The sequence below is a fragment of the Spea bombifrons genome, chromosome 5, assembly GCF_027358695.1.
Source record: "Spea bombifrons isolate aSpeBom1 chromosome 5, aSpeBom1.2.pri, whole genome shotgun sequence".
NCBI classification, from domain to species: domain Eukaryota; kingdom Metazoa; phylum Chordata; class Amphibia; order Anura; family Pelobatidae; genus Spea; species Spea bombifrons.
The window spans coordinates 26870886-26992781 of NC_071091.1; the positions used below are offsets into that span (position 1 = coordinate 26870886).

The window sequence follows — 121896 nt, forward strand, 5'->3', positions numbered from 1 at the left end:
ATTAGCTTGTCTGTTGGATTTGTCCACATGGGCCAGCCTTAACCTCCTTGCATGAAATCAATAAGCGATGGCTGCCCATTAACCTGTTGCTGGTTCACCACATTTCCTTCCTTGGACCACTTTTCATAGATACTGACCACTGCAGACCAGGAACACCCTCTGATCCACTCGTCTAGCCATCACAATTTGGTGCTCTGATCCACTCGTCTAGCCATCACAATTAGGCCCTTGTCAAAGTCACTCAGATCGCTTGTCCATTTTTCCTGCTTCTAACGCATCAACTTTGAGTACATAATGTTCACTGCCTGATATTTCCCAATCGCTGACATGTGCCAGGATAACAAGAATATCAGTGTTATTCACTTCACCTGTCAGTGGTCATAATGTTATGGCTGATCGCTGTATGTATATGTATCTATAATAAAATATAGAAATATTTTGTTACATAATAATATTTTCTATGTTTATTTGGATTATTATTATTATTTTTTAGTCACATATTCAGATTGTTTGAGATTTTGTCATGTTAGAATTCAAGATATAAAATATAATTCTCTGATGACCTTAAATATTTTCCCAATAGGCAATGTCTTGTATTTCAGCATGATTGCTCTCATCTTATTTTTCGTAATTGCATGTTGCTCTAGAAGGTCTGCTAATGAGTGGTGGCTTGAGGAATGAAATGCCTCCGACAGCCACAGCTACTATGTACCTCATTTGGGGAAATAGCTGTCAATGCCGTAATCAGCTGAATGCTTCTCGAAGGGCTAACTAGTTGACAATAAAATATGTAATATTTTTAATGTCTTAAACATGTTTTAACCCTTTACGTGCCAGGAGTCTGAGCACATTTTCCCTGACCAGAGGTTTTTTCTATAGTTACATTTAGGTGAAAATCCTATACACAACTTCCACTGATAAAACCTATATATTTTGTTTTGTCTAGCTTCTGCATTAAAAAAAAAACCACAGAAGAATATGAGAATGCTTTCAATCATCTTAAGGGGTGTTTTGCAGTTCCTAAAAACAAGGTTCGTTGGAGAGTCAGTATGTATTGGATATGTGGTTGACTTCCAGCGTCCACTCTATACTGTAGCCTCTACTATATCTGGTCGGCAGGCAGAAGGGTGTTTTTTATGTGATTCATTGTTTTATGTGATTTTATGTTTATTCTTTCCTTCAGCGCAAAGAATAAACTGACAGCTCTTCAGCCATCATATGCACTTCAATGCATATGGTAGCTGAGTGGTCCCTTTAATTTTTTGTGTGGTCCATCTGAAGAATCCCCCAAATCCATTTGCCCCTTACCCCACCCCTCAGCTAAATGCCCTGCAGCAGATGTGTTTGATTGAACTCATCTACCTGCATATGATGTACTCCCCTCCAGTCACCTCCAGCACTGGATCTGGTGAATGCTGCATGTAGGGGGTCTGTTCAATGGGAGCACTTTATTGACACTGATTGGCAGCCAATGAGTGACAAGAAATGAAGGGAAAGTGACTGCTTTGCAACATGGCAAAAGCATATTAAAATACTCACAACGTACTTTAATAAGCATTCTTCTATAGAAGGGGTGTCTGGGACAGTGGTGTAACAACAGGAGTAGCAGCAGGGGACCCATGCGTCTAGGTGGCAAGCATGGATGTGTAATTGTGTGTGTGAGCATGGATGTGCAGTTGTGTGCGAGCATGGATGTGTAATTGTGTGTATGCGCATGGATGTGTAATTGGGTGTGTGAGCATAGATGTGCAATTGTGTGTACGAGATCTTGAGAAAGCTACACGTTCATGTGTGTATATGGCTGACATATTTCAAATTAGGATTAGGGATTAGTGAATCCCAAGCATCTGGTGTTTTTGAAAACACATTAACACGACTTCAGTTGTGCTTGAGTTGGGTTGAGTTGCAGTTAGTAGCACAGTCAAGCTGGCTGTAGTAAATATGCAAGTTTGCTATTGTAAGCTCTGCTTCAACTTTTCAAAGGAACCTAACCATATGCACATACCATATATTAAAACAGATTCTTTAAAAAAAAAAAAAAACAATTTCTCCTATATATTGTAAATATGAGATGTCAAGCAGACAAAATCTGAAAATCCAGACCCATTCCCTCATGGTACAAAAGACATTTTTCAGCAGACTGCACCCTTTAGAAACCATATTAATTTAAACAAGAAACTCCAAAAATATATTATCTTTACTCACAAACGTATTGTTAATAAATGATTATGCTTTCTTTATTTTAGAATCATTTTATTTACTGTTGTATTTGTTAACCTCAATCATTCTTCCTTTCTTAAAACTGCTGCTAATTGTAACAGTAAATCACACTTAGCTGTTTTCGCATGTTAATTCTTTCCACTGGCAACATTAATTAACATGAAAATGCTAAAAGATTTACTCTGTTTCACATACAGAATAAGACTGTACATCTTGCTTGGGTCTCTGTTACTGGTACTATAATATTACATTGTACAGCAAACTTGATCTGTGAAAATCATGGCATAGTATGAGTTACATAGTCCTTCCATAAAATATGGCAGGGACCTCGGTTATAAATAAGGCTGGGGCTCATTGCAAGGCTCTCTTCATTCGTTATTTGAATAGCGCTGGCTGTATGTACATTATAAATAAAATAATCCGCTCTGGCACTGTGCTATTGACTTCATATACAATATTAAAATGTTATGCTCTGTTTAATCATGTCAAGTGCCTATGGGATTACAATACGGCACAAATGTGTTAACAATTCCTCAATTGCAACAGGGAAAGCATATTTTTGAATATACCATCAGCTGTGTATGAGTGTTTCCAGGTATGCCTGCAGGCAGAGACAATTCTGACGGATGAGTGGGAGAAAACGTGCAAAAACTCAGTCAGTGTGACAAACTATGACAAGCAGAATTAGAATTACACCCCTACACAGAAATATACAGATATTGGATACATTATCGCGCTACATGCCAATCACCAGTACACATTGGGTTAAATCAATATTTAAGAGACTCTTGGCATTGGCTATTGAATGATGTCATAATAGACAGAGAATGTCTGATTCAAGGATTCATGGGGCCTGATGAAATAATACCTTAAATTGTGAATTTGTTAATATTAATTGTTGAGCAACATGACATTAAAAATGCCTCCTGGTCTTCTCCTTGTATATCTGCTTCTCCCCCTTTTCCCCTAAAGCTCTTTTCTCCCTCCCACCTTGCCAAATTAAATGCCCATTCTGCAAACTGTGTTCTTTAATAGTTCCCCACTCCAACCACTACTTTTTTGCTTGCCTTCATCTAATTAATATATGTATATATTTTAATTTTTTTCTGGTCTCTGAAAATACCTTCTAAAGACCGTGATCTAAAATAAAAATAATAAGATGAAATCTTTGTGAAGCTAAATTGGAAATAATGAACAGTCAATGTAACCTTTACTTCAACCTTTAGGGCATACCATCTTTTACGTATCACATTGAAAGAGAATGCAATACTAAACATGATACACAAGGTTGTAGGTCAATATTTCTCCATGGTTATAACATAAAATTATCATTTCCTTCAGCAATTAAACAAAAGAACAGTGTGATTTTAAGGGTTCTCAAAATTCCTGTAGCAGGCCATGAATGAGGTCTTCTCTTAAGCAAGTAAAGTCCAAGTAATCTTTTCAGAGAGGCTCAGTCTTATAATGCAGAAGAGTAGCAGCAGGTTCACATGGCTAGAGATTTAGATAACACGAAACATAGTAAACATAGTAAACGGCATAAAGCATATACAGAGCAGGCAGCCTGAAGGGAGAGACTTTCTTATGAACAGGGGCTCCGAAGCTTATAACTCTCCCTAACCTCCCTTCCATCTGTCTTGCAGGCTGAGCTTTATGGGGCATTGATGGTCACATCTGTAATCTAATACTTGTGTACTCAGGATAAAGGGTTAACATGGTTTGCGCAGCAAGTAAAACACAGGGAAAAAACCATAGAAGCTGCCACACACTTACTGTACAACTCACTTTTATAATATCCAATAACAGCATTAGTAGGATATAGCCTCAAAAAAATACACAAAAGGCATACCACATTCTAGTCTTTTTTATATTTTTTATATTATTTACAAATTGATGTTATAGTATATAATGTATGTAAGTTAAATTCTCCACTTTCTTATTTTTTTACTTTTTAATATAACTTTTTGTGAAAATAGATTTATTATATTTATATAGTACACAAAACTCATTAGTGAATTAAGAAAAAAAATTATTTTGTTTTCAACAAATAAAACACTGAAAAAAACAAATCACTTAGAGTTACTGTGAACCTTATTTTTTTCAGTTTTGTAATTAAGTTACTGTAGGCTTCATTGTTTCTTAAAGTCAACAGCTTTCCTTACAGACACTGAAATGGCTAGTTGCCATTTGCACATAAATTATGCTTCTCCAGAGCATTTTACTTTCAGTTAATGTAATAAAGTTTTAGTTTTTGTAAGGAAGACTTACTTTAATGAGAGAGGGGTGGATGTGTGGAACAGCCTCCCAGCAGAAAAAGCGTGAGGTCCACAGAACCCCTGAGTTTTGTTCTTTTGTTAACATTACATTAAGTCTTACTTAACCCCTTAAGGACAATAGGGGTTTTTACTCGTAGTATATTGTGGGACAATGGCTCTTTTTACATTTTTCAGTGTTGCTGTTTAGCTGTGATTTTCTTCTTTCTCATTTCATGCTCCCACACATATTATATATTGTTTTTTTCAGGACAAACAGGGCTTTCTTTAGATACCATTATTTTTATCATACCATCTAATTTACTATACAAAAAATGATAAAATATGGTGATTTTTTGTTAAAAAATTACTTTCTCTCACTTTTTAAACAAAAAAACTTTTACTCATCTGCAAAAACTAATGATAAAACCTGCTAAATAGATTCTACTATTTGTCCTGAGTTTAGAAATACCCAATGTTTTTATGTTTTTTTGCTTTTTTCTGCATGTTATGGGGCAATAAGTACAGGTAGCGTTTTGCTATTTCAAAACAATTTTTTCCCCAAAGTTAGTCATTCTGCCCCATGTGCCATTTCAGGTATCTTTGAAGCCGGCCAATGCAATTTACCCCATCAAACCATATATATTTAAAAACTAGACACCCCAAGGTATTTGAAATGCTGGTATTTTAACCCTTTCCATGCACTAATTCTACCAATAGCTTTTGTCAAACTTTATGGTAGTAATTTTTTTTTGTATTTTTTTCACACACGTTGTACTTCAGGTATAAATTTATCGCTCCTCGTATATGTCACTGCCAAACAACACCCCAATAGGTGTTCAGTAACATATCCTGAGTGCAGTGATACCCCCCATGAATGGGTTTGTAGGGTTATTTGGGAGGTAAAAGGCCACCTTTGTGAGGTGTGTATTTTTTTGCCATTTATACATCTGGTCACTCTGTGCCCACGTCCCATACTTGGGACATCTTTGAAGCCAATTCAATTTACCCCATCAAATCATTTTTTTAAAACTAGGCACCCTATGGGCATTTATAATCCTAATATTTTAACTCTTTGCGTGTGGGATTTTTTTGGGAAGATACAGCGCTAATTGTATGTAGCGCTAATTGTGTATAAAAAAAACTTATACATATATACCTATTTGCACTTTTTTTGTGACAGTAGGTAATTATTTTTACATGTAACTATATATATATATATATATATATATATATATATATATTTTTTTTTTTTTTTTATTTTTTTTTTTTTTAATTTTATTTTTTTTTTATATTTTTTTTTTTTACAATACACTGAGGCTGTGTAGCCCCCTCTGAGGCTACACAACCTCAGTGTATAGTTAAAAAACGTCATTGCCTCAATGAACAGGCAGGCTGGAGTGGGGGGGGGGTGAGTGATTGACAGACCAGGTCACTGGTCTGTAGTTTAACCCACCGATCGCCGTGATTCACTGTGAATCACGGGGATCGTGAAGTTGTGAAGCCCCCCCAGCCCAGAGCATTGCAGGCTTGCCTCAATGAAGAGACAGCCTGGAATGCCCCTCTCCCGATTTGCATCGGGTCCGGGTGGGGGGGGGGGGGTTGACAGACCAGTGATTTCAGTCACTGGTCTGTAGTTTAACCCACCGATCGCCGTGATTCCCTGTGAATCACGGCGATCGGGAGGTTGTGAAGCCCCCCCCCTGAGCATTGCAGGATTGCCTCAATGAAGAGGCAGCCTGGAATGCCCCTCTCCCGATTTGCATCGGGGTCAGGGGCGGGAGCGTGAATGACAGACCAGTGATTTCAATCACTGGCCTGTCGTTTAACCCACCGATCGCTGCGATTCACGGTGAATCACGGCGATCGGGGGGGTTGTGAAGCCCCCTCTGGGGCATTGCAGGCTTCCCTCAACAAAGAGGGAGTCTGGAATGCCCTTCACCAGATTTGCATCTGGTTCGGGGGGGCGTGATTGACAGACCAGTGATATGAATCGCTGGTCTGTCGTTTAACCCACCGATCACCGTGATTCACGGTGAATCACAGCGATCGGGAGGTTGTGAAGCCCCCTCTGGGGCATTGCAGGCATGCCTCAATGTAGAAGCAGCCTGGAATGCCTCTTACCCGATTTGAATCGGGCTCGGGGGGCGTGTTTAACAGACCGGTGATTTGCATCGCCGGTCTGTTGTTTCAACCGCCGATCTCCGTGAATTGCGGAGATCGGAAGGTTGCAAAACCTTTTTTTTTTGTTTGCCTGGATAGCCTCACTTGTGAGGCTTCCAGGAAAACCGCGATGCCGCCGATCGCGGCGAAAACGCCGCGGTAAACGGCAAATAACGTTACCACGTACATGTACGGGCATTGTCGTTATCGCGTTGCATGGCAACCCCGTACATGTACGTGGATTGTCGTTAAGGGGTTAATGTAAGGAAGATTTACTTTACTGAGGGGGTGGTGGATATGAGGGACAGGCTCCCAGTAGAAGAAGCTTGAGGTCCACAGAACCCCTGAGATCTTTATTTTTCTCAACTAATATAAGTTGATGTTTTGGGTGAGAATTGTAAAGATATTATTAAACGTTTACTTTTAGAGTGATCTGAGGTTAGGAATTTTTAGGCAAGTCAATGTTTATTGTTTTCAAGAGACTGTTATTACTGGAAGAGGGGTATCAAACCCCAAAGGTGGGAAGAGGGGATAACAGAAAGAAAAATGGGTGGTAAAATGCTTTATAGGATAGGATTTTTTCAATATAGATATTCTTTTTCTTTTGCTGCAAGTAACATTTTGCAACACTGTCCTTGAGCAGCATCTGCAAGGTTTATTGGGTTCTTAACGCTTAACACATGTACCCACTTTGAACCTTAACCACATTTTCTGGGAATGTTGCCAAAAATGCTAATAATAGCTTGTTTAAACCTGTATGATGCCAGATTGACTTTACTCAAATCCATTATTTACTATTTGCATTGCATTTGAAGGTACTATGTCTCCATATTGGTCAATTGCAACTGTATATGCTTGTGGTTTTTGAAACATTTTCCAAAGTATTTTAAATTTGAGAACCTGAAGCGCAACTCCATGAAAGCTTTTTTTTGCTTTTCAATTTACTATTTTGGAAAGCACTAAATTTATTTCCCATTTATTTTAGTTATGGGATGTTTTCTGATTGATCTTTATATTTTTTTTATCAAATGGAGCATCAGAGCCAGAAGACCTTCCAAATGACCTAAACAGAAAATACTCAATACTTTATTGGCTGAATGAATTGGCTACTTACAATAAAGATTACCACAGTCCTATATTTAAATATTTTGAGTGCTGTAGAAGGAATTAAGGTAATAGGACAAACCAGTTCAACAGAAGACTAAAAACACAGAACCTCTATAGTAGACCAACCAACCTCATACTGGCAAAAATACAATGTGAATCCAGCAGTATTAATTATACGCATCACATGTAAACTGATGTAGCTCTTAGTCACAAAGCAGTTTGTGCAAACACTTAATAGAGCGACTGGACATAGTTCACAAATAAGATAATGGCAGTGCTACATCAATGTAAAGTTTATTTTTTCAAAGGTGTTGATGCGAGATGCAAACAAATTGGTAAATCAAGTGATTATTTTGTACAATTTATAACAAAGGTTATTCTTGATTATTCTGAAAATTCACTTTTACTTGGGTATGACTCTCTTAAAAATTTGACCCTACACTGTCTAATGAGTAAAAAAAGATCTAGAATGGGATGAATCATTTGCAAAGCCGTAGCAAGTTTATTATTTCAAAACATCTAATATTTTTTTCATAAAACTATAAAGGAAATAAGCCTTGAACACAAACTGAAGCATTTTTATTATTTTTTTTTTAAATCAAACTAAATAAACCACATACAAAGCTCTTCCAAAGAAATGAAAAATGCAAATTGCCTGAGAACATTCGATTTGAAAGGGTTATCATAATTTTGAACAACATAGAAAAAAATGTTCTATTGCTGATCAAAAATGCAATAGAAAAACACTTGTTTTTACATACAATCCTTTTTGGCAACAAAAGATTCTTACAATTGTCCTACAAGTAATACATTCCTGGCTAAGTGTGTGTGTATATATATATATATATATATATATATATATGGATAGATTATAGATAGATACATACATACATATATGGAAATGTGCCATTGCAACAATTCAGAAAGATGAATATGTTATGACCCAGACAAGACACACTACAGTCCACAAGTCCACAATACCGCATCTAATTGCTAAGAGATCAAGGTGGTAAAAAAGAAAATATTATAATCAGCACTCAGATAATATGCTAATTATGTTTTCATGTTTTTACGTGTCAAGACAACAGTCTTTCAAAAAGGGATAGTCCTTAAAAAGGTGATGACAAGGGATTTCAGTACTATTTGATTCACAACAAACACAAATCAATGCACATTTGCCTTTGATATTGAACATGTTATTGTTTGGAAAATGGAAAATGAACGAGGGTTGCCTCTTTCACAGAACTATGTGCACGTAATACAGGAATATCCCAATATACAATAATAAACGGCAAAGAATTGCTTGCTGGTAGATCTCCTAATCCCATGGCAGTAACAGTACAATACAATAAATCATTTAATGCAAACACATATCCTATATTTTACACATAAAATGTTTTTTATAGTGATAATTCAATCAAATATGTGCATTTATATTAATATAAAAGCTATTCTTAATGTATACCTTTTAACAGTTACAATATCAACCTGCAAATAGTTTCATTAAATATCTTTATCAGCTAAATTCTAATTGTTATGTATAATAGTTTATGGTTATTCTTTATTCATTTTTTAAATTCCACCTTAGGTGTATATTATGGGAGAAGTCACCTTAACTTCCTGTCCTCAGGATCTTTATGAATATTAATCCCTATTAAATATGTTGTTCCATCTACTCTGCTTTTCAGTCCTGTCCATAATCTAATTTTACATAATTATTTAATCACATCATTTCTTTTCTCATAATTGGTCCTTTAATTTTTTTCTCATAAGTGGTCTTTTACTGTACCAAGGCTAAGCCTTGCTCTTGGTTCCAATGAAAATGACGCAATAATTTGAGTATGTAGGGATGCATGTCATACAAAGGAAAATGGTTATAAGAGGCTGGGATGTACAAGAGTAGGAGAGGCCCCAAACAACATTACTTTTATTGCAGGAAGAATATGTATTTGTTAAATAGAAATGTACGTAAACATTATTTATTATTAAAAAAATTCACGAATGGATGACATTCTAAGTAATGACTTTTTCACAATATGGCCGGCTTAAGAATCTCGCTAACTCTACACACAATGATGAGACTGGATACCAAGCACCAACATTTATTATACATATTATCATTGGCTTTTTAAAAGTGTACTAAATTACTAGAAATCAATAAAATGAAACATTAAATTTAAAACTCTTACATTTTAAATTCTTAAGCAATTTTGTTTTGTAGATGTGTTTAACGATCTATAATTAAACTGATCTTATAAAATATTTATTAGAGTTCTAGGTTGCATACATAACTACTATTTAAAATAGCCCAGAGGAACAAAATAAACTTAATTTAGATTACAGTTTACTGTGTAATGAACAATCATTGTCAAATACGTTGTATTTACACAATGAAAGAGAAACACATTTAGCACATAGTAGTTATCTGTTTAAAACCTTATTTCAAAATGAATCTGACAATAAGAGTATTTCAATTGTCCGCTCTAAAAATATTTGGAAAGCATACTAATCAGTTTAATTTCTGATATATTGAAAAAAAAATTATGAATGCATCATAATGAACCAAAACAATATGTATCACATACTTGGTAATTAAATCAAATGATACCTATTCTAGGGCTTAATTTAGGCCAATTAAATTCAAGGGCCCCTAAAGGGCTTCTCTGGTGCATTAATGGATGCTATCAACTTCAACACAAATATTGCAGATACATTTTTTATGATTTAATATTTTGTTTAATAATTTAATTACTGTCAGTTGTGGAATTATTAATAATGTTAAATAAATGTCTAACATTTGAAAATAATGAACTCATTATGACGTCGTCATGATGATGTCATCATGGACCCATTATGATGTTGTCACCATGAACCCATTATGAAAAAATCATGATGATGTCATCATGAACCCATTGTGATGATGTCATCATGAACTCATTGTGATGATGTCATCATGAACTCATTGTGATGATGTCATCATGAACCCATTATGATGATGTCATCAGGAACCCATTATGATGTCGTCATTATGATGTCATCATGAACCCATTATGATGATGTCATCATGAACCCATTATGATGATGTCATCATGAACCCATTATCATGATGTCATCATGAACCCATTATGATGATGTCATCATGAACCCATTATTATGTAGTCATGATGATGACATCATGAACCTATTATGATGTCGTCATCATGAACATATTATGATGTTGTCATGATGTCATCATGAACCCATTATGATGATGTCATCATGAACCTATTATGATGTTGTCATGATGATGTCATCATGAACCTATTCTGATGATGTCATGATGATGTCATCATGAGCCCATTATGATGTCGTCATGATGATGTCATCATGAACCCATTATGATGATGTCATCATGAACCCATTATGCTGTCGTCATGATGATGTCATCATGAACCCATTATGCTGTCGTGTTGATGATGTTAGCATGAACCCATTATGATGATGTCATCGTGAACCCATTATGATGTCGTCATGATGATGTCATGATGAACCCATTATGATGTTGTCATGATGTCATGATGAACCCATTATGATGTCATCATGATTATGTCATCATGAACCCATCGTGATAATGTCATCATGGACTCATTGTGATGATGTCATCATTAACCCATTACGATGTCGTCATTATGATGTCATCATGAACCCATTATGATGTAGTCATGATGATGTCATCATGAACCCATTATGATGTCTTCATCATGTACATATTATGATGTCATGATGATGTCATCATGAACCCATTATGATTGTGTCATCATGAACCCATTATGATGATGTAATCATGAACCCATTATGATGTCATCATGATGATGTCATCATGAACCCATTATGATGATGTCATGATGATGTCATCACAAACTCATTATGATGTCATCATGATGATGTCATCATGGACCCATTATGATGTCATCAGGATGATGTCATCATGAACCAATTGTGATGTCGTCATGAACCCATTATGATGTCGTCATGATGATGTCATCATGAACCCATTATGATGTTATCATGATGTCATCATGAACCCATTATGATGATTTCATCATGAACCCATTATGATGTCATCATGATGATATTATGATGAATCCATTATGATGTCATCATGATGATGTCATCATGAACCAATTTTGATGATGTCATCATGAACCCATTATGATGTCATCATGATGATGTCATTATGAGCCCATGATGATGTCATCTTGAACCCATTATGATGTCATCATGATTATGTCATCATGAACCCATCGTGATAATGTCATCATAAACTCATTGTGATGATGTCATCATTAACCCATTATGATGTCATCATTATGATGTCCTCATGAACCCATTATGATGTAGTCATGATGATGTCATCATGAACCCATTATGATGGTGTCATCATGAACCCATTATGATGATGTAATCATTAACCCATTATGATGTCATCATGATGATGTCATCATGAACCCATTATGATGTCGTCATGATGATGTCATCATGAGCCCATTATGATGATGTCATCATGAACTCATTATGATGTCATCATGATGATGTCATCATGAACCCATTATGATGTCATCAGGATGATGTCATCATGAACCAATTGTGATGATGTCATCATGAACCCATTATGATGTCGTCATGAACCCATTATGATGTCGTCATAATGAGCCCATTATGTCGTCATGATGATGTCATCATGAACCCATTATGATGTTGTCATGATGTCATCATGAACCCATTATGTCGTCATCATGAACCCATTATGATGTTGTCATGATGATGTCATCATGAACCCATTATGATGATTTCATCATGAACCCATTATGGTGTCATCATGATGATAGCATGATGAATCCATTATGATGTCACCATGATGATGTCATCATGAACCCATTATGATGATGTCATCATGAACCCATTATGATGTCATAATGATGATGTCATTATGAACCCATTATGATGTCATGATGATGTCATCATGAACCCATTATGATGATGTCAGCATGAACCCATTATGATGTCATCATGATGATGTCATCATGAACCCATTATGATGTCATCATGATGATGTCATCATGAACCCATTATGATGTCATCGTGATGATGTAATCATGAACCCATTATGATGTCATCATGATGTCATCATGAACCCTTTGTGATGATGTCATCATGAACCCATTATGATGTTGTCATGATGATGTCGTCATGATGATGTCAACAGGAACCCATTATGTCATCATGGTGATGTCATCATGAGCCCATTATGATGTCATGATTATGTCATCACAAAACCATTATGATGTTGTCATGATGATTTCATCATTAACCCATTATGATGTCATCATGATGATGTCATCATGGATCCATGATGATGTCATCATGATGATGTAATCATGAACCCATTGTGATGATGTCATCATGAACCCATTGTGATGATGTCATCATGAACCAATTAAGATGTCATCATGATGAGGTTATCATGAACCCATTATGAGGCTGTTGCCATGAACCCATTATGATGTCATCGTGATGATGTCATCATGAACCCATTATGAAAATCATAATTAATTAAATCATTAATTATTTCCACAATTAATTAATCAATTCAAATAATGTTTTTGTTCAGGTACCTAAATAAAATACATAAAATGTACAATCTTATATAACAAGAACATGGACATATAATAAATAATATAAATAAATATAAGTCAATTCTTCACAGTTTTAAAGTTGTGTGTTTTAATATAAATTGTAAAATTGTATTACAACATTAAGTACAACATAAGATATATACAAATATTACCCGCTCTGCAAAAATGTTAAATATACTGTATATCCTTTATAGTTAAAAATAACGGAACATTCATGCAGCCTGCTTATAATGAAATTGTGATTATTTTTATAAAAAAAGATTGTAGTGTTACTTGCATGATTTCAGTTATGGTTTATGTTCTGTCCCCTATTCTGTCCATCATTCATGCTTCATTCTAACTGTTCATTTCAGGTCACCATCATGAAAGCGTGAACCTTTACTCCTACACTCTAGGGAACGATACCACACAGGAGTATTTACCATCTGCACTGAGACCTCCTCCATATGTGTTGTTCCATTCACAGTACATGCAAAAAAAAAAGATACACAAAATTGAGTAAACATTTTTAGATAAAAGGAAGAAGAACTTTATTAATCAGTATTTAAGTAATATTCTGCAAAAGGCATTGAGTTGCTTGATCAAATTAACATTCCAGAACATTCAAGACCAGATCGGAGTGCCTTCTGCATGGACTCCAATGCGTTCTACTCCATGCAAATTGGTGCAGTGTTATCTAGGGCTTCTCCTGAGCTAAATTATTAATCCCTGATAATTATACAATTTGAATGCCATATGAGATGTCATAAAAATATTAAAATATTTCTTTATATAGTTATTTTATTAATTTTACATAATTCCATAAATAATTTATAAGATTATACAAATCAATTTAAAATATATTATAAAAGAAAAAAAGAAAACAACAAAAAAAATAGAATTTAATATTCAAATCAAAAGCTTACTGTCTTGATTATATCATCTTCTCTTAAGGATATTGTCAGTTAATTCTATATTCTATTTTATTCTTTATAAAAAAGAAACAGAAATATAAATAAGTCTGAAAATAGAAATATACCTCAGTTTGCTGCCTTAAATATTAGTTAGTTTAATGCATGTTTTTTTAACAACAACTAACAAGGGAAAATGGATTAATGCATGTCCTCTATAGTTTTTAAATTGTAAAAAAAAGTTTTAAGCATATTTGAAGGTACATTCATTTAATATGCTTCCTGCACATATTTTTTGTTAAGTGAACGGTAGTCTCATATTTTGGCAGAATAGTGCTTATGTAAATATAAAAATGCATCAAAATGTTTGTCAAAATGCTTATTACTCAGCATCCGTTTTATTAAAATTGCAACATCTGGTATTAATTATTTTACACATCACAGCATAGCAGTTTCTCCTGGGTTTTCTTGGCAGAACATCTTTTTAAGAAAGCATTTAATTTCAGTATAAAAATGAACATTTTCATAAATATGGTTATGGAATAAAAGAAATGCTACATGTATTCCTAGTTAGTTGCAATATTATAAGCCATTATTTTAACCAAGGGGGTTTTAATGGTCTTACCTCTTTCCCCACCCTGTGCACTAGGGGTGAAGGGAGATAACAAATATCAGTCTGGGACCCATGCTGTGCGCCCCCTGTTCTTCCCAACAAAAGAATACTGAGCCGAGGATGAAGAAGTGGCTATATGTGGGTAAAATAACCCAGGTTTATTTTACTACCCCACTCCACCATGCACTGGGTGGGAGATGGTAGGGAAATTGTTAGTACTTCCTTGGTTTATATGCGGATCCCTGTTTATTATTAATGTGTATTGCAGAGTGGGGCATATAATCTACAAGCTTCAAGTAAGGACATGCAAGTTCCCATAGGTTAGTCATGCCCTTGTCTGATACTTATATCCCCTCATCTGAAACATGAAGATTACTAAATATGTCAGTTGTTTTGTTAGCATGCAAGGGCATGTATCCTCTATCAAGTCTGGTGAGACAAGTTATCCTATAATTAATTTGACTGACCAATGAGTGAATATCGGTCATACTGATAAAATATTCATATCACACTAAGAAGTAGAACACTATGGTTTTCAAGTGTTAGCCTTGAGGAATGGTTGTTATACTTGTAATATTGATTCTTAAAGTGGAATTCTCACCAAAAATCTTTATTACTAGTATCAGATTAAAAATGAGTTTTTAAAAGCATTGTGTTTTTTCGATACCTTCATATCAGACTAAGAAGTAGAACACTATGGTTTTCAAGTGTTAGCCTTGAGGATTGTTTGTTATACTTGTAGTATTGATTCTTAAAGTGGCATTGCCACCAAAAAACTTTATTACTAGTATCAGATTAAAAATCAGTTTTTAAAAGCATTGTGTTTTTTGATACCTTAACGAACGGAGATTTTTTGCCATTTTTACCATATGTTGATTCAACCACTACTCCCCTTTTCCACAAATAGTGTACTCATACACTTTAATTTGATACTTTTTTTTAAATGTGTAGTCTAACATTTTGTATGAATAATTAAATAAAAACTGAAGATTTTTTTTAAAAATACACTTTTACATATATTTTCCCAAATAAATCATGACTAAACTAGTCAATATGACAAGTATACCTCAAAAATGTATTAATTCAAGTGTGCTGGTGGAAATGTCTAATTTTGTATAGCATTTCCATATACTATTGGGCAAATATTAGAAGGAGTTTATTGTTGTTTCAATTTAGCATAATGGGTTTGTAACTGGAATCTAACCCATAAAACACACATATTTCTAGAAGATAGACAACCCAGGCTACGCTTCTAGGAGCATTTGGACACTAGTCATGAAGGCGTTTGTCCCCCACTCCTCCAAATTAGCCATAACTAAACGTTTTTGCACTTTTTTCAACCAATGCTTATGTGTTGATTAGGATTTGTTGCACAGGTTATGCACAGTGGCAGAGAAATCCATCAAAACTTGTTCATCTATATCTCCAGATTACAGAAATAACCCACTTTTTTTTATTTGGCACAAATTGGAAGGTACTCTGAAAGGTCTTTTGTTGACACTATGGCTCATTTGAGATTATTTAATAATCCCTCAATTCAAAAATAACCCCACAAAAGTATATATTTCTGGACAGCAGACAACCCAGGCTATGTTGCTATGAACAATTGGACATGTCATGCAGCCATTTGGCCACTAATCACTGGCAAAATTAGGCGTATGTAAAATTTCCTACACTTTTTTCAACAACCCTTTTTTGCACAGGTTATGTACTGTGACAAATAAATCCACCAAAACGTGTTTAGCAATATTTCTAGATTATAGAAATACCTCACAAGTATAGTTTTTTAGGGGGATTTGTGAAAGGTACAGGGCACAATTCATAAATTGCCCAATACTGTTTAAAAATTTGCATATTTTCCTTTGCTGGCCATATAGCTAATTTCAGATTGTTTAGCAGTTCCTCAGTTCAAAGTACCCACACAAAAGTATATATGTTTTAGAAAGCACTGTTAAGCTGTTTGGGTACAAAAATGGCACTGTTAAGCTGTTTGGTGATAACAATGGCATTTTAAGCTGTTTACGGACAAATATGTCAGACACAGGCTGTTTGGGCACAAAGATGACACTGTTAAGCTGTTTGGGGACAAGGATGTCAGAGACAAGCTTTTTACACACAAAGGTGGCACTGTTAATCTGTTTAAGCACAACTATGGGACTGTTAAACTTGTTTGGGCACAAAATATGCCAAAGACAAGCTGTTTGGGCACAAAGTTGGCACTGTTACGCTGTCCAGGACAAAGTTAGCACTGTTAAGCTGTTTGGACACAAATATTGCACTGTTAAGGTGTTTAAGTGCAAAGATGGGACTGTTTAGATGTTTGGGATTAAAGATGGCACTATATGTACAGCGCAAATGGCATGTGGAAGTACAGTTACAGCGGTTGCTGTTACACACATCATGCTCACATGATGGACTGGCTACGTACTAGTTAAACCAATTTGAGCATCTGTGATCTTTCTAGTATAGTTGACATGGATGACTGATCTTGAAAACGATGTTAAAAAAGTTGAATTTTAAAACACTTTGATAATAGAAAAACATTTGAAATGGTGCACAAAACAACAAAATATACAAGTATGTACATGGTATCTAAGCTTAATATACTGATAAGAGTTGGAGCCTAAAGAGGAGAGGGTGGGACACAAAGAGAAAGGGGTGGCGTTTACAGGAAAGCATGGGGAAAATTAATATGAGGGGGGCGTGAGTTTAGCCAGGCCTAGGGTATCACTAGTAGTAGTCTAAATAAACCACCAATTTCAGCTCAATCTACTAGACCAGTGGTTCTCAACCTTCCTAATGCCACGACCCTTTAATACAGCTCCTCATGTTGTGGTGAGCCCCTACCATATAATTATGTAATTATATATTGGGAAATATGTTTGACCCCCAAAGGGGCCGTGACCCACAGGTTGAGAACCGCTGTACTAGACAAACAACCTAAATCCTTGCCCAACAAAATGGGTCGATCTCAATCATCCACCCTGACACTGTGGCTAATGAAAGTCTTTGAAGGAAACAATTTCATCGCACAAGCAGGACTTCATCACAATTGCCATAAAGAATCAGAACAGATGTGGTGTTTCAGCAGGAAAACTATCTTACAAATATCTCATGACTGACAAGAATGGCAGCCTCCAGGTCTGCAGATAAAGGAAGTTTCTTATAGTAAAATGAAACCAAGTTTTTATCAATATCATCTTGCTGTATACAGCACTGCATTTTATGCTCAAGGAGAAAAATATTTTTTTGTCATGGGAATTTCCCTTTAACAAATGTTCTCTTTGTACCTGTATTTGAGAGAATAACACTAATTCACAGCACTTTAACACATTTGACATATAGGAAATAAACCACATGGCACCAAATGACCGTGCCATGTGCTATTATACTCTGACACTACAGCTATGCATAACCAAAGCTGAAAATTAAATTGCACTCTCTAGTCACACGAAGACAAATGACACCTCATGTGTTACTTTCTGAAACATCTAAATTAACTATCATGTCTGCATGCTTTCTATATCTTTCCTTGTCGTGCTTGCTCATTAACCTACCATATATGTTGATTTTAAATAAATGAAGCAGTCTAAAGATTAAAATCTCATATATGTAGGTATGTATCAAGATTACTACTATAAACTCAGTAGAATTACAGACTGAAATAAGCTATATTACTAATTTATACATGCACATTTCCACTTTAAAGTGTTATCTGCACTTAATTAAGAAATTAATGGTGGCCAGGGCCACCCATAGTTGGGTGTGGGGCTAAGGGAAACTCAACTTTTGAGGGGTCTCCCTTTGGCAACCACATCATGTAACCGCTGCACCTTCTCTCCCTCCATATAGGCATGTAATAGTACATACTGTATTATTTAATGATAGTAATAGTTAGCTGTAAGTACCTTTACCCAACTGCTTTTCAACTTGCATGCTTATGTTTCGTTGTTTATGTCAAAGCAGGGTCACTTGTATCACAGACAGCCTACAAGAGCACACATGTATCCACTTCTCTACAGTGTCCCTTGTAGCTAGAAAGGGAGCAGAGGAATATGCCTACCCCCACACAGATTGGTAACTTTAGTTGTGTGGACTCCTGTATTCATACAGCTTTCACTGTTTGTGTGAGGTGCCCAGCTTCTACTGCTGGTTCTTGTAACGTGTGTTATTTGACCATTCTGGCACCTTGGTTAGCAGGACAGGTGGGAGTGTGAGGGCACCATGCAAAAATTTAGGTGTTAGCAATTTGCCTTGCATCACGTACAGATAAAACAAATATATACTTCACCTACAGGGGTCTACAAGTGTGTGAAGAACAGATCCACTTTACAAATGTGAGTGGTCATATTATTACCGCGCCGTCATGTAACATAATGCCAAAGGCAGACTATCCCTGTCTAAAATATGTTGGACCTGTCCGAAGGGCACTTGGTCTCTTACCCCCTGTTCTAAATGCCAAGACAATCAGAATTGTTCCCTGCACCAACATTACCTATATGAAAATATAAACTATAGTAACCCTGACTGCTTATTTTTTCTAAAAAGTCATCCAACTTTTTTTGAACGTTTAACCTGAACCCTGGCTGCAAAAAAAATAATTTCCTTTGCTCAGACCAAATGTCTTTTCATCTAACCTCAAAGGATGCCTCCATGTTGCTACGAATGAAAAGATCTTCAGACAGGTCTTTGTATTATCCTTGGTTTGTATTCCGCAGTCATATCCACCTGTAGACATCTAATCTCTAAATCATTCCATTTTTGGGCTGCTGATTTCTGAACCAGTTGTGCAATTTTTCTTATGAACTGACACCCAAACCTGTACTAGGTTTTCAAGATATGAGTTAACCAATGATACGGAAAGAGGAAATACTATGTTCTCATCCCATATAATCATTCCACACTTGACACAAGACAAAAAATTGCTTGTTTTTGCAGCAGTTGCCTAAGATTGGGTGCTTCCGGAAAGTCTGACATCAATAAGTACCCTTAGGTCCTTTTCCATAGTGGATTCCATTATAGGCATCCATTTTTTTACTCGATGCCTGCTAAAGCTGGGGCATAGATGCTAATCTTCCAGTTAATATTAAGCACCCCAATGAAAAGAGTAAAATATATAATATTATATAGCCTTTTCCCTTTTACGATAACATAACAGCCTATGGTTAAAATGGCCAAAAGAAGGACACATAGAGGCATGACTAGGGAGGCAGACCTTTACAAGTATTTTTTAATCTGGATAGCTATTTAGGTAACTAATAATGTATTTTTGGTACACAGTTTGACATATAGCCCATTGCCTACCATTTCTATTTACATTAGTGTGACATTTAAGGCTGTGGAATACAATTCTACCCAGTAAACATTGAGCTCCTGGAAGAGACGGACATTGGAGGGGGCTTGGAGCCAAGATGGACACTTGTGTAACACACGTGCTTAACTTGTTGCCTTTGTATCAGAGAATGTCAGGCAGTACGTACCTGAGGGAAAGGAGCTTCTTTCCGAATTCCTCAGCTGTAAGGTTTAAAATTTAATACGAATGTAATCAGTTCTGCAGCTGGTGTTCTGACAGTAACAGTGTGAAGTTGGCAGTGAGTGTTTTCAAATGCAGTCTGTGAAACAAGATGCACCAAACTGTTCTTCATTAGTTATCACAGGGTCACGCAGTTCAGAGTTGACACATACAGTTTACTGAACTAGTCGCTTAAAAGGTAGCAACGATACCAAACTGAGCTAAACATGTGAGCTTGTCACAGCTGATAATATCATAAGCTAAAGCAGCAACACATACTGTACAACAGATGTTATTTCTGAATTTACCTATGCATGGATGAATCACGCTAGTAGTATTTCGAAGGCATATTTAGTAACAAAAATATTAAAATAACGTATTTTAAAAAAAAAAGCTTGACATATAATGTGAAATGTGATATACTTCTTGCAAGTGAATGCACTGCTTGTGTTTTTAAGCCAAGAAAATCTTAAAAATATTTCATTATCTATTTGTTGTTAAGACCAAAGACATTAACATATGGAGAGTATGTAAAATCAAATTCTTTAATTAACATGATTTAAGATAATTTATATTGTTCCAATGGAGAAAAAAAATATTTTTAAAAACATACACCAGTTAATATATATATTCGTAATCTAGGTAAAAACACTGACTTACATTTTGAATAAGACTGTAGTTTTTCAGCTCCCCGTTTTTATCAAACCTGAGACATTGTTTCTCATGCCCTGACTTTGATATGAAATCTAATTATATATTTGTTTTTTTTGTAACTTTTTTTTTTTTTTACAGCATGTATTAGGCTTTGTACACTAAGGGTGCCTGGAATGTTAATAAAGCCAAGGCTGCAGTCAGAGCCAAGCTCAACATAGAAACTATGGCCTTCAGGATTTATTTCAGTTTAGTCAGCTGCTGGACCTGCTAACTGCAAATTTGTATATGATTTGCAAAGATTTAGCCTGCGTCCTTCAACTGTGAAGCAGTGTGTGGGTAATTAAGACATTTTTAAATGATGAGCCAGCTCCTTGGCATCTACGTTGGGCTCAGGGTCACTATCAGGTAGTATAGCCAGTACAGCCGTATCAGACCCAGCCACAGGAGGGACTGTAAAATCCACAATCCCAAACTGGTTTAATCCCTTCATATCCCTACATACAAGCAAATCTCCCAGAAATGTAGCTTCTCTCTCGCTTCTACATGATGAGGCAACAGTGCAGCAGCCAGATGATCCTACAGGTACCTAGGCATGAGCTTAACGGATGATCTTGCACTGCTGGAAACTTTCACCTCAATCACTCCGACCTAAGGCTTACAGTTTTTAATTTTCAGAGATTTAGTAATATTTGAACCTATAAACCGGAGATTTATTATCCTATGTTATACTAAATTGTCTACTTAAATATAAGAACATTTTTAATCCATGACCAATCAGTTTCTACCAGGACTAGCATAAAACTATTTGTTTATCACAGTACCTGGGAAACTACCTGGAATTGGCTAAAGAGATGCAATATATTCTTCCCCTTCTTATGGTCAGTTTTGTTATGCATGTATGTATACTGTATGTTAACTTTCACATTCAGCAAAACTATATTGTATGTATAGGTTCTATTGTAGTTATGGAGTGGAAATCTAAAACCAAAACAGTATATCTGCTTTGTGCAGACATTCAAAATACATTTAGGCCAAAAATGTGGTCAGTACATTGTTTCTGGCAAATTATGAATCAATTGGTATTTGATGTAGAGTTCTTCTCTGCTAAGAAGAAGCGGCTGGAGCAACAATAAATAGTACTTTGGGATTATGTTACTGACAAAAGCATTGAATGGGTGCCAACGAAACTTGCCAACAGTTTTGTAATGGAAAAGAGATCATAACCTTCAGGTAATTTATACGTAGTTATTTCCACATAGACCAATGCTGCTGTTTAAACGGAGAAGGAGTTTTACAGTATGAAGCATTTTCCTACAGATAAATGTTGGAAAGAATTGTTTCAAATACTGTACTTGAATATATAAAGATTTTGAAATTAACAATTCATTAACAGCAACATCTTTTAATATGTCAGCTGCCATCAGCCATGTCCGATAACACCTTAAATCACAGTCTGCTATTAGTTCATATAGATTGCAGATGAATGGCATAATGGAAGTGAAATTACCTAAAAAAAAAAAAATCTCAACTATGAGCATATAAATTCAAGTTTTTATGGAAGTTTCAAATACATTAGCAGTTTGGAAGAAATTTGACTGTTCTTTTCATTGAACAAAATCCAGTTTAACCTGCAACAGAACTGTCATGGTCATGATTTCCATAGAGACAGTGGGGCAAAGAAGATTTTAATTAAACAGTTAAGAACGCTGCGTTAGGATTATGGTACATTGTAGTTTATTTAGTTCCTGGCTAATGTTATATTGAATAAACGTGTATGTTATTAAAAATGCTAGCAAAGTCCCATGAAATATCTAGCTTGAAGAACAAATTATAGTTTTACCTTAGGAACCCTCAGCTAACCCTGAGATCAGCTAATCCTTAGTCAGTACTGTAAATGACAATTATCATTAAAGGATATTTTCTTTTCACATTTATTTTGCAGAAATAGCAACCTTGTAACAGCTGTTATAAGCAACTGTCATGTCCTTGATGTTGGATCGGGTCTTATTAGTTTCCATTAAGCAGATGTTTAAGTTTTCTTTTAAGTGTTTTTCCTCAAATAGTTCATACATCTGATGTAGCATTTTAGCTGTGCTTTATTGTTATAGGATCATATTAACATGTTTTTAGAAACCATCTGTCTGTTTTATCACAATTTATTTTTATGCTAACATATACCATCATATTTCAAGCTTGTCTTTGTTCATAATTAATTGGTGTTATTTCATGGCAATGGTGAAATCCTTTCTGGTCTTTGGTCTAAGACCATGGCATGTTCTAAACTCAGTTTCAACCTGCTTCACTGATCACTATCTCGGTACCTGGCCAACCACACCATATAGCACCAGGACCCTGACAGGAAGTAGGGATAGTTGGGGGCATCTATGTTCTTCCTTTTTAACTACATCATTTGGAGAATAAAAAGACACAAGGAAGAGATGTGATGTGTGCGTGCTGTCACAGACCTTCATACCGGTGCTCCCTGTGTAGAATATTAATGGTGAGGGCCAGGATGTGAAGATCACTGGAATATTAATAAAAGTTCCTGTCTGTATATGGACTACCACTTCCATATACTTGTTTAAATGCAATAATAGCTTACAGACAAACTAGGCAGCTTTCCAACATTAACAAGCAAAGTTATGGTGGTAGAAGGAGCAAAAACTCCTGAGGCTGGTCCTGATGACATTCGCATACTACTTAAAATTGCAGTAAACATCACAAAAAGATGCTAGACCATGTGAAATATTTACTATACAGAAAAAGTTATCGATGGACTCTTCAGTGGGAAAATTGCATGATGATTTTTAATAAGACATAGTTATATTGTGAAAGATTTAAGGAGTTGATTCGTATCTTTGTCTACTTTCTAAAGGCATCTCTTATGTTCCTAACCAGTTTTACAACCATTTTCCAGTATTCCATTTTAATAAAATGAATACATTTTTCCTTTATCTTTCAGGGAACTTGAATTACAGGTATTTCATTTTGCTACTTGTTATTCGTACCAAGACCAGTTATAAAATGTCTTAAATAATTCACTTCTGGCTTGTGCTTTTGGTTTTATATAAGGTACTGCAATCATGCTGACATATCTGTGTTTTGTTATTCATTCATAATTCGGTCTATATTTTCTTTCTGCTCTGACTTTTGTTATTCAGCCTTCAGCAGCTTTGTAAGGAAGAACGCATACTTGGAAATTCCATACAAGCTCAGTGTGATACCCCATGTCCCTTTTCTACTATGTAGTTCCCAACAGCAATAAAATAAACTGATGTCTAATACAACATGCAACATCTGTACATAGTGTATAGCAGGTTCATTCACCTTGAGCCTCTGTTATTCGTTAAAAGGCTCAGTGACTTATATTTGATTGCCTAGATCCCTTAGGCCATTGTTGAGGATGAAATGTTCCTCCATACTTAACTCACGGTCCTTGACAAACTGCTGATATTTCCCTCTCCACTCACTCTGTTGTTTAGAAACAAGGCTCCCCCCCAGGCAAGCATCTTGTTCTTTTTACACATCCGGGGAGATGTGGTACTGCTCCTTGGAATTATATGAATGATATGCTCCAAAATGGTCCGCTAAAACCATTCCCTCAATCTTTTCTGGCATTACACTTTACCACGGAACATGTTTTGATATGTTCAACTAAACAGCTTTGCTCAATCCTTGGAGGTATAAATAAATTCTACACACCATGTTTTCAAAATTATACCCATGGGATTCACATTGCAAATCTACATGTATTTACTCTCATAAATCTCAAATTTAATTTATATTCCAAGTAGTAAAAGGATCCAGCTCACACACACGGGGAGACTTCTGGGAAGATATTTATAACATAGCAAAAGCTTCTAAAAATCCTGCCAAAATTATTTCAAAAATGTAACTTTCCTCTCTTGTGTTTGTGCTCTAAAGCTACAGAATCATAATCACATAACTATACATGTACCACACATACCTGATTAAAACACACACACATGGCCATCCTTGTCTCAGAGAATAGAAGAACTTTGCGGCAATCAGCTGTTTCGAACTCATAAAAAGTTTGCAGCAGCAGGACTAATCTGAAGGTTGTGAAAAGGAACAGAACAAAAAACACATATCCTTATATATGTATTAGACTGAAAAAAATGAACTGCAAAAGTGCTGAAAATTCGTCACGGATTCATCCGTTCATCACCATGTGTAGCTGCCACCATTACAAGCCATTTTGGCGCTCGTGATATATATATATATATATATGTACACAGTATTATTATTTTCAATTTAAACAGCAATATATTATGTGGTGTTATATAATGACCATACCTGGGAACTCTCCAAGTTTTGCCTGGAGACTCTGGGAGAAGCACTCCTTCTACGGTTTCCCAGGTCGGCACCTGAATCCTCCATGGGAGGATGGGTCCTGACAGGCTCCACTTTCCGCCCATTTACCCTTTAAATGGGATTGTGTCCTGCGTGTCCTGCGTGTCCGACGTCAGTGGGACTGCCCGCGATGTCAGCAGGACCAACCACTGACATCAGTGGGTAGTCCTGGCCGCATCCTGCAAGGGGCAACCTTTGGTCATATCTACTCCCTGTCCATACTACTACTTCTTGTACCCTACTCATACCTACGGTCTGCCCATTTCCCCTTTATATATTACTGGAGCTAGCCCCAGCATTACTCTTGGCTAGCTCTGACCCAGTCTCATCCACAATTCCAGGAGTGGCTCTGGGCAGCCAACACTAAGAGATCCCTGGTATGTTAAACACAGACATGAAAAAAGGATTGTTACAATATGTATGATGTATCCTGGTCTAGGCTGAAATGTAAGATTTTATGAACAGATTATTTCTACTTTAACCTATTTCTATAATTGATATTGTTCATGTTATATTTTTATGAAAAAATAAAACACCTATTGTGCCATTATCATTTTTTTATTTTAGAATTACTAACAAGTGCAACCGTAAAATCTGTGTTACAATAACATGAAATTAGTTTTATAAAAAATTACCTTTAAACACGTACAGTATTCAGAAAATACAATACTATACAATCATTTAATTATAATTGAAAACTCACACAGCTTTCTCTATTCAAGGAACGGCTTCACAGAGAATATTTTGTTAAATGGCCAATGTTTAAAAAAAAGAATGAAACATAGAAGTCTTAGCATTACATAAAAGTACGTATTATATAGATCTAAATCTTCGCTAGCAGTAAATTGGGATTCCATATTTCATTTACATCAATCGCAGTTATTGCAAACTTCTTTCTCTTTGATTTTGTTAAAATGAAAGATAACAGATAATTCTGAAATACTGCCAAAGCTTGTGGATAGACACTAATCTTCCAATTAATGTAGAGCATACCAATGAAATAAGAATATCTCAGTAAAATATATTTTGCAGCATCCTCCAGCCCCAACAACATTTCAAGGGGCCTAAAAGAGACAACTTGGTGTCAGGGTTTCATGAAGACTTTTTAAGTGCTGCGATCTATTGATGAGGTGTTTTCAAGATGAATAAGAAGTATTCTACCGACGCAATTTAATATGTTAACACATTTCTGTTGTTTATGAACATTTTACTGTTGTAACAAAAAATCAACACCATCAGCACAAACACATACACAGTGATGACATTGATGATGACATTTATATGTGATAGCTTATGTTACACAGCCAATGATGGTTTTGACAAGATAATAATATTTTTATCTCATATGATATCATGTCATGTAATCTCAGGGTATCATACATGCAAAATGTATTGAATTATAACATAATAGCCCCCCATGCTCCAGCATAATGCCCTGCATACTCCAAGTAAACACTATTAAATATTAGTTATATATTTTATATATTTAAAATTTATATTATCTTAGCGATATTTTTTTTCCATTTTTTATGTTTATTTCTGTTTATTTTAAAAGTTATGTTTTAGATTACTACTCATCACTACTTACATTAAGACAGAGTAAGGATTATATGATGGATTACAAATTATACAAAAATTACCTTATTTTTCTATATTTTAGTAACAATAAAGAGTAGGCGCTCACATTGTAATGAGTTGTTTTTACAATTCTCCTAGAAAACTAGGAGAGGCATTCTTCCCTATATAAGCCACCGCCACTGGTTAATCCATAAAAAGCATGTCTGCTAATTACACTAGACTAGAAACAAAATAGTGGCATATTGCAGAGTTAACATATAGCGTAAAAGGAAAGCAATAGGGGACCAGTAATCATGCGGTAATAGCTTAAATTTGGACTGTGTACCAGATGGCTAAATGGCAGAACTAACATTATCGAAGTAACTTACTTTAAATATAGTGTTACATTGAACATTCCACAATAGCTCTTAAAATCTGGAAAATCATTAGTCCATAAAATTCATGATATTAATTGTACTTTCAGATATCCAAATATGTTTAACAAATGTATTATTAATAAAATAGGTGTTTTAACACACGGCTGCACACACCTGCATGGGCAGGCAGAGGCTTTGATGATACAGAGATGACATTTTCATCTCAATGAATGAAATAATTGATATAGTTTATTAACCAAATTAAAATACATGCACAATAACCAGCTAAAAGAACAATGAAACATAACATACTTATGTCCCTTGCATTTCGCTGCTTCACAGTGCGAGATGGGCTCCAGGGCTGAGCGCCAGACAGCATACACTGATCCGTGGCAGATTCTCACCATTTCCTCACTTTTTATATCTTAAACTTTCATAGTAATACATGAAGGTCTATGAGAACTTGTCAGCTAAAGCGTGCTCATTAGCGCATGTCTGAAAACTTGTGGTTACCCTCATCAAAGAATACTTACTAACCTTTATATGTGAATTTGCCCTTGCACTGGGTACAGAATATGTAGGGGTATGCTATTCCAATATATTATCTTGAGACAGAGTGTGACAACTTACCTCTCCGGAGAATCCTTGTCAGGGCGCCGTTCCTCACATTTGTGGCATAGCAGCAAAACTAGTGTAGCTGCTTCTAGCCACATGTCTCCTAGCAACCTGCGTGTGAGTCATAGGAGGGGGCGTGCCCAGGCTGGGAGATGACTGAGGGTGTTGCTGCCTGAGCAATCTCCTGTGCAGTTCCGGGGGAGTGGCTTGGTGTGGCTCCTAATTTAAAAAGCCTGCTGGTCTGCTGCACTGTACCCTTGTGTGGTCTTTGAGTCTGACGTGCTGCTAGCTGCTCCTACTTTGTTTACTACTCCGTGTACCGAATCCTGGCTTGTCTGACTTACTCCTCTGTGTACCGAATCCTGGCTTGTCTGAGTAACTCCTCCGTGTTTCGAATCCTGGCTTATCTGACTAACTCCTCCGTGTACCGAATCCTGGCTTGTCTGAGTAACTCCTCCGTGTATCGAATCCTGGCTTATCTGACTAACTCCTCCGTGTACCGAATCCTGGCTTGTCTGAGTAACTCCTCCGTGTACCGAATCCTGGCTTGATTTCTTCATTCCGTTTTGCAGTTCCGGTGCTACCTTCACTGTCCACGCTACTGCCATCTACTCCTCAGAGAATGCCTTAATTATTTTGCCTATACCCTGTCCTCTGGCTGTTCAATATCTCTTCGGCCCTGGGTGTTCCCTTTGGGCCTTCCCATCCGGTATCTCCCAGGGTGAAGTTGCGGTTCTTCATGTTTCGGGGTATAGGTACGTGACACAGAGTATCTGTTTTTGCCCCAAACTAGCTGAAAAACAGCAAGCCTCTCAATTAACCCTTAAATAAAAATGTCTTCATCAAGCACTACAAAAAAAAAATATTTGATCCCCTGCTGATTTTGTACATTTGCCCACTTACAAAGACATGATCAGTCTATAATTGTTATGCTATGTGTATTTAAACAGTGAGAGAAGGAATAACAACAACAAAAAAATCCAGAATAACGCATTTCAAATAAGTTATAAATTGATTTGCATTTTACTCCCTTTGTAAATCATGACTTAGTACTTGGTAGCAAAACTCTTGTTGGCAATCACAGAAGTCAGACATTTCTTGTAGTTGGCCACCTGGTTTGCACACATCTCAGGAGGGGTTTTGTCCCACTCCTCTTTGCAGATCCTCTCCAAGTCATTAAGGTTTTGAGGCTGACGTTTGGCAACTCGAACCTTCAGCTCCCTCCACAGATTTTCTATGGGATTAAGGTCTGGAGACTGGCTAGGCCACTCTAGGACCTTAATGTTCTTCTTTTTGAGCCACTCCTTTGTTGCCGTCTGTTTTGAGTCATTGTCATGACCCATTTTCAATACCCTGGCTAAGGTTCTCACCCAAGATTTCATGGTACATGACCCCATTCATCGTCCCTTTGATGCGGTAAAGTTGTGGTGGGGATGGTGTTCTTGGGGTCAAAGGCAGCATTCCTCCTCCTCCTCCAAACACGCGAGTTGAGTTGATGCCAAATAGCTCAATTTTGGTCTCATCTGACCACAACACTTTCACAACACTTTCGCCATCTGAATCATACAGATGTTCGTTGGCAAACTTCAGACGGCCTGTACATGTGCTTTCTTGAGCAGGACGACCTTGCTGGCGCTGCAGGATTTCAGTCCTTTACGGCGTAGTGTGTTACCAATTGTTTTCTTGGTGACTATGGTCCCAGCTGCCTTGAGATCATTGACAAGATCCTCACCGTTCCCATGATCATTGAAACTCCAGAAGGTGAGATCTTGCATGGAGCCCCAGACTGAGGGAGATTTTCAGTTATTTTGTGTTTCTTCCATTTGCGAATAATCGCACCAACTGTTGTCACCTTGTCACCAAGCTGATTGGCGATGGTCTTGTAGCCTACAATCTTGTCCCTGACATCCTTGGACAGCTCTTTTGTCTTGGCCATGGTGGAGAGTTTGGAATCTGATTGATTGCTTCTGTGGACAGGTGTCTTTTATACAGGTAACAAGATGAGATTAGCAGAACTCCCTTTAAGAGAGTGCTCCTAATCTCAGCTCGTTACCTGTCTAAAAGACACCTGGTTGCCAGACATTTTGCTGATTGATAGGGGATCAAATAATTATTTCACTGAGTAAAATGCAAATCAATCTATAGCTTTTGTGAAATGCGTTATTCTGGAAGTTTTTGTTGTTATTCTGTCTCTCGCTGTTCAAATAAACCTACCATAAAAATTGTAGACTGATCATGTCTTTGTCAGCGGGCAAACGTACAAAATCAGCAGGGGATCAAATAATTGTTTCCTTCACTGTATGCAGAAAAGTAAGAAGAATTCAGCGAGCATATTTGGTAGACAAAATTACTGCCATTCATCTATTCCTGCAGCTATCTGTTGATGTATTTTCCTCACCCACCATCAACACAAACATTGATGATGACATTTGTACATGATAGTTTATGTAACAAAGCCAATGATGACATTGACAAGATAATAATGTTATCTTAATCTCATATGATGACATCATGTCATGTGATCTCAAGAATTTCTTGAAGTATAACATAATAGTACCTTCTGGACTATGTATCCCTAGGATTGAAACCTTTCTAGGTTTCATCTGGAGAGTCTTGGAGTAAATATATAAATCTCAGTTCCGTATTTGATTCTTTTTAAGGTTTTACTTAAGGGTTAAGATATATATATATGTTTTTTGTATATAATTTTTTGGGCCAATGCAGCTGCTGAGGTGTCCCAGTGTCATCATGTTCGAATAATAATGACCAATAAGTACACAAAGCAAAGCAAGAATTCAACATATAGCCAGTGAATACCATTTAAATAAACGCCTTCCTAAAGCATAAATATTGGGAATTCCGTCACACCATATGGCCATTTATTGCTTGGCCCGCCATTACGTCAAAGTACTCAATTTTGAAAGAAATAAAAATATCTATGCTACTTAATAGCAATACGATTTCTCCTACGTATGATGTTTCTGTTTTGAGAGCTCAGTGAATTCTTTATCTTTACTGCTCCTGCAGTAAATTACCTTTTCCATTGCTGGGCTTATGACCTTTTTTTTAGCCTCCTGTTTTGCTTTGTGTATCCTTTTTTGATGAGCCCCTGGAGGGCGGTTTGCAGTGACCTTGATTATATCTCTAGATAACTGTCATATTCCCCTGCACGCTATCATTTAGGATGTTTTATATCCAAATACTTTCCTATGGTGCAATCCTTTTTAAGTTGTACATTAACCTTCTTTGTGGCACTATATGATATTAAAATTCCAGGCAGACCCACCCCACTGCAACAACCTGTTCGCTATATCTACTGCTTCGCGGAAAACAATTTAATGCAGAGCTAAGTTATTTTGAATTTTCTTCTGCTCTTATATATTCCTAAGTATAGTTTAGCATCTCTTTTGTACCTTGTGTACAGAGGCCGCTTAACGATTACCTACTGTGTGCTGGTTTGTCTCCATCTGTCAATCTGTACCCACTACCTACTCTACCCAGTGATGAAGAATATATGGTAACAGCAATATATTCTTCATCACTGTGTAGAGTAGGTAGTGGGTACAAGACAGATTGACAGAAAAAAGTCAAAGACCTTTTCCTCAAACCTTTTATAATATGACACTAATACAGCCTGTCCAACCTTACTTAACTGCTTTTGGACTGCAAAACTAAAAACATGTTGACATTGAAATTTTGTATTATTATGTGAACAGCATCAGCACCTACATTGCATATCTAGAGTACTTATGTTGTTAAGAAGCTCTAAATTTGTGTACTCTTTAATAATTAAAAGGTCTAATTAAATCAGTTTTTTTTTCAGACATCATTTCTCAACCAAGTTGACTTTAATACCTAGCTTTTCATAATTTTCAACAATACTCTTTTTCAAAGAAAATCCAATGATCTGCAATAATATCTCATGCTACCCCATTCATGCATCAGATTTCAGGTAAAAGATTGGTCCCCTAAATGTTGCCAGTTCCTGGCACTCATGCTTCTTGTCCTTTCCCTTTTAAGTTGTATGCTTGTTTTCATTGTTCCCATACATTGAAACCAAAGCCCATGTGATGGTGAAGCCATGCACCAGACTGTTATGATTGCTTGTGTCTTTAAAAGTTATTTTTTATTGCGATTTTCTCACAATTGTAGGAAGCTTGTATAAAAGATATTTTTTCTCATAAAGAAAAACAACTGAAACAGTAAGCTTATCAAGACAGGTCAACATTTTTTCATCAAATCTAGGCCTCCTGTTTACTGCAAGCTTATACAAAGGTGAAGGAACACTTCAATATTCTGGCTGCATTATATGGAGCAATGACATTTCAAGTAAACACATTTCCGTTATACTGTTAAATTAATTCTATTTGTACATACCTTGTATTCTTTGTTACCACAACATGACCTTGGCACCAGCTTATAGTTATTTATCAAGCTTGTCCTGGTAGTGCTTTAGTGATTGCTATTCACTGAATTCCACTGTATGTTTCAAATGTTGTCCGTGACAAACATGACATGTAAGCCTCCAATATATAAAATTAAAATCATGTGGGGACTTCCGGTCGGCGGCCATACCTGCAAGCAGCAATCTGAAAGGGCTCTCCAACGACGGATTACATCTATAGTGTATTCCCTACACCAGAAGACATTGCAGATATCTATCACCACGGAAAAGTGGCGGATAATAACTACATACATACCTGGAAGTATTGTGGAGAAGAGGTAACCGGGAGCAGCAGGGGGTCGCCGACCAGGAGCCTGGGGATCGCGACATGGGATCCTTGACGCCCAGCCAACTCCGTCATGACGTCGGGATGTCCATCTCATATAATAATATATACCTACCTATGAGTTTTACTGACACTCTCCCTGCCTAAATCGTTGTCCTCTTCTGCTCAATGGATTCCAGCCCTGGAGAGTCAAAAAGTTAACATGATAATAGACACATTTCTCAATTCTTCAAGAAGGACTACCAGCAAATCTGCTCAGAAAAAATGCAGTCATCTCAGCCAACAAGTGAGGACTCTCAGTCTCTTTCTCCTAAAGCAAATTTCTTTGGTGAAGACACAGAGGACAGCACTGCTCAGCCCCAAGCTTTAGCACTGCTCAAAGCAGTATATGAAGTCATGATGCCAATGCTGGACCAATGTTTCAAGACCTAAAAGAGACCCTACTTAATATAAGACAAGAAGTAACAGATCATACTAACAGACTCAGTGCCTTAGAACAACGACAAAGTTGCTAAAATGGAGACTGATCTCTCCGGCAGTGGCGACTCTAGAAACAATATATAGGGGGGGCACACAAGATACCACAGTCAAACTGGGGGGGCATTCATAATTTCCAAAAGTAATGTGCTATGGAATTATACTTTTGTTATTGGGCTAAAATAATACTTGATCATTCAACATGGGAAGCCTGAAGCCACAATTGAGTGCGACTAATCCTTGAAATAAATATTATAACACAATAAATAACTTTTCCACTAAATTATTTCGGGGCCTTGAACGTTTTGTCCCCTGAAGTCACTACAACTTGAGGAGGGCATTTTATCTCTGGATAAATATAAATTAAATAATTCCTACTGTAAGTTAAGTGCCAGGAAACAGATGACCAAACACACACACCAACACAGGCTCTGTCACACCAACACCCAGACACACACATCAGGACAGGCTCTGCCACACCGACAACCAAACACACACACACACCAGGACAGGCTCTGCCACACAGACACCCACACACATCAGGACAGGCTCTGCCACACCCACATCCAAACACACACACACCAGGACAGGCTCTGACACACTGACACCCAAACACACACCCTAGGACAGGCTCTGCCACACTGACAACTGAACACACACACCAGGACAGGCTCTGCCACACCAACACCCAAACACACACCAGGACAGGCTCTGCCACACCAACACCTATACACACACCCGAGGACAGGCTCTGCTACACTGATAACCAAAAACACACAAACAGCAGGACACAATCTACGTCACAGACGTCTACATCAGGATGGATTTTTCACACTGCATTGTCGTTTATACCCCTCTTAGTGTTTTTGCCCCTTGTGTATTGATGCCCCTGCTGCCCATATATATATATTAATATTAGCCCCAGTTGCCGATAGCAGGTATAGATCAACACATTAACACACAAACCAAGCTTTACATGTATAGATCAACTGATATTCACTTGTGATCTCAGCACTGAAGGTATATATCAAATAAACAGAATCAGACATACAAATCCTGTATTTGCAGGTATACAATAGTATATGAAACGTAGCATTGCAGGTATAGATCAAATAAATACATGAAAACAGCATTGCAGGTATTAATCAACTGAATAAGACATACAAACACTGTATTTGCAGGTATACATAAATAATGTATGGAAATATATAGATATGGCTCTACAGAATAACGCAAAAACCCAGCTTTGCAGGTATAGATCGACTGGAATTCACATAAAAACACGTCATAAAGGTATATTTAAATTAAAATTTAATTACAGGCATAGATTACAGGTTGCGTCCACACTGCCCACACAGCAATCACACTCCTATCATACCAAGGCAACCAGTAAATGCTGGAACCTAGGCATGATGGGACTGTGATTGCTGTTAGCAATCACACTCCTATCATGCCAAGTCAGCCACTACAGGCTGGTACAGGGTGGCTGTATGTGATGTGCAGACCCCATACTGCTGGCAGCATCAATGCACAAGGGGGGCAGCTAGCTAGGTTTCAGCATGTACTGGCTGACTTGGCATGATAGGAGTGTGATTGCTAACAGCAATCAAAGTCCCATCATGCCTAGGTCCCAGCACTTACACATCCAACCAGTAAATGCTGGAACCTAGGCATGATGGGACTGTGATTCCTGTTAGCAATCACACTCCTATCATGCCAAGTCAGCCAGTACATGCTGGTACAGGGTGGCTGTAAGTGATGTGCAGACCCCATACTGCTGGCAGCATCAATACACAAGGGGGGCAGCTCGCTAGGTTTCAGCATGTACTGGCTGACTTGGCATGATAGGAGTGTGATTGCTAACAGCAATCACAGTTCCATCATGCCAAGGTTCCAGCACTTACACATCCATGCTATCACACACACACACACACACACATTCATTCATATACTCATTCATTCACAGATTCATTCTCTCAATCACCCATACTCATTCAAACACCCTCCCCACCCCCTTACCTGCACTGCAGCTCCTCGATGCCGCTCACAGACTTCAGCAGGGGGCGCGGCCTCCCTCTGCGTTCTCTGCTAGCTTCCGCTTCCTCTATGCAGTACAGAAGACCCTCCCACAGGTAAGTAGCAGGGCTCGAGGTGCGGCCCAAGTAAGATCGGTTGCCCTGGCTGCCGATCTTACGCGGGCCGCACCCTCTCTCTTCCACAAAAAAAAAAAAAAAAGACGGGATTTAAAGTCGCATTGCGACTTTATTCCAATTTCGGCAGGGGGGCGACAGGGGGGGCAAGGATTAACCTAGGGGGGGCAATTGCCCCCCCTTGCCCCCCTGTAGCGACGCCACTGCTCTCCGGTCCAGCTGAACAGATCAAAACACACTGAAAAACTGGATGATCTAGAAAATAGAAGCCGAAGAAATAACTTGTAGTTAAGCTGCAATCTCTGCTTGTGACATTACAGAATTGGCTCCCGGGGGCGTTGCAGATAAAAATTGACAATGATTTACCCTTTCAAATCGAGTCCATCGTCTGGGCCCCAAGACCAGTCATTGTCAAATTAGTAAACTTTGTAGAAGAAGCATTATAAAACACTCATCTACAGACACCAGACAAGCCAGAAGGTTTGTTTTTCCCTCAGAAATTTCATGGTGCTGCCACAATCAAAAGGGATTCTGGGTAGGCGAATGCAAATAAGGTTAACAATTATCACCTTTGCCTCTATATCCACTTTATACATGGATCCCTTGAAAGTAATTGCCCGCTGTACAAGACAGCCTTTAGACAAAACTCGGGAAGAGGTGCAATAGCCAGATCACCACTCATGGACAGCTGTTTTGTCCTTCATGGGACTCGTCAGCATGAGGTTGTGATACTGACTTAATAGTTGAGGCTTGGGGTAGCTAAGAAATACCATTACATAAGTTATAGTATGGTTGTGGCAGCACCATGAGATTTCTGAGGGAAAAACAAGCCTTCTGGCTTGTCTGGTGTCTGTAGATGAGTGTTTCATAATGCTTCTACTACCCCTTAATTTTAAGTGGAAGGGTTTTCCATCACCTTTACCCACCATAACTTATGTAATAAATGTTGTAGACAAAGTCAAGATATTAGCAGCTTACTGTAATGTACCAGACCTGCGATTTTAAGTTAATATTTCATCTTTCAAGACTACTCAGCATTAGTGGCGGCCAAGAGGCGTGAATTTGCTTCAATCTTCAAACGACTGATTGAACGACAGATAAAATTCACTATGCTCTATCCTGCAAGACTTCGCTTCACGATACGCAGTATGACCTGGCTCTGCAATTCACCTCAGGAAGCAGTGATACACCTAGACACGACAAATTCACCACCCAAAGCATCCACCTCACCTGAAACTCCGCGTCCTTTGGACTGATAGTTCTACGCACATGCACGTGCAAAAATGAACTGGGACACTCCGGTGATCTCTATGATGGCCACTCTCTTCAAGGTTTTATGGTTATGTTTGTTTCTTTTATGTACTGCTCCTGCATGGTGTGTATAGGTATGAGTTTTTCTTTTTTTATATTCATTATTTATAGTTACCAATATTGCCACCAATACCTAATCTCTTGTGTGAGCTGGGACACACAGGGATTTATATTGTTACAGCACTTTTTCGTTGTGCCTGTGACAACTCGCTACTCACCATACGGAGATAACTACAGCCTCAACTTCCAGTCAAGGCCCCACAAGTAACCCTTTAAAGTTGTTGTCGTGGAATGTGGTGGGACTTACTACTGTTAAAAGGAAAAAAGTTCTAACGGTACTGAGGTGTGTCCAGTAGATACACTGGAAAGTGTTTTCCCAATCAACGTTGAATGATTATTGGATTGATGCTTGTTACTCAGCCTAAATCATGAGGCATAGCGATCTTAATTACTAAATCTCTACCGAATGAATTACAAAATAAGATAATTGATCCCAGTGGTAGATATATAATTTTAGATCTTACCATATATCGCCAACTGTTTAATATCGTAAATGTATATGCTCCTAATTATCCAAACCACTCTTTTTATGTACAATTATATTAGGTGCTTATTAATCTTTCTTTCCCCTCCAGCTTTCTCATAGGCGGTGACTTTAACACAGTTCTCGTCGACAAACTGGAAAGCGATTTGCGCTCATCGACTTTTACAGAAGGTATCCACTTATTCACCCACACGCTACACTTGATAGACCCATGGCGTGTCACACACCCTACTCATAAAGAATACACACATGCATCTAAGGTATTGATATCTGCTACATGAAAAGATCCGATAGTAGTCACCTAACACATCGAGCTCCCATAGACCATGGGGATTAACTACCCATTATGTTAATAAGGAACATTTTACCACCATGTTACAAACATCCTGGGCAAATTATCAATGATAATTTATCAATGATAATTTGGATCATATTGATAATCACGTACAACGTAAATGTTGGTACAAGAAGTATAATTCTTTGATCGAGTCGGTACAGCGTGCTTTTACTGATTATTCCACATGTAGAGATGACTCACATAAAACCAAATATATGGAATGTAAACAACTCTTAGATGCTCTGATACATGAAAAAGCACAAGCCCAGACGTATTATACAAAAAAAAAAATTCTGGTGGGGAAATAGGGCTGGGAAACTACTGGCCAACATGACAAAATCCCGTAAACCAAGACACATAATCCATAAAATAGTTACAGATACGGGAAATATCACTCTCGACACTAAAGCCATCAATCATGCATTCTCGTCTTTTTTTACACATTTATAGAGGCAGACCAGGATGACACAGAGTTAGGTATACAACTACTGCAAAAAGCAAAATTAAATAAGCTTAAATGCTATCATAACGGAAGAAGAGGTTAAACACACTATTCTTTCCTTGTCCAGCAGTAAGTATAAAATACTTTCCCACCATCTCATACCTTCCCTCACTACACTATATAATGACATTTTTCAAAATAACTACCCCATATAGTTCTTGACACGCTTCAACACTATACTAATGCCTAAACCACACAAAGACCCCAGAAAGGTTCAATCACATCAGCTCATCTGACTTCTTAACCAGGACATAACAATTTTAACTATTAATTTATTGCCTCTAGATTACAACTGTTGTTGGTTAGGGGTATCCGTACGGCCCTGGCGGCTGTGATAGGATCAAGTCCGGATCCACAGCACCGTTCTCAGACTTTATTAAGCCTTGACGCTGTAAAAACCTTTGATACTGATGGGATGGTGTCAGAGACAATATATCTGGGGCAGGGGGTTCAGCAGGGTTGTCCTCTTTCCCCACTTCTTTTCAATTTGGCCTTGGACCCCTTACTCTGTATTCTGTTCTCTTCAGAGGATTTTCAGGGTATACCTTTTGGTGTATTAGACAGCTTTTGCTGATGACATGCTCCTTTATATTTGTGACCCTAAAATGACAATTACACATATCCAATCTGCTACATACCTGGAGGGGGAGGGTAGGTTTCAAGATTAACATTAAGAAAACTGAAGCACTTCACCTGGGTGCCTCTGTCCTGCCTCCAAATACCCCCAGTTTTGGTTTTCGTTGGGCAAAAACCTTGATTAGCTACCTAGGCATTACCTTATCGAAAATTCCACACCAACTTTATCGACTAAACATTTTCAGAATCACCAAGGAGGTTACGAGTGAACTAAAATTATGGCAAACACTACACTTGACACTGACGGGTAGGATCAATCTACACTATACAATCCCTACCCTTATTAATTAAACCAACTGATCTCAAATTTTTAGATAAACAATTTACTTTATTTCTTTGGAAGGAAAAAAAAAAGGTCTTAATTTCCCGGACATCAATCACTACAATCTGGCTGCTCTGCTGCGACATGCAATTGATTTGTTATCGTTCTCCTACAAATTCACAGGTACATTTTTAGAGAGTCAACTATGTGCTCCACACACACTAACGACCATATATTTTGCTACCAGAGAATGTTGAAGAAAATCCTTTACTATTTTCCACAATTAAAGCCTGGAAATCTATTAGAACTGTACTTAAGCTACATTGGCAATACACCTCCCACCTACCACTTATTAACAATCCCAACCGACGGAGAATCCATACCTCCATTTACTAGATGGCACGCCATGGGTCATACATTGATTTCGCAATTCCTCAATGAGCCTAACCAAAGCATTCTCAAATTATGTCAATGCAGAGACAAATATCCTGACTAACAGATTCCTTGGTTTGCGTTTTTGCAATTCCAAAGTTACATTGGCTCGGTTACCACTCACTTTACTCAACATGACTGGCACAATACCTTCAACAGACACATACACAAAAACAAAGGACGTACCCCTTCCGTTAGCACTTTATATAAATGTATTAGATCCGCATGTGATTCGACTGATAGGATTGGGGGACTGGACCGTTGGATGACACATATACATAATATAAGCAAAGAGGATATATGTAAAGCTACAACCACTGCTTCCACTATTCTACCGATGGTGACATACAAAGAATTGGCTTATAAAAAAGCTCATGATGTATATCTTTCCCCAGAGCGTTTATGTAGGCTGGGCTTGCGACCAAATTCCTCTTGCCCTAAATGTGATGCTGAGAATGCCCATTCCTTTCATTGCTTCTGGCATTGCCCCCAGATCCGAGATGGTTGGTCCCAAATACACACTTATGTTTTGAGACACAAAATTGTGTCGTTCCCGTTGTCTCCTGAGGTGGTGATGTTTGGCATGGTTGGACCAACACCCTCCAAAAAACTCACACATATTGTAACTGCAGTGGCTCATAAATGTATACTCCACTACTGGATCCGCCCACAACCACCCACTCTCACTCTCTTCAAAGATACATTATTCCAACTATTTAGGATGGATTGGATGGACTCTACGCTTACTAAGGAGAAATCTACCGGTAAATTTTTCGAAACATGGGGTACGTACATTTCCACATTGAGGCCAGATATGCAATTGCTGATCCAATCTGCCTTTCAGCATACTTGTGGCATAGCCTCCAACTTTTGCAGGGTAAGGCCCCAATCATTACTACATAGACTTGACACAGGGAGGGGGACTATGGGGACTGAGGTCTCTAACTGAAGATGCCGTCATCTACACTGAGCTGTAACGAATTGGCAGACTTTCTTACCTTTATACGTGTTTTTAAGACTCCACGCAGGGAAGGCAGATGGTTTGTTGGCTGCTTTACAATTCATGTTTCTTTCTTTCTTTTGTTTGGATTGTTATGTTCGCTAGATTGCATCTACAATTTCACACTCAAGAATGAGGATACATAGGCAAATATTTTCACCACAACGAGGGCCTTTATATATACATTTGCTATTAACCAAAATTGATATCATTCTTTTAAACACATCATACTTTCATCACTACACGTGATAAATAGAATTTGTCATATCCCAGGAATTACTTATGACACAGAAGACACATTATACCATTGTTGTAATGTAATGATTCTATACACTTTCTTGTAAAATGGGAATTGTATACAAAGTGCTCCATGTGCTTTGCTGCTCTTGGTTTACGAGGATCAAATGTGTTTCCAACAAATCAGTTAGAAAGTACTGACTTTTCTAAACTGACACATACTTGGCTTTTTTGTTACAGATCATCATACGGTTTCTCTAATTGAGAACATAGTTTGAGTTTGTTATAAGATTTAAAAGGTCACTGTGACATATTAACCTTTCCTTTCTCATGTCACCATCAAATATCATAGAATTATTCATAACTCTTGACAGTAATTAAAAATGATTGCATAAAACAGGTGGTTTAGTTTGAAATAAGAAAAGGTATAAACACACAACTAGGAAGTTGAAAAGTCAGCCCCTTCAAGGAGTTATTGGTAGATTTATATAAGTGTGTTGGTGTATATGCTAGTTTCATTACAAAATTCAAATACCAGTGTGGGTTTAATGTATGTTTATGAATGACTTGGTTACAGAATTTTCTGGGATATAATGCATATTTTTAGGATGAAAAAGCCCTTTAAAAATTCTGGTATTTCAAATATAAGAAAATAGGGGTAACTTTTCATGTTTTAATAGACTGGGGTTTTTTTTACTTGTTCGTGGTCTAAAAACATTATATATACTGTTTATTGGACCATATGTTTTGCTAATATGAAAGCTCCCTATGTCCTCTTTCCACAATAAAAAGATTTATACAAGTGTGATACAGATTTATCTGTATACTGCATTATATCAGTCATATCATTATGACCACCTGCCTAATATTGTGTAGGTCCCCCTTTTCCCATCAAAACAGCCCTGACCCACAAGAGGAGATGGGAACATATAATAATAATAGCTCACATGGGCGTCCACAGAAATGATTCTGTGTGGGGGTGCTACTCGCAGGAATCTCATGGAGGGTGACGTGTGCATTGATGCAGTGCATCTCCACAGTGACATCACATTACATTCTAATGGATTAGGGATTCACATTCTAATCCATTATTTGTTATATTACATATCCATAATACGAGCTGATCTTAACTAATGGCAATGTAAATTACAATCTTGGGTACATTTACATTTAAATCCTTTGATTTAATGATTCCCGTAATCAGTATCCAGTATCAGAGGCAGCAAAGCAGCTCCACATTATGGATCAATCATATTTAACTGTAGGTAGGCTGTTCTTTTCCTTATAAGCTTCATTTTGTCACCTATATACACATGGCTGGTCAGTACTGATAAAGAGTTCTCCTTCATCTGATAATAGAACATTTTCCCAGAATGATGCAGTTTCACTAAGTAGTTTTTGTGAAAGATCAGTTGTACCTTTATATGTTTTAGTTTTTATAAGTAGGGTCCTCCTTGGCCTTGCCCATAAAGCCATTCTTGAGTTAGTGTTTGCCATATGGTATAGGTTGAAACCATAACTCCATATTGTTCCATGTCAGTTTTAAGTTGCGTGGATGTCTTACGTGGTGTTTTTTCAATTTGCACCAAGCTTAAAATACTTCTCTGATCAGTTTTCCTCTTGCCACCATGTCGCAGGAGGTTCTTGACAGTTCCATGAGCAGCAGACTTCTTAATAACATTGCAAACTGGTGAAACAGTGGTCTTTAGAGATGGCCTTGTATCCATTAGAATTCTTATGTATGGTGATAGTAGTGTTTCTGCTGCTCTCGGACAGCTCTCCTGTCTTCACAATCATGAAAAAGGAACAGGGAATAAAAACAACCATATCAAGCATTAAAGCCATCAATGATTTGTTAATTCAAGCCATGTTTATCACAGGTGAGTCTAATTTCACAGCAATGGCATTCTAGATATTCTTTTAAATATTATTTATAAGCCAAAGTATTTTCCCTACGCACTTCATTCAGGAGATATTGTACTTGACGAAAATATTCAATAATGTTGACCATAAACATATCTAATTTTATTTTAAAAAGCAGATATTGTTCTGTATCATTCTGGAATAAATTATCACTGATAGAAGTACTGATTTGGTCATAGTTATAGATTATCTAAATGTATTCTATATTGACTTATCTTCCTCTTGATATTTGTGAACATTATCTGATTTTTCACATAATATGAATGAAAAAATCAATTTATAGAGTATGTCCGTTAGTACCTTGATAAAGGTCCCACATGAGTCAAACATCAGTTTAACCTAATAGATCTTTAGCAATGCATTGATTTAACTATCAATGTATATATTACCAAAGCCTTTTCACCTTGACAAAAGGTTTAAATGAGTCAAGTGTTATTACCAAAGACATTTTAAAGATTTACTTAAGGTATGTATATATTTCCCTTTTTCAGAAGACATAAATAATTTTGCTACAATATTTAAGAAAATATCCCACCTGGGGAAATATTTTGCCTGTATTTTAGATATTCCAATAGCTCAAAATTCAACTTTAACTAAACCAGTACCTCAAATATCCCTATTTTATTATTTTTATGTAGGCAATACTTGCCATATGATTTATACCCTAGATATTGGAGAAAGGGTTAACAATTTTATCTTATTGTTATTTTTTGTTGAATATATTTAGTATTATTATCATATGTTATATTTCTTTTGTTGTATATATATATTGCTAGCCCTTTATGTTTGTATGTATTTTTTTGTTTATAATTAATATATATATATATATATTCTTTATTTATTGTTTATTTTTGGTTATTATTGAGAGTGCTGTCTTGTTTCTCTTTAAATGAATACCTCAGAAGTACTTTTCAATAATAGTAAAGATTCAATCAGTGTCTTGGAGTCTGCCTGTTTGGTATTTCCAAACAGCAAACTAACCATTGCCAACGCTTTGAACTCCCAATAACTACTTTATAGCTTGATTATGATGCAGAAAATTCGTATTTCTCTTTAAATTATGACTTAACATTTTCTAGTTCTTCGCAAGCTAGAACGTATCTAGAGAGACTATTCCATTTTAAACAATGCTCCAATAAGTCTAACCTCATTTGAGCACTGTATGACCTGTTTAATGCTATCTGATGTACAGTATATCCTTAACCTACGGTCTTTTTCCCCATTACTGGGGGCACATCACTCTATTGGGCAAATCCCTGATGTACTGCTGCTCAACAGGCTAGTTGGGGAGATTGGATATCTCCACTGAAACTAGATCTGTCTCTAACCAGCAAATTCACATTGTATATCTTTACCTGCCCTGTGCACTCTGCTGAGACAGATATAACATCATGTTTGTTGCGAAGGAGCATGAGGAAGAAACTCTGATTCAGATATGTCCCAGTGACACTGCCATAGGTGAGACCTAGGACAATGCACCTATGACAACATCACTGGCAGTAAAGTGTTAACATGCTCATTATGCAAGCAATTTTTTAAATAATCAAATGTTTGCGGTACAAATGTCAGATATTGTCATAAGTATCAGATGCTCACTACAATAAACACTTATTATATAATCACGGCCCCAATTCATCAACTTCTTGACATGTAACCTACTGTATGTTTACATAGGCACAGCTGTACCACGTTTGCATGCCTTATTACACACATATGGGCATGCAAAAGGTTAATGTGCGGGAAACATTCATTTCAATCAACAAGACCTAGAAACAGGAAAGTAGACTTTACCTTACTGAATATGCTAACCTTATTGAATATGCCTACCAAAAGGCTACACTTTCATCATCAGCGTCCTGTGAGAGCTTCTAATTAAAATTACAGGATGCTCTTTCTATTTAGAAATCCTCTGTAGTCAATAGTACAATAGATTTATCTGAGATGCCAGCTTAGGTGTGCCAGGGCTGACATCTGCAGAGATCAAAGAACAAGAGATTCAAACAGAAAATATACCTAATAAAAGGAAAAAAACAACTGGAGGTCAGTATGACTCTAAATGTATTCTTGCTGCTGGACACTGGAGGCCGAAGTGTTATGACCGGATTTATAAAGAATAATTGTTGGGTACTTATATGGACACAATGAGTGTAGGAGGGACACAGAGACATAGTAGCTGCTGACCAGATAAGACCAGGGCAATTCAGAGGCAGAGCTGGCCTAATGTGTTCTGGCGCCCTGTGTGGACTACTCCTCTGGCGCCCCCCCACCCTGAAAAACGAAAGGAAAAAAATCTCCCCCCCTGCCCCTTTCTCACTGCCTTACCCCCTGCCCCTTATCACTGCCTTACCCCCCTTGCCCCTTATCACTATCTACCCCCTCTCCCTATCCTTACTTAACTTGTTGCCGGAGTCCTGCGGTGGGAGCAGGAGGCGTCCATCATGAAACACCGGTGCCGCGATGGAGTCACGGAGAGTGAGAGGCGCCGATCGGTTGCTGAAAACTTCACGAGCAACCGCTCGGCGCCCCTACCCGGGACTTAAACAAAAAAAAACGGTGTTTTCATTTAACTTTATTTAACATCCTCAATGTTAAATAAAGTTAAAAAAACTTTATTTAACATGGAGGATGTTAAATAAACCCTTACAAAAAATTACTGCAGTTTTTCTGAAGTAAGGCTAGGTTTCCACTTGGGTTTTTGTCCTGCGTTTTTTTCTTGATGAAAAACGCCAGGAAAAACGCCAAGAAAACTGCCACTGCATTTACCTGCGTTTTTGCGTTTTTTCTGGAGTTTTTTCTGGCGTTTTAGCCTTTCTGTGGAAATTGCTTTTTTTGACCATAGGCAGTTTTTCCAGCCTTTACAAGTTAGAAGTTTCACCCAGCTAAAAGGGATTAGGATAAATGGCAAGTATCTGCCCTCTCCTGATGTCATTTACTTGGTAGACCCTTTTGTCTCTTTTCTGTGGTTTGTAAGGCATGCTTTATTTTGAATGTCTGCTCCTCTGGGAAGATTGGCCCCAAATGATGGTGCAAGTTGTTTGCTGTTAAAACTGCAGTAAATGTGCAGTAATACTGCAGTAAAAGTGCAGTATTGCAGTTTTTTCATGTCCAAAAAACTGCAGTATTACTTCAGAAAAACTGCAGTAATTTTTTCGTAAGGGTTAAGTTACAAAAAAACGCCCAGATGTTTTAATTTAAGTCCCGGACGGCGCCCCTGTTGCTATGGCGTCCTGTGCGGCCGCACAGGTCACACACCCTTAAGGCCGGCCCTGTTCAGAGGATAAGGATCTTACAAGAAAATCTTTAAGGACTGCAAAAAAATCTTATTTGTGTGATAGGTGCACATTAACGTGTGCTTTTCTTGGTTTTCTTCAAAGGAAGATCTAAAACCTGTTAAAACTGACCATGTCTTGGACAGCTATCAGTCTTCTGAGTTAAAAAAACTTTATTTAACATGGAGGATGTTAAATAAACCCTTACAAAAAATTACTGCAGTTTTTCTGAAGTAAGGCTAGGTTTCCACTTGGGTTTTTGTCCTGCGTTTTTTTCTTGATGAAAAACGCCAGGAAAAACGCCAAGAAAACTGCCACTGCATTTACCTGCGTTTTGGCGTTTTTTCTGGAGTTTTTTCTGGCATTTTAGCCTTTCTGTGGAAATTGCTTTTTTTGACCATAGGCAGTTTTTCCAGCCTTTACAAGTTAGAAGTTTCACCCAGCTAAAAGGGATTAGGATAAATGGCAAGTATCTGCCCTCTCCTGATGTCATTTACTTGGTAGACCCTTTTGTCTCTTTTCTGTGGTTTGTAAGGCATGCTTTATTTCGAATGTCTGCTCCTCTGGGAAGATTGGCCCCAAATGATGGTGCAAGTTGTTTGCTGTTGCTTTTGGCACGCAGGATCCGGTCGCGTATGTTTGTTTGTAATGGCATGTTTGTTCCAAATGGTGTAAAATTCAATATGAACCAGTCCAGGACTTTGTTTTGTGTGAAACTGTTTGTTTTCAGCCTATTTCTCGTAGGACACACAGATACTGGGTCCATCCTCTGCATTGTAACTGTGGAAAAAACGCCATAAAAAACACCAAGGCAATAAACCCACATGGCTTTTTCATGGCGTTTTTTCTCTCCCATAGACTTCTATTGGAGAAAAACGCCAAGATTTCCTTGCAAAAAACGCCAGAGTGTCAACATGCTGCGATTTTGAAAAACTGCCACAGAGCCCAAAAAAGCAGAAAAACGCCAAAGAGGACTGAAAAAACGCCAAACAGAAAAACGCCAAGTGGAAATGGCATTTTGCGATTTCCTATTGAAGAACAGCTAACATCTGGCTGCAGCGTTTTTTCACTAAAAAAACGCCAGGTGGCGCTATTGGCGTTTTTATGGGCGTTTTTAGCAAAAAAAAAACAAGTGGAAACCTAGCCTAATACTGCAGTTTTTTGGACATGAAAAAACTGCAATACTGCACTATTACTGCAGTATTACTGCACATTTACTGCAGTTTTACTGCATTTGTACTTCATTGTACTGCAGTTTTACTGCACATTTACCGCACTTTTTTTTATATTGCAAACCTACAGTTGTACTTCAATGTACTGTAGCTTTATTGCATTTGTACTTCCGTACAAAAATAACTGCAGTAAAACTGCAGTACAGTGAAGTACAAATGCAGTAAAACTGCAGTAAATGTGCAGTAATACTGCAGTAAAAGTGCAGTATTGCAGTTTTTTCATGTCCAAAAAACTGCAGTATTACTTCAGAAAAACTGCAGTAATTTTTTCGTAAGGGTTAAGTTACAAAAAAACGCCCAGATGTTTTAATTTAAGTCCCGGACGGCGCCCCTGTTGCTATGGCGTCCTGTGCGGCCGCACAGGTCACACACCCTTAAGGCCGGCCCTGTTCAGAGGATAAGGATCTTACAAGAAAATCTTTAAGGACTGCAAAAAAATCTTATTTGTGTGATAGGTGCACATTAACGTGTGCTTTTCTTGGTTTTCTTCAAAGGAAGATCTAAAACCTGTTAAAACTGACCATGTCTTGGACAGCTATCAGTCTTCTGAGGGCCTGCCTTTTTCCTTTTTGATCCAATTTCTTGAAACTGTGAACAGACATTGCTAGAGATGCATATCATTAGTAAACACCGTGTGTTATGTCATAGAACGTTACTGTGATATCTCTCATGCAGTTATCTGAAACCATAAGATAGTTGAACATGTCCTTTCTACTATTCTTGCCATAGGCACTCAACAATCTAAACAGCAAACTTGTTTTAACACCTTTGATGGAAGATTTAACTACACACTAAGGTACAAAACCAAATAAATAGCACACTTAAATGCATGTTTATATCTTTAAATTTATAAAAGTGTTTTGTATTACTTTTTGATAACGTAATGCACCATCATGTTAATATTCATCCAGAGATGCTTTAACACCAAGCACATTAAATTGAAAGTTTGTTTAAATGGAACAGAACCAATAAATTAAAGTGGGCCTTAAAAAGGTTTAAAAGGAATTTCTTTGCTGTCTACTGGTGCTCAAAAAGTTAAGGAAATATTGCAAGAGTAAAATCCAACCTCAACTCTACCATCCATTTTGCATAAAAACACTAGCTCATGTCCATTTTTTTGCACCGTTCCCTGCCATTTCCATGCAATCACCAACCCTAATGCATTGTTTCATGTCTCTCTTAATTATGTGCTTGTGTCTAGCTAGGAGAAACAAGGAACCACTTTTATACCTAAGTATGGTAAGACCATCTTTTTCCTCTTACAACTGGGAATGCTCCTTTGTCATCACTAGAAGAAAATCCTGAAACAGGTTTCTTAATAAATAATATTCAGGGAAAGCGCCCGTGCACCAAATTAAACACAAAGGAAAGAGAAACCCATGCTTCTCCAGCCTAGCTCTACACAACACTCAGAGATGACCTTGATCAAATCTGTCTGCAATCTTCTTCTTAAACGTCACTCTGACAGATTCAGCTGAAAACTGCTTTCAAGATCAGACTTTCCTTCAGCTTTCGGTCTCTTGTCTCTATTTTCTTTACTTCATAAGTCACAGCTGAGCATTAAATAGACAGGAGGAGCACTGTCTGATACACCTGCTATACAAGTTCAGAGTGGACAGGGCAGATTGAATCTAACAATCAGTATATGTTACCAAAACTCCCCAGCTTCTCTTATCAATGTGATGGCTCATCAAATGATACATTCCTGCTACGGGATTTCTCTATTACCTCTGTGTAACTTTACTTTCCTTCATTCCCAATTTCATATAACTACTGCTGCTTATCCATGCAACCCATCAACAACTCCCTTCATCATATCCCCAGTTAATGTTATAATCCTTCCAATGTCCACTGCGTTTTCTGTTACAGTTCTTTCTTTTTTGCCTTGTATCTTTTTTTCACTAGTTGCCCCATAACTACAATATTAAATTAGTCCCCAAGAAATTCACCCACTCTATGATGTAACTAATCCACTTTGCACAATCCACCAAATAATTTATCATTATCCTTCACACTAACTCAGTATACTCTGACTTCCACTTCTGTATCAAAATGCCTTCCAATATGGCATAATATTTCATCCAGTTCCATGCAACACAAATCTCACTGCTCTCTTAATTTATAATATACAGCATCCTCTTTCAAGCATGCGGGTACTGAAGTCTAACCTCCACTTTCCTTGAGTAGAGAGCAGCACCAGGAAGCATTGTCCTTTTAACCACTCTAGTGTTCATGTGCGTTCAATTTTAAGTTGGTCAAGTCCCCTCCATTCTTTGTATTAACATACTATAAGGTTAAATTGAACGTTCTTCAGCAGGGTCTTGTTGTGTCTGCATGTAGGTATATTTTACCCACCTCATATTTAAATTTAAATTGGAGAATATGCTATAGCTTTATAATACAGAATGGCAATAATAATAGACTGATTAAAGAGTAAGAGGCAGCCAACAGCGGGAGTGAGAGACTAGGACATTCCATCCAATCAGGGCAGCCTTTTCCACTTTTTACCAGTCATATAACAACTATCAACCTTGCTACTATCAACCTTGGAATTTACCATACTTGCCAATATTCTGTTTCAGTTAATTATGGCAGAGTGTATAAGTGTGTTTAATATAACCAGTTAAGTCCCACTCTTGGAACCGTCCCAACTGTATCAGGGCATTCAGATGTTAGAGCTAGAAAAGATCTTTCAGTTGACTACATACGTAGCCTGTTAATTTACTTGTTGGGGATAATCTAAATGAACAGAGCTGGAGTGCAACTTAAAATTGGCATTTACAGCACCAGCTGACGAGCCATTTGATTGCATTATGTGCATTTCTAAAATAGACATTTATTCTCTGTAGCTGGTCCAAACGTACATGGTAGCAATTATATAATTGCCTGAATATTGTTTGCCCTTTTATCCTAGACATTAAAGAATGCTCTGGTCTATCATATTACTATGCATGTTTACTTGAAAGGTTTCAGATTCTAAAGTATGACTCCTGCAGCATTAAATAAACAGTAACATATGTGATCACATAGGTGAAGAAAAATAATACAAGAACAATGTTTAGGGTCATTAATTTTTATTTCGCTTTTCTGGTTGTCTATAATTCCTTGTGGTTTATCTATTAAAACTACAGCTTGAAGGGCACCCATAGCTTGCCAACTCCACTATTATTATCATTATTATTATACTTTATTTATAAAACGCTGACAGATTCCGCAGCGCTGTACAAGATGAAAATTTTACAGATAACGACAAGTACAACACAGCAATTGACATACAGATACAAGAGGAATGAAGGGCCCTTCATAAGGAACTTACAATCTAGGTGGATAAGGGGTGAGAAACAGGAGGTGAGGACTGTGTGGTAGTGAATGATGTTAATGTAGGATGAGATAAGGGTTGTAAGTGGGTGAGAGAGAAGTTATGCATTATGAATGGCTCAACCAAGTGAGTGTCTCTTGCAGGAAGGGCAGGTCAGCCTGTTGAGACTTCATGCATGTGAAGTCATGGTCAACGCAGCCCTTCTTGCTTCATAGTGCATAATTATGGTTGGTAGGTTGAAAAGATAACCCCTTAGACTATTGGGAGAATTCACTAAAGTGTTAATCCATGTGAGTTCCCAGAATAAGTACGTGAAGATCCAGTTTACTGCTGATAAATACTGGATAATCCATCAAAGGCTCCTGTAGCAGACTGTTAGCATCTACATCAGGGGCAATCACATACGCCAATATGAACACAATATAACCTTTGCATAACAAAACCATACCAAGAAGGTATGAAGTTTATGACAATAATAGGTCAACACCAGAATCAAATGATGATTGATGGGTCCAACAACCCATGGGAGTTTTTCTCTTACTTTTTCACTCTGGCCAATCAGCATTTACAAGGGGAAGAGACTTGTCAGTAGCATCAGTTACAGACTGATGGGAGTTGGAGTGTGACATTTGGAGGCAGTGACAGTTAGCTTGGCAGAGGCTGAGATTGGTGCTCATTACTCGCCTACCATACTGCAAGTTAATAGTTTATTTTAGTGCAGTGGGGTGGATTGGAGAAGCTGTATTGACTATTGTATTACAGGGACTGCAGCAGTCATTTTTCCCCTGTTCCTGAGTAGGGTTTAGTTGATTAAAACAGTTGGCCATTTATGCTACTAGCCAAACCTGCATTTTGTGGACAACTTATTTTTTTAATTATCTTTCTATCATATCATCTATTATTTTTCATTGATAAATAAATATTGGTGACAATAAATAGTGGTGACAATATAATATGTATAATAAATAATATTGGGGAAATTCAGTCCCCCTCCACAGGGCTGCATGTGCCTATCATCTGCCAGTGCCCAGGCCCAGTGCCCTACTGCTACTGCTTCACCTCTTTGACCATCTGGAGAAACTTTTTTAATTTCTATAATGAAAGGTGAGTCTAGAAGGTGTCAGGGACCTCCTCTTTTGCACCCCCCACCGAATATCATTCCGAATAAGAAAAAGCCCCCTAATTTTGTGGAACGGACAGGAAATAAAATTTGTTGCCCGAAAACGAATGCAGCAAGAACAAAGTGAAAGTATCCAGAGAAATTTTGCTTGCTGTGCACGTCTAGTAAAAACTGCTACAGGATGACAATAATAAAAGTATTAATACATTTTATGTAATAAAGCTGAACAAATAGGTTTGATGGATGATCTCCTTAATCTTAACATGATGTGAGAACAAAATACAATCACCGAACGTATACTATTCATAGACGTGTCAGAAGTCCAGCATTTCAGGCTGAGCTATGACATTTGCTAACATAAGATAGTAAAAGATTTTGCAGCTAATGTATTAAAAGTATTAAACTAGAATACCGTATTTGCTCGATTATAAGACGACCCTGATTATAAGACGACCCCCCAAAATCTGAATATTAACTTATGAAAAAAAGAAAAAGCCTGAATATAAGACGACCCTATAGGAAAAAAGTTTTACCAGTAAATGTTAGTTCATGTAAACTATGTGAACAATTGTTTGTTAATAAAAGCTATGATTGAGAAAAATATTTTGTTTTTATTTCCTATTTTTTTTTTCAACCTGCCCCCCCAGTTATGCACATCTGCCCCCAGGCTTGCCACTCTGCCCCAGAAATGCCTTATACCCCATATATGCCACTGTGCCCCATGATATGCCTTTTAACCCTCTAAATGCCACTGTGCCCCATGATATGCCTTTTAACCCTCTATATGCCACTGTGCCCCATGATATGGCTTTTGTGCCTCCAGAAATGCCTTATACCCCTATATGCCACTCTGGCATTTAGGGGGTTAAAAGGCATATTATGGGGCAGAGTGGCATATAGGGAGGTAAAAGGCATTTCAGGAGGCAGAGTGGCATTAAAGGGGTTAAAAGGCATTTCACAGAGCACTCTGCCTCCAGAAATGCCTTACACCCCCCATTAAACACTCCCTCCTCCTCCAAACTTACCGGTGCTTCTGAGTTGGGGGGGCGCATAACACAGGAGGGTCCAGGTCCCCTGCATCTGAGTCCCCGGTGCTTAGTCCGGGCAGCATGTAGAGCTCCACGCGAATCACGTAGAGCTCTCCACGCTGCCCGGACTAAGCACCGGGGACTCAGAAGCACCGGTAAATTGGAGGGGGGGGAGGCATAACACAGGAGGATCCAGGTCCCCTGCATCTGAGTCCCCAGTGCTTAGTCCGGGAAGCGTGTAGAGCTCTACGCGATTGTATCGTGTAGAGCTCTACGCGATTGTATCATGTAGAGCTCTACACGCAGCCCGGACTAAGCACCGGGGACTCAGAAGCACCGGTAAGTTGGGGGGGGCATAACACAGGAGGATCCAGATCCCCTGCATCGCTGCGGGGGATCTGGATCTTAGTCTCATAATCAGACCTATTTGAGGTCTGATTATAAGACGACCCTGATTATAAGACGAGGGGTATTTTTCAGAGCATTTGCTTTGAAAAAAACCTCGTCTTATAATCGAGCAAATACGGTATATTTTACAATGGCACACTTTCAGCACATAATGTATTCACCGTTTATATGCAAAAAAGGCCAGAGATGTTACAAGTTAAATGGATCAAGGCCCTTTAACCTCATGTTGGCCTTGAGGGATGACCAATGCTCAGCACATGAAGGGTCAAGACTATTAAAACGTGCAGGGTGTTATTTATTGTTATAACTGCGATATTGTGAGTAGTTTTATTTCTAAATTGTCAGTTCTGGAGTACTTGAGGCAATCAGATTTCCCTTTAATTATTGGCCGCGTTATTAAGGTAGACGACACACGTCGTTATAGTGGAATTGTGTTTTCCAATTTGTGTTGAAGAGATCAGTCCTGGAAATTTGGAAACCAAAATAACGGCATCTTAAGTGTGCAAAATCGTTTGCTAAAATTATGTTACAAAATAGTTAACCCAAGGACATGACTATGGGTTGTTGATCCAGTGAAAAATACCAGATTTTTGGTTCCAAGAAGAAACTTTCCCCTTCATTACATTTTGAGGTTTTTGCCTTCTTCTAGATCAACAACAAGCTGAGGTTGATGGGCTTGTGTCTTTTTTCCCCCCAACCTTAATGGCCATATTAATATTTACTAAAATTCAGTACTGAGTCCAAAAGAAATGGATCTGAATGTAAGATGCTGCTGAACACCAAGGGGCTCTTTTTCATAGCATGTTTGAATGAATCCTTGGATTCCACAATCCTGAGTGGAATTATTTATGCTAGACAGGGTTCTATGACCTGCCTGGTTCCCTACCCCAGCAGCAGGGCTTGGTACAGAAATTCCAGTGTGATGGCTGCTCAGTGATTATTGCATGAAGACAGGGTCATGTCTGAAGATCACGATCGCACCACTCGAGATGCCACTCGCGTACAGTCACACCCACCAAGCCACCCACATCAGCACCCAGGAGCTCCTCGCTGCTGAGGATCTGTTCAGTCAGACAGTGCTGGCTGTGTGTGTGTTCGTGTGTATGTTAGTGTGTGTGTGTGTGTGCAGCTTCTTCATTGTCTGTCTCCTCCACGTTCGCCCGGTCTCTCCTCCCCCGGAGGAGGGGTAGCAGCTGGAGGGAGCCCTCTCCAAACCCTGGCAAGCCTCAGGATGCACAGAGGAGATCCCTGACATCCAAGGCAGAGGCACCCGGGCTACATACATAGCGACCACAGCCTCCAGCAGCATGATGTCCCTCTCCCCATCTCCTTCCAGTGGGGTGAGGTAGTTTCTCCAGGTAAGAGCTGTTATGACGCCTGTTGCTCTTAAGCTGCATCAGCGCAGGCTCTGTCTCTTCTTTTGTCATCAGCCTTTCTAAGCTTTCTGTCCTGATGTATGATCTAAAACTGTGTGATGTGAGCTGTGTCTTCTTGGGTTTGTGTTCTGTGCACATGATGATGGCTGGTGCATGAAGCCTGTAGGTGTATCGGTATTTAACTCCATCAAGTTTCAGTACTGAGTTGCCCCTAAAGGGAATGATCCCCATTCCAGCACTGCTGCTGGGTTCCTCCTGTACCAGCCCCCCTATCACTATATTTTATATCTGGTAATGAGTTTTCTATGCTTTTAACCCCCCCCATTTAATCTCCAGAATTCCTTCCAACAACTATTATTTCCAGTCTAGAATGTTACATCATCAGCTACAGTCAAAATAATGATTTGGTCATAAAGTGTGTTGTAAGAACAGAACCAAGAAGATGGGCATAGATAATTTCATTTCAGTTTATAATGGCAGATTTACAATATTTGCATTTGTTTGCTTTTTATGCCTTTAATGTTTTGCTAATTTGTTTACAATCTTTCAACAAGCATGCATCTGTATCTGTATATTTATATATGCACATGCATATATATACACACACATATGTAAACAAATATTTACACACACACATATATATATATATATATACAATAGATTTATATACAGTATATGATATGTACTATTCATGTATAGCCTGTATTGAATAATTATATTAGTATTAGTATGTATATGCATGCATATTGTATTATTATTCAGTCCTTATTGCTCATAGATTGTCCATCCTTGTATGATATACAAAAGACCACACACATATATACACAGGCAGTGTTTACACAAATATAAACACATATAGTACTCATATATATTATATCACAGACTCAGTACACCAGGGATCACAGGCTACATAAAGTGTGCTGTTTATAGAGAGGGATATGATGAGGTTATTTATGTGTGTTGAATACAGCTGGTGATTACTGAAAATGAAGCCAAGGCTGGGCACTGTGCCCCTTATACCAACCCTGTACTTGAGGCCACTGAAGCTAGCCTGAAATTAAAGGTCTTCAGGAAGCACTTGCTTAATCTGTGTGTGTTCGGGCATAGGTGAATGAATGAATCCATCTCACTGAGAGGGTAATTGACTAAAATCACTAGAATTAAAGACAAAAAATCAGGTGTTGACAGAGAGAAGGGAATATGTTATGCAAAGTGTGCAGCAGCCTGTGGTTTTGCTAGGTATATTGTGATCCTGTAGCCACAACAAAGTATTATTTATCCATAGTTATGTAGGAATCAGCAGGGTGCAAAGAGGCTGATGGGGCTGTGCATTATGCAGGTTGTTTTTGCAATCAGACTCAGTGAGGAGTTCTGAATTTATAAGAAAGAAGAGCTTGAAAAGAAAAAGAGTTTAAAAAACAAATCAAAGGAAGAGAGAGAAAATTGGAAGAACAGATAAAGGCAATGAGATTAGCTTTGATTGGAAAAGAGAAAAATCAGTATCTGGCAGCTCCAGGGACAATGGCAGAGGTATTTCCTTTTATTTACTATGCTTATAATGAATACTAATTGTTTCTATATATATTTCTATGTTATTAACTACTTTAACTTATCAGATGGTAACAATATATAGGAATGACAATGTGTAATGGATTGGGGTACAAGACATACAATGCAATACACAACACATTTTAACTTGCCAAAATGGGGCAACTAAAATACTTTTAAAGCTGTTCGTAATTCTGTTAACTATTTCGGTGCTTGAAAGATAGACGTAGCACTGTTAAAATTTTCGTTATGTAAAGGGTTAAAGCTTGGCTGGAATCCTGGTACTGGAACATTTAAGTTGATGCTTTTCTTTTCTCAAATAGTGAATAATTTTAGTAAAGGCAGTTGAACTACTTTCCTTCTTCACCTTAAATTGTTATATTGATGTATTGCGAGCAGTAGAAGGATAGCTTTCTGTGGGTAACTGTAAAGTAGTATTTAACACACAGGTTACATGACAGGGTCATGTAGGAATATTGAAATTCCGTACTGATAATTCTTTATACAGTTATACGGTGTTTTATTTAAGTCGCATAAGATCTAAATAGAAGAACTGGTAATATTTCTTTAATGAGAATATCCACAGTGAAATGCCAATTTATTCTGCTGGGTCTGCAAATTGTTCTCATTGTCCCTTAGGCCTTTAACACATCAGTTTCCAGTTTATTTGTAGATACATTGTTTGTGAATGACATTGTGTTTGTGTATAGCGCACAACATGCCTTGTCTCTTGAATACAAGATAAATGCTATTTTTGAACAGCCTGACTACCACTAGATATAATTTTGATATAATGCATGTAACTGGACCACCGTCTGATTATTGTTCTGCAATATTCATTTTATTTTAATGATGTCCACTTTATTCTGATGTTCCTGATCTGATATTTTGTTTTTCTTGAATTATTCTATTTTTTTTTTTCAATAGAAAAGTATCTGTGTAGCGTTGGGGGAATTTCCTTTGTAAGGTGTCTTTATGCTGTTACAGTGAAAACAATTGATTTCACAACGCTTGACTGAATACTTGCTGCTGTGGGTTGTTAGCCTAAGTATATCGTATATTAAACTGGGCAATTTCTGCCTGGCTTCACCAGTCTCTTATGACTGGAATATTTTACAAAAGGAAAACTGCCATTAAAATTACAAATCAGGGTTGCCGTTAATGAACCATGCATTTCCTGCATCTGGATTATGAAAGGAAATACAAATGCATGCAATTTTCTCCTGCTAGCTCACATTTTAGCATTGTAAATGGGTGAATGAAATAATAGGGGGACTCGTTTTCTTGCATGCATCAGTGTTGGATAATTGTTATTATTTTTCCTTGTGTGTGTATAAAAACCTTTACTAGTTCTCATGGATAAGGCAGGGCAGAAAAAAAAACCCAATTAAAAAGTAAAAAGAGATAAATGAAAAAAGGAAATAGTATGGATGTGACATCTTTAAATTAATAGTATATTTAGAATGTCCCTGGATCCTTGATGCTGATAAAAATTCAGTGAATTTAAAAAAATGTAATTTTTTAAAAAAACTTTCTTGTCTTTAAGAGATGCACATCCAAGTGGGATGGGGACACATTTTTTTGAAAGCTTTTTTCAACTTGTCAACAGGTAAAGACATTCTGAGTTAATTGTGACATACAAAAACACACACATACACATACAATAACAAACTGGTACAAAAGGAGAAGAGGGCCCTGCTCTTGCGAGCTTACAATCTAGTCGGTGGTTGAGGGGCAAGTGAGACAATAGGAGAGGACTGCTTGGATGGGGATGAGTTGATCTGGTTCCGATGGTGTTGTAGCCGCTTTCTGCAATGGTACCTGGTATGTCGTTTCCCTCCCGTTTAACTTCAGTGTAACTCTTACATAGCCACTTATAAGGAGGCCACTCGGGGAGAGGCCACAGCAGCTACATTTCCAAGCAAGCTTGTTTCCGAGTGAGGTCTAGGAATATATAGGGCTTCCTCACAAGTGGTCAGATAAGGTGATTGCATACAGGAGGCAGATGTTTCACACCTTGGCTAACAAATGCAATTAAGCTAGAGTAGAGGGCACCAAATTTAACCCTTTGATAGCAGCAGGGTATGGAGACAGGCAGGATACAGACATACCAGGTGGAAAACAGGGGTAACAGCAGGAGATGAGGGGTTCAAATGAAATATGGGATATTCATACCTGTAGGAGAAGGAGATATGGTGGACATTAGTGATTGCCAGAGGATGGATGAAAGCATTAGGACCAGGGATGGATATCTGGGTGGTCCAGTGTAACTCTTACATTTCCAATCAAATATCATGAAACTGCAACACAATTTAAAAGAGTTAGCTCTGGTTGGTTTGACCCCAAGACTCTGAAATTGGGGTAAAAACCATGGAACTCCGGGTTGAACACTTACTAGGTACGAATATACGTTTCTCTCTATGTCGGTGGATGATCATCCTCTCCCGGGAACCAGACATTACCTTCAACCATTACAGTGGGACACTCCCATGATCTTGTTATTCATAGCTGTTTCTATAAAAAAAGGATGCTATTTAAATAGAAGAAGATTATATTTACAAAACTACCTGATTTATAAACCAAAACCCTCTAGTGGACAGTGTGGGCTATCCCACAAAAGCCTGACGTCTGCTTAAAGGACTAAAGACTAAAGTGTCTTATTGGGTATTGCAATAAGGTAACCTGATGACACTTAAATTACATTTTTTATTAGACCACATATGCCAATTTCCCACTGTGGTTGGGCCCTTTATTCCATGTTACCCTCTTTCATCTCCTCCCCATCACAATCCTTCTCCATATACTGTATCATCAGTGCCCCTTAGACTTCTAATCTCATACCTTTATCTAATATATTTATTTCCCTGACCTTTTTATCATATTACTTTTTATATTCTCTCTTAAACATTTCCAAGTGTTCACATTATATCACCTTTTCATGATACTGCTGTTTAATTGCTCTCTAATTACTTCCAAGCATTGGAATGGTGTAGCAGTACCAGATAGTATCTTGCACAGTCTTACCTCCTCACATGGACATTGAGCATTCCGTCTTCATGCCTAACAGTTTCTCTCATTAATTTCAGGTTACAACTCCATCTTTAGCCTTTATCATTTATTATTATTCATTGATTTACATAGCACCATACTATTCCGCCTAAGCTTGCTTCCAGAACTTACCTAGTCATGCTTTACAACTCATTGTACTCCCTTATTTTCTCCCAGAAGGGTCCTCTTATTCTTTCACTGCACAAAGGATTATCATGGTACTTTATAACTAAGCACTTCTAATTATTCCCTCATTGGGCCTGATTCCATGACCCTCCTTTACTTCTAAAGTGCTAGGCAGTGTTCGGCCATTTAACTCTCAGAGCGTATAGTGAAAACACGTGCTTACTCAACTTCTTGGACACGTTCAGTGAACATATCTCAGAACTTCCTCATAAGGAAAGCTATTTCCAATTAACAATCAGTGCTTGTCTAAGCAGATCAAATCAAACCTCTGGGTAGCCAATTCAGATAAAGTAACTGAACAATGAGGTTCAATTAAGTTAAACTATCTGTAAAAAATGGGTCCATATACCCTTGGTAGGAACAGAAAGCTCAAGCAAGACAAATACAACTTTAACACAAAAATCCAACACATTGCCAATATATTTATCTGTTTTGCAAATGTTGTGAGCAGTAAACATCTTCAAATGATGTCTATGTTATTTAATGTAAAAATGATGATTAATAATAATCATCATAACAAATTAATGTACAAAGAACATCTAAATAAGTAATGAGTGACACAAATAAAGTAGTGGTGCTAGAAATGCAGATTGGAAAGCCAGACATAGTTTAGTTTCATATTTTGTAGTTTATGTAGGGTTGGATTAGCCTGAATTTAAGTAATATCATATGTATACGATGGGGACAAAAAAAAAGAAACACAATAATAATAATTATTATTATATGGCATTGATATGAAATATATAATATTGCACTCACAAACAGACTCGTGTAAAGACATCCTCTAAAAACAAACAATGGCATATTTTCTTCACAGCAACTTTATAAATAAAGTCGATCTTGGGTTGCTGCTGTACATTTGGAAACTATATTACATATTATATTTTTTATTTTTTTCATTGATAATGATATTTACAAAAACCTTTAATTAATATTACAATGTAAAAAGGTACCAGCATTGAATGGTGTTTTGTTAACATTTTCACTGTGTCGGAATACATGATAGTTTTGTAGAAAAAAGTGTATATATATATATATATATATATATATATATATATAAAGTATATATATATATAAAGTTTGTGATGTAATTATTTAAAAGTACACATTTGTAGCAATGTCACAGAAAACAAGTAAGGCAACCAGAGTCAAAAATTATTCTGACACAGTTAAATTGCCTTGCAGTGCTGGCACCTTTAAATATAAAATATAACCAAACAGTTATGAATTTATTCATAATTATTATTATTATTTTTGCTTTAACTGTTATTGTAATTATTAGTAATTAGTATATTCTATACATACACTGTACGTAAACTATTTATGTATCGCATTGTAATGCTGGCACCTATTAAATGTAATCAGTAAATGAAAGGGTTAATTTGTCAGCGCTAAATTGTATATAAGCTTGTTTAAGTTTACTGAAATTAGACCTGTCTACAAATTTCTAGACCTGCTTTATGATCCTCTAGAAAATCAAACTAAAATCATTTTTAACGTCCTATTTTTTCACAGACCCCATTTAAGTGGAAATCTTTCCATTAGCTTTCATTGCAGCTTTTTTAGCGGTCGTTGTCTAGATTGCACCTCTGAGAATGTTATTTTAAACAGGTAATTGAATCCCAAACCATACTTTATTTAACCCAAGTTAAAATCAATTTAGGTTTAGCAGGTTCCCTGTCTTACTTTTTAAAGCTATTAACCCCTTATGGATCAGGTTTGTTTTTTTTTGATTCCCAGGACCAGAGCAACTTTTGTGTTTGTGCCTTTCTTCAACAGTTATTTCTAGACTTGGGCGCCGGCCAACTCTTCGTGTTCGTCTTCGTGCTCGTCTTCATGGGGAAAAAATCTTCGTATTCCACGAATATTCACCCGTTCCTGTGTTCAGTTCGGGCGAATATTCGTGTATATTCTTTGTGTTTGTTTTTTTTTCTTCTTTGTTTTTTGTAGAAGGGGTTAATACGGGGTTAATACGGGGTTAACGCGGTACTTACTACGCAGCAGCTTTGGCGCCAGGATTTTAAGGGTCCGTACAAGCAACTCTATTGCTTACCGGCAGGGGCCTCCTCTGCCATCAACCAATGAAGTGCACCTGATGGGGAAGGGACCAGGGAGATTAGTAAACGAAGACGTAGACGGACACGAAGATTCTTCGTGTTGTGTGTCTTCATCTTCATGTACGTTTTGCCGCCGCCATGCCCGTTTCTTCGGTATTCGGGCTGAACAACGAAAACGCATCTTTCGTGCTCGTTTTCATGTTCGCCGTAATAATATGAATGCACAAGTCTAGTTATTTTCCTCTTTCTCATTAAGTGCACTCACAAATATTTTTTTTCTATTTTTTAAAACCATATTTATATATTCAAGCCATTATTTTTTATGAAAAATAACAAAAAACGATATATACAGTGTTCACAGTATGCACATAAACTATCCACAGCTACTATACATGTGAAAAAATACCAAAAATATAGGTTAACTTGCCTAATTTAAAAATAAACCAATTTAATTTACATTTAAGTTTTATTTTTTAAGGTTTTTTTTGTTTTACATTTTTACATTACCCAACCTTATTTAACTAATTACCAAAAAACTAGCCTTTACCACACTAACTATCCAATATACATAAAAATTACATATAAATATTAACTCCATGTCAGATAAAAAAAAAAATTCAAATATTTTAATTTTTTTAAACCTGGGTATCTTTTTTCTGTTTAGGATCACAGTGAGAAGGTGACAGAGAACAGAGACAAAGGCAGTGTTTACATGCACTGCCTTTGTCATCTGACTGTATCCGTGCATGTTATTGACTGTAGAAATGATCACATGCACGGAATCTGCTGTAGGATGACCACTGCAGTCATGGAGAGGCCAGCTACAATGGTAACCTGATATGGGACTGGTTTTTACCCATGATCTATCATGTATGTCATCAGTCCTCTAGGGACATCTTTTCAAGATGTACATGGTATGGTATATGGTAATGGTTGCAAAAGGGTTTCTCCCAGACTTAGGTCTTTAGTTAATTATGGCTTAACATTCAGTGATTAAAAACCTTAAAAAAATAGTTTGTTACCAATAAATTATATGCAAATTCAAGAGCAGTTCTGTGCAATTATAGTTACAATTATATCTACAGATACAATTTTAACACCAATATTTTGCAGCTATGTATTGTGTTGTGTCTATAATAGCTGCTTAGGAATAATAACTTGACAAACTTGAATTACATTTCAAAAGCTATATGGCCATTAAGCTTTTAATTTAGAATATTTTCATATGGAGATTGTATTGAGAACCTTTCAGCTATCTAATTGGAAATACTGTGCATGTTCCTTTGTCTTGTGCTATCTGTTTTGCCCATAGCACAAAATGTAGCACAATATGATAATATTTAACAGATTTCATTATCTTACTTAATTGAAGGTTGAAAGATTTTGCTTGGTTAAAACCTTGTCTCATAATGACATCAATATCCTTTTCATTGAAACAATTACATTTCAAAGTGCATGTTGCAATGCCACAGTAATTGTCCATTAAAATGAAGCTTCTTTCCAGTCTTTGCCCGCACTGTTTCTAATCATTATTCTCAATCTGTTTAGAGGATTTCAGATGCCAATTAAACAACCAGGTGTTCTTTAATTAAGGTCCACTTCAGCCTAGTTTGCATAAACTCTAAAATATTGTAACTTTAAACTTTTGTCTTATTTAACTCCTCCCAGAGCCCTCTCTACTGAAGATAGGATGCTCGTGATATACATTCTCAGTAGCCCTCCCGTTCTAGTCAAAGGGTGTAACAGCAGCCAGTAACGCTGTCTAAACTTCTCTTTCTACTGACGTCAACAGGAGTATCGCTAAGGATGGGCGGGAAGGTATGCCTCCTGCTTACGCTTCATGGTTCAAGTGGAGAAAGCCAGGGGAGCAGTCAAATTTTATTTTATATAAATGCCACCACCATTCTACATGCAGTTAAATACGTTGGGGTCCATATAAAATGGACTGAAAATAAAAAAAATACAACTTGAAGAATAGATTGTTCTTTTAATCAAGACAAAATATGGCCCCACTTATACTGTAGCTTCAACCTTTTGTTCTCTGTTCAGCTCTCAATATAATATAATATATAATAGCCAACACTTCACAAAACCAGGCATATACCCCAACACTCATATAAGGGTGCATGTAATCCCAGGACTCTGCTTTGTCTCAATATAGCATATCTACCAGGAAAAGGACACAGCACACCATGGCTAGATAAAGGTCTGTAGGGACTGAAATGTTGCCTGCTTTATGCTGGAATAAATTACCTATTGAAGGTAGATATACAACTCCCAATATTAAGATGTGAGTAGGAAACCAAAGACAAATGCTCCCTCATTATATTGACTGCGCACCAGTAATGGAGAGTTGTGTTGAGGGTACGGGGGACCATTATTCTCTTCTTCAGAACCTACAGAACATCTGGAGGTAATGAAAACTCCCCTTTGTCGAATCCAAGCAAAAAATTAAGGTATTTTAGTGACCCATTTGGTTAATATAGCATTCATGAAAGTAAGCTGTAGAGGGGTAGAAAAAATGAAAATACTAATTAAGCTTAGTCAATGATTATTGCTGCACTACCTTAAATTCCCAAACTAACAGCACAATAAAGAAAATTACAAGTATAACACCTAAGGGGTATTACAACAAGATCAGGATATTTAATTGGTTTGTAAATAGATAGGACCATGGAAACAACTCAGCCAACAAAAAAATGGGCCTATAGGTTTTTATTTTATAATGTGAGTGTATCATGGCTAGGACAAATCTAAAGGGGACTTCTAAGGCTGGAATTAGTGTGTTAGTTTAGGGTTGATAGCAGAAGTCATATGGCCAGTCATGGCCATGTCTAATTTATGTGTGTGCATGTATGCAAGATCTGATAACAGTCCTGTCAAAATTATGTTTTAGGGGTGTTACAGGGGGTACTGGCTATGTCAGTAAATATAGCCCAATTCCACTCATATCATTATATTTATCAAGTGTTTCAGTCTTGTTGGGAGAATCCTATCAGATGCACTAATGTAAGGTAGATTGATGTATACATGGCTTTGCACTTACGCTGTGTTGGCAGGGAGAGACTTGACATAATGTGCGTAGAGCGTGGTGTGGTGTCACATTCCTTCCTTGCTCTTCTGGATACATATGATGTCATTACTCCCCTATAATTAATTTCTGATTTTTTTTTTGTGGTATAGAAAGGACTATTGCTGTTGTATTTGTGGACAGATATCTTGCCCCGTGGATTTTAAATGTGTTTATATTGTTCTCTGTACACTAAAATAACACTAGATACTACAATGTCCTCGGTAGCTTCTTAATTTTACTTCTATGAATCTTCATATATTATAGTTCTGTTGGTTCTGCTAATGTGTCAATTAAATGTGTTGAATTAATATTTAGTCTCTGACTTTTACCAACATGAATCTTACACCATTTAATAAAGTTTGTCTAGATCAGATTTTTTTTCTGGCAAGATTTTTAAAAAAAAGAAATAGACTACATTTCTGCAAACTTGGTAATTCTTTTTAACAGCCAATATTTTTTATATTACAGTGTAGTAATTAATAGCCATTAATAGAGCTACTATAGAAAATGATGGAAAGTTACATAGTCTGCCATGACCTCTGAGGTCTCTTCTTTAGAATATAGTAACTTAAAAACAGAAAATTGCATAAAAATAATAACAGAAATGAAATGTGGTTTTCGGTACAGAATTGAATTATGGTTTTACCTCAGATGCAACATTTCCTCTTTAATATACTTATCGCTGTCAGAAAACCTTATTTGTAGCAGAAAGACAAAATTTGTGAGCTGTTATACATAAGAAGATCTAAACTTGGAATGTTCTACTATAGCGCTGTTTCCAAATATATATCTATATATATAGATATATATAGATATATATAGATCTATATATCTATCTATATATATATATATATATATATATATATATATACATCATCTTTAAGGTTTTGGAGAAAACAACTTTGCAGATTGTTATTATTTTAAAGGATCAACATACAGATGTGAAATCAATAAATCGGAATTTGTTTTAAAACAAGTTTCTCTAGCAAAAATTATAATTTACATACTATAGAAATGTACGATTTAGCTGCACTTTTGAGAAACATTCTGATCATGATTAAAAAGAAGAATTTTAATGTATTAATCTTTTATCATGAGTTTTGCTTCTACCGAGGGGGAATTCTGTGCTATTAGAAAGAATCTGTTCAGCAACTTGCATGCTGCCTTGGTTCGCTACAGAAGCGGTCATTCCCTGTAGTAATTCTGTAGTAAATTGAATTTTTAAAAGCGACTTGAATAAGTAATTGATTTTAAATTTGAGTTTATGGAACATGGTCAAAATTATTCTACCAAGCAACCGAATGGGTCTAATCAAAAGAAACATTTCATTGGTTGCTACAGTGAGAAAGCCACGTCTCAAACTATGAACTGAGATGACATTTTGTACATAACCCAACATAAGTATGATTTTAGCTCACCTGAAGCTTTCGAGGCAATCACTCCTTGAAAGAGAGTGCTTCAGGCAGGCATGCCATTGTTATGTAGCTTTTATGTAATGGCTTTTAAATAAAATTGGTCTGACAACTGCTTTTCATTTCAAGAGTTTCGTACTTCCCTTCAAAAGATAGCTGATTACTTTTGCAAAGCACAGTAATGTACCTGCGGATGAGGCCAGGCAGTAGCAGGGGAAAGCTGGTACCTTTTGGCCAGGGGAGCAGGTAAAGCCAAGTTGCCCTGTCAGCCTCTTGCCCCCCATCTTGGTAACATACACACTGGCACGCATTTTACAGTTTCTCACACTAACACATACACACTCATGCTAAAAAAATATGTACGCTGACACACTCAAATACACATTTACACATGCACATGCTAACACACACACTTAACAGTGATGCTCACATTCTTTCTCACACACTCATGCTAACACATACACACTCACTGTATCATGCATGCAGGCATACATACTTACTCCCTTTCTCTCTAACTTCCTTATCATCTTTCTCACTCTCTCTCCCTGCCTGCCTTCCTTCCTTCCTCACTCACCCCTTCTGCTCGCTCTCTCTACCTTCCCTCACGCTTGTAACTTCCTAGAGGCTTCTTTCTTGCACAATGCATGTGAGCAGCTGCACTTTCACCAGAGGGTCATGTGACCCCCCCTCGGAAGTAGGATGGTCCAAGTTGTTCATGCTCTTTTTTGAAAGTTTTGAAGTAGTTTACAATCTAATACTACAATCTATTATTCCAACTGGAATACCAAAATGTAGCTGGTCCCACCAGTTAATAGTTTTGTCATTAATTAACTACATCTTACTGTAACAAATGCTGTCCTACTTGCAAAATCATCATCAGCTACTGTGTATAAAAAATACATATTTTTCAAGAGGATAGTTAGAGATAACAGCAATTTACAATTCAACAAGCATCTATGCATTATAAATATAATCTAGATCATCAATAATCAATTTATAATTGTTTTTATGTTAAGTCAATATACTAAATGCCTTATTTTAAAGACATTTAAAGACGTCTGTCTTACATAAAACTTACTACAGAGGTCAAAATACAAATGGGCAATATTTGATCTCCCAAAACAGCCCATTATGGAGGCTAATCACTCAATGGATTGATCCCCCCTAGTTTAAACAACCCATTGATCTCGCTGTGAGAATGAGACATTAGAGATTTGGAAACACCTTTCCCTTCTATAGTAAAAATTAAGAAATAAGAAAATATCACAGAGGTCTTTGGGGTGTCTTGCTGACACTCTGCCCACTGAACAACAGACTGTAAGATGAGACCTGCTATTAGTATTCTGAAACTACAGCATCATGGGAAATAACCCATGAGATAGCTAGAGGGAATAAACATCTAACGTTTCATTTAAATTTATCTGTCATATCTTTGAAAACAAAGCAAAACACATAGGCATACATATTAATTTTTAAAATCCACAGTAAATGAATTCAGAGCCTTTTTTGCTGGTAGCATTCTATTAAAATGTCAGTCTACAAGAATTCGGTGTTGTATTCATGGTCACAAACCTGAAATAGCAAAAAAAAACAGACAATGAGATAGCAAATTCTATAGTTCGTTGAATATACTTTATATATTTTCAATATAATATTATTATTTTTATTATTATAATTAGTTGTAAGACTGGGGCACGGGGCAGGTGAAAAGCACAGGGATAGTTATTGGACTAAAGCAGTGTATTGTGCATCTGCCTTCTTTTTGTGCGCCAACTCCCATTCTTTTTCAAAAATTTTAGATCAAGCCCCCAAAAAACCCCGTAATCCATCCCTGGACAGAGATTGCTGTTCTTGGTTACTTGCTGTATTTGCCTCAGCATATGGATGGTGGGCCTTCAGGACAGCTCCTTTATCTCCAAGTTTGGGCTGTATTTCCACTTCCTGCCCAATTCAACTCTCACAAGCTCTTGAGAAGGCCGAAGGGATGATACCTCAGCAGCAAATTTTTCTGGAACGTTCCCAGATATGAGTAGTTTGGTAAATTTGTAACTTAAAAACAAGCAAATATATGGACAACTTGAGTTCGCTGTAATGGTTTTTGTCCCCAAACAGATTGACAAAAACAGGGAAACGAGAAAGAAAATAAGGATAAAAAGATCAAGAACTTGCTTAATTTGTTGAAAGATGTAAAATGATTATATAGTAAATTAGTTAATTAAACACATTTGCAAAAGAAAACTAACATTGCTAAGGGTAAGCCTAGAGCTAGTAGTGCCTGGGTGCAATATACTCCTAATTAAAATACCCACACATACTAACACACATACTTGCTCTAACACCCACTCATTCTCGCACCATACATTTATACATATGTACACTCTCCCTCACACCACTAACCCTTGGCTCACCCCGACACTATCATAGACACAATCATGGTAACATTGTACACTAACACACACGATAACACCAGACACCGCACTAATGCTAACATTATACACATTCTAAAACGATATGCTTACACAACCACATGTGAACACCATACACTAACACTCTATTCTCACACACACTAACACCATATATTAACACACACTCACTTGAACACCACACAATTACACAAGCACTCACACATTTCCTCTTACACCGTACACTTACACACTAACATATACACACTCTAATACAATACACTTATACATACATGCACTCCCACTTTAGCAACATCAGACCCTCTCTTCCACTCTTATCTTGAGAGTATCCTTGTCTTTACTGCAGCTTTTACTCTAAGTGCAAGCTGCGACCCTACTACCGCAGAGCCAGATCACCGGGCACCTGGGTCCTTTAGCGGACCTTTGCTTTTTTACTGCCATCTTTACCTTTCAGTATATCTCTTTTATTGTCATGATTATATTTTTAATAGATACATTGTTACCAAATATATGTGTGGATATATTTTATGATAACTTCTGGCTAAATTTAGAATTAGCTTGAATCCATTATTGTAAAAGAAAACTAGCATTAAGAGGAACTCCCGCTATGGTTTTTCTCTTTTTTAATACCAAAAACTGTTTAAAAAATGTGTAATTTTGTGTTTCAGCAATGTGTTTTCACAAAGTACAATGTTTGTAGCAGCTGTATAGTGGCATTCTGTTGGTCCAATTCACTAGAAAGTCCTTATCATGCTGCCTTGTGGTATGAGATATAATATCTTAGTCTTAATCAACCAGAGTACCCCGCTAACTAATAAGGGTTTGTGAGGAAAGAGTTTGGAATGTAACCAAAATATCCGCTATTTACAATGGGACCTGCAGAGCAACAGATAAACAAATCTGTGAAATAAACAATGTGAAATCAAACCAAGTTCTATTCGATGCTACATCACGTTACTATGTGCCTTTCCTTTTACAAAAGCAAGAACATCTTCCTCCATGATAAAAAATAAACACATTTCTATTGATCTATCTTTTGAAACAGCAGATAATTACACATCACCTATTTTTAGAAGCATGATTTGAATCCATATCATTCTTCTGTTTGTGTATTTAGAAAGGTATGACTATGTCAGATCATCTGTTATTTTTATCATTGGCTTTTGTAAAGCAGAGGGCTAGTCATCTGGATCACCAAAATAAACATAGGCTGTTTTCCTCAATGTAGGTGATATACCATTTAATGGAACCCGTTGTCTGATGGGAAAGAAAAAAACTTTATTACGCTGAGGTTCTGGGGTAAAGTTCTAAATTTAGACCTACCCCCTTGAAGCCCACAGGAATATCCATGCAGATTGTCTCAGATTTACATTGAATAACTATGGCCAATTGTACTATATGCAACTCATCCAAAGCTTTTAAATACTCTGGAAAAGAGCAGCAATTTGACACCCGTTCCATGTCATTGTTACTATATGTCAAGGGAACATGTAATGCCTCCAACATGGCATGGCTGTCTTTAACACAAGGTCCCTTGGTCCTGTACTTTAGAGGCTCACAGCGGCTATGTCTTAGGCTCCCTCAACAGCAATGAGGTCCTAGAGGTGGAGGCCTGCAAAGCGGGTTAGCACAAACCTTTCTGCTGGGAATTCCTCCTCTGTGGTTTACACACAGCGGGATGTTGCTGAGTTCTTGGATTGGACATCATGTTTTGAAATTTTGCATCAGACGCAGCAGAGACCATGAAGGAGGAACTGACAGTGTAGATGTGTAGAGGTGAAGCTGCACATATTTCCTCTTCTTTTTTTACTATCAGGGGGTTGTGGAACAGAAACATTTGGGTTGGGTACAGGGCAGAGACAAGTCATTGTACTGCTTGGCTCCTAGGATGAAATACTGCCTCCCCACCCCCACCCCCACCCAGTAAAACACGCATACCAAAACGATGCGCACCAAAACTATACCCTCTGAATGTCGGCAAGAAGTTTGACGACACCGGTTCAATGAGTTGAATAAGCAAGAGCTTCTTTATTCAAGTGTACACAAGGGAGAATCCAGTGCGGAGACTTCTCTCTCCCCTCCTTAATTCTTTAACAATATTTAGGCAAAAACCGTAAATCAGCATAAAAACTAGACATTTGATGATGCGGATTAACAAGTATAGTCATAGTCCTGTTTAAGTCGACATGTGAGTTCTGTTTTACTAGTAGGCATACCTGGGAACTTCTGGGCACTTACAGCAAAAACATACCGCTCATACGCATTTAACCCATTCATACATGTTTAAAGGTAGCTGAGGGTGAAGGGTGGGTGGTAAACACATAAAATATTTTCTTACTTCATCAACTATGCATTAAGAAACTGGCAAGTGACAGTGTTTAAATATTTTCTGCTATGAAAGAGTGAAACCCCTTTAATGTAAAGTAACAAATTACAGCTTACTCTAGCAATTAAACATTAAGATGCATTTCCAGTTTAACAAACAGAAATATGTGATTCTCTCCATATAATTACGTGAACAGAAAACATGAATAATGCAACAGAAATTATTCCAAGTGGCAGCACATCCACTATATCTATATATTGGAAAAAAAAATGGACAATTGACTGAATATGGAAATTCATTCATTGTGAAGTAGCCTTCTGTGAAGTATGATAAGGATGGAAAGTGTTATCACAGCTGCAAATTAAATAGTTCCATGTAGAGTTAAAAAAACTATTCAATTTTTTGTTCTTTGTTATGATCATTGAAGTTTGTTTATTTCAACACCAAACGTTTAATCCGGTCATTAGACAAGTTTCAAACAGCCTGGGTACGATGTTAAGCTCTGTATTAATAATGAACGGTACAAGACAGAGATGCCCACTTTCCCATGCATTTTTAACTAAATCCTGGTGTCCTTAATGGAGCTGGTCCTAGGCCATCCTTACACGCACTGTACTCACAGCAGATCCCACAACATTGAGTAGCCTCTCATGTTCTGTATAATCTTCTAACTTTGTGTCCCCTTTCCAAATTATTATTTAGGAATTTAAGATCCAACTATCTCTCGTCAATTTCGAAATGAATCTCATAAATTCTGAAATATTTCATGTTTCTCTATTGCTGCATGTGGTAGCATGGTTAAAACCAAACATGGGTCTCCAAAACGAAGATTTGTGAACTGTTGATATATCCAACCTTTCCCTGTTTCTCACATAACCTGGGTGGGCCAACGATGAATTTGGTATTGAAACGCTTTTGTTGTTGGTAATATGCATATCATGCCCACAGTTATTTGTCTTCCACAGCTTTCCAATCAATGTGCTACATATGTTCTCCTCAAAAAACCAGCAATACATTTAGCCCAATCCAACGTATGTCCAGCTCACTTTGTCTAAAAATACTCTAAATAAAATAAATATTTTTTCTTTTTTAATTTTCCTCCATCATATATATTTTCCTCTGCCCTGGAAAGAACACACACACACCTACAGTCCTTAGGGAATGGTTTGTGAGAGTGGAGGACTGAAGTGGCATGAATGAACTAACATTGTAATATATATATATATATATATATATATATATATACACACATACATGTACTTTGTTACTTACTCTGGAATAATATGGATGACTTCTGGAGAAATACTTTTTACATATTATAGATTTCAGTAAATGTTAATAGTGTGATATAGTTTCTTTTGTAGACATTTCTACAGATCTGCAATGTTATTTGTGATACAGCCATAATCCAAGACAAAATAATGTCTCTGTACAATTGAATACCTCTATGAATCAACCTTTTACTTTGATCTAGATTATTGGTTGCATTCCTTTGTACTCTTGTAAGTTTTTTTTAAAAACTGTTTAAACCTTTTTTGAATGTATTTTATGTATTTCCCAGTGTATTTTTCTCTGTATGGACCACGGATTTAATTTTGTTTTGTTTTTACTTTGATGTGATATTGAATATAGTTGTATGTATAGAACAATCCCTATGGGTTCATTTGTTTCTGATGAATACAAATCCAATTGTTAAACTCCATTTCTTTACAATTGTCATAATTTTTACCCCTTTTCCCAATCAAAGGAATATTCCACAACAGTGCTGAAATTTGAAAACAAACAATCTGTGGTTTATTCATTAAACTGGCATTGGCAAGAGAGTGGCAGTTTTCATCTCAGTGGCTTAACTATACATCATGAAGGGCTCGTAAACTTAACTATACGTCATGAAGGGCTTGTAAGCTCTTGCTCCAAGAAAATCTGTGATGGTCCTTTATATAAAGCATATATATATATATATATATATATGTATATATATATATATATATATATATTCAGTGAAAGTTCTCACAAGCAGGGCCGGCCCTACAATGGAGCCGACTGGGGCAATTGCCCCAGGCGGCACTTTAGAAGGGGCGGCACTTTGCCACCCCAAGCGTTTTTTTTGGTTGTTTGTTTTGAAGCGGAGGAGAGAGAGAGGGGCGCCGAGTAGTTTTTCGCTTACCCGCTCGGCGCCCCTCTCTCTCTCCTCTGCGGCGAGTCTCCCTGTTCAGTCTCGGTGCCGGCATGTAATGATGAGCGCCGGAAGTGGCGGCAATTTCCGGCGCTCAGCATTACAAACCGGCACCGTGGCAGAGCAGGGAGACTCGCCGGCAGGACTTTTTAAAGGTAAGTACCGGGGGGGGGAGAATAATGGCGTCAGCGAAGTTTAAAATGACGCCCCCCCCCGCGTCGGCGAGGGGGGGCGGCATTTTAAACTTCGCCCCAGGCGGCGTTAAGCCTTCGGCCGGCCCTGCTCACAAGTCTTATATAATTTGCTAATAGTTGATATTTTCAGAATTGTTTATAATAGAAAAGGTGTGTAATGTTCACATATCCAAATTATTAATCTGTTTTATCGGCTGCATCGATATCTCTGTCGATGTAATCAGGCGGATATAAATTGTCAGGGGGATTTGTCGCCATTGCACCCACGCATTTCTGTGCAAGGCAGATTGTTTGATAAACATTTGCAAGGTGCTGAACATTGATTCTTTACACATGAACATTTAATCGATTGCAGGATCGACTCTAAAGCACATGGTTCTTCACACATAACAGGGGTGAATACTCCGTCATCCATGCTTCATCCATGTCCAACAGGATTTGGAATGATTGGCTTTGCTTCGTCATCTTGTGACCATATAATGGCTTGAAAGCTAACTCTCTTAAGTGCAGGTATAAGGGAAACCCTAGTGGGAGACAACTTATCTCCAAGGGTTTGCTTGGCTGTAAACATCCACCATCTTAATTCTGCAAATGATGTTATTGTGCTATGTGCTTGATAAACCCATATAAAGTTCCTTTACCATCTGGAGTATCTTTGAAGAAGTTAATATTATCTGCTGCACAATACACAAAACTCCCTGTTACAAAGTGGTGTGAATATACACCCCGCCATTTACATCCAGTTGGCACATAACCTCTTTCACTATTGATGTCTCTAAGCACAGAAGTTTTCTGTATTCAACTAAGTATCCAAAGCTATGCATAAGCTAGGAATGAATTGTTAACCCAGCACCTACTGGAAGTGGTTAATCATGTGTATTTTTGGATTCATAGTTAATTTTTTCACCTGCTGTTTGTTGAGGCATTCGTACTGACTCCCTATGAGATCAATTTTGTATTGACTCATATGAGATCAATTTTGTTGTTATTGAACTGATTGCTTCCACTGGTGCCACATTTTGTGTTCATGAACATCTACTGATCCCTGGAAATTCTACTTTTTACTGGACAAAATAAATTTTCTTACCACATCTGCTGCCTAGAAGAGGGTCTTCATGTTCAGAAACGCTAGTACTTTCTTCAGCTTTGGATAGAACGACATCTGCAGCAGCTTTTAATGATATACGTTGCTGCTGAATCTTGCGAATGGGGTTGCTGAATTCTAAGTCCATGTCCCAAAGCTTTTCTTCAATTAAAGTTTCCTCTTCATAATCATATCATAATATTTCATTTTCTCCTTCTGCAATGAAAAGCACCTTTCTGTCTTGCAGAGCCTATGAAAGGGAATGGATGGAGTCCATCTAGCAGGCTCGTCAGCATTAACAATTTCAATTGCTTCTTGCCTCTCTTTGTACTTGGCTTCCAATCTTGCTAACTGCCCAATATGAGTGCACTGTTTGTAACGGGATAAATACCAAAGGCCATTGTGTTTCCTTATTTCATCTGTTTGCGTCAATAACTGAGCTGCATGTCCAAATTCTGTGTCTCCATGTTGACTTTGTTTGCAAAGGGCTTCTAAAAGTTTTGATGTAGACTTTGAATCAATATTTTTTTCAATAATCTTTTGGCATAATAAACGGAGAGTGTAGTCAATACTATTGCGTTGTTCCTTTTTTTGATAGTTGCAGCTGAACTTTAAGCACAGCTTCCATTATTAAGGATCAGTTTTCCAGATGTCTTCTTTCCTGGAAAAATAATAAAAAAGGGAATTAATAGCCTCATAAGAACCCATAGCCATACAACACCCATACAGTTGATAACACATGAATAATTATACCCCCATTCATGATCTGAAGTCCCAGTTGTTTTTAATACATTAAAGACATATGGTGATTTTGTTTAGATAAGCCACTTAAATCAAAGTAGAATCCAAGATTCGGCCAAGATATGGGCGTTTGTTTATATGGCGATGGTGGTCATCAGCGTCACACACAACACCGTGGAAATTTTACCACTACATATTTTTTTATCAATTAACCACCACAATGAAAATTAGAAGTAATTAGAGTCAAAGAGGGGCATAGTTTATGTGCACAGTAACCTAACATTGCTTAGGATTGATGGTATTAAAAAGTATCATTGGACATATAAGCAAATCACCTTAATTTTTCCATAAATTTAAAAGGGTTTGTGAGCTTAATGCCTGGAAATACCTATTACTTACATTACTGTACATTAAACATAGATCTAAGGTGCCCTATTTATAGGCCCGGTATCTAAGCTGTGCAATGAAGAGAGGTAACTTCAATACACTATTTCAGGAGGCCAAAATGGGACAATGGCATCGGGAAAGTGGTCAGAGGTATGGTTAGAGTTGGGGTCAGGGGCTGGACCATGGACTTACCACCTTCAGACATACTGAGGCAAGACATGGAATATGACATAAGTTCCTAGCACACAGGTTCAGTGTGTGGTGAGGAGGCCACATGTAAGATCTAGTTTCGCAGCTCAGTAGGTCGGTTAAGGGAGATCAATGTGATCTCCCTAACTGGCTCATGATCCTGAATGCTTGCAATAGCTGAATTATGCTTTAGGACTGTCCCACCTAGATTGGCATACTTGGAAGTTATGCTCTTCTACATTAAAGCTTTGGATGGAATAAAAAAGATAAATTTACATTTACAATACATTTCTATCAATGTACTCATAGGCAGACAATTTAATTTAAATCCAAAACTTCTACAAGTTATGAAGAAAAATCAAGCAGATCAAGTAATATCATGAATACAGGGCTAAACATTTTTGTAGCTTTACTGTCAACCTCAAAACTTGGGTTGAACTGCCCAGCAAAGACCTAACATACATACTTCAAGAGACAACATTTATTTCAGTTGGTCTCACATAACTTGTGTAATTGGTTGGAACTACAGTATATAAACATGATTTTTCTGGCTACACAATAAATTGATAGTTATTGTTCAAGAAAATGTAAATAGGGGGTGTAAATGGGGGGGTGTTTCCTGCTGATGTCAGCGGGAACGCCCCTGACTTCAGTGGGAATGCCCACTGACATCATCAGGACCGCCCACTGGTATCAGAGGGACCGCCCACTGACATCATGGGACCGCCTACCAACGTCATCGGGCAGTCCTGGCCACGTCCCGGGTAGCCGGAGCTCAGAAGTTCCCAGTTATAAATATATCACTCTCAAGTCGCACACACTCAACTGCAGGAAATACTTAATTAACCGTTGAGTTCCATATGATCTGGAAATGTATGTATTGTTTCTCCATGGTTATCCCTATAGGTTCTGCGTTTAGCTGCAAGCTCTGCTTTACGGACAAATAATTTTTAAGAGTGCTGCCTATATATTATCCCTGGATAAACGTTTAGGTTCTTGTTATCAAAAGACTTTTACATTAACAAAACAAATACATAGCTTTAATATATGATATCATAGCATATAACTAATTAATTACTGAAATATACTGAATACGGTAGCCGCAATATGTGTATGATATTGATGGTAAAGAGGTTTTTCATTCTCTTTTTTATTGCCTATTGAAGTGCTATAATTGAAGGGACAGCCAGAATTCTCAGTGATAAGAAACATTGTGGTTTACTGCACCATTAGCTTTCTCTAAGCACAAGAGAAATTCCTATTTTATAGAGGTCATCTAAGATCAATTCATTACAAAATGCAGTAGCTGTTTGTTAAATTCTCTCTCTTTTATTTGTCTAAGACAAATAAGGAAATGCAGCAACATAGAATAGCACCTGCACCATCCTTTTTAAATGTTTCTTTATGTTCTTTTTTTTATTTATCTTGGTTTGGCTTTGTTGAGTCTTAAAAGCGCAATTTCACAGCTTTTAGAATAGATAAATAAATACATTTATATACAAAAAAATAACTAGGCTTTCCATCAGTATAGTGGCTTGGAAATATTCTTTTTAAAAGCAAGAGACTATTTGACCTCAAGGAAGCTGAGCTCCACAGCAAATGATGAGTTAGTATCCTGCTCTAAAATTTCTTGTATTTCTTTCACTACTAGATTCTTACAGATTATGTTAAAAGGAAATTAAGATGACATAAAGGGGTGGGGCCTAAAGTAGGCAGAATTTTGTGTGACTCCACCTACTTCAGGCTCCACCTACTTCTGCCCAGGGGTGTGTGTGGCTCATTTACCAGTATTTAGACTGTGTGTGTTTCTCTCAGGGATGCACACCCTAAATGCAATGCTGTCTAAGCACAGTGTAATGCATTGTGAATAGGCCGTATCTTTATGCAGACCCGAATTTAAGGTGACAGGACCCCCAAAAATGTTGGCAGGTACGGTATATACAGGGTTTCTTATCCAAATGTAATCCCTCTTTTAATGAACTATAAAATGTAGTAGTGATGCTGTAATCATTTTAAAAAACATAATTTCCGCACTATAAGTTGGGTTGTGTCTGCAATATGTGTTGTTGAATTCCTCCAGTTATAGTTCTAAAGTTATTTAAATATTAGTTTTAAGATCTCTTAGTCTTTCCTGACAATTTTTGTCCGGCAAACAACTTACGATTTTTCTAGCCCTCCTCTAAACTCTCTCCAATGTGTCAATATTATTCTGAACTGTACACAATATTCTCGGTGAGGCCTGACCAGAGATATGTAAAATGGAAGAACCACTTCCCTCGTTCTGCTACTAATGCTCGGTATACAATCCAGCAGCATGCTTGCTTTTTCAGACGCTTTTTTGCATTTTGCTCACTTTTAAGTATTGAGAAAAAATGACCCTCTCTTCTGTTTTCACAGACTGAACAGTGTCCCCAATGCTATATTCTACCTTGGGCTTTTTACATCCCAAGTGCATTATTTTATATTCATCAGCATTAAACAGCAGCTGCCACTCTCGACCATTCTTCTAATTTACTTAAATGATTTGCCATTTGACTTGTTCCACCCAGAAGGTCTACCCTGTTGTACACTTTGCATAATCCGTAAAAAGACATAGCTCAGTTGATAAATTGCTTGACTGCAGAGCCTCTTCAAACCTCCCGGCAAGGTCAACTCACCCCTTTATCCTTCCAAGGTCAGGTTAATTGGGTAATAATAACATCTATTATTCAGCTGCTGATTCAGTTAAGAGTGCTAAGAAGCTCTTTGAAGAAAGATGCTTACCAATATCACCCATATCACTTAAAATATTAAGCACTATGGATCCCAATACTGATCCCTGATGTACTGGTAACAAGTCTTTCCTCTGGATATACACCATTAACAACACCCTTCTGCCTCCTGTCACGTACTGTAACCATTGCCTTATCCATTCTAATGTTTTTACATCCGAAGATTCCAATTTATTTATACGTTTTCTATGGGAGGCAGTGTCAAATGACTTTTGAAATCTAGATAGGCTATATCAACAGCTCCTTCTTGTTCTATTATTCTAGTTATCCAGTCATAAAATAAATCAAGTTCATTTGACAGAATCTGCCTGTAGTAAACCCGTGCTGTTTCTGATCATGCAAACCGTTTACTTTCAGATATTTAACAATCCTATGCTTTCGTTTAATGGTCCCTGGTTTATATTTCCTTGTTGTGATAAGGTTTTATCACCATTTTTGTTAACCTGGCAATTTTCTCCTCCGTGTTTATTTTGGTGCATCAAATAATGCGCTTTGCTTTCCTAAGCTTAGCTTTATATTTGCTCCAATCTTCCTCATTTTGAGTCTGTTTATAATTCATAAAAGCTATTTTTTTCCCCCTTCAATATATATGCCACATCTGCAAAGTACTACAATGGTTTCCTTTCTCTTTTAGTCTTACTAACAATTGAATGCAGAACATCTTTTAAATAGCCTCATTTCTCCTGAACTCCATCTAAAGACGTGCAGACCAACAAAGACTCACCTACAAATCTTTCCATTTTAGAAAAATCTGCCTTTTAAAAATCAAAAACCTTTTAGTGTGTTTCAATGCAACCTCTCTCTCCTTATAATAAATCACACTGGTTGATGATCACTTAGCCCAAACACTGTCCTACAGTTACATCTGAAATCAAGGGTTGATTTGTAAATACCAAATCCAGCACAGCCTCTTTCGTTGTTGGCTCTTCTACCGATTGTTTTAGACCCTGTAAGAAATTTAGAATGTCTCTACTCCTGGCAGACCCTGCTGTTTTGTTTTTCCAGTCTACACCAGGGATATTAAAGTCCCCCAAAATGATAACCTCACCTTTCATTGACATCTTATTAATTCTTTAAAAAGTATATTTCTAATGAGAGGGGTTTGGGCACCTATTTTTACATTTTTAAATGTTTTCATTTTTTCCCATATTATTATTTTTACTTTTTACACCTTTTTTCGCTGGAGATCCCTTGGAACTGGATGTCATCACTGGAGTATTTTTTAATTTTTTTATCTTTTTTACTATTTTTAAAATATTTTTTCAATAGGGAAAAACACTGTGTCTCAATCTTTTTCCTTTCATTCCCATTGCTGCTGATCACAGTACATGTGATCAGCCTGCAGGGGGAGTCATCAGAAGTATCAAGAGGGTCTCTGGGAACCTTTTTTCACGGTAGTTGTGTACAGTGCCACAACATCGGAAGAGTAAGCAGGAAGCTAGTGTGGTAAGCTAGCTGTCTAATGACAGCCTCATCTCTGTGTAACAGGGGGGGGACCTCCCCATTGGTGTAAAACATGTTTGATTTTCAGTTAAAACATAACAAACAAAATGTAAATTTACACTTATTACATAATCACTCCAGCCCAGTTTTTATGTTTTGCATGCGTATTGAAGTCTGTTTTGCATTTTACTGCATGAAAATGGGTGCAGCCATTTTTAGGTTATTATCATTAGAAAATAATACTTCAGTCCTATTTAAGTCTTCCCCAGCTGCCTCTACTGAAAGCAGTTAGCAAAACTTAGTATGCGTCTTGAATATGCTTGGTAGAACCCTCAATCGAGGTAGCAGCAGCCAATCACATGTATGCTATTGGAACAAGTATGTTTGGCTAGAATACATTTGATTTGGCTACGTAATCAGTTTCTTTAATGGGAATATTGGGCATGTCAAAAAAGTTACATGCTAATGCTTCCTGTATCTGTAGAGGCAGCCAGGGGAGTCGGGAAATGAGAAACAAGTCTAGTATTCTGGCTCAAGTAACACATTTATATACAGTGAATACATTGGAGTCTATGCAAAGTTAAGCAACTAACTGTAATATCCTTAGGTTACATAGAAAACCCAGGGGGGTTCCACTTATTAGTTTTGTCATGGAGTTGATATGTAGAAAAAATCATTGAAAATGGAAATTTGTTTATATTAGAGCAGTGCTTGCCACAATGGTTTAGGCAGCTGTGTGTGAAATGAACATAACTCAAAAACCTCTAATTTCCAGTTAAAAAAGTATACTGTGAAAACAGCTTTTTTTCCCCATCATTTCCGCTGATGTCATTTAAAACAAAAAAATGTCTGTAAGAGATTCCTTTGGAAAGTTAACCTTTAAGCATTTTGTAAAGGGTCAAAAAGTGACATTTTTGGAATATACATTAGCAACTAATTTGTTCCCTGTGCCAGTGAACCTGCCCGTTGATAGTTAATCATCTAACCTAATCAGTTTCAAAGTTTAGTGGCTGATTCATCTGTTTAGAATTTCATATCTTTCAATTATTCATGTCTGCTCAACTGACTACAGGTGAAATAAACTTTGCTGATTTGCAATTTTTAAAAGCTAAGTTTGGTTCTTACTGCAAACAGTAGTAACGTTGTACAACATTGTATGTTATATGAAGTGGTGCCACCTATATTCACTGCACCATCAAACAGAAACATATATAAGCATTTTTTTAAGAATTAAACTGATAAAAGTGAATTAGAGTGAAACTAAATTATATATATATATATATATAAACTTGATACGTCTAACAAACAAAAAACTCAGAACCATACAAGCCATACTACATGTACGGTAAATAGCTCTCTGGTGAGTGCATATTAATGCACTCACCAGAGTGCATATTAATGCTAATGAAATGTTAAGCTGATAATAAATTGAGTAAGAGCACAAAACCCTTAAAGTGTGTGACCCAGCAAAGAATCAATGAACGGATTGCACCACCTTCATAAAGTCTGAGTATAGAAGTGTGTTAACTTCATATAATAAACAACTTTCTCTAGATTGTAAGCTTGCGAGCCGGGCTCTCTCCACCAAATGTATCGGTTTGTCTTAGTCTGTCAATTCTTGTCTTGTCATATCCCTTGAATTTATGTATTGTATTAAGCGCTGCGTAAACTGTTGGCGCTATATAAATAAAAGATAATAATAATAATAATAACTTGTGAGTGCCGCATTTACTTATCTGTGTCATTTGAGCCCCAAACAGCTTGTCTGTGCCTTTTTGTCTCTAAACAGCTTGTCCATGTTCCCAAACAGCTTGTCTGTGTGATCATTGTCCTCAAACAGGTTGCTAGGCCCATCTTTGTCACCAAAAACAGCTGGTCAATGCCCCCCAAACAGCTTCTCTGCACTTTCTGTGTCCCAACCAAATAGTGCCCCGAAACAGCTTGTCTGGTCCTCCATGTCCCTAAAAAGCTGGTTAGTGCCGCCACCAAACAGCTTCTCATTGTCCACAAACAGTCTGCATGTGCCATCTTTGCCCTTAAACAGCTTACCTATGCCATCTTTTCCCTCAAACAGCTTATCAGTGCCCCCAAACCGCACTGTGTGCCCAAACAGCTTACCGGTACACTCACACAGGTTATCGGTGCCATCTTAATCTGCAAACATCTTGTCATTGCCCCCAAAGAGCTTATCTACGCCATCTTTGTCTTAAGATCTAATTTTCTCTCTGCCTGCCTCACTCTCTTACCCTTTCTCTCACCCCCCGTACCTTCCCGGATTCTTCCTTCTAGAGCAGCCACACTTTCACAGCGCTTTTACTTTGCTGGTGGCGGTCAGTCTTTTCAGTCCTCACATGGGTGATTTGATACACTGTATCAGAGGCTGAATGCTGAAAAAATTATTAACAGTGGAGGAAAAGACCACCGGTTTGAATTTTCATGCTACTTCACCAAATGTTTTATTTAACATAATGTGCTTTGTGAATTAATGTATTTATTCATATTTACTAAATGTATTAATTAATTGGGATATTCCCTAGCTCTCACTTGTGGATACATTGGCGCTAGTGTGCTTTTTCTTCCTCATATATACAATATATTTCTGTGAAGGTAATGGATGCCTTTTGTCAGTGCAGCTTGGTATATAAATTCTTCAGTCTAGTCCCTACTATTGTAGTGATTTTTTATCTAGAAATCATCATCATTGTCAGCCCTTTTACAATGCTAATGTATTGATATGCTAATAGTATAGCATTTGGTAAACTTGATATTACTACAAAATTCATATCTGACCTGAAAATGGCTGGCAAGCAAAGACCCCTGCCCCTATGTATGTATACAAACACACATGCTCTCTCACACTGACGCACTGTATGATGTATTTGAATCTGGGCCAGCCCATTCCTGTATACCATAAAATGTAATTCAACTGTAATAAAACATCTTATTTCGCCAGTGCTTTCTTAAAAAAAAAAATATTTTGGCTACCTTAATCGATACTGAACTTGATTGAATCTCAGTTGGTTTACATTTGTGTAATGAAATCTATGTAATTTTTTATTTAATTTGCTAATGTAACAGATTTGGTACAAAATACATTGCAAATTGATTTTACATGTGTTTCTAAAAATAGTATATTTGATTTCAAAGAGCTAAAAAACACAGCACCAATAGGTTTGTCTCCCTGTTTAATCTAAAAACATTTGGTTGTTCCGTCCAAAATGCCATAGGTCATTCCATCCTCTTAAGAGCACCAAAATGGTTAATACTGTAGGTATTTTATATCATGGTTAGCAGTGGCAGGGGAGGGTGCCCCTGATCTGATGCACATATAAATAATTGTGTTCATGATCTCAAGAAAAGTAGGGTAGATTTAACTGTAACTCTATCTTAAACATTACAGGATTTCTAGTCTTCTGTGCACACGGTGTTATGTGTATGTCTGCATAAAAAAATGATACCTGTGTTCTCTAGAGTCTTCAACAAGTGTTATCTCTCAACACGTAAAATGTCTTCATTTAATTAATTTTATAATGCGTGTGTGGCACTTGAACGCACTTGCTTGCCAGTTCTAGTCGGGGACCTGCCGAGCATAGGCTCTATGCAGTAATGCATCGAAATCTTAATTGGTATTAATGGTGGTGGAATGTTGATGGTTACAAATCTAAAACGATGTTGAGTATTTCTACACATTTGTGGCTTACTAATACATCATTGAACATGCTAAACAATATCTGATCTCATTTGAAGTGCAGTGGTTTTCTTTGATCTGATACGGCACACATTGACTCTGACATAGAATCAGTGAATGTTGGGTAGTGATTATTAGGAAATAAGTGTAGCTGAGGGATTAGAGATCATTTTATGAATTTCTCCACCTGGAGTTAAATAGCTTGCTAGTAAGTATGATCTTTGAGGGTTATCTGTATTTTCTTTATGTTCTTTATGCATACTCTCCACCTCTGTGAAGTCCATGCAGGAACAACAACAATAAAAAGAAAAATACACACAATATTAAATATTTAATAATGAAAAAAACTACTGATAAACCATCAGCAATACTGTTCATCTGTGATAAGCGAAAATCAGTAAGATTATCTAATTTAATAATTAGTAGAAGAGTTCAACTGATTAAATGGTTGTTTACTCAAGATGTTAAGTTGATGATAAATTAAAATGGTTTCAGTAAAATGCAGCTTGGAGTTTAAAAGCAGCCTTGATTAAAGAAAGAGGAGTCCACAGCATTAAGTGTTGAAATTTTTGAATTAAATGAGAGATGGAAAAAGCCTTCAAGCTTACTACTTGAGAATGAAGATAAAAAGAACTATAGGTGAAAGGGGTGCTCATCAAGAAATAAATAGAAACATCATTCACACGTAACAAGAAATGGAACACAAGTCATTAGGGACCGTATTTTCGTTTTCATAGGCATCTTATTACTATTTCAAACACCCCATCTCGTTGTTTTCCAAGGGATAGTTATGTAAAAAGACAAAAATCTATGGAACATACGGTGAGATATGGGTTGTGTGAAAAGTAAAATATTATGTTATACATGTGTTCATTCTCTAAAAGTGGAGCCCCCAGGATATGATGTCATATTCCAATGCCCACTAGTAAGGACAGTGCGGTGGAGGGGGCGTAAGGTAAATAAGCAACAGACAATAATAGCTATATAAACAATATAGCTACTGTCATAAATTAGCTGTGTGATAAAAATAAATAATTTTTTGGTAAAAAATTCAATATCTGTCTATCAGTCACAAAGGAACTTAATATAATAATGGTAAAGTCCTGATCCTGGGTAACCACGCTGCTTAAAGGAGCAGTGCATCACTGGCCCTGTTAAAATATTAGGAATTAGAAATATTAAAAATTAGAAATATTAGCAAATATGAAGCATTAGGCAGAATATAAGGAATAGACAAGGAATTGCTAAGAATGTACTGTGTCATGAAATAATCCTAGCAACTGTAACTACAGTTCACCTGCCTTTGGGAATACTGTTAAGGAGATGCGTTAATTAATGTGGAAATGCACCTAATTAAATGATAATTTTTTCAGTCTCTTGTTAAGGAGATAAATTAAAGATGGTTTAAACAAATATGCTGCTTAGAATGTAAAACTAGCAAACATTACACACATGATTATGATTAAAAGGCAAAAGCCTCGACAGCAAGTGAGATAAATAGAGTGTGAAGATCATGACAATACGGCAAAGGAAAGCCAAAAGTCTCACAGTGGAAACTGGATTGTAATGTCAAGGTATTATCGTTTATAACTTCAGAAAATATAATAATATAAGTATATATTATTATTATAATATAATAATAAAAGTACATGAAAGGCAGTACTCGGTGGGAGGAACATGGGGGATAGGAATTCTTCAGTGTTTGTGGTCTTTTTCACAGCTCTGTCACTTGATGTATGTTGGTCCATCTGATGTCCCAAAAAATTTTTTCTAGAGATGTTCCTCACTCCAAAAGCATCAATAATTAAGCAAATCTACTTGTTCTTCATCTGAGTGGCTAGCCTTTTTAAGTTGTCTCTTAATAATTTTGACTCTGCACTCAGCTAATTCATTCCCTTCAGAATAATTGGAACGTTTTGTAAAGAAATCCAAACTCTTAATGAAACTGGGGTTCATTGTCTGTCTTTATGATTGTAAGGATGCCATATTGTGAAAATATAGACAGCAATTTTTTGCATACATGCTATGATGAGGTAATCCTGAGTTTGGCAACCTCTGGGTACGATGAGTAAGAGTCCAGCGTTGCTAGGTAATCATGGCTATCGGATGAAAACAAATCCACTCCCTAAACTATTTCTGCAGCAGAGATTCTTTTGGACAGGCTCGACTGAAATGACTGACAAGTGGAACATGAAGAGAATAGGGCTGTTATATCACTTGAAGGCCAGAAAAAGTCTTCCCTTGCTCTCCTCTTGTAATTTTCTACTCCTTTTTCTATCCCTCATGTATTTTTTGTAGCATTTCTCATCTGAGGGAAACTGGAATTACCAGTCTCCTGGCTTGCACGAGTAACTCGTCAAGCACTGATAGCTCATTCCTGTGTGCTATGTATTGTTGTGGCATGAATATTTTCGTATTTGTCAAAAGTATGGCTTGTATCACATTTTGAAGCATTTCATCCTCTACAGTTGCCTGTTGTAGTTTTTTTCCACATGACTGGTAAAATCACTCCAGACATCACAATGCTGTTAATGTGCACATCCACATCAGCATCAGACCAAATTCTTGACAATTAAAAGATGTCTGCCAGGAGAGAACTGCGATATACAGTTATATTTTTGCAGCTTGAGCAGCAGTCTCTGAACTCTAGGTGGGACTTTCCATAATTCTTTGTTATTAAGGGTTTGGTATCAGTTTGAATAGCAAATGAAGGACTGAAAAGCTGTTTTGCAAAGATGTAAGAGGTAGGCTGTTTGGGGGCACTGAAATGACATTTTTTGGCTAAGTTGTCAATGGAGCCCAGCTTTCTAATCAACATCTGATTAGTAAAATATTAAAAAAATAATTAAAAAAATAGAAAAACTACAAATAGCTAAAAAAATATATAAAAATGTGGTAACATTAAAAAAATAATTATGCATTGATGTCAGCATCAGGGGAATCATCCGGTTCAAACAAAATGTTTTTAAAAAAAGTCCAAAAAAATAAATATTTTTTTAAATTTATTTTATGAGCAAGTGCAAAAATTAGTGCTTTGTCTTTCCAAAAATCCTGACATGGAAAGAGTTAAAATACTAGCCTTTCAAATAGCCAAGGTGTGTCTACTTAAAAAAAATGAATGGTTTGATGGGATAAATAAGAGTGCCTGGGTTCAAAGATTTCCCATATAGGACATAGGTATAGACTCACCAGAATGAAAAAAAAGCGCACTTCCCAAATGTGGGCTTTTAGCCCCAAACAACCAGACAAACCCATGCATGGGTGGTATCACTGTACTCAAGAGGTGTTGCTGAACACATAATGGGGTGTTGTTTGACAGTGACATATACCAGGAGCTGTAAATTCACACCTGAAGTGCAATTTGTGTGATTAAAAACACAAAATAAAATACTACCACAAATTTTGACAAAGGATTGTGGTAAAATTAGTACTCGGGAGAGCTGAACACGGACCAATCAGATGACACTTAGAACAGTGCTTTCCAAAGGGTGTATTGAAAGTACATACGCGGCTGTTTTTTTTTTTTTTTCTCCAGAGGTACCTGCCAAAATCCATTAGAAGCAATGCTTTCTTTTAATATGGGCATTTAACCCTTTGGGGTCCAGACACAACCTTAGGCAACAATCCTTTTTTGCCACAATAACCAAAGAATGAACACATTCTGTTTGTTTCATGTACCTGCTCTAAGACTTTATCAAGGGATGTAGCTCTTTTTTGAATTTGTCTCGTAGGGGTACTGGTACTTTGTGAGGAGCATGATTCACAGGCATCGCTCCAGGCTATAAGGCAATTTTATATTGAATGGGAAGTTTTTTAAGTCCTCTGAAAAAATATCTCATACTATTCAAGCAAAGTACCGATTCTCTGAAAGTATGCTTCAATTCTGTAATTTCAAAGACATCGTGACCAATCTTGGCTGTTGTAAGGATTATATTCCAATTATTAATTGGAGGTCACTCCTCCACTGTCTCATGTGGTAGCTGGAGTTAAACACAAAACGTTCATATGTCTCATTTTTCTTTTGTGTACAGTGTGCAGCAAATCTTTCCATAACTACCTTCAGTTTCAGATAACAAAAAGCTGTTATATGTGTCCAAAGCTTCTGCACCAACAATTGTTAAAAGCAATACTACTTGCTGGACACTTGGCAAAATGCTTGTGTTTGTTGCTTGAATGATCTCCACATTTCCTCCAGATTACCCACAAACCTGATTTCACGAGGTGGTTTTTAGATTATTTGTTCTTACTGGTAAACTCTGTGAGGCTTGCTGGCCATGAGCATACCTGGGAACTTATGGGCTCCGGCTCCCCGGAGCCTTCCCTTGTGTGACGCGGTGGGCGTTCCCACTGACGTTAGTGGCGTTCCCTCTGATGGCAGCGTGAACCCCCCCCCATTTAAAGGGAAAATGGGTTGGGGAGTGGGGCATGTCAAGACCCCACTCCCGTGACCCAGAGGATTTGGGTCTTGACCCGGAGAAGCAGAGCTTCACCCGGCAGTGGGAAACACCCCCGTTTAAAGGGAAAATGGGCAGGGATTGGGGTGTGTCAAGCAGAGCTTCACTCGGCAATCTCCGGGCAACCCGGAGAGTTCCCAGGTATGGCCATGAAGTGTGAGACTCATTTCTGTTCCTTGTTGCAGATCAGCTCTTTATTTGCTTGTTGCCACTACAATTTAAAAGTCTTTATTTTCGTTTTTATTTTGTTTTTTTTTTAAGTTTTTAGTGCATGGAGTAAGTCACCAGTACTCTTTTTCCTATATGCAACTGGCTTGCCTTGTGGATGTTGATGATGCCTCTACTACCGCCTTAATTTTAAGTGGAGGGATTTTCCATCACCTTTAATCCCTCCACAATTTATGTTGTGAATGCTATACTTTGGCTATACTGCATGCTACATTCTGGAAGCACACCTGTGTAATCTGGAAAGATCATAGCTGCAGGGCCGGCCCTACAATGGAGCAGAGTGGGGCAAATGCTCCAGGCGGCACTTTTGAAGGGGCGGCACTTTGCTGCCCCAAGCCCTTTTTTTTTTTTTTAAAGCGGAAGAGAGGGGCTCCAAGTGGTTTTCGCCTTACCAAGTTGTCAGTACCCACTCGGCGCCCCTCTCTCTCCTCTGCGAGCCCTCTAGCTTGGTCTCGGTGCCGGCTTGTAATGCTGAGCGCCGGAAGATGACATCATTTTCGGCGCTCAGCATTACAAGCCGGCACCGAGACCGAGCAGGGAGACTCGCCGCAGGACTGCTGAAAGGTAAGTACAAAGGGGGGGGAGTAAGGGTAGATAATAGGAGGGGAGTAAGGGTAGATAATAGGGAGGGAGAGGAAGGGTAGATAATGGGGGGCGGCAGAGGAAGGGTACAAAATGGGGGGGGTAGCATTTTAAACTTCGCCCCAGGCGGCATTATGTCTTGGGCCGGCCCTGCATAGCTGTTTACTGGACTAAGGGGCAGTCCATTGATCTTCAAGTTGCAGGGAATAGTGACTGACTCCTTGGCCAGTTCTGCCCATTTTCCTGGGCAAGTGCTGCGTACTTAACATGGATCTGGCCCCAGATTTTAGTACATTTCTATATAGTAGTACATATATATTTGGAAAAGAATGAGTAGCTATTTTTCCTTTACCTAAAGGTTAATAATTACATTGACATCAAAAGTGGTCCAAGGAAGGAAAAGTGGCGAACCGGTGACAGGGTCATGGGAACTCACAGTGCAACGCAGTTTGTTGCGTATGGGTATAATCCTATTAATGGCACTCTGTGCGCTTTTATCTGTATGTTAAAAGAAGTTTTGCCTTACCTTAACTGTTATGATGGAGTTGGCGCAGTCATAATGTTACACTATTCGGCTTGTTTATTTAGTAACAAGTAAAACTAAAACTAAAATTCTAGTATTTTACACTCTTATAATGCAATTTAGCTTTTGCATTGTTTTAATAAATCAACCAAGTATGTGAAACACTATTTTTACACTTCGTGAGGTACTAACTGTAGACAGGTAAATAATTTACTTGTCTGGTTCCAGAGTTGTTCCCAGTGTTTTAAGCGTATAGTTGAGACAACAAAATACTGAATGTCATCGTTGTCCTCAGGCTAAGGTTACCAGACAGTGCTTGTTTAAGGTGCCATGACTGAGGAATGTTGTACAGTATATTAAATAGCCTTTCACATTATGCCTTTCACATCCATGTATGCCTTGCACATTAACCTATTCAAGTGCAGGCGTAACATACAGTAAGGCAACTATAAGCCATTCCCTACAATATAGCTGATTGGAGAATATGCAGAAATATGGTGCTGCATTTTTAATTAGGGATGTTTAATCAGTCAAGGAACATTTAGCACATTAATTATAATGATATGTTTCCATGTTATTTATTTATTATGTGGGTGTTTACATTTTAAATGGGGGGGTGCCAAATACCCTTGGTATGCTTTTTCCTCTCTCGATTTGTAAGCGTATGTGTAAGCGTCTCACTTCGGCGCCGACAAAGTCATCGTGTTCGGAAATACCTTTCTATTCCATGAATATTTGCCTGTTCCCGTGTTCGTTACGGGCAAATATTTGTGTACGTTCTTCATGCTCATTTTTCTCTTCATTTTCTGACGGTTTTCTAGCAGGGGTTAATACACCCCATATTATATGCGCGGTAACAGTTAGCAGCAGCTTTGGCGCCAGGAGTTAAAGGTCCATAAGAGAGACTCTATTGGTTGCCTCCTTTTCGCATCAACCAATGAAGGGCAGCTGCTCTTTTTCCTGTTCCTGTTCCAATAACCCCTGCTAATTAACAAAGACTTAAGGTAGGCTAGAGGCAGTGACTTGTACTAAATTTTCCATATTGAAAGAGGACATGAGATCAAACGCTACTTTAATTGTCCCAATTTACAACTTTCAAAATATTCCTCCTAACTTTTGTTGGTGATGTCAGTACCTTGAAAAGAAAAGGAAAAATCTAAACTATCCTAAAAAAATAAGATAAATACATTTTATCCTCTCTGACAATTTCCTATGTTCACCTTTGCATATTGTAAACAGCAGTTTTACATGTTATTACATAACGCACATATTGCACTGAAATTCATATATTTCATAGCGGGACACTCGACATACCTTTTCCTGTTACATAAGGGACATTCCATTGCCTGATCAACGAAGAATGCATATCAAAGTACTTTGTAAGTACTTTAACATGCATTCTTCAATGTGTAAGAAAAAATCACCTTTAGGAGAAGCTTCTTCTCCAGAGCAACCCATCTCAATGCTCCTATTTTCTTTTCTTTAAACCAAGGGGATCAAATTCTTCAGACTGGGAGTCTTCTTAGACCCCCCTCAGGGACACTCACAGACCTAGCACTGGAGCTCACTGGCATTGAGTATACCAAAGGGGGCGCAAGCAGCAGGGGATGTGTTTGATCACATTTCCTACAAGATAATTATCTCGGGTGATGGGGCACACAAACACATGCCCTCAACTGTCCCGATTTAGGCGGGACAGAGACCCAAAATCGTGGCAGATTTGCAGGGGCAGAGGAAGGGTGAGGGGAGATGCGTACTCACCTCAGGTGCAGCTGTGGAGGGGCACACAGCCGCAATCTCCCTCTAGTCGGCTCAACATTAGGGAGCGAGAGGTCTGTCACTTCAGACCTCGCTTTACTGCGAAGTGACAGACTTCGCGCTCCCACCACAGGATGCAGGATGGAGGCAAAAGGAAGAAGGATGGTGGAAGAGGTAAGAGATGGGGAAAAAGGGGTGTAAGGGCAGTGTATGTGTATGTAAGCTTGTGTGTGTATGGGCTGGTGTGTGTAAGAGCAGTATAGGTATTTGTTAACTGGTGTGTAAAGGCAGTGTATGTGTATATATGTGTTTATAAGGTTGTGTGTGTATGGGCTGGTGTGTGTAAGAGCAGTATAGGTATTTGTTAGCTGGTGTGTAAGGGCAGTGTATGTGTATATATGTGTGTGTAAGGGCAGTGTATATATGTGTGTTTAAGGGCAGTGTACATGTATATGTGTGTGTGTAAGGGTAGTGTATGTGTATGTGTGTGTAAGAGCAGTGTACATGTATGTGTGTGTATAAGTGCAGTGTACATGTATGTGTGTGTGTAAGGGCAGTGTACATGTATGTGTGTGTAAAGGCAGTGTACATTTATATGTGTGTGTGTGTAAGGGCAGTGTACATGTATATGTGTGTGTAAGGGCATTGTACGTGTATATGTGTGTGTGTGTAAGGGCAGTGTATGTGTGTGTGTGTAAAGGTAGTGTATGTGCAAATGTGTGTTTATGGGCAGGTGTGTGTCAGGCCAGTGTATCTGTATATGTGTGTGTCAAGGCAGTCTATGTGTATATGTGTGTGTATGGGCAAGTGTGTATAAAGGCAGTGTGTAAGGGTCCTGCTGCTGTGTAATACTCTTCCATTGATACTCAACCAGCATTATGGTGGACAACTGGCTGGCTGAGAATGGGAATTTTAGTTCACAGGTGGCATCTGCAACTTTACTGTTGCTGCACTTCCCATGACGCTCAGCCAGCATCATGGAAGTAGTATGTCTGGCTGAACCTCATGGGAATTCAATTCAATGTGTTGGTTATTTTTAATATGCATGACTGTGCTGACAAAAACAAAGCATGTTTTAAGTGGCGATGCGAGCGCAACATAGTAAAGTGCAATTGCTTGTATCGGTGAGTTAAATGTTGGGAGGTATGCAAACATAATGTGCATGTGATGGCTGGAGTGCCTCTTTAAATAATATTAGTGAAAGAATACTTATATCTCATTTATCACATTTTTCTTATACAATGTCCAGACATTGTATAAGAAAAACGTGATAAATGAGATTTAATTATTGTCTTGCTTTATTCCCCTTAAACATGTCATTTGTTTGTGATTCAGATGTCACAACATTTGAAATTGTAATGCTGTTTTGACCTTATTTTTCTTATTGTTTGTAATTATTACTTATAAAGCTCCAATGTGTATTTTTCTACTCTGTGTACTACAGTGGTTAGATGCAAGTGAACGTTTCATGGCATAAACATTAATGCCTGAACTTACTGTTCCTTTTCTCAGTACATTTCTGTGCAGTCATTCTTTGCCTTGAGCTGTAAAAATGTATTAATGCAACTAATTAGCATTACAGTTTTGAAAGATCGCCAGTGTCATGGCTGAAAGAGATAATAGCTTTGAGTACATGGGTATATTTAGTGTATAAGATGACAGAATTAAACACTAATCAAACAACAAAATTACATGTTGGCTTTGTGAATGTGTAATGTTAATGTGAATGTCTGAAACATGTACATGTGGCTGGTAATTATTGGTCATTCAATCCTTTAGGCTACATAGACTTTAAGGTGATTGTGGTATGTGCCAGTTGTTTGTGTGGCATTTGATATATGTTTTGCAAATAAAAACCCTTTTAGTGGATCCAAAGTAATGTTTACAGATATCACCGAGGGTGATTTGCCAACAAGCAACTTTTAGATATTAGTGTATTACATCTCCCCAAACACTTGTCATTTTAGACACAAATATGTCTTAAAACATCTTTTTCTCAGGGAAATTAGTACTTCGGAAGGAATCTGAGTAGTCTTATGTTATATTGCATAGGCCTAGATGCATTTTCTAGTTAAGATAGTCAAGATGGCGACTGCAGTCTTTAGTGTCAGTAGTGTCCCATACTTACCTGATCTGCCGATCCAGCAGCCACATGCTGCGTAAATATAAAATGTCATGTGCTGTCTTTTTGGTGGAGAAAAGTACGTCATTTGTCAGCTGCTGGCCTTATTATGCCAGGGCCGCTTAGTCATCCCTAGTCCAGCCCTCATATGGAGATTGTTAGAGCTGGTGAACAGGGAGAGGGGGTGTGCATGGGACATCAGTGGTCAAGTGGGGGGAATGTACGCCTGTGCAGTGCTGAGCAGCAGCCCAATATATTAAGACCTGGTACCGTTTGGCTTACAGAGGCTCCACTGATGCTATTCAGTTTAGGAATACAGTTTAACAGAAATATTATATTGAGTTGGGAAATGCTACAGAATTAAGAAGGTCATTATGCAGAGAGTGTTCTGGTAAATTCTAGATCTAAATAAGCTATATTAGATGATGACTTCATCACAATGTAAAAAATTGATGAACGGCTTTATTGATTGTCTCTAAGAAAATCCTCATGCTACTGATGCATATTACAGTAGTTCCATTTTAAACAGAAGAGGTCAATCATTTCATTGAGGGTGGTAAAACTGTGGAATTCACTGGCTGTGAAGGTAGTGGCTGCAGATAGTGTTGATGGATTAAATTACGTTATGGCAAGGGATTATATTCCTAGGTATACATTGTAAATTGAACAGTGGTTGTTAGGAGTTGACTGTCACAATGTAATAAAATCCCCTCCTACTAACGATAGGGGTAATTATTAGTCACCGCCATATTGATTATTTAAATTATGGCTATATCGTTTAGATATTTTATAGTAATGCTTTCGTTTCTGCAAAGGTACGTTCATTAAAGCACAGCAGATATTTTTGAAGCTTCAGCCAGCAAAATAAAGGTTTGAATCTTATTCTTGGCTAATGGCATGAAAAAAGAAAAAAGGAAAAAAATACAGCTCTATCATTTCTTGGCAGATTTGCAGCAAGTAAAAGAGTAAGTTAGCTGATATCATCTCAACAGCGGGTGCAGTATTCAAGATTATATCTGTACTTTAATTAACTATACAACTATTGAAACTATGTCTGTCAGTTACTGTTGGGTACAGAGCGATGTATCTGTCATCTTGATTCTCTTGAGTATTACATTTCCTTCTGATTTGTGTAAAACTGTAGTGATCTTCAGAAGGCAGCATTTACCACACCATTTTAACTTCACATTACTGCCAACTAGATAATTACTATCAATTTATAAAAAGGTTATTATATAATGTATATGTTGCTCACAAAATAGAACACTTATAAATATACTCTGCAATAGTAGTACACACACACTTATTTCTGTGTAAAGAATTAGCCTCTCTAGGACATAATAGTACGTCCCGAAAGAAGCCCCATTAAGGATGCAGAACACATTATTACATCCTGTACTGTTAGTGCGACAGGGAAATCTCTTCCTAGTCTCCTGAGAGTCCAGTCCCCTGGTAGATATCAGAGACAACATTACTCTTACAGTGTTTTAATGCTTGAATAGTAATTCCATTATCCCAGGATTACAGCGAGAAGAGGGAAAGACAAAGTTAAGCATTCATTAAAAAATGTAAAATAAATACATAAATATATAGTTTTTGGTGTGTGTATTTGATGAAAAACAAAAAATTGTGTCCAACAAAGACATAACAAAGATAATGAGACAGCATTTAAAGTAGATTAAAGGATTAAGGAGAACCATTTTAAGGTATTAGAGGAGAACCATTGTGGTCACGGTTTTAGCTTAACTATATTCTTTAATGAGAACTAATTATTCCTAAACTATTACTCTCCTCTCCCTTAGAAAGGCTGTCCGAACCAACAATAAGCAACTTAACTTTATAGATAACATAACAGGAGAAATAATAGTGCAGATCCTGAAAAAATGAACCTAACATACACCCCCCACACACACAATAAAACATTTTACAGGGGTTTATGCAGTAGGATTTGGAAAAGGGGACAGAGCCACATCAGTATTCTTTGTTAAAACAATTAATAACTAATACAACCATTTTATGTAAATTATGTGTTTCTCTGGGCAAAGTTTGAAATGTAGTCTTAGTACCAAGGGTTTGTAATATACGGTACTTTATGTATAAAACAGTATTTTAGGGCTCCAAAGAAATTACCAAAAATTAAACTTTAAACTACAGTAAAGTGTGCAAATTTAATAAAAAAAAACAGATTTACATTTCTTTGTAGGCATCCATGTACACCCCCCCCCCCGAAAAATGTATTCATGCAAATATGGAAATGCATGAGTTATGAATTGCCCTGAGGAGTGGCTGCTAGCAGGTTTAATATCCCCGTTAAGATTATTCATCGTTTTTGCAGAGCTGTAAATGGCCACAAAGGAACACTTTTGTTTGAAGTGGTATGGTTAATGGTGAAGCGTGAGGCAAGGCTTTACTGTGTGAATTGTTTCCTATTAATAGATATTTAAGGAATTGTGCAATTTCATAAACACATTTCCTGGTATTCCATTATACTTTATTGTCTATTTACTAAGAAGTTTAATGGTGATTTAAATTCAGAGACAACTAAAGTCACATAAACTTTAGTTTAACATGCATGTTAACATTTGAAAAGCATTTATATTAAAGTACATGTGAGTGCATTTGACTATAGGTTTTGTGAGTTGCAGGTGAGTCTGTGCTTTCCCCTCATCTACATACCCTGTGCTGTATAGGGGCCACAGGGACAGCCTCTACCCTGTTTCTCCACTCAGGGAAAGGGTGTGGCGCCACACTTTTGCAAAAGTGCTCGGGGAGTCCAGGTTCATGGAAAAGCAGACGAAGAAAGAAGACATGGGTAATAGCGGAAGAAGACAGAAGACCAAGAAGAGGCAAGAGAAGAAATGGACTTGCAGGAAAGGAAAGGAAAGTGGTTTACAGAGAAGGTAGGGAGACGTTGAGAGAGAGGGAATTTCCAGAATTTCCAGGAGACTTGAGACCTCTCTGTGCCAGTGGACAGCCCTCACCCCTAAGAACGCCACTAGCCTCACCTCTTCTTGATTGTAGGTTTGTTTCATCAGGTCCCTCCTCACCATATGTTTCTGTAAGTTACATTTATTATACGATCCACTATTGTGCAAATTATGATGACTCTATATAAATCAACAAATAATAATAAACATTTGACTCAAAAACTAGCCAGTCAGATACACATTAAATATTTGAAATGTGCTGCTCATCTATATGGACTATGAGACACGTGCATTGACCTAAATCAAGTGAAAGACTTGTTATTATTAGTTGTAAGGGGACTTCAAGGTCATTTTTAGTTCGATTCAGTGTCCTTGTACTTAAATTCACCATTCAGTCAAGGTTGGATGTATAAAAAAAGCTATATTGCAGAGCTGACCAAACTGCCTTAGACACCTAAAAGTAACTTGCAAATGGATTTGCTTTCACACATGATAGCTGTTAAGACTGGATAATTAAAATAGCTACGTTTACTTGGAGCATTCTGAGATTTCATAAAATACAAAAATAAATATAAACATAGAAGCAAACACAACACATATCTTAAATGTACTTATATAATGAAAAATATTTACTTTAGTAAAAAAAAAAAAAAACTCTTCTTTTCTCTCATCACACCCTTCTCTCATCTCTCTCTTTTCTCTTATCCCACTCCTCTACGTCTTTTATGTCTTCTTTCCATTCACCTCATCTCTTTTCTCTTTTTTATCACTTTTGTTCTCCCTCTCTCTTCTAACTCGTCTTTTTACTTTTTTCTGTCTCCTTTCTCTCTAATGATCATTTTTGTTTTAAATTATAAAACAACGCACCTGGTCACCACCGAAAGCAACCTTTCATAGATTATCCAGGGAAGGGCTCTGAAAAAAGATACCAAGTCTAGGTGGAGGATGTATTGTGAGACCTAGAATGTGCATTAATAAAATAATAAGTGACAATTCCCCTTTTATGTGGAGATGCATTGGTTCGGTGAATAACAGTGCTTGTATTAGCAGCTCTTGTGTTGCTTCAGCCCTTTTAGCACTTAAATGCTTTTACATTCAAATACTAGACATAAGCAATAAACTTTCCATTTAATTTTTAATATTTTCAAAATGTTTTTTTTTTCTATGTCACCGCTGAAGAATAAAATTTTAATCATCACAATTTTATTTTGCCATCCAAAGCAAAGTAATGAATTTGATAACTTCAAATGTTATGACTTGCACAGTTTCAGGAAATGCTTCACTGCAGACCAATTCGTGTTTGCAGCTATAAATTGTATAGAAGAATATATCTAAAGTGCTGAAGCTAATTGCATCACGTGTTTTACCTTGGAGGTAAAAGCGATAGAATGTTTTCATTGGCATAATAGATTCATGTTTGTTGAAAAAAAGATATTGACCCAAAGTTTGTAATGGGTGCTAGGGCTTAGCAACTTTCAGGCTCTAATAATACTTGCAAGTGATACAGTTAAAAGTGTAAAGCAAAATATAAAATAAACAGATGTGCTGCAAGGGATAAAAACTCTTTTCTTGATTCTGTTGGCAACCAGGAAAAACCAGTGGATACACTCCACATCCCGACTGTGGAAATGACTTTTTCTAGATTCCACTATATCTTTAGAATGGAATGGATTGAATCAGTCTTACATAAGGAAATACGTCCTTATGCTTTCTTTACACATTGGCTACCCTATATTTATATACCTAAACTATACCACTTTGGACATTTCAGTATACACAATGGTTCTCACAACACCCTACTTCGACCCTATTATTGATCTCCTGACAGCCATTGACTCCAGACCGATGTAATTCTTCTCATACATAGCAAGGTCATACGTGAGTTCTGGTTGGCTATCAATATTGATAAGGGTCTTCTTTCTTTCACTATGATAGGAGATGGGACTGGGGTGGGGAAGGCACACATATTCAACATACGTTACCATTTTCAGTACCTAGTCATTACTGAAGTGTGGACCAGCTTGCTAATGTTCACCTTTTTTCTTTTCTTCATTTTCAATGTAAATCCGATGGATTGTAATAAGCAATACATCAATTTTTATTGTTTGTTGGTCATATGTGGAAATAACATCAAATGGTGCAAGCATCTCCTCCCTACACCAAATTTACCAAAAAAACAGATGTAAAACAAAAACTATTAGGAGGCATCGCTGCATCAGGAGGAAGTTGTAGTGTAGAGAATTTAGAATCTAAATATATACAGGTAAAGGTGGGTCCATTTTCCAACGCTGGTAGAGTATATTTCCTGTATTTAGCGGTTGCCATATATCTGATGCTATACGGATCTCAGCTTGAGTATTACATGTACCCATGCGTTCAGCTATAGTGAAAATGACTGCATGCTGCGTGATTAAATGCATATTAGTGTTTGCCCAGGGCATACGATTATTACAATATTTCCTTCATTACATTATCACACTGTATGGCCATATAATTTATAAGATAATACAGACATCACTTTGTTGCTGATGGGAATTATTTTGTTTTACGGATGATGCCCTATAATTTTGCCTTTCATGGATTATAAAATTGATTAGTACCATTTTTCCCCTGACTTGTAAACTATAAAGAAAAGCTTTTAAAAGTTTTCCTCTCTTTCTCAAGTCTGAAGCAATACCTACGGAAGAAAGGAAAACTCTTGAAAGCATGTCTTTTTTGTATTATGTTAGTCCAATAAAAAAGTATAATTGCATACTGTAATACTCTGGTATCTTATTTTATGGACTTAAATATATATATTTACTTGTTTTTTTTCCCAGTGTTTTTTTCAGTGCTATGATTAGTGAAATGGTTAGTGCCCCCCCTTAGTGTGGTATTTTATCTGCCCCCCTGTATATTGTTCCTAAAGTCGCCACTTCCCAGGCACCACTAACCCTAGACTCACCACTGACACTCCAACACCATATGCTGACACACAAACTCATAATAGCATCGTACGTGTACACTTACACACATGCTAACACCAAATACTAGCACACATACACTCATGCAAACACCATACACTAACATAAACTTACACACTCTACCACTAAACTGTAACAGGAAAACACATGCTAACATAATATGCTCACAAACACTAACATCTGTAGCACCATACACTCATGCACATATAACATGCTAACCCAGGCACCAATACATACAATCTAACACTACATTACACTTATTTATATAGCACTAGCAGATTGCGTAGAGCAGTTAGAGTCAGTAAAATAATCCGTTTCCCACTTGACTGCCTTTATTTTGTCTGGTTTCTGTCAAATGTTTCACTGGCAAATTCCATTCTCTCATGTGTCACTTTTGGCAGCTGTCACGACTGTTTGTCATTTGTAATTCATGCTGTTGCATAAATACAGGGAATTGGGCACAGTTATTTCATCTTGACAAAGGGTCACTATTATACTAACATACTGTTATGGTCTAGCTGCTTTTCTGCTGCATTGCTGGAGGCTATACACTCCTGTCACTCCTGTGACTCAGCCCATTGTCCAGCCCACAGCCAGCCCCTTTTGGCTATTTAAGCAGCTAAACTTCACTTCCTCCTTGCCCTTGTGTTGTTTCCGGCTGCAAGTGCTATTGCTGTGTTCCTGAATTCCTGTGTATGACCTGACTTTCTCTGACGTCCCTCCCGGCTCCTGATTCCTGGCTTGTTCCTGACTTCGCTGATCTCTGTCTGAGTACCTGTCTTGGTTCCTGACCCCGGCTTGTCTTTTGGTATATGCTTTTGGATCACGATTTGGCTTTGTTCACTATTGTCATTACAATAAAGGTGATTGCATTTTACGTTTTGTGTCCATCTGGTTCCTGGTCCCTAACATTACACAAGGGCCATGAACCCAGAAGGGGCAGGCAATCCACCAAATGTTTTTACAAGGCCCGGACCAGGTAGACCAGCGCATGGACCAATTTGCGTTAGCTCTCCAGACCTTGTTGCTCCGTACTGCACATCTGGTTCTGCCAGCTCGGGTCCACACGGCACAGGCTGTCTCTATACCTGCTGCTGCTTCCGCTCCGTCTGCCACTGGTGATTTTAGGACAGTGCCAGCTCTTCTGCTCCCTCAAGGTCTTAACACGCTATGTCTGAGTGCTGGAAAATGACGTTACTAGCTTATTTCTTTGACAGATACTGTTTATATACAGACCATGATCTGGCCACTGACTGTCTCCCTGTGGTCTTACTTTTAGTGGCTCATTTCAGTCAGCGACTGATAGGGGTTATATGAAGTAGTTCAACTGGTGTGAAATTAATTTCCTGAATATTGCTTATGCTACTTCTTCTGACTGTGTTGGCTGCTGTAGATACATTATGTTTTCTGGAAAAAAAATAATCCAGAATCTTACATCAAACTTGAATCCTTTAAGAGAAGTAAGTGTTATTTTTAGACCTTAGTGGCTGCTTAACCTGGTCTTGAAATTTAAGCAGGCAGTGAACAATCTTCTTGGTGTCCATGATTAGTATCATAAAGCATGAATACCACTAATGTTGTTACCACTTATTAAACCTTATCCCAGTAGTAGCTATTACGGGATCGTTATTCTGTGCATTTCCACTTCAAGTGATATATTGATTTTTCAACTGATGTTTAGATTAGGTAAAAAGCTAAGTAGGTTGAATACATTTCTTACATGTCAATGATACTTATCATAAACCAAAACAACATTGAAATTGCCAACACACTATTTCATTCCTATTAACCCTTTATTATTTCATGAGTATATGGCAACTGTTGCATTTCAGACTTCTTAGAGCTGCCATTGACACTACCAAATAATTTAACCAAAAATCTATTGGGATTAATAAACTGGGAAAGGACCTCTTTTAATTTCATATTATTATTATTAGATTATATATAATTATAAGATTATTATATATATCGTGCAAGAAAAAGTAAATTAAACATTTGTAAATACCAGCATTTATGTATATATATTTTTAAAAAATACATACTATCTTCATCTAAGTCACAATAATAAACAATCTGTTTTAACTAATAACACACAAATTTGTATTCTTGTCCATATTAAATAAATCATTCATACAGTCAAAAGCCAATTACTTAAAAAAGAAAAGCTAATTGGAGTCCAATCAATAAAACGAGAAGAAAAACGAGGAAAATGCATGCTAACATAATATGCTCACAAACTCTAAGATCCGTAACACACACATGCTAACACCATACACTCATGCACATATAACATGCTAACCCATATACCAGTACATACAATCTAACACTACATTACACTTATTTATGTAGCACCAGCAGATTCTGTAGAGCAGTTACCACAGAGTCAGTGTTTGAGAGTGGTTAAACCCCAGGGATTCCCTCCATAGTCAAAATGCCACTTCCATGTCTATGCTATTGGCCACCTTGGAACACAGCTTTTCCGCCATTCCTCCAATTGGGAGAGACGGTATGTGCCGAGACTCCGCCATTTCACAAAACTACTACACCACAATGTAGTTGTTTATAAACACATACTGAGAATGCATTGTGTTAATTAAAAACAACCAATCAGACTTATCTAAGTAAAATTCAACCTCCTAAAACTTGAGATCTAAGCAATTTATGAAAAAATTAGGACTAGGTAATAACAATCCAAATTATACAGCCAAAGCAGAGAGCACATGAAAGAGCAGCTCTGCATGACTTCATGCACATATTTATACCACCTTTCCATATACCAATTACACACACAATAAGAATACACAAACTACTATTCAAACCAACATAACAAGCAATATCTATACATATCATGTAACCCTACATATGAAACTAACAGACATACCGTATTTATCGGCATTTAACACGCACTGGTGTATAACACGCACCCTCATTTTAACAAGGAAATTTGAGTAAGAAAAAATAATTTTAACTTGGAAGCTATGAACTTAATGTTGGAATAATATTTATTACATTATAACATTTATTATAACATTTATACCACTTATATATGAAAGAAAAAGCACCTCTTTGAACAAAAAAAACTGAACAAAAAAAACTTCATCAGAATCACTGCTATCTGGGAAACCACACACACACACACAGTAAGACACACACAGTAAGACACACACACTCAGACACACACACAGTAAGACACACAGTAAGACACACACACTAAGACACACACCCTAACCCCCCTTCTCAGGATCTCCCCTCTCCCTCCCTAACCCCCCTTCTCAGGATCTCCCCTCTTCCTCCCTAACCCCCCTTCTCAGGATCTCCTCTCTCATTCCCTAACCCCCCTTCTCAGGATCTCCCCTCTCCCTCCCTAACCCCCCTTCTCAGGATCTCCTCTCTCATTCCCTAACCCCCCTTCTCAGGATCTCCCCTCTCCCTCCCTAACCCCCCTTCTCAGGATCTCCCCTCTCCCTCCCTAACCCCCCTTCTCAGGATCTCCCCTCTCCCTCCCTAACCCCCCTTCTCAGGATCTCCCCTCTCCCTCCCTAACCCCCCTTCTCAGGATCTCCCCTCTCTCTCTCCCTAACCCCCCCCCCGGTCACTTACCTTAAACTCCTGTGTTGGAAGCGTGAGGTGTTTGTCTCGGGTGCCGGCGCTTCACTGCTGAGCGCTGGCGTCTGACGTCATATGCCGGCGCCCAGCGTGAAGTGCCGGCACCCGAGACAAACGCCTCACGCTTCCAACACAGGAGTTGAAGCGCTGAGGCAGGTGTCCTGGATTTCTGTCAGTCAGGGGGGCCCGAGAGTTGCTGAAGACGACCGCTCGGCACCCCTTGGGCCCCCCTGACTGGCAGAACTCCAGGGCCCGGTCGCAGTTGCGACCCCTGCGACCCCGGTAGTTCCGCCACTGGCTCTAGGATTTATCGGCGTATAACACGCAGGTAGGGTTTCAGCTTCATATTTTAGTTAAAAAAGTGCGTGTTATACGCCGATAAATACGGTAGTTATCTATGTTATGAACCCAGTGACAATAGCAGCATACAGGTCAATTATTAGCCGTAGAAAACCACTGGGGAAACAGATAAAAAGCTAAGCTGGCTATATGGTTGCTATATGGTTCCTGTACTGTTCACAACAACAAATCTTCGTGGCAGATTCATCCAAGAGACCCGAAGGTAACAAAGCCCTCTCCCTCCCATGATCTCTGCCTGAAAAGCCCATAAATGAATTTCCATGTAGTTAAGGAGGCCTGTTAATGGGAATTCCTGGATATTCCTTTAGATACAATATTTCACTGTACTTTGTTAATCCTAATTACTGCTTTATTTATAAGTACACCAGCTCAGCCTCCTTAACCTAAACGCTTCACTCTGTATAACTTACAAGCACATTGATGCTGACTTATTACAGCAATACTTTGTAGCAATTGTTTGCATTCACGGCCCTATAACTAAAAAATACTAATGTACTGTATCAGTATATTAGGAGTTACAAAGTGAAATACAGCAGCTGCTATAGGGACTAGTGTGCAATTTCCTACAACACACTTTGAACATACAAATACAAAATACAATTGCTGATGTGTGCTTAGTGTAAAAAAAGGGTTGATTTTTTTTTTTTTTTTTTTTTTTTTATAATAACCTGATTTTTCAGATGTAGTTATACATCCCCTGTACTACAGCATAGCACTTCTTCTGGGCTGGTCAGCAATATGAAAAAAAATATACATGTCCTGAAAAACATGGCCAATGTGGTCACCCTGGTTTAAGGGTGTGTCCCATGCTATGTTTTATGATTATGGAAGGTGTCCCTCCAAAAAAATTCCGAGAGACCCACTGAAGCGGCAACAGTGGAGGCAACAGCAGGCTGTAAATGTTAGGTTAACTAGACATAGATAGCAGAAAAAACACCTGGTAGTTAGGGGAGTGCTGCAAAAAAAGCTTTTTATTTAACGCTGTACACCCCCTGCGGTCAGAGTGGTTTGGTCTGCTCACTTCCTCTCCCTCCAACTGGCCTCCTCCCCTTCGCTGTGGCTGCTGCTCCTTCACAGCCACAGAGTACCTGCCTCTGTAAAGACACAGTCTGCTTGCTGTAGACACAAGGTGGTTTATTGTACATATGATTTGCAGCTAGGGTTAGTTAATACTCCAGCTGTTGAGACTACATTTCCCATGACCCTCAGCCAATCCAGTAGGTTAAGTATCGTGAGAGTATGCAACAACTAGAGTGTCATATATATATTTTGCCCAACCCAGAAAATCCTGTGGACAGGCATGCCCTGCGAAGGCAAAATCCGGAGTTTCGGAGTTATAATCATTACTATTATCTCAGTCATTTTGTTATCTCTCATACTCCCTCTTGTACTGCTCTGTCATTTTTAATATGCAATTTGTTTAAATTCCGATCAGCTTATTGTTTTACAAGAGTCTGTTTGGCTTTTCTCTCACGCGATCATCCTCTTTCCAATCTGTCTCTGTCTTCACAATTATATAGAACTTAATAGCAATGTATATGTTTGTTTGTTTTTTAAATGGACAATTGAGTAAGAAGAAGTGTTGCAGCAGGTGTCGAAAGCATATTATAGTAAGGTTGTTGGTGCAGTATAGGTTAATGACTAGAGTAATTGCTAGAGCTATTTGGTTTTGCTTGAACTATACACCAACTTCATGTTTCCCTCTGGCTGTAACCACAGACATCATTACCTAAATTGCATTAAATAGGGTCAAGCAGAGTTAAACAGTCCCAATAGGAGGTAAATATATACCCTAATGGAATACAAAAAATAATTTTTTGACGCAAAAATAATAATCTTTAAATAAATCAACACAGATTTATAGAGATAAGATGAAAAGTATTCAAGGCACTCTGACAATAGGTGGAGACGTAACTTATTTCTTTAGGTAGAGGTAAAATAGGTAGGGAAACGGGTGCTGAGTAGTTGAGTGCTGAGTAGTTGCATAAATATATAAGACAAGTGATGATGCCACTTTACGGATCTCTGGTCAGCCCTCACCTACAGACCTACTACTCTTAAAAATCACATCAGTCATATTGAATGTAATAAAAAAGTATTAAAGTTATGCTTCTCAGACAAAGTAGGTTTATTTCTAGTGACACTTCATTTATTAAGAATATTCCTTTATTCCACGACACTGTTTACACTTCCTACTCCTTTGGCTTTTGGACTCATAAATCTTAAAAATGTCTCTAGATTTCATTTTAAAAATCTGGACAACTTTCACTTGAAATCTACCAGGAGCCAACAACGAAACCATATTCATAGCAACTCAAGCTATTAAATATTTAGGGCATTAAGTAATTTTAGCGATTTTAGTTATGAGCGGTATAAAAAAGACTGATGACATTTAGCATATTATAATCACAGTATAAAATGATGCTTGTTTGAAAAATGCCATTTTACGTAGGTCTAAAATTAGACAAGCATTCTGTATTTAAACTAGGAATACCTTCAATGATGAGATAATGATTATATAACATGTCATCTTAGTTTTCTAGATTATTGACAACTCTGCAATATTTTACAAAATAAAACCATTTGTTTCTGTTATTTGTAATTATGAATAAAAAAGGGACAAATATAACACAATGTTAAAAAGCTTTATTTAGTGATTTCAACATACCTCCCCTGATGACCCTCGTTTTTTTGAATCTCAGTGTATGATGGGTATTATTGTATTACAGTGTCCTACAGCCCTAAAAGTCACAATGATATGGATATAAACAGTAGAAAATATGTTTTCAATAAAATCAAAATAAATGTGTAATTCCTTTTATGTATAATGCAAATAAATGATTTGTAGACGTTCAGCTTCTCCACTCCGAAAGGTATGAGTTGAAAAGTGAATGCTCAAGAGCACTACTATTGCTCAATTTCAATTACAAAATCAATAGTTTTAAATAAAATAATTATACTTTACTATGTCAACTATTCACAGCCTTTTAAACAGTGTTTCTAAAAGTTAGTATGAAAACTATGATAAAAAAAATATAATGCCTGAAGCATTATTCTGAGATTGCATTATTCAGCTCACTCTGTAGCAGAGAGCTTAATCAATTTTAGGTAACACCACACACATACATGCTGCCACCAAATACCAACTCAAAAACCATATGGGGATACACACACACAGACATTCATGCTGACATCATACACTAACACACACACATGCTAACACAATATACTAACACACGCTAATCATACACTAACACACACATGCTAACACAATATACTAACACACGCTAATCATACACACATGCACATTCTACCATCATACAGAAGCACCCATACTTGTGCTAACACTATATGCACTATATGCACACACGCTCACTCTTAACAATATAACATAAGAACACACACTCTCCTTTCCTCTGTGTAGGTTGCCACTACACTCTTTCGCACTCCATTTTACCTTTTTAGTGCCCCTACAACCATGGTTACATGACCCAGCTGGGAACCCCTGTGTTTAGTTCACTATAGGCTGACAACTTTTGCAGATATGTTGATTATATTGAATAATTATGATGATTATTTAAAAAAAATGAATGTTAACATACGTAGAACATGCAAATCATTCAATACATTTGTTTGTATTCTGAATGTATGTAATAGAAATTACCTTAACTTCCATCTATAAAAAATACTGTCACTTTAGAACTTGTTTGTTTGCATTGTCATTATGTAGAAGTGAAACTGACTTTCTCCAAGACTCGTAAACAAATTTCTGCTGATATAAACTTAGATTTTATGCAGAGTCAGTGTACATACCAATGTTAAACACATTTCATTTTTGATGAGTTGCACTGCCTTTTCTATGGTCAAGGAAAGACTTTTAAGACATATTCGTGTACCCAGTTTAAATGTCATGGAGAATTTGCAGCATAATGATTAGCAAAACTGCCAGCGTTTATTTTACTGGATTAAAGAAGAAAATTTTGGTTTAGAGGGCAAACCAAGCCAAGCAGTTTTGTAATAAGGGAAGACCCAGACCAAACTTATTGCAAAGATTATATATGTATTTGATAAAGAAAGAACCTTAGAGAAATCGAGCTCCAAACATAATTTGGGAACTACAACTGATTTGGTCCTCTACAAGAAGGGCAAATCACTGCATTAGCCTTCAGGAATTATATTCTGAAATTTTACACCACTGGTATTTGATGCCAGGGAAACTTCACAAAATGCTCAGCGTATTGCCCGACACTTCTTGGAGGTGCCTTAGACAGAAGGGGACTAATTTTCACATCTGGTGGGAGTGTGAAGAACTTACGAATAAACCTTGTTAGAAATAGTCACAGATCCTTTCCTATACCAGCAATGGCAAATCAATTGAACGTCTGAGGAAACAAAAATAGGTGGAGTGGGAGCCATCACTAAATGACAATTTGCACAGTTGTACCTGTTTCTGTTACTTTTATTTGTAAGGCTTTTTCTTATAAATCATTTATTATATGCCTACTTACAAAATCTCAAGTCAGCATGTCCCTGTTATAAAACCTGTTATATCGCACAATAAATATTTATTTCAGTGTGTTTTTTTTTGTAGATTTACTGACATAGCTAATTTGCATAGGCTTTATAGAGTTTTAAATATTCACAACATTCATTCTGATAACGCATAAGGGCTATGAAATATACAAATCTTAGCTTTTAAGTGGCCTTGTCACCAAATGTAATATTGACATTGATCAGCAGAGCATAAAAATCACCCATATCAAGGGGGCCACAAACGGACCTCAATTTTTTGATTTTCTCAGCTTGAACACAGGCATCTCAATGAAATATTCATTGAACTATTAGTTTTCAGGCGAGGATACACAACATTCCTTGCCTTTTGGAACCCTTTAAGGACTTGAGTTGTACACCACTGGGCTGTATGTTGGTTTAAGACTTTTAATACACTATTTGGTAGTTTGTTAGATAACCAAGTAACAGAGGCACCCAGTGTCCATGTTAATGTGTAAGCGTATGGTTTTAGACTGTGTATGTGTGCGGGTGTATGCTTTCAGCATGTGTGTGTGTATGTGTTACTATGTATAACTGACTCATGGCTCTTCCTTTGAAAGATTAATGTTTATAGTTACTGTATACGCTTTTCCTGTTGAGATGATGACATATATCGTTCTTGATAGACTGCTTCTTTAAATATGGAAAAATGGGACTGTTCAAAAATAGTAACACATCAGAAGAAGTATTTATGTTTGTGCTTTAAAAATGGGCATAGCTTGGGTACAGTAGGCTACCGGTAGCTCTTCCTTTTCTGAGGGAATTGCTTTCTTTGGGGGGTAGCCATATAATGGAAAGGAATAGCCATGTGATGGGTTAACGGCTGCAAAGGCATTACATGGGTTGAAATTGGGCGGGGAGTGGGCATGGCTAAATGGTGTTTCCCTGCCCCAGAGAAGGATGAATGAATGCTTCACCTAAAGACTCTGGGTCAAGCCTGTAAAGCTCCCAGGTATTCTTATGAGTGTCAAGTTTATTTAATATTTTAAAACAGAAATACTGTACATAACATGCATGGATGTTTAACTATTACAACATGTTTGCAATACTTTTGATGTGTTACATACAAAAAGATTTGAGAACAAATCAGCCTAGAAAGGACAGCAGCTTAACAGCCTACTCTATGGTGCAACCCTGCTCTGAAATGTCTCAAACGTTCATTCATTTTACTTTTTCTGCCATTACAGAGGAAAAAATCGTCATTAACATATCACTCTGATCCAAAATGCAAGGCAAATATCCTCTGCATTAGCGAACCAACCACCTCAGATATACATGAATTGGGTGCAGTTGATATTCCTTTAGGCACAAGTGAGCAAGGCGGGCCACATATGAACTCCAATGGGTGAAATTACATACAAACAGGTTTGAGCCTGAAATGAAAATTGCCCCGGGGGCCCCAATTTCAACAGCTAGCGTGTGCTATCATTGCCTGAAAACAACTTGTGTGCATCTTCTTGGCTTTTGCCCCCCCCTTCTAAAACTCTGGCACACATATGTAAACACACAAATTACACACACTTACTCATACTAACACACATGTACACATTCATTCTAACACACTCCTTCTCATCCCGCTTACACATCCATGCTCACACACAAACACAATTAGACATCCATGCTCACATAATTACAATTCCATGCTCACACACACACAAGTAGACATCCATGTTCACACACACATACATACACAGAATTACATGTCCATGCTCATACTTACACATTCATGCTCACACACACACAATTACACATCCATGCTCACATACATACATATATATACAAAGACAAGTAAATACATCCCACTGGTGTGGTCCAGGTCGGAAGTGCCCTTTCTAAACTATTTTAAAACGATATGAGGAGTCAGGAGGTGTGTGCCCAGTCACAGCTGCGACCCCTGCAACCTCTGTAGTTGTTTGCATTTAAAACATTCAGGAAGGAAAAAAATCAATATAATTTTATTTTTAACAAAAAAGAGGAAAATAGGTTTTGCTATATCTTCACTTCTGCTATAACACTTTGGAACAAAGTTTCATGTCCTTAACTACTTCATGTTACAAGTCCACAAGAGAAAACTTGTTTTTATGTCACTCTTCATAATGATCTGAATTTAGATATTTTCCCAAAACCAAAGCTAATATCCCATGTTACGTACAGTATGTATGACTAAGATGGTGTGGATGACTATAATCAATCATTTAAATATAGCAGGGAATTATTGAGCATTTTTGACTCCTAGAATAAATCAGATAAATGATCCGCTCACTTGCCAGAAAACTGTTCATACAAACTAAGCAAACTGAGATGAATCAGTACTAAGCACTGAGAGATGTTCAACTCCAAGGGCTGGCAATCAAGTTCAGTTTATTTTGGACAGGTTTTGTGAACATGATCTGAACAAAAGTATTCAAAAATGACAGATAAAGTAAGTTAAGAAATGTATATTATTATGATTAAAATGTACGCTACTTCATTAGAATTGCACATCACTTTAATTATACTAAAATCTGAGGACTTTAGAAAAATATTAAAGGATTTACTATAATGAAGAAATTACAATTAGAAGCTTAATCCCTTATAACGCTAATTACAAAGATGGCCATGGATTAACTGTTAAAAACACAGACCATAATTCAATGCCTCATGGTAACCATGTCCTCTAGTGGTGCCCTGTTAGACCCATTTGTATGAAGTAGCTGCAGTTCTGATCTAGCTTTTAAAAGGAAAAAAAGGAGTCTCAAATGTGTTTTTACATTGTTTACCTTTTACATTGTATATTGTAAAATGTTCAATGCTGGGACATTAGTTTGGTCATGAGCAATAAAATAAATATTGAAAGCACATAAGATACATAGTATTTAAGGTGAAGGTTTCCTGATCTATATTATATACATACCATTTTTCACCAATATAAACAACATGGGCCAGAATTTGTGTTTCACTTCTGCTTTCTCCTTTCATTATTAGTTATTATTAGTGCCTTCACTAGTATTCCTTTTAAGCCAAAAACGCAAAAAAAAAAAAATGGTACGGCTACTTACTAGTTGTTTTTTGTTGTTGTTGCTATTTCTCTGACCTTGGGTTGAATTTGCTGGGATCTCAGCTCCTGTGAAGATTGGCAACTGTCTTGAATGTTTTCCACTTTTGAATGATCTTTCTCACTGTAAAATGATGATAAAATTGCTTCTCTAAGATCATTTTGATGTCTTTACTCCTTGACATTGTGTTAACACACACCTGAATGCTCCAGACCAGCAAACTGCTAAAACATTGGCTTTTTTAGAGGTGGTCACACTTGCTATTGATCAATTAATCAAGGGCATTTGATAAACAGCACCTGTCTGCTACCTAGCATCTTAATTCCATGGAAGCAGTAAGAGTTCACTTAATTTGTCACACACAGCTTCTGCATTTTGGCTTTATTTTTGTTGAATGAATCATGAAATTGTGTAGTATGTCATGTGTTGTTGTTCATCTGAGGTTGTATTTAATGAACGGATGATTGTTATTATGTCCTTATATGTAAGACCATGAAATTCAAAGAGGGTGTACTTTATTATTATAATTATATCTTTTATTTATATAGCGCCAACAATTTACGCAGTGCTTTATACCACTGTGTGTATGTATGTATATACATACATACCTGGGAATATATATGTAAATTTGAAATCACTGAAATATACTGTATGTATACACACATATTATATACATGTGTGTAAATAAAATGGTAGATAAATGCACTGTATATGGGTTTATTAAGTATACTGAGGCACAAAAAGACATTTATTTGTACCTGCCCAGAAGTTCTACTTACAGTAGATCAGCCAGTTAAGCATTGGGTAGTAATAAAACTGGGAATTTGTTGGTGTTAACACAATAAAAAGCCAAGATATAAACATGTATTACTTTTACTTCTAGTATTCTGAAAGAGATCTTGCTTCAACACAAAATAATTTGGTATTGCAATTATTATTCAAATTGAGAATAAGCTATTTCATGCTTCATTACTTCATTAAACCAAAAGATGAATCCTATTTACTGTATAAAGATGTTTGTGAATAAATTAACCCAAGTCCTTTGTTCCTGCAGTAGCTACACGCTCTAGATTGTGATCATAAAATGATTTATTTGACTAATAATGCTACTGGTATCATAGCAAAACATTCCCATTCAATAATGGATCTGTAATTCGAGTTTGTTTTCCTGAGATTGGATTTTAGTTTGGGACCATTCACAAAACATTTACCAGTTACTCTCTTTTTCTTATTTTCACATGTATTAAAGGAGCACTCAACACCATTTTCATCCTCCAGCTGCTGCTACTGAAAGCCAAGAGCATTTATATGTACACTTCTTGCACATGCTCAGTAGACCTCTCATTCTAGTCAATGAGAACAGCAACTATGAGCTTTTTTTGCAAACATGTACAATAATATATAACTTGAAACACTGGTAAAAATAATGTATGTTTAATACATTAAATATAGGAAAAAAACAGCTAATCTATGCAATCACTCCCTCCGCTCCCACACCAAAAAAAATATATGTGCCCCATTGACCTTAGATTAGGGGAAGACTGTGTACTCTTCCCTCCTGACTACTTGACATTAAATCCAAAATAGAGAAGCAGAGGCTCAGCACTGATATGTGTGATCACGTTATATGTGTGATATAAACTCACCTTACCCTTTGAGTGCTGAGCCTCTGCTTCTCTATTTTGGATTTATTGAAGGACTTGGTGGTACCCTGGCTCGTTCACCATCTCACAACTGTGTGCTGCATTCCAACCTTTATTTCTGTGTATACCCTGTGACATTGAGAGTTCCCTCCCCTGTAATCATCCCCTGAGTCCCTTTGTCCCTCATTCACTAAGCCACACCTCTCTTTTACTGACTCCCTGTAGTTCAGTTATAGATCAAATAAACAACACATGGAAACAGCATGTGTATGTATAGATTAACTGAATAAGATATACAAACCCTGTATTTGCAGGTATATATAAATAATGTATGGAAACATAGCATAGCAGATATGGATCAACAGAATAACACATAAACCCAGCTTTGCAGGTATACATTAACTGAAATTTACATATAAACTCAGAATTTAAGATAGAAAGCCCCTAAATTACAGGCATAGATCACAGGTTGCACACCCCAAAGGCCAGCCCTGGTGTCCACATTCTCCACATAGATCCTGACCAGCACTCAGATTACACAAACAAATTACAGTCCAGAGTGAGCCAACTTTGTCCCCAAACAGGCCAGCTCACAAATAATTAAAGCAATTCATCCACACATTAATTCATTATTTCACTCATTCACACAATTCATCCACACGTGGATTAATTCATTCTCTTGCTCACTCTTTATTTCAATATGCTAACTACCCCCTTTTGTTACTGTTATCCCCCTCTCCCCCTTCTCACACTATGTACCCCCTCTCTCGCTTCTCACACTATGTACCCCCTCTCTCCCCTTCTCACACTATCTACCCCCTCTCCCCCTTCTCACACTATTTACCCCCTCTCCCCCTTCTCACAATATCTACCCCTTTTCCCCTTCTCACAATATCTACCCCTTTACCCCTTCTCACACTATCTTCCCCTTTACCCCTTCTCACACTATCTTCCCCTTTACCCCTTCTCACACTATCTACCCCCTCTCCCCCTTCTCACACTATCTACGCCTCCCCTTTCTCACACTATCTACCCCCTCTCTCCCTTCTCACACTATCTACCCCCTCTCTCCCTTCTCACACTATCTACCCCCTATCCCCCTTCTCATACTATCTACCCCACCCTTACCCCTTTTCTCTCACCAGCTACCCTCTCCCTACCCCCCTCTCCCTACCCCCTTGTCACTAGTTACCCTCTCCCTACCCCCTTCTCACTAGTTACCCCCTCCCTACCCCACCCTTCTCACTAGCTACCCTCTCCCTACCCCCCTTCGTAGGTCACTCACCGTGCAGTCCTGTGGTGGGAGCGCAAGGCCTGTGTCTCGCTGCTCTGCCACCATACGCGTGGCTTCACTGCTGAGCGCCGGCATATGACGTCATATGTCGGCGCTCAGCGTGAAGCGCCGGCACCGAGACAGACGCCTCACGCTCCCACCACTGCAGTCGGGTGGCAGCAGGGAGCAAGGGAGACAGAAGGACGCCGAGCGGTTGCTGAAAACAACCGCTTGGCACCCCTTTCTCTCCTCCTGCGACGTTTCTATTGGGGGGGTTCCTACGGCCCTGGGGGGGATTTCTTTATTTTCTGTCCCCCCCCCGCATGAGTTACTAGTGGGGATTTGTCCCCCCCCTGGTTCCTACGCCCATGCCGCAACTCCCATTGAAACCATTGAAAGTCCTTAAAAAAAGTATATATATTAAGGTATTTATGTATAACACTAACTACTTTATATGTTATAACACATAAATGTCACCTTTAAATTTATGGGGGGGGTTTCGAATAAAAATGCATGAAAGGGTTTAATAGATGTGTTCTGTATTTGCTAATTACTGCCAGTCAATAATAATAATAATTTGGACTATTACCACAATATCAGAATAATGTGTAGTGACTTTGTGGGGCAGAAAGCACATTGCTTCTTTAAAGACTCCACTGAAATAAGTGTCAATTAAGGTCCTAAACGACACCAACCAGTACAGCTGTTTCCTGTTAGTCTGCTTGCAGCTAAAAGCTCAGTGTACTTCGTTCTGATCTCCTGTGTATGACCTTGGCTACGTTCACAGTCCAGCTTTATATACCAGACCCTGGAGTGTCCCCCCAGACTCTCCTACTTGTCCAGCCGTTTCCAAGCCGTATGCAATGCCTGTGGGCTTCCAAGCCACTCTGGTTTTCCCCGTCCTCACCACAGTTCCCCTGTCCTTGCCTTTATTCTTTGATTCCAGTCTTTCTTTTCTGTCTGTTATGTGCCTGTCTGTACCTACCTATGATGCATCAAGAGATACAGACAGAGCCCCTAGAGCCAATTGGGCTCCTACCTGACCTGCTGGCCCGGGTCCTGACAACTGAGCATATTGTTGAAGTGGCCCTTTAATGGTGGACCCTCAAGATTACCCACTGGGTAAGCCAACACGGCAAATAATGCATTCCAGTCTGCTGAAATTGTTCTTTGTTATCAGTTTACATTGAAAAGGACATTTAAATGTAAGACTGTGAAAATGCAAATACAATTTGCTGTGGCTCAAACGTTATGGATAATATTCACATCTGAACTTTATGAATACTGTGACATTTTAAATCCTGTCATGTTAAGGAAATTGAAATATTGACTGCTTTTCTTCCACCCACTTCTACAAAATAAACAAGCGAAAATCTTTACTATTTATTCATCACTATTATTAAGCAATATGGTTACAAATCTATCCATCGTTTTGTCTTGGAATAATGTAGGATACATAGAATATCCCTTTACTATTATTATTTTTCCTTACCTTTTACATTTAAATAAAAACTTTTACCCGAATTAGAGGCGTTATGAACCGCCTAGGAAACCTGTGGAGTTCAGCTGTTGATTGCATATTGTGCAGGAAGAATATTTACAACTACAGAAATCTTCTGTTATTTAAGTTATATCTCTTTATAATATCTAGTTATCTACCAGTGTATCACATGCAAAGTAGGTATAAAATAAAGAATATTTTACAAAGAGGAATATTATCCCGGGCCACAGTCATGCTCATTGCAAAGTTTTACAATATTTTATATGTAAATACACAACTGTCACAACTTGAGATGCTAAATGGAAAAAAGCACAAAAAATTAGTATGATGGTTTGGTGCGATAGCTATGCGGTGTAGAACACTGGTGCTTGTTTAATTTAACCAAGGAATGTATCTGAGCAAAGTCGGACGACTTTGTAAGAAGCGAAGAAAGTGGTGGAATGTGTTATATACACATGGTGGCCACTAGATGGTGCAGTGGCTTTGTTGGTCCACCGAAATGGAGCTCCGCCCTCCCCGCAAGTTGCACAAAGCCAGAATATAATGGGATGTAGGTGGGGCATTTTTAAACATTTTAAGGTGTTAACTGGAGTAGCCTAAGGTTAGCCTAAGAGGCCTTTCATAATTACATTGCTAACTGGGCCCCTTTATGTTATCGGAAGAATGCATTATGATACACCAGTGTTGGCTCTGCACTCTAAATCATTTACTTTTGTAGTGCATTGCAACTTGTTCTCCTATTTACGCAATATTTTATATTAAAGTGGATGTTCCATAAAATTCAGTGTAGTTTAGCACTAAAAACCTGGTTTTATCTCATTTTACTCAATAAACCTTCTTCATCTGCAGACCTGGAGCCTATCATCATCATCAGTTATGTTTTGAGTAACTCTCCCTGCTCAAACACCACACTGAGCTGATTCTTTATGGCAATGCAGGTAACGAATGTTCCTCACTAGACTTTCAGAGCTACAAAACATAGAAATGGTGAATATGAAGCTAGCTGAAAACATTATATTATGCCAAAACTAGAACTGTTTTAAAACAGAAAGAAACACAATATGTTGAATCGTATTTTTAATATTATATTAGTAGTAAAAATGGTGGAATTCTCTTTTAAACTTTGTTAGAAAAACAAAAAGACAAAGTATCATCAGGCATTTATAAGCCTCAGCAACTACTGTATTAACACAGCCATCACAGTACATAACTTATCGTTTATGAGAAACACAGAGCCCTACAATTTGCCAGAAAACCATTTCAATGTACTATGATTGTACAATTATAAATACCAGCATTATCATGATTGCCTCTTGTTTCCGGCACTGATTAAAGTACTGAAAACATAAAAACATACTTCAAAAATTATGTAAATCAGATTAATAACTGTGACTCCATGGCCCCTGGACCGACAGGGAAGGGGAAGCATGAGTACTGGCCTATGTATGGTGATGACAAGCTGAGGCCTTATCATTGGTGGGTTCTTGACTTTTAGCGAATTAACAAATAGAGTTTAAATACATATTCTGTGGCAGTCTCCTACCTTTCTGTACACGGGACAGCAAGAGACGTTAGCTTCCACCCGCCTTAGTTATTACGTTTTAAGTGAGGATAATATATTATCTTTGGAAAAGTTCTGCTTTGTCCAGTGATTATGTTTTTGTGTGTATATCATTTCCCTTTGTAGTGTGAGATGCAGAGAGGTCCCCTCACACTCTCACAGCTCCCCCTTTGACCGATCTCTCTATCACAATACTACCGCCCCCCCTCAATGTATTCCTGTTCTTGATCTCCCACTCTCACAGCTTTCTGTCTCTCCCTTTCACATCTCCCCTCCCTCTCTCTCTTACCTCCTGCATGGTCTTTATCTTTGGTGATGTCACCCTTCTTCTGTAGACCACATAGCATGTATTACGTAAACCCCACTGGGGTTAGCACCAGGGAATTGGACTGGTGCAGGTACAGGGCCAGGCCAGGTTGGACCAGGCCTTTGTGAAAAAATTTGGACCAGTGCTGGGGAAGCAGGAACACAGAGGGGTTATATCACAATACATGACCCTGCATTAAAAGACAGCACCGGAGAGGTAAACTGCGTGCCCTTGTGTTCTGAAAGAGAGTCAGACAAGGGGTTGCAGGGGGCCCTCTAGAGAGAGACGGGCCCATCACAGTTGAGAGCCCTATGACGCCAGTAGTTAAAACATAGCTAAAAAAGAGCAGTGTTCTTTGCAATTCAATTCCGCGCAAGGCACAGATCATATACAGAATTACCATGGCGCCTAGGTTGCCTTAAGCATGATTCAGACTGCTTTCATTTTAAGAAGACGTGAAGGTGCCAATAAATAAGCTGTAAAGTCATCAGAGTTGCTAAGTGAAATGTGTAAATGTTGACTGTGTCCAAGTGCTTATATCTTCAGTGTGAAACCTGGTTTGAGAGATGGGAGCAAAAACAGAAGCAGAAATGCCTAAGTTTATTTACACTAGTTAAAGGTTATATATTAGTGGCATAGTTAACAACAAGAAGTATAGGAAAATGTCTAGCTTGCAATTTCTTAATCTATTTTATGCGGCATCATTGCATATAGATTCGATTTGTACAGCAATACATATATTATACTTTTATTTATTTGGTTGTTAATGATACTTTTGATATATCGGCTTTATTCAAATTGTGTCTCAATCCAATTACATTACAACATTGGAGAAAAGCCCCAAGGCAGCGTTAAATGAAAAAACAAAACTTTGCCGTTAACAAAACTGTTAACATAACAACTGCTGGTCCATGATGTCACAATCAAATGGCTGTGATAGAGCTGAATATTAAATAATAATGCAGTCAGACTTCATATGTGTGGTTGAGTCCAGAAAGATCGGTATTGAGTTGTACTTGCTCAGATAAGACACTTGTGCAATATTTAAAAAAAGATGTTGTTCTGTACACACCATTTGTTGCACATGGATTACAATTGTTGTGAGTACTTTTTCCGTCACCTCCAGTAACTTACAAGGATTGAGTTTTCACTGCGTGAACATCTTACACAAGAACAATTGTATGGTTGACTTATATGATATAGTCAAACATTTTTCAGTTTGCGCAGAATCCTTCTAGGGTTCCTATATGATAAAAAAATATTTGATATTGACACATGTTACGGATCATGCTGTGATTTTAATTAGTAGTTGACGCCTTCTTCCCTACAAGGGAAAGGGAGATCAGTGTGAATGAATGCCTATTGCCACCTATTATCACCTCAACTATTCATAGATAACAGGAAAGTATTGATGATCTCAGCATGATAGTCCTCCTATAGTGTCCAGTGCAGAAAACATGTTGGAAGTCAACTTGTTCAAGATTCTGAAAAATATGTATCAACTGTCTGGTGTGAACATCAAAGGCCAGGAGTCTTTTTTATTTAAATCCTCTTTTAGGAGCAGTTTGTTAATTTATAAACTTGATTTCATTTTTTCTCATCAGTATCACTGGTTGTGATTTCAGATGTACATTCATAAATGAGCTCTACCCTTTTATACATGTCTATATAATACCGTATTGGCTCGGATATAGGCCGTCCCCGTATATAGGCCGCACCCTAAAAGTTTGGTGCTTTTTTAAAGAAAAAGTTTTTTTTCTTTAAAAAAGCACCAAAAAAAACATGCTGCCACTCTGCCCCCCCCCCGAGATATGCTGCCACTGTCCTCCCTCCCCGAGATACGCTGCCGCTGTCCTCCCTCCCCGTGATATACTGCCGCTGTCCTCCCTCCCCAAGATACGCTGCCGCTGTCCTCCCTCCCCGAGATACGCTGCCGCTGTCCTCCCTCCCCGCGATACGCTGCCGATGTCCTCCCTCCCCGCGATACGCTGCCGCTGTCCTCCCTCCCCGCGATACGCTGCCGCTGTCTTCCCTCCCCGCGATACGCTGCCGCTGTCCTCCTCTGCCCCCCCCTCCTCGACTTACCGGAGCAGACTCCCGGGTGTCTTGCGGGGCCGGCGAGGGACATCTACGCAATACGCGTATGCAACTTCCGGTACCGGTACCGGAAGTTGCATGCGCGTATTGCGTAGATGTCTCCCGCCGGCCCCGCAAGACACCCGGGAGTCTGCTCCGGTAAGTCGGGGGTAGGCAGAGGTAAAACGCTTAGATAACCTCCCGTGCCGGCACCCCCCCCCCGTGGGAAGTGCTGGCAGGGGAGGCTGTCTGAGCGTATCGGGGAGAAGGATGCAGGTCCCCTGCACCGCTGCGGGGGATCTGTATCTTAACCCCGCTGCCTGCCCGGCGCCCGGGACTGCATGTCCCGGGCGTCGGGCGCTAGACCCCGAATATAGGCCGCACCCCCACTTTAAAAACTTAAAGTGGGGGAAAAAAGTGCGGCCTATATTCGAGCCAATACGGTACATTTTAAGACTGGATAAAGGGGCAAGTTCTGTCAGAAGTAACATTTCATCCCGTATCTGTAAATAGTAAAAGAAGAACTGCTTTTGTAGTTCTGTTTGAGAACTAACATGATTATGGCTGGTATATAATTAATTTATGTGGGTATTGTGAGTTTTTGGTCCACTGTATTACTAATAAAAAAAATGAAAACATTTGTAAATGGTACTTTTTTCAAAGTGTGAATGATATAGACTCTGGTCATACAGATGCCATATTGAATTGCAATATATCCATTGTCCAAAGGTTTGTACTTCATAATTGATAATAATTTTGTTCTATTTTTTTTTTTTGTTCCCAAATAAAAATAATTTGGCCTTTCAAAATCAAAACCAGTGTCATCTCTCTCTCTCTTATAAGTAGTTCAGATAAATTAATTTAAAATGTGTGTTTACCTAGAGGTGTAGTCAATAAACCAAAGGCTTGAAATTGAATTGAACATTTAAACTCGCCAGTTTCACTACGTGTTTATGAAGAGGCAATGAAAACAACTTAAATTGTAAAGTGTAAAAAATGCAGAGGAATAAAATATTTATGTAAAAGATATGAAGAATGAAACCTGTAGTACAGTTATGGAATTGTGTTCTAATCTATCAAATATTAATTTATTGCAACGGTTGTCTATAGACATCTTAATCAAATTAATTGTTGTTTTCTATTTTTTTCCTAGATGCCTTGTTTTACTGGCGGATGTCCTCTCGTAAATATCTGTTCTGAGGGATATCATAGGAAATGAAGCGGAGGATTGGCTCCGGAGCCGGATTTATCACTTTGTTAGGATGAATGAGGAGTAGCCATGTTATTATGCTGACATCTAAGCATGCATTTGGTAGACCTGTGGCTAACACGTTCTCTCTCCATGTGTCTGCTCTTACAGAGTTTTGTTCTAATGATACTGTGCTTTCATTCTGCCAGTATGTGCCCCAAAGGCTGCCTTTGTTCTCATTCAGGAGGCTTAAATGTCAGCTGCAGTAATGCAAATCTCAAGGAAATACCAAGAGACATACCCCCTGAAACTGTTTTACTCTACCTAGACTCTAATCAAATAACATCTATCCCTAATGATATTTTTAAAGACCTCCACCAGTTGAAGGTTCTTAACTTATCCAAAAATGGCATTGCATTTATAGATGAGAACTCTTTTAAAGGTGTTGCAGAAACATTGCAGATTTTAGACTTGTCAGACAACCAGATTACAAGTGTCCACAAGAATGCATTCAGCAACTTAAAGGGACGGGCCAGAATTGCTAACAACCCGTGGCATTGCGACTGTACATTGCAGCAGGCTTTGAGGAGCATGGCATCCATTCATGAGACTACCAGCAATGTCATCTGCAAGACGTCTGACCTGGATGAACATACCGGACGGGCTTTGCTGACTAATGCTAACGATGCAGACCTTTGCAATATTCCCAAAAGGACTACAGACTATGCCATGTTGGTCACTATGTTTGGCTGGTTCACCATGGTGATTTCCTATGTGGTATACTATGTAAGGCAAAACCAGGAGGATGCAAGAAGGCATCTTGAATACTTGAAATCTCTGCCAAGCAGGCAAAAAAAACCAGATGAAGCCGATGACATTAGCACTGTGGTATAGTATCAAAAGCAAAAGAACTGGGGCAAAAATGAATATTAACTTGGATGGTGTTGCGGCAAACTCGGTTATAATGTTTCTTGCAAACCTCTTTGCCTTTTTTTAAAAAATGCTTACAGCAGCAGAATTTTGCCACCGTTGAGGAACAATACAAGAAAATCTTTGTTAGAATGTTGTCTCTTTGATGGTATCCAAATTAACTAGTATGTAATCATACGTTAGAATGCATTTCACTATTTAATAATTATTAAATATTTATTTTTTTAATTTATAACAAATAAAATAATAAAGGCTTAACTTTGAAGCGTGTAAATCATAGTGATATATGTTCTTTAAAACACGATAAGCTACTTGGTTATCCAATTTATTTTTATAGGGTAGTAAACATTATGCAACACTGGTATTGTGAAACTATGTGAAATGGCTATAGAACTGTAGTATACAAAAAGTCAAACGGTTTCTGTATAAAGGGCAGTTCGGGACCAAACTCCTAAATGTGGAACAGTTACCATGGAAGTGAATGGAATGTTCCAATGGAATCGAATTGCTCCATATTTAGCACTCTTGTACCAGAGTTGCTGTTTATAAGTAGCCTATATAGTCTTCTGTAAAACAAATATTCTTTCTTCCTTGCGCAAAAACGTGCAATATCAGAGTGCAGACATATGAGCAAGTGCAGATCCATTATTTGCAACGTTTGTAAAAATGTGTCACATAACGGTGCAGATTTTATCAGCATATACATATAGGGGAAAAATAAAAAGCAAAGTCACTTAAAAATATCAGGGCAAATATTTTAATGCAGAGTTGTCCAACTATCAGTTTCTTCCACCAACCTCTGAGACTGATATATATAAGCCTGGGGTGGCGGTTCTAGGGTGCGGCGGTCTCATAACTGGGGGGGGCAATGGCTCCTTGGGCCAGTTGGGGAGATCAGAAACCTTGATTGTCTTTACACTACAGTGTGCTAGAATATTAAGTTATATCCCAGCACGCTATTTTAAAGACGCATAATTGGGGTCAGAATGCCCTATTGGGCGATTTGGCTCCCTATTTTTCCACTGCTTCATGGGCCATTTTGGGGTACCATAAACCTCCCCTGTAACCAGCCCATAACTGCTATGGAGCATTGTGCTAGCCGACACAGGCTCCATAATGATCTTACTAAGCTGTGCGTCTTTAAAACATAGAGGCAGACAGGTGATGGTGGGGGGCGGCTCGGACTCTGCCCTGGGTCATATCTAGGACATTGCCCAACCATGATGCAACAAAGACTGTAGGGTGTGTGTTTTATAGGC

General features: G+C 37.8%; 1 protein-coding gene across 1 annotated transcript; it reads left to right on the forward strand.

Moving 5' to 3' along the window:
- Positions 1-54095: 54095 nt before the first annotated feature.
- LRRC3B (leucine rich repeat containing 3B) lies at positions 54096-121390 on the forward strand. Its single transcript, XM_053467998.1, has 2 exons — positions 54096-54284; positions 119731-121390. Exon 2 carries the CDS (start codon positions 119822-119824, stop codon positions 120599-120601), a length of 780 nt encoding a protein of 259 aa, XP_053323973.1. The 5' UTR covers positions 54096-54284; positions 119731-119821; the 3' UTR covers positions 120602-121390.
- The last annotated feature ends 506 nt before the right edge of the window (positions 121391-121896 follow it).

What these genes read in the sequence shown, in the direction of transcription:
- LRRC3B (XM_053467998.1), top strand. Translation starts at nt 119,822, where the DNA reads ATGCATTTGGTAGACCTGTGGCTAACACGTTCTCTCTCCATGTGTCTG.